General features: G+C 50.4%; 3 protein-coding genes across 5 annotated transcripts; 2 read left to right on the top strand and 1 right to left on the bottom strand.

The window, feature by feature from the left end:
- The first annotated feature begins 13,969 nt into the window (after positions 1–13,969).
- Positions 13,970–83,337, top strand: LTBP2 (latent transforming growth factor beta binding protein 2). 3 transcript variants are annotated; one of them, XM_069017884.1, is made up of 36 exons: positions 13,970–14,730; positions 21,987–22,057; positions 27,733–27,976; positions 43,525–43,706; positions 45,131–45,301; positions 46,879–47,079; positions 47,417–47,685; positions 49,219–49,321; positions 57,851–57,925; positions 61,671–61,793; positions 62,238–62,402; positions 63,198–63,428; positions 63,968–63,990; positions 65,584–65,623; positions 66,021–66,107; positions 67,158–67,283; positions 67,479–67,607; positions 68,043–68,162; positions 69,115–69,234; positions 69,443–69,565; positions 69,768–69,893; positions 72,226–72,348; positions 72,650–72,775; positions 72,873–72,995; positions 73,224–73,355; positions 74,528–74,653; positions 75,327–75,470; positions 75,744–75,935; positions 76,058–76,138; positions 76,746–76,874; positions 77,108–77,248; positions 77,485–77,652; positions 78,130–78,393; positions 78,629–78,778; positions 81,961–82,143; positions 82,279–83,337. In XM_069017884.1, the coding sequence occupies exons 1-35, from the start codon at positions 14,276–14,278 to the stop codon at positions 82,125–82,127; spliced, it is 5,250 nt and encodes a 1,749-aa protein (XP_068873985.1). In that variant the 5' UTR covers positions 13,970–14,275; the 3' UTR covers positions 82,128–82,143; positions 82,279–83,337. The 3 variants fall into 3 exon arrangements, with proteins under 3 accessions (XP_068873985.1, XP_068873984.1, XP_068873986.1); XM_069017883.1 differs by having other exon boundaries at positions 81,961–83,337; XM_069017885.1 differs by lacking the exon at positions 69,443–69,565 and having other exon boundaries at positions 81,961–83,337.
- A 97-nt stretch (positions 83,338–83,434) lies between these two features.
- On the bottom strand, positions 83,435–85,549 carry NPC2 (NPC intracellular cholesterol transporter 2). Its single transcript, XM_069017887.1, has 4 exons — positions 85,416–85,549; positions 85,219–85,326; positions 84,853–85,025; positions 83,435–84,241 (listed from the first exon to the last, which is right to left on the bottom strand). The coding sequence occupies exons 1-4, from the start codon at positions 85,498–85,500 to the stop codon at positions 84,155–84,157; spliced, it is 453 nt and encodes a 150-aa protein (XP_068873988.1). The 5' UTR covers positions 85,501–85,549; the 3' UTR covers positions 83,435–84,154.
- Positions 85,550–89,711: 4,162 nt separating this feature from the next.
- On the top strand, positions 89,712–91,163 carry ISCA2 (iron-sulfur cluster assembly 2). Its single transcript, XM_069017886.1, has 4 exons — positions 89,712–89,820; positions 89,987–90,155; positions 90,296–90,411; positions 90,603–91,163. The coding sequence occupies exons 1-4, from the start codon at positions 89,735–89,737 to the stop codon at positions 90,775–90,777; spliced, it is 546 nt and encodes a 181-aa protein (XP_068873987.1). The 5' UTR covers positions 89,712–89,734; the 3' UTR covers positions 90,778–91,163.
- The last annotated feature ends 33,629 nt before the right edge of the window (positions 91,164–124,792 follow it).

Below are 124,792 nucleotides of genomic sequence, written 5' to 3'. Positions count from 1 at the left end.
GAAGGACTTAAACAGCTTGTTAATTCACTGCTTCGTACAGCTGCAGACCCTTCGTCATTGCAAGCAAGCCTCCGCGGCAGCGTGTGCAGTTGTGAGCCAGCTCCTTCACCGTGGTACTCTATGCAGTGGATGATCCAGTGAGCTGTCAGCAGGGCTGAGGGGCATACTGCAGCTGTCTGGCCCGTGTCTAGCAAAATGCTTGCAGCAGGTCCTTTCCATCTGCTTTGGCCCAAGAGTAACCCTTGCAAACCTCCTCTCCCTTGCAGTCGCCTCAGCAGATGGTGGGAAGGCAGATGGAAAGAGAGAAATCTCTGAAGCAATAGAGTCTGACCCCATGATACCTCTCACCCCACCACCCACAGGTACTGGGTTCTTGCAATGCCACCTTAACCCCCTGAGCCATGGTCTCTGTGTCCCTTCTCCCACCCCCTTGGAGCACCTCCTGGTCCCTTCTCTGGACCTCAGTGGAGGCTCTGGATGGCATCCAGTTGGAAGAAAGCCTGCCCCAGCTCTGTAAGCAGAGTGGAAAGGGGCAGCCATGTTACGAGGGGAGTTCACAGCATTACAAGAGCTGAGGAATGCTAGTGCTCTAGATGATGTGTTGTTGGTGTCTCGGGGTTTATGATTTGGGGCTGGAGGTGTTCAGCTGTGGTGAATCACTGCAAACCACTTTGGGCAGCTGCTCTTGTCTACCCCCTCTTGTATTCTGGATGTATAAAGTCTGATTTGGGAGGGGGGCAGAGGGCTTTCCCTATCTACAGTTGTAGCAGACTGAAGGAGTTAAAGGAGGTGAAACGTCACACTTGGCCCATGGGAACACTGGAGGAAGTTCCAGCCCAGCAAGGGTGTTGGGGACAGCTGAGTTGTGTATTGCCTGCCAGGCTGCACCAGCTGCTCTGGAGTCAGGACTCAAACCCAAACTTGGTCACCGTTCCAGACTTTTCCTTCACCTCATTTGTTAGTGGCTTCAGATGCAAATTCAGTGGCTGGTATGTGGAGGCCTGGTCGGTTTTTCAGGGCTCCTGTCCAGCTGCCCTCATTCAATCTGCCTCCCTGTGAGCCTGGCTGGATGTGAGCACTGCAAAGGTCTTGGAGGGAATGTGTGGGGCATCCAGGTTATAGTGCTGTCACCTTCCTCTCTGTGTGATAGCAGTGGTTGGCTTGGACAGAGGACAGGCCCTTCCCATAACACAAGCAATGTCGATGTGTCCAAGTACAACACAGAAGTGGAAGGTTTGCTCTTCAGAGGCTGTTCACCCCACTTCGCATTAGTATGACACAGACAGCTTGTAAGAGATGACCCTTCCTCCTGCGAAATAGATTGTGCAGGCAGTATGGGCAAGAAGCAAGAAACAGCCTGAAAAGAAATAGCAGGATAGTGGAGAAAAGCTTGGAAAGGTCGCCAGGCCTGCAAATGCAGAGATGTCCAGGGGCCGTGTAGAGGGGCTCCACTGTAGTGTTTGGTACCATGCCCAGCCGGAAGCTCTAGCACCATTTAGTAGGCTGGACCAGCCTTGGCCTCAGTCGTGTTTGGCTGGATGAAGCAGTTGTCATCGTGTCCCAAGTACAGTATCATTGTCACTTTTTAATTCCTCCAATGAGGTGTTGCAAACAGATATACATGTGTTGTGGCTGTACTTTGGAATTAGACTTGTCTCTGGGAGCAGGCAGTGATAAGCGTTAAGAGCTGTTTAGTTCCCAAACTCTTGTGTTCCTGAACTGGTTTCTAGCAAGAGCAGAAGTCACAAAGCTGGGGAAGAGGCTGTGTTCCCCACCAGAAACATCCTGATGGTCTGGGAAGGCATCCTAAGCTGGTGATGCCCTCCCAGCAGTTGGGGTTAATAACCAGGCTAAGGTCATTGATAGTATTACCTGAAAACTGCTATTTGGGTTTGCCCTTGTTCAGTGCTGGCCCCTGGGATTTCCTTGGCAGCTGCAGGGGCAGATCTGGGTCTGTGGACACAGGTCCCCTACGGGAAGAGGCTGCTGTGATAAATGACCATCCATGACTAAGAGGAGAAAGGGTAGCAGGAGAAAGCTGTCAAGGCTTTAACTCCAGTGAGTGCAGAGGTTCAGCCTGGCTCAGATCTGCTGGCAGGCAGGGAAGGGTCAGCCAGGGTGTTAACAAGCCAGAGGTGAGCTTGGGTGATCAGGACATCAGGACATGTTGCATAAGTCAGACTTAAAGTGCCAGAGAAAGCCTCCAGGGAGATTAAATGTCTTAAGTGTCATCAGCTCTGCAGAGATAATGAGAACCAGAAAACACCAGGAGGTAAAATGGCACACATCTGTGAAAACAGGCTTGTGGGCCTGGGATCTGTGCTGACTGCAAGGGCTGGTGGGGAGGGTGGCCATGGGATAGTCTGGTGTTTATGGAGAGGCTGAAGAGTTAATCCTCCTAAATCTCAGAGGCAATCAACTCTGAAAGAAGAACGTCTTCCTCCCAAGTGATGTCTCCTGCTGCCCACCCCTGCTTCTTCAGTTGTCTTGAACAGAAAGCAAGAAACTGGGGAAATGGCACTGTGTTTGCATGGTCAGGGAGAATGAGTGGGACACTCCTGTTTTGCTCCACACTTAGTCTCTTGACCAAGGCCCTGTAACTTGGGGGTTGAGGGACCCCCTTGGGACTGGAGCCAGGAGGTGCAGCTAAAAGCATTGTGTGGCCCATAGGTGTCACATCCTCAAGAGGGGCACCTCCACCTCCTCTGATGGTGACCAAACCCATTACAGCAAAGTTGGTGGATGGCCACCTGTGTTAGAGGTCAGAAAAGAGTTAATGACGCTGGAGCAAGTTGGCCAGGGAGGCTGTGGAGCCTCCATCCTTAGAGGGGTTCAAAATCCCAATCCAATGTGACTCCAGGATCCTGGCCTGAGTGGGGGGGCTGGGCCCTTCTCCAGAGGTCACATCCCACCTCAACCAGTCTGTGAGTGTGTGGGAGAGCCGCAGGGGATGCTCTCCACTGCCAGGACAAACTGCTTGCTTGGCCCTGGCTGGAAGGTTCATAGCTCATTGCTGAGGCAAGGACAGTAGGAGCTGTTATCTCCTCACCTCCACTGTGAAACCAGAGTGATGGGGTCCTTCACCACTCCCTTGCCAGAGTGATGGGGTCCTTCACCACTTGCCTATGCCAGTCCTTGCAGGGCTGTGGATGAGACCTGCAGGGCAGGAACACTCCAGAGCACAGCAGAATGCTTTTGGAAGCCGTCTGAGCTGGGCCCCTCAGTGGTAAAACTGACTTGGTTCCACTCCTCCCAGTGGGAGGCAGGGCTGTAAATCAGCTGTGGAAGTTAGGCACCACCAACCACCTGGCTGTCTTTGGCACTAGGCCTGAACTGGTGAGGGTGAGGGCAGGGTTATTTCACAAAATAGCGATGAAGGAAAGTATCTGGTGGGGTTTTGTTTTCCTAGCTGCCTCCTTGCTTGTGCCCTGAAGGCTTGTGGTAAAGGGCAGATGTTTGCACTTATACCTGTGCCTCAGGTGTGCGCCTTCCTCTGCCCACAAGGGCTGTGTTCCCAGCCTTGAGAGCTCTGTGTTGGCTGTGAAATCTCAGGCTGGATTATGTGGCAAAGGCAAACCCTCAGCTTTGAGAAGAACACACTTGACCTTTGCCTCTACAGAGTTATGCTCTCCCTTGGGAGGAAGTGTTGGCTCAGCTGCTAAACAAAGCGCTGGCTCTCATGAGCAGGACCTGCCTGCCTCAGGGAGGGGGGGCCTGGGCTGGGGGTCAGATTTATAGTCCAGGGGGGAGGAAGAGACAGCAGACCCACTGACCTGTAAGTTTAGAGGTGACCAGCTCAATTTAATGAGAAATGTGAAGCTATGCTGCCTCCACTCTTAGTAAAAATACACCATCTGGAATGGTCTGGGCAGATGGGCCCACTGGCACATCCAGAAGCAAAAGGGGAATTTGCTTGGCAAATTCAAATGATATTTTGAATCCCCTTCCCTTATTTTCCAACCTGTTCTTCTCTGTTATGTCTTGCAGTGCTTCTTACCCTGAATTCCTTCTAGCAAGTTTGTAGGTTCTCAAGTCCCATGGAAGAAGTATCCAGTAGTGAACTGAGTCCTAGCATGGACTTCAGACAATGTTATATGTGCTCACAGGTAGGAGCAGCTAAACATGGTTGTTCTCCCTAAGCAGTGACCTGTGTACAGCTCTCACATTAATTCAGGTGTTTTCTCCTGCAGCATACCCTTTTTTCTATGAAATGTGGCTCACTCTAGCACCAGGGGGCCTAGCAAGGTATATGGGCGAACACAGAGTGGGTGTGTGGGGTGGTTTCTTTTCCACTTTTTACCCAGGTTTTTAAAACAGATACATAAAGACAAAGAAATTGGCTGAGTGCAAAGCATTATAGAAATGTATTTGTATCTTCATCACTACAGGTTTTGAAGGTTTTGGGGTTACCCCTGACCTTAACACATTTATCTCACCTCACGCTTCTCCACTAAATCCTCTTGAACTTGGAACCATTTTGAATTAGTGACTCTAAAGTGGTAGTTCAATATTACTGAGAGCATGTGGGTTTTAGAGGGAAGAGATTCACTGGGGTGGAGCTGACGAAAGAATCCATGTTTGCCCAGGTCTCCAAATGGTTGTAAAATAGGTATAAATACATTTACAGTCTATTGCATTACAGAAAAGTGAGGAGACTGATCCAGCTTGAAAGAAATTTCTCCTTTTGTGCCACTTTTGCTGATCCCTGTAGATATTTGTGCAGTGCTCAGCCACTATGTTAGCAGAGTGGTTTCTGTTTCAGGGGTGATGAGAGCATAGTATGGCAGTCAGTACTGCAGGACAGGAATATTGCCTTCACCTGCAGGTGGACTGGCAAAAGAGGAGATGAGAGGATTGTTAATGAGCTGCTGATTAACTTAGGCCCAGACCATCTGAAGATTTTGTGGGAAACAACCACCACGTTACCAAAGCTCTCCTTCATCCTGGCTGTAGAGCTACCTCCTGCCCTGCCAGCTTTACAGGTTGTCTGTGTCTCTTGCCTCTGTCACTCACACCCAAAGGTATTGGCTGTGTTGCTGGTGGTGTGGGATGACTGGGAAGAGACCAAAATCTGTAGAGTATATTTTTGAACACTGATGTGGGAGGTCTGTTGTTAGCAGCGGTGAGTGCTGCACATCTGAGAAACAAATATGATGAGAGGGGCTGTGCATGTGAAACAACTCAGGGCCGTGGGCCACATGTCTCCTTTAGATCTCCTTGGTGCTGACAAACCCATTAGTGGCAGCTTGGTGTTGCTGCTGATCAGGACTTTGCTGAGAGCAAAAGCTCGGAGTCTGTTGGCAGCTGAGCTTTGCACAGGACCAAGCTGATGGAGTCAGTTACCCTCTCCCAACCCATATGATGCAGATTCATGATCAATTTTCTGAGCACGTGGAGTTTCTGGGAGATGTTTGGCTGAAGTCTAGGCTTTGTGTAGCTGTGTCAGCGGGTTCTGAGGTGGGAAAGGCACTGGATTTCACTTCCCTGTTTCCTTCCTACAGCCTTGCTGACGCAGCTTCCTGGACCACTGGTGTCAGGAAGAGGCAGGTCACTTTCTAGGGGAAGCTGGGGGGAGGAGAGGCTCAGCCCAACCTGCATGGGGTGTGAGAAGGGCACCAAACCATCCTTGTAGCCCAGCTGCTTCCTCCACTAACGCAACGAGACAGAGTTTCTGCCATACCCAGACTGTTCGGAAACATGTTGATAAACTTCCAAATGTCTATTTTACAATCCAGATGTGCTAGCCTTGGCTGTAAACCCTCATCTGAAGAACAGGTGTGCTATAATGTTTCTAGCAGTGTCTCTAAAGCCAGCTGGAGGCTTGAACTGAGCAGGGGCCAAGGGGCTGCTGCCATATAGGATATGGATACTAGGGCAGGGACAGGTGAGGCGGAGAGCTGTAGGTCAGCTGTAGTTCACATCAACTCAGAGTCAGACTGTGAGGGAAGAAAGGGGCAAGCTGGAATATCCCTCAGCCCTCAAGCTCTGCTTAGCAGCACTGGAGCTGTCACAGAAGAGGCTGTCCTGCTTTTATGGGTAACACAGATGTATCCCTGGGGTGCACTGGCCTTGGCTGGATCTGTCCTGGTGAGGAGGCACAGGGCTAGAGCTGGCCCCCAGCTGCTGTGGTATTTTCTGTGGTTTCTCTTGATGTCCCCATGAGCTCTGTGGTCTGGGAGGCACTGCAAGTGAGAGCATCTCCCTGCTGGCATTGCCATGGGAACTGAAATAAGTGGGGCAGTTGCTTCCTGGGGCCAAACTTCACTTTTGGCCTGAAAAGCAGGTGTCCCCTCTGGGCTGGGAAAGGTGTCTTGCTGGGCCTGGTTTCTGAAACCTGTGCTGGGGAGAAGCACAGTCCCAGTCAAAGGACTGGTGACAGCAGTTGGCTACCAAAGAGGAGCAGCAGCTCTCTGGTGTGGGAAGGACAGCCAGCCCTAGGTGCAGGCTGACAGGAAGCCTGTGGATGGTGGGGACGAGGCAGGGCACCAGGTGCTGATACCACACCACCTTAGCTACAGGTGGTGCCTGCAAACTCAGAGATGAGGTCCATGCTGATAGCCTATTGCTCTACTCCCCAGACCCCCAAACTTGCTCTAACATAGGATTTTAGCTCCACTGTTACCTCTCGGTGATTTGTGTAGTCTAAAGCTTTTGTTAGTGATGTTCATACCCTCCATAGCTCCCACAAATCCAGCAAGGTTGGGGTGACTCAGGCCAGGGGCCATATTGGTCGCATTGAGGAACAAGAAACCAAAGTGGCATTGAGAGGGGCCCCCAGAGACAGCACTTTTCCCTCCACCTGGGGTGGCCCTGGCCATGCTCTGTGCCCAACCAGGAGCCTTCAGCATCCCCATGTCCCTCACAGAGGGCATAAGGCTAGCAAGTGCTGCTGCTTCATTTTTATCTGCTCCCAGATTGCACCTCTGGCTGGGGAAGAACTTTCCTGCTCTGTACCCATCTGCCTTCCTCCTGCTCCTCTGCAGCAGGAGCTGCCTGTAGACCAGCTTGCACAGCCTCAGAACAGGCAGTTCTAACCTGATGCTGCTGATGCAGGGATGCTCCCTAGAAATATCAGGAGCTCCCCATCTCCTTCAGCCCTGCTACCCTCCAGGAGCTTCCCTTGGCTCAGGGTTGCAGAGGGCCTGTGAGGGAGGAAAGAGAGGGTCTCTCCCACCTTGATGGTGCCAGCTGCCTTCCTCAGCTGCCACCTCTGCTGTCAGGGCATGCCAGCTTTGAGAGAAGGCAGGTGGCCACCTGTGCTGTTGGCGCTGCTTTGTGCTTGAGCTGTGCAAGTCTTCCTTGCCTGCTCAGATGGGCTGAAATGGGGAAGGGGGAGAGGGTGGGAAGGCAGAGGCATAGCCTGAAAATATATGCCAGAGCTGAGCACAGAGGTAATCATCATCATCAGAAAACATTGTCTCTGCTTTTGTCTTTAGCTCCAAACTCCTCTGGGAGAAGTAGGAGAATAAAAAATGCCATCTCTTTAATCATGTTATGGGCTTCTGTTCCTGGCATGGCCCCTGTTTGGGTGGGAATTGGAGGCTTCCCCATCTCAAGCTTCTTGCGTTTCTCAGAAGATTATGACCTGATGTGGTGTGAGAAGAAAGGGGGCTTTGCTCATCTTCTCTGCAGCTGACCTGTGTTTATTTCCTTGTTAGACTCTCATTCATCATTATTCTTATTTCCTGTAAGAGTGTGGGTCCTTTCTTAAGGCTGTATGCCACACCTATGTGTAGAGTGGGTGGCAGTAATCAGCATGGCAACTAGTGAGGGAGACTTTCGGAGCTGTGATGTCACCAGAGAGCTGGATTCCCAGCCTATGAAGTCATAGCTGGGAAACTGGGTACTCAGCCTAATCCCAATAATTACCCAATGGGACTGTAAAGTGTCAATGCACTACTCTGTAGCATGATGATTAACTATTTAAGCTCTAACACATGCCACCTAATAATTGCCACTTTTCTCAGTTCCCTAAGATTCACTTATTAATAAGTTATTAAACATCCCCTTGAAATCATTGCATTGTAATGAGCTGAGATCACTGCTCACACAACGATTGCAGTGCCCAGACTGGTAGGAAAGCACCTAAAATCCTCTGATGGGAGTGAGCCCTCAGTTTCAGGATGGCAGAGCACTCAAACTAATGTGCAGCTATAACATCAGCCCCACCAATCATTCTTATTTCAGGATCTACCATCATCAGTTTTACTCTGTTATGCAAAGCAGATGGGCTGAAGAACTTAAAGTCCAAGTTCCTCATGCTCTGATGAGGGTCTTAAGGAAGGAACAGCAACCTGAAGGAAATGAATCATTGCTTTTTAGGAAGATTGCTTTGGAATCAGAAGTAGGAATGAAACTACTTTAACTGTGAACACTCTGTAGAGTTCAAAGTTTGATTCAGGTTTGTTTTTTTCTGATCTCTTTGTTGTTAAGAAGTTCAGCATGGGAGGAATTTCTCAGGAAGAGCTTCTTCAGCATAGTCTGGGCATTGCCTGGTTTCTTCTGTCCCCACTGTTGGATCAACTGGTTTGCATCTCTTACATTTTCTACAGGTTGTGGTTTCCTGGTTTGCATCTCTTATATTTTCTACAGGTTGTGGTTTCCTTCAGCAGTGCTGCCTGTGAAGTTGTACCAGACACCAGGAAGGGAGACTTTTCACTTAAGAGAGCACCTCAGGCTCCCTGCATACCCTCAAGCTGCTGTTCGTGTTTCCCCGTTCCCTTCTAGTCTGTGCATGCTGATGTTCAGTAGCTGCCACTGGAATAGCCTCCTGGCATGGAGACCCCAGTGAAAAGGGGAAGAGAAGGTTATGGAAATTCACACTATCAGGGCCCTTTCCACACTGTTTTCAGCAGTGCCCTGATCTCGCTCTTCTTGGGTCACAACCCATAAAAATGGCAAGATGTTCTGCTTCCTTTTTCTCTTTCCCTTTCCTTCCTTAGTTAGGACAGCTGACAAATGAGCGGAGCAGCTGAAGTCCCCCATCCGGCTGATGTCCTGAGCAGACTTTCTCTGCAGGGAACATGTGATGGAATGGCATTTCTGGTCAGGGCACCCTCGGTGCTCCTTGGGCATGATCAGGCTTTCCTGATTTTCAGGCCCTGTTTGCTGCCATGTGCAGTTCCAGCCACAGGTATTGAAGAAGCAGAGAGGCCAGACCAGCCTCTAGGGAAGAGGGAAGATTGCAGTCGGATCATTTCAAACAGGACTTCATTAGTTATAAATGGACAGACTCCCTTGAGCTGCTGTAGCTCTGCATGAGTCACATTCTAACTGAGCATTCTTTTTTTTCTCCTGAGGAGTTGCCAAACAGGCTCTAAATAGTGTGATGGATAAATAAGGAACCAGCTGTGCTCTGCAGCCAGTCCAACCAGGGCCTTTCTACAGCAGTAGCCCACAGCAATCTCCTCTCTGCCTCACTCTGCACTCCCCTCCCTTGGGTTCTGCCATCTGGTCCTGCTCTCCAGGTTTCTTTTTCCTAGCGGCATGTCTTTGTCTTCTCTTGTAACCTCTTTCTCAGCATGTGGTCTCAGCCCTTGGTAATGCACGGACAGATGCTTAGACAACAGCATGACTAAGAAGTCCAGTTGTAGGACACCCTGTTGCCTAGTGTGTGCCTCCATCTCAGAAATTGTCCTGGTTAAATGAAAGCAGAAGGAACAATAAAACCAGCAAACCTTGGCTTTAGACTAGGAACTGCTGGACAATTTCTCTTCTATTTTCTGACAACAAACCACTGCTTACACAGCTCTTAGCTGCCTGCTGGCGGCCTTCTCACAGGGAGAAGCCAAGACGTACCCCAAGGCCCTGAGGGATGCACCAAGAGTGTGTGGAGGTGGCTGAAGGGCCAAGCTGTGTGTCTGGCTGTAGTGGCTCATCAGTTGGGTGGGAATGTCTACTTACCTGGGTGCCATAAGTATGAATGTGCTGAGCTGTGTGTATTTCGTGGCACAGGCAATGGGTGGGAATGCTGTCCATGGAGGATTTGCTGGCTCTGTTTGCAAATTCAGAAGCTGCTTTTCCTTTCTCTCTGATGCCCATGGTTACAGACATCCTCTCCAGAGATCTCTCTGTACTGTGCCTTGAAATTGTTTCTCTATCCAGCTCTCCACAGCTGCCATGTTCTCTCTCCTGGTGTGAGATGTCTCTTTTCAGAGAAGCTGTGAGTTGTACCTCTACAAGGCTGGCTCTAAACCCTGATTTTTAAGCCAGTGAGGCTGGCCAACCTTCCCCTGCCCTTGAGCCCTGAGAAAGGGGAGCACTCCTTCCTCTGCAGGAGCTGCAGGCAGCTTCTGAATCCATGGAATGTGTCCCATCTGCAGTGCGTTATGGGTACGCTCACAGCAGAGGAAGAAGCACATGTGGGTTGTGAACCCTTCTGAAGAGGAAGAAAAGGGGTAATTAATCGAAGGGATACAGTGCCAGGAGCCACATCTGGGGGCCAACTGGCCCTGGAAGCATGGCTTCCAGGTGTTACTGCCCCAAGGGAATTGTGCAGAGCTGGTGTGGACCCAATGGGTGGGGTAATGCAGGTGTGAGGGGGCCTAGCACAGAGGGGCCCCCATCAGCACAGTCTTGAAGAGTGCCTTCTCCCTATCCTTTGAGAGGGCTCAAGATGATGTGACTTATGCTCGTCTCTCCAGGTCACAGCCCACTTTGACCCCTCTACCTCTGCCCTCATGGCTTTGATCCTCAGCTGCCCAAGCACCCCAACCTCTCTGCCATAGACAGGGCAGGTGAGAAGTGTCATCAATGCAGGCCACACTTGCACCTCTTCTCTGCAGGGTCTGATGAGCCCCTTCCTTTCTGAACTGGCTGCCAGGTCTGCCTCATTCAGCTCAGTGCCCTGGCCATGGAAAGCATGGACTTGTAGAGGTGCTGCAACTATGTCTGCCCTCAGACTCTCCTCTGGTGCCATTTCTGCAGCCCAGAAGGTCACATGGTGAATTAAGGGAAGTGAAGGCAGCAAAAAGCACTTTGAGCTGCCTGCCTGAAGGTTGCATCCCCAGAGGAGCCCTTTGCTCCCTGCTGCTGGGGGCTGGGCTGTCAAACTCTACTTGATGCCTTATTGCCCCATCCTCACTCTACTGCTGCTGCTCTCTCTTCCCAAGTGCGGGCTTGACCTCAGAAGCAAGCAGCCCAACCATCCACACTCTGCCTGTGTGAGTTCCTGAGCAATGAGGTATTTCATGTTCGCCTGCTGAGCTGCATGCTGAAGCCCAACCCGCACTAGGACTCCCCACACACCCTGCCCTTCCTCTTTTCCAATGGGTTTGTTTTTGGGAATGGCCAAATATGAAATGAGCCATGGAGCACCTGCACATAACCCCTGTGCCCACAGCTCCTTGTGCCAGACAGCCCTCAGGTGGGGGACTTGGGGGCCACTGCCCTCAGCTGGCCCCTGCTCTACTGCAGCACTTCTGTGGGATCAAATGGCATCAGCACATCCCTGAAAAAGCTAAGGAGTGTTTGCATGTGTGAGGCTGCAAGGAGCTCAGTGTCCAGCTCCAGGGGGTTACTGTAAACACAGAGCTAAGCTGATTTGAGAAGGGATGCCAGCTCCCTGGGCCAGGCTTCACCACAGCCAGGGGCAGCTGCAAGAGGTGCCAGGGGGCCGTTGATGGCTCTGTTGGGTTTGCACATCTCATTGCTCAGCCCCATTAGGGAGGCACAAGCTCCTGGAGCCCCACTACCACTGGGGCCTCGAGGGCAGGCTCCTGTGCACGTGTGGTCCACCGGGGATGCTGCAAGCCGTCTTCTTCTCTGGGGTGATCCAGCACCTCCAGGAAGGAGGAATCCACTTGTGCCCCCTGTTCTGGGATCTCCTGCTCTGGCTTTGAGCACTACCATGGGTTTTGGCTGCTTTGTTTATGGCTTTGTTTATGGCATTGATAATTTTCTCATGTCAGGTTTAGGCACAAGCATTCTTTCCACTGCTGCATAAGAAAGTAATTAGGTGAGGATGGAAAGGACATTCTTCTTCCTCAGAAGAAACAAGCCATGGCTGTTACTGGGCATTTTTTATGACATCTCCAGCCATGCAAACTCCTGCCCAAGTGACTGTCTCTGCCCTGACAGGACAGAGAGGCAAGCTGATTGCATCCCAGGAGGTGCCAAAGCACCCTCTGGTATTTCTGCTGCCCTGTAAGCCAGCTGCCAGTGCCAAGGTAAAGCCTGAACTCACTCAGCCCATTATTCTGGTCACACTTGCTCACCTGTGGAGTCACCTCCCATCTCCCGCACCTGCCATCCCCAGCCAGAAGGGATGTGTTGAGGTCCTGCTCCACGCCAGAAGAAGCATGCTTTCAGGGGGATTCATTCCCTGTGCTTTTGCTCCTTTCCCAGCTCCTCTGCACACTGGAGGGTAGGCAGCAGCACTCCCATCCCAAGAAGTGGGTGGCTGTGGTCTGAGAAAGCCTAAAAGTCGAGGAGCAATGAGAAGAAGGGAGATGGATCCACTGGTTTCAAATAGGAGAGTCTTTAGGAGCACAACTGCTGGAGATAGATCTGGGGGAGCTAGACAGACCCCTCTGCCACGAAGCTGTTGGAAAGCAGACAACTTGCTGAGGACCAGGGAAGGCAGCACCTTGTAGTAGGAGAGGCTGAAGGGAAAGGAGCATCAGTGGGATGAGGCTGTAATGGGCTGGGGGAGCAGTGGGCACAGAAGGGGAGCCAGTAATCTATATTGCAGTCACCCCACACATCGAAAGAGACAAAAGAAATTAGATAAAATCATGGACTGATAGGACAATTTGCCTTTTAAACCCAGCAGCTGAGCTGCAGCATCTGGCTGAAGGAGCCCCTACCCTGTGGGCTGCTGGAAGGCATAAAGGTGCACCCAAAGGATCACTCTGTGCACACGCAGAGTTCCTTGTGTTCTCCTGCAGACATCCAGCTGCTGCACTCAGGGTCACCACAGGACCCACTGCAGGGACAGAATCCAGTGAGTATCTCCTTCCGGTGCGTATTTGTGGTGCCCTCCTCTGCCTCTTTGCATGTAGAGATGCAGCAAGAGGCCTTTAGCCACCCACCAAGGTCACCAATGCTTCTGTGAGTTGGAATGAGCTCATCCCAAATAAAGGACAGTGTCTGCACTCCAGTGGGAGAATTTGCTCCTTGCCCAAGACAGCCAAGAGCAGTCGAGAGCTGTAGAGATGTGGCAGAGCACAAGGTCAGGCTGATGTGTGTGGCTGAAAGGGGTTTTGTGCTCCTGTTCTCCCTCCTCCTACTCTTCTCTGTCTTTCTCAGCGCATATAAAGCAAAGCAGTCATTTCAAGTCCTCCCTCGACCTCTTGATACTCAGGCAGAGACAGATGGGGGGAAGAAAGGACGGACATCTATTGTAAGCTCCTGGAATATGTCTCCTGAAAGATCTCTCAGGCTGAAGGACCTGGAGCTTATAGGGTCCTTTTCTAGCCTGGACCTATACAAGGAAGATTATAAAGCCTGAATGGGGTTGAGAGGATCTAACAGCTCTGGAGCCAGCGTGGGATAGCCAACAAGGCTCTTCCCATTGCCGTGCCTTTCTCCTGACAGATGCGATCCAGATCAGCTCCAGAAGTCCCCAGACGCTGAGGGGCAGCGGTGTATTCCTCTGGCATCCGTGTCTTCTGCTCCGTGCACCCAACAGCCGGGGCCGCTCCACCTTCCCAGAGTGTTCCCAGCTGCGGCGGGGCCCGGCGGGTCGCTGCGGGCCGGGCGTCGGGGCGGGCTGCGGGGACTGCAGGCCGGCTGCCGGGCCGGCAGCGGCCGGGTCTCCCTGGCCAGGCAGGGGTTAAGGCTTCTCTGTTGTAGTTTGTTTCCCTTTGCCAAAGTGGGTGTTGCTGGAATGTCTCCTCTCCTAAGAAGGGGGGCCGAGCCGTGTCCTCTGGAGAGGGGGGATGTCAGCATCAAAAAGACACAAAGGGGGAGGTTTCCAAAAATAAAACCCTCCATCCCCTCCAGGCGCTGCCAGTGCCAGAGGCAGGCGCGAAGGTGCTTGGAGCTGCCTGCGGAGCGCGGGATCTCGCTGGCAGCCCGGCGAGCGGGGCCGGCCGCCCTTCTCCTCTTCCTCCTCCTGCGGGGGCCGCCCGGCAGCCCTCGCCCCTGCCTCAGCACTGCTCTCTGCCTCCCCGGCCCCGGTGGGCGGCAGGTCCCGTCGGAGTCCCGGAACGGGATGGGGCGGTGAGCGGGGGGCGGAGAGCCGGCGGTCCCCGCTGCCCCGCGCCCGCCGGGGGATGCCAGCCGGGCGCTGAGCGCTCCGCACCGCCCGTCTGCCCCGCCACCGGCTGACACCATGCGGGGCGCTGCCGCCAGCCTCCTCCCGCTCACCTTCGCCGTCCTCCTGGGCTTCGCTCGCTGTCGGCCGGACTCGGCGGCTAGGCTGGAGCCGGGGACCGGGGGGGCGGCGCGGCTGCGGAGCCGGGGGGCTGCCCTGGGGGCGGTGGGCACGGCGCACAGCCTGTCCCCAGCGTCCCGGTCCCCTCCACCGTCACGGCCCCTCCCCGCCGCCCTCCACGTGGACCGCGGCTCGGCGACCGCCGCGGGGAGCCCGAGCGATGCCGACGGCCGGAGGCAGCGTCCCGACCGCAGGCTGCCCACGCCCCGGGGCCAAGCGGGCGATGCCGGGCTCGGTCCCGGCGCGGGACAGAGGAACAGGCAGGACTCCTCCCGCCAGCGCCAGGGCAGCGGGCTGAAAGCGCGAGTCGTGCCCCGGGCGAAGGAGCCAAGCGGCAGAGGGAGGATGGCGGGGTAAGTGCTGCGGCCGGGGGGCATCCTGCCGGGGGTGCGTAACGTGAGCCCCGGTGGTCCCGGCGCTGGGGAGCCCCGGACGGAGGGGCCGGGTCCCATCCCGAGCCTCGTGCTGCATCCCCTTTTCCATCCCACGGGCGCTCCCGGCGCTGCCACGTCCCCCGAGGGATGCCGGGGCAGTGCTCCCCCGCGACCGGGTCCGGAGCGGCGTGGGAACCCACTCGATGCTCGCTGTCGTGCGGCGCGTCTGTCCCGCGCTTGCGGCCGCGCCGCTCCCAGCCACTCGCGGGTGCGCGGTGTGTGTCGGTGTGCGCGCAGGCGTGGCGTGGAACCCGAGTGTGCGTGGGCCGCCGGGCCGCCGTCTGCCAGTCGTGGGGGTGTGTGGTTCGGGAGTGTTCGGATGTAATACCCTTCTGGCAGATCAGGGCCTCGGCTGGCAGACAGCTGCGCGGCAGCGGGCAGAGTGTCCCAGCTGCCCTCTGGAGCTGCCCACGGCCGTCCTGGGAGGCGTGCAGGGTGGGGGACTCCCGACGGGGATGTAGTATGATTTAGGTGGTGCAGAGGCTGAAGGGGCTTGCTTGGCTCTCAGGGACGGAGTGTGTCGGCTGCCGCTCTTGCTGCGGGTACCTGCCCTCTTGGCTCCTTCCTCCCATAATGGGCCCCTTGTAAGCACTCCACGCCGCAGCTTCCCATGGCTTCAGTTGGCTCAGCCGAAGGAGGCTTCCTATGACTTGCCTGGCAGGTCTGCTTCCAGCTCCAGTCTCTGGCTGCAGCCCTGTGGAGGTGGAGGGGATATCATATGGCGAGGCCAGCTGCTGTTGTGAGGGGAGCCTGCGAGCGGGACGTCTGGCGCAGAGCTGATGTACTCTGCAGCCCAGGGCCCCTTCCTCTGCAGTTCCCCCGCTGCTCCCCCGTGGCTGATGCCCTTCGAGATTAGCTCCTCTGCCACCTGGGCAGGGCTACCAAAACCATCGAGCAGGAGTTCGGCCAACCCATGTGGCATTGTGTGTGTCCTCTCTCATATAAGCCTTGCTAGGGGGATTATGGGGGCAGGCTCTGGGCTCACAGCCCTCTGACATAGGCAGAAATGTCTTCTGCTAACATCTGGTGGGAAGCTTCACTAGAACACAAAAGGTCTGTCTCTGACTTTTCTCTCTCCCCTACTCATCTCCTTGCAAAGTTTTGAGACAGAAATATTTTATGTGCCACTCTGTGCTCTTTCCTTCAACAGATCCGCAGAAGCACCAGGTTTGCTCTACTCCCATTATGTTTGATACATAAAGTATCACTAAGAGCAAGGCATATAGGTTCTAAGCTTACCCCGTTCATTATCTTGGCTTGTCAGCCACCCAGAGAAGGAGTCTTGGGAAGATCCAGTCCTGCTCAGTCAGATTTCAACTTTTTTGGGCTCAGAAAGATTTTACCCTTTCTGCAGTTGGAATGCTGTCAGTGTTGCTTTGGGGTCATGTAGCAGTTTGGTTGAATTTGAGTCATCTGATACGTAGCATGTTTGTTTTCAGACTGCAGCTGCTTCTGGTGACAACAGCTGGCCTGTGCTGCTCTCAGGAGCATGCGGGCAGCCCCAAGGTTCACATTGTGTTCAGAAGAGCACTGAAAGAGCTACTTTTTGCAAGTAGCTTTCATCCCTTAATCCACGGTGTAAACAGGGATGACTGGTCCAGCAGTTACACACAGTTTACCTGTTATCATCCATATCTGAGAGTGCCATTGCCTCCAAGCTTAAAGGAAGGAAGACCTGTGTTCTAGTGCTGTGTTTCTCATGCAGGCTCTGCTGCACTTTCTGCCTCTGCTCTGCACTGGAAGATCAAGGTTGGGGATACAGAGCTTTCTCCAATCCCCGAGATCTTCAGTTCTGGAAAGGGCCTGTAATGGCTTTCTGTCTGTTCTGGAGTCCAAAGCGGCACTTTTGAAACTTCTCTATAGCCTACTGTCTTTGGAGCTTAAGAGAAAGCCTAGCTGAAATAATTGTCCATGTGGAACAACATGGTGTTGCTCCTCCTCATGGAAAGCTAGCTTCTGCTGCCTCCAGCTGTTCTGTGAGACTGTGTCCTTCCACCTCATACATCTTCTTATGCCCCTTGCTGCACCAGACACATTTTCATCCAGGAAACTCAGGGCCCCTAAAAACTTCAGTTTGTGATGTTCCATTTTTTTGCTAGGTGGGATATTTTCTGTTCTGCTATTTACACTGAACTCCTGCTAGTCTCAAGTATGACTACCTTCATTTTCCCTTACGCAGGTAACTTTGCAGGCACACTAAACCCTGGTGCTATTTATTTATACAATTATTTTGGTCTAAAATCTCAGCTCTTGCATGTGTTGCCTTTCCAGATTCCCAGGTACCAGGCAGAGAGTCCCATACTCATTCTTTCTCCCTCCCATTTTCTTTCTGGGCATTCTGCACCCCAGTTCACATTTAATTGCTGTTGTAGACACCATCTGTGGCTGTATAATCCTGCTTTACCCAGGCTTTGTGGCATATAGGTTCTTGCTGCAATGTGTCTATAGGATTGCTCAGGAGCAGAGGCAGTTAATGCTGATGTGGACTTGGCAGAGGGCTTTCAGTGACTCATCGATGCCAACAGCCTTTTCCTAGTGTTCTTCACTGGGTCTGACTGCAAATATTTCATACGCATTTGGATGAAGTTCACTTTCCTGCAGTAGAAAGGCAGACCTGATGATCTAACGGTCCCTCTGGCCTTCTGTGAGGATGCTGTAAATGGCCTGAATGGAGTCAGCATATCTGGCAGCATAGAGTTCTGTGTGAAGCTGAAAGATGATGCATAGATTGCTATTAAAATAAGTGGTGAAAAAAAGGGTTCTACTGAATGCTTCAGAAACAGTATGTGATCATCGCTGTAAAAGCCATGATCTTACTACTGTTTTATTGTTTTCCCTCCCCTGGTGCCCTGTTATGGTTGCTTGGTTCTTGTCTAAGATAACAACTGATCAGCCCAAGTGTGATCCTGATGGTGGCCTCTGGCTGCAGCAGCAAAGGAGGGGATGACGGAGTGGCTTGCAGCAGCTCCTTTGCTCAAGTCAAAGGTTGTGCCAGTGCATCCAATCAGGGCTATGAATGGTACTTCTGGAGGCTTCATGGCACTGGCTGCAGTTCTGTAGGGAGTGTCAAGGAGATACCTATCCCATAAAAGGAGCAGGCCAGTGAATAGTGTCTGGGAGCTCCTGGGCACCAAGCTCAACATGCCAGGGACTATACCCGGGCACGGATGGTGCATGCTAGCCACAGAATGAAGAGCAAGCTTGGTTTGCAGTTGCTTACTGCTGCCTGTGCTCTTTGGAGACCTCAGGGTGCAGCTGGCACTTGAAGCAGAGGCTGAGATGTGGGTCCAGTGCCTCACTCTGCATTTTCCCAGAAATGCACTGAGCTATGCCTTAGGGTTTTCTCTGGCACTGTGGCTATTTAGCTGTCTGAGTTATTCGATGCCCTTTCTCTCCGAAAAGGGGGAGCTGGCTACTGGAAATGATCTCTGTCTGCTTTGGTCTGAGCCGGGCTAGGGACTGTTTTGGAAGGTGTTAAGTGGCCCATGAGCCCTGTAGCAGTACAGTGTTAAAGGCAATCAAGTCTCAGTGCCTTTGAATGTTCTCAGCAATGTTTCATTTCCCAGGATATGTGCTAGGTGACCTGACCCTTAGGAAGACAAATACATTAATTAACCTATTCCACTGGTAAGGAGACAGAGATAGGAAAGACCAATTGTTTGCTGAAGGCTTGTTTTGGCATCAGTGTTGGGGCTGGGATTAGGGCATCCCATGGAGCATGACCTAGTATGAGGTTCAGTGGAACTTCAGCTTGCAAGACCCATGTGAGAACATGTCTTCCCTTCTGCTCTGATCTGGGACTGTGTTGAGTTTCCTTCCACCTGGGAGACCTGCTGACCCCTCCACATGGCCACCCATTCTCTGGTTCCTCTGCAGCCCAAGCTGCTCTGGATGAGGGTGAGAGTCGTGCTCCCATTTCCTTGCTGCTGTGCTTCCTGTTCCAAGGGGTGGGTAAGCAGGAGAACAGCTGGATGTTAAGCTCGGGCAGCTGCTGAATGCTTCAAAGTTATGAACATGGTTCTGGCTTAGGCCATTGTTAGGTCTGCCAGGGGCTTGGTGTGTCCTCTTGCCTGGCAGGTCCTCTTGCAGGTCCTCTTGCCTGGCAGCTCTGCCTGCTGCCTTGGAAGCCCTTGTTCCCTGTGTGATGAGGGGTGATCAGAGGCTGCTAAGTGTCCGCAGGTAGCTCCTCAGATGTGTCACCTGTTGTGGTGATACAAGACCTGGAGGGACCCTGCCACTTGTTTGTTCTCCAGACGCAGCGCTGGATGGAGAGGCCCAGGGCTGGACATGCCCCACAAGGGGCTCATGTTTGACACACATCTTTGCCTAAAGTGTTGGTGGTGTCATGTGCAGCAGGACAAATGGATGTGGAGGCCACCACTCTCTCTCAAGCACCATCCCGCAATGTTGTAACCATGCCATGCTCCTTAAACTTCATGGGATTCATTCTGAATTATTTGTAAGTCAGTACAAACTGCATGGTGTTCAAACCGGCAAATGACAACAAAATGCTTTAAGTAGAACCAGACGTGCTCAGGAATGGGTCCCAGGCAGCAAAGCTCCCACAGCTATTTTCCTGCAGCTGATGCTCTTGCTTACCTGTGCCTCATGCTCTGTGAGGTCTTGCTCACTGGGCTTTCATCAGGAAATTGTCGTGGTTCTTCTCTACCCTCCAGTACTACGTACATGTCATTCCTTCCAACTGCTCACTTCCAGTATTGGAGGTCCTCCTTGCCTCCATCTCTTCCCATTCCCTCCTGCAGGACGTTATGGTAGGAAGGAACATTCCCATCCAGGTACTCCTTCAACCCCTGCCAGGTTGCTCCCCTCTGCGTGTGCTGGGCTGTCCTCCCTCCAGGAGCATTGCCCTGGTTGGTGCTGGCATATCCCTTCAGCCGGGGCTGGCAACTCATGTCTGGGGTTGGCAGTGACACAGAGTGGCTCTATTAATGAGAGGTTTTGTGCTGAACCCAACAGGGGCTTCATGACTTCAGGAATGATTTTGTCTGCTCAGGCTTGGGCCCCTGTCTGTTGTAATCTCGTGTCTTTCTTCCTGTGACCTCTGGCTTGATGTTGGCATTGACAGCAGCTACCAACATGGTCCCTCCAGCATGCCTGTGAGAGATGTAGATAAAAGTTAAACTTTAATCCCATGAAGAACTAATAGTATGATTCAAGGCCAAAACAGCTAAAAAAGTAGCTATTTTGCCTACAAGAAACATGATTATCTGGATAAATTGAGGTGGGAAAGGGCAAGGGGTTTGCTCATTGAACAGACTGAATATGATTTATGAGGTGTGTTTCACCTGTGCCAAAGGAAGAATGAGAGCTGTGACAGTCTAAGCAAAGATGCTTATGCTGCTGCTTGGAATAGAGTCCCTCACTGAACCTTAATTACCCAAAGACCTGCTCCAGCTCAATGGTTTTCTCTTTTTACTGATCAGGACACCTTAAAAATGTTAAAGGCCTTGTGGGCTCTTATGCAGTAAGTAAATAAAGGATTTTTTTTTTTTTGCTGGATGCTTTCTGGGAATGTCTTAAAGAACAGACTCATACATCTCTTCGGGTTGACAGACAAAATGCTGGAAATTGGCACTGTTGCCCTGCCAGAGCAGATATGAGTGGGTGCTAGAATTACTTCAGCTTGTTCTGCTTGCAGGAAGCCACACCAAGGGAATTTAAGTGCTTTCTCCCTATAAAAATCTGCCCAGATTAATAAAACACTGATCCTGAAGGACTATATAACACTTTAAAAATGATGTGGCTTCTCAGACCACTTCTCTTTCCCACGAGGAGTAATTGTACCTCTACAGGCAGCTTCATTTGTGAACGCCACTGTCCTTGGCTCTCCTAAAATGTGAGCCCCACAGCTTGAGCCCTGGCAGTTCTGGAGTTTCATCTCATGCCATATGGATGCAGGAGTCAGGAGGATGCCATTTCAGAGCAGGATCTTCCTCTGACCCTACTGTGTTCATGTTAAAGTCAACCCAGAAGACAAATGTGCATGTTACTGTGGTTCGTGTAGATTAAGTCAGCAGCTCCCACTGCCTTGTCCAGCATTAGAAATAAACCATACTCCCCACTTCATTTCCAGAAGATTTCCAGAGCTTTCAGGCTGTTTCTACCTTTCTATCTTGTCACAACTGCTCTTTCTCGTCTACCTAGACATGCAAAAGTTACCTGTTCCTAAAATCTTCCTTCCGTGATGAGTAATACTCTTGGAGAGCACCCTAGAACTTGTTATTCCTTCTCATTATAGGCACTTAAATATGACATGTGACCAGAGGAAGCAGCATTAGCTGCCTGCTTGGGCATTGCAGAGCACCTCTTAGAGGCCCAGCACCATCTATGATAGCTGTATGTTGTCAGTCATCCCTACCTGAAAACACATAAGAAAGGAGAGGTGGGGAGGATGTCATTTATATAACGGCACTCAAAAAGTTGCTGCAACAAAATCCTGGATTCAACACTCATGGAAATTATTTGAGCATCTTGGAATTAGTGTAGCTCTGTGCACATCAGGTAGACACAAATTTCATAGCACCAGAGAGTCCTCAGCCCCCTGGGTCACTGCGCTAGAGACAGATAACAAATGCAGGACCAGGGTGCTTGCAAAGGGAGAGCAAGCTGGGGAGTGTCCCACCGTGAGGCTTCTGGCGTGCCATCCCTCCCAGGGCAGGGCTGAGCAATGAACAGCAACAGGCAGCAGCAGTTAGGTGGAGAATGAAGTGTTGTCTTCGGCTGAAGCAGCTCGGGACATTTGCGGAGGCGAGATACTATGACCAAAGTTGAAATTGGGCCCAATTTACACCCCAATACCACGAAGGATGATGAGATCTTTAATGATCTTTGGCTGCTGGCCTCCAGTTGCTCTCAAGAGGAAAATGGTTCCTCTGAGCACTGTGCCAGGAATCCAGCATAATGCCAGTTCAAAAGGGAGCTACTCTCTCAGGGATCGCTCACACTGCAGCATTCACAATCCTTGGGGGTTTCTTTTCCAAGCACTTAAACAACTCAGCCCTTGTCCCATTGGTTTTGATCTCAGTTGCTGGTCCATCTGGAAGGAAATATCAGATGCTGCAGGAAATAATTTTATGGGTGACTCAGAGGTGATGGCTGCAGCAAGACCTCAGCTTCCCTCTCTCCTAACCACGCTGCTTTGTCTCTTTGCTTAGGCCAAATGTCTGTGGCAGACAGTGTTGCCCAGGATGGACCACAGCTCCAGGCACAAACCGCTGCATCAAACGTGAGTATGACAGTCTCAGCCAGTGCGAATCTCAGGATGCACCCCTAAAAAGTCCTTGAATACTGCTGTGACCCCACGCATATCCCATGCACTGTGCCAGGGCAGGAGATAAATCATAGGGTCTGTGGAGGCAGTGCCACAATGTTGCTGTGGGACTGCCAGGGTGTAGGTCAGCTCTTCCTGTCTGCTGGCAAAGTCTGAGTATGTGAAGTAATTGTGGTTTTACTTCATTATTGTTATTAGTGTCCATCCATGGCAGGATCTTGTTGGGGCAGGGCACTGCAGTGGCACATTTATGTGTGCGTTTTGAGCCTTGGGCTCTCACTTGTCCTGCTTGGAGCAAAGACAGGTCTGTGAAAGTCACAGCAGCTGGGAACCAGCAGACTGGACCAGTGCTCATGTGGGTGAGCATTGCTGATGCTGAGCAGGGAATCAGGGCTGCACATTATCTGAGTGCTACTAAGGAAAGCAATTAATGGATTTGGCACAAGGGCTGGGATGGGTGGGGATGGAGCGTGGAGCAGCACGTGGATGTAAAATGGCAGTGAGGTGCAGGGTGCTCCTGCAGTGCAAAACTGCCTGGCCAGGACCCTCCTGCCTACCCACAGAGGAAGTATTAAGTGTTCTGCTCATCCAGGCAGCCCTGGTACCACCCTGTGGGCTGCGGTTGTTGTGGGCTCCCTGACTCAGCACTGGAAGAGAAGTTGTTTGAGTAGGCACCAGTAGGCACCTGACAAGCGAACTGTCATCTTCATCCTCAATAGCTCCGCAGCCACAGACTAGCCCCTGCTGTGACCCCTGTCCCTCAATAACAGGGTTGCACCCCGCAGCTCATCCGTGGGCCTTCCCAAGGGACTGCTGGCCCCGTGCACCTGCCTGATCCCAGGGAGGTGCGGGGCTGCCTGCGGTGCTTGGTCAGCTGGGAAGACAGGGAGCACAGGCAGCAGGCTGGGTGGGAACACCCAACCCAGAATAGCCGAGAGGATCTGCCTTTACTTGAGTGGCAGCAGCTGCCCAGATGTTAAGCAGGGAAGGAGGTTCAGCTTTGTTTGCCGCGGGATCTCACGGCGCTTTGGCTGTGCTGGGGTAATTGCATTAGCAATCGCTGTTTGGGAGCAGGGGGCCAAGGGCTGACTCACCTCCCTTCTCCCTCTCCCTGCCGACAGAAGCCAAACGGTAGAGAGCGTGCTGTGCTGCCAGACAGTGTCTGTAAACACAGCGCGGGGCCAGCCATGGCAGCATCTTTCTCTCATTAGGGGTTTTGGTAGGAGCAGTAGATCTGGGCTTGCAGCCACGCAGGCTGCCTAGTGATTGCTCAGGTGCTGAGCCCTTGTTCCCAAGGATTCATTAAAAGGACAGTGTCAACATGATCGGGCCTGACAGTGTCCCCCTGACAGTGGATGGTAAAGTTCAGGCAGGACGTAGGTGGAGACTGGTGATGTGTAAACATAATTTCATTCCCAGCTACCTCCCTCTCTGGGCTTTTCTGCTGGAGTTCAAGCTGCTGGAGACATTCAGCTGTTTTTAAAGCTGCCAAGGCAAGCTGGACAGCCCATCCCACTTAAGTTTCTGCACTGTAATGCTGTTTAATGTCTGTTCCCATGGTCTTTGATATGTGGCATATAAAGGAAGTTAGTGGGGTAGAAATGCAGCCAGAGGGAACCTCTTAAGAGTGAAGCATGCTTCCATGCCATGAATTGGCATTCAGGTCCTGGACAGATCCTTGGTTTTCAAGGATTTGAGCCTGGGTACAGGAGAGAGGATAGGTCAAATTGTTGCCATAATCTACTTCCTCTCACCTACCAAGGGTGGTGGTTTCTTCCTTTTACCCGTGCTTTTCTAGGCGCTTTACTCTTTCAACATCCCTGTGTATGACTTAACTCCAGCCTTAGGGAGGTGTCTATCAGCATGTTCCAGATTTGAGGACCAAAGTTGCAGTGAGGACTTGTGGAATTTTCAGTCTGTACCTGGGAAGATGAAAAAGAGAAATATCTTTCCTTGGAGCAACAACATCTCCTGGGAAAGTGGAAATGAGCTAAGGGAGTTTAGGAGCAAGACCTTGCCTATTTGCAGCAGGCTTGATTTCTACCCACATCCTGCCAGGTCATCACAGTGAGCTGCATACAGGGGCTGTATGCTGTGAGGCTCCAGAGGTCTTCTCATAGAAGGGGCCATTAGGGATAGTGAGCTGCATCTGAATGTGGCCCTGAAGGGTTCAACCTCCTGCCTGTTTAACTTTGTTCTGGACTAAGACTCTGGCCATTATGTCCTTAGTTTGGTGGAGAAGAAACCTGAACACACAAGCTGGCCAGAAGCCCTCTTGCCCACATTTTAGGGGCTGCAGTGGCTTCGGTGTACACTGGTCAGTAATTTAGCTGCTGCCTATTAGCTCATCATGCTCAGCCTCCCCACGTCAGTTTATCAGCCTCCACTTTCATCAGCATTATTCAGGAAGGTTCTTTGCTGCTTCCAGAGATAGCACCCTGGGCTGGGCTGGGAATGCAGCCTGAGCTTTTTTCCCGGCGTGAATATTTTAAAGTTTAAAAGAAACGTTTTTAATCAGTATGTCAGGAAGGACTAAATAAACTAATGCACTTTCTAACCTTACACAGATGGTCTTGCGGTTAAGATGGTGCATAAAGGTGCAGGGATTTCAGGCTGACTCTCTGGCTCCGCTGTGGCCTCGAAGTGTGACTTCAGGCAGTCTCATTAGCACCTGGGGCTTTTCCACATCTGCAAAATGACATTCACGTGCCTCTTCTTTTGTCTTTCTTCTGAATGGTGGCTATAGGGTTTTTTGAACCCTGGCTGTTCTTCACTGAAATTCTGTTTCCTCTCTGTTATTCCTGCATTGCTGTTGATCTACCTCCCTGTCACTCTGTACAGCTCTCACTTGTGTTAAATTGTCCATCCCTTCTGGGTGTGCTCACACAGTCAGAGCTATAAGTTAGAACTGAGTTTACATACATAACTTTTCCATGAGAAAGTGGACTAAATCACCCCAGTGGTACAAGTCCTTCAGCACCTTCTCAGTTTTCCTATGGAGGTCCTAGCTGACGGACAGGTTCCCCTGAATTTTAAATGGAACTGCACAGGACCTGCTTACAGTGAAGATCTACATCACTCTCCTAGATGAAGAGTGTGAGCAGAGCTGCAGGGACTCAGTAATTGAATGTCACCTTGCATGTCATTGCTCTACCCTGGGCCAGGTGTGCATGTAAAGCAATGCAAGGCTGAACTTGGTGGCATTCCCCTCTGACAGGCCTAGCTGGGTGGTCAGAGTCATGCCACAGTCATCCCTGCTGTGTGACCTTCCTGGGAGGACTTACCTCATGCACTGAAGACTAGACAGCACCAGACTTGATCTGTGAGGGCACTGCTAGATATTCTTGAACAAACTAGGTTTGCTATTAGTGATACTTCAGCAGTGCTCCAAGTCTTATCCTTTTATTAAGAGTTTTGAGATTACTATTTTTGATTTCCCTAATCCCCAGCTCCTGAAACAGGTGATTACATGAGACTTCAGTGAGAAGAAATGAGTGCTTGTCAGCTTAACAGAAGCTGTTTATAGTACCCTGAGCTGGGGAGCAACATCTCAAAGTGACCCCTGAGGTCAGAAAACAGAAAGCAAAGAGGAAGATTTCAAATATATATATATGTATTTTAACCCTCTTGTTTCTCAGTGTTATGGTTTGGGGGGCCTGAATAGTGATTTCACACACTTGTCACTGGCAGTGCTGCCACTGACCGATTTGCTCTCCTTATATTGCTCATCTCCTATATATAGCTCCTATATACAGCTGAACTGAGTGAAAACCAGCAAATTTTAAAGCTCTTTCAAGTTCTTCCCGAGCCTGTAAAGGCAACTAGGAAGGGGATTAATGCTAGACCTGAAATATTTCAGCCAGGGCAGCTCCCCTTCCATCCTGCTTGAAGAGACCAGAAGATTAATCCCATTCCTTTCTTCCTCTTTTCTATGTAAACTGCCTTAGGGGCTTTTTAGAGTGCCTGGTCACTTATCACCATTCTCCTGCTGAAGGGTACAGTCTAAGGTGACTATGTTGGCGGGAGAGGTTGTGAGAACAGCTGTGGTTCCAGGTCCCAGCATCGTGGCTCTGTAGTATTTCAGCATGTGAAGTGGTTGTTTTCAATGGCAGGCTTCCTGGGCTGGTGGCCTTTGTTAAAACAGGCATTTATTGGGAGATAACAGTAGGGACTGGCAGCCTATTTAAATCACAGCTGAGTTTTGTATTATAAATTACATCAACTTCTGGAGCGCCAGACTTCCCAGAGACGGTTAATTCCTGCCTGACTAGGACCTTGTCCCTGTTCCAGAGACTGCAGTGTTGGCTGATTTATTTTACTGGGGGATTTCATCAAAACCTCTGGCTTTAACCTGTATAGCCCTACGTGACTTGGGGTCTCCTTTTCCTTGAGATCTCCCTCTCTTCCTGAGTGTTAACATGGTAATAAATGTCACATGAAGCATTCCAGTGAGCATATCCCTGATCTAGTTAGGAAAAGCTGATGGCAGGCTAGTTTTGGGATGAGGGAAGGGTTGTGGGGGCTATACTGCTGTGAAAGGAATTCAAGTGTCTGCATAAGGACTTCTCTCACTTGATGACAGCAGGATGATGTATGGATGGCACACAAGCAAGGAGCTGTCTGTGTGTTTGTTGTCCAGAAGCAGTGTTTCTCCCAGGCATGCTTATATCTCACAGGAGTGGAGAGCACAGCCGGAAAGGGAGGGGCATGTTCATGAAAGCCCAGTAGCTGTGTGTGAAGGTGGTGGGATGCCCCTGCAGCCTCCCTGGGACAGTCCTGGGAGAGCAGAAGCAGTGGCTTCATGGATTGAAACCCATTCACAGGGTTTCCATGTGGCTGGAAATCCACCTTGTGTTGTCCAACAAGGTTTCATTACCCTTTGACCAGCTGGCACCTTCTTTCTTTGAAGGACAACACTGTTTTCCAGTGCCTTTTCAATTACCCTTGCTCAGTACAACGAGCCTGGTCCTACTGGAGCAATCTGTGGGTTCCTGGCTGCTGCTGCCTGGGTTATAAACCCAATTTGGCATCTGTTGACTTGGGAAGTGTTAGGGTCCTGTGTATAATTAATAGCACTTTTCTCCCAGGGCGCAAACTGAAGCTGATGTGCTGTAATTAGGAACACACACAGGCTCAGAGGGTGATTGAGGCATAAGGTTAATGAACTGGAAGTCCCCATAGCAGAGGAGGAATTTGAGCACAGTGACTCCAAAATCAGCTGCGGAAGGAAAGCTGAAAAGCACTGGAGGGGACAGACCAGGGGCACTGTGCAAATCAGACCCCAAAATGGACTAAAGGTAACATGCAATACCTTGCTTTGGGAATTAGGACCTATTCCTGTCCAGAGCACTCTGGGTAATGCTGGAGGCCATGTGCTTTCTGCAGGCCATGCTGCTCATTTCTGAACTTTCTGAAATGAGTATGGTTGGAGAAGAGCTCTGCAGACACCCGTGTGGAGAATGGAGGTGACCTCGTGTTAGGGGCCCACAGCAGTTGTAACACCAAGACTGTGAAGGTCACCTGCCTGCAGAGATGAGATGGGACTGTCACAGTTGTGCTGCCCCAGCTGGATGTCACCACCATGGGGCTAAAGTCTCATGTCCACTAACTGCCTTTCTGTGTCTCCTCAGCTGTCTGCGACCCGCCATGCCAGAACAAGGGCTCCTGCAGCCGCCCCCAGGTCTGTACCTGTCGCTCAGGCTTCCAGGGCTTCCGGTGTGAAGAAGTTGTTCCTGAGCAGGAGTACCACCCGCCTGGTGCCGTTGCTGCCTTCCAGCCCCCCACAAGCTCCCTCCGGAGGAGGACCAGCACAATAGGGCGGGATGCCTCCCCGCAAGGGGCTCAGGCGCCCATCCCACGGCACGTCCCAGCTGTGTAAGTCAAACCTCGTTCCTGGCAGGATGCTCTGCCAATCTCTCAGGCAACTAACACCTTGATCAGTTGGGCCACAGTCTCTGCTTCATGAGACCAGGCAACTTGGCTCTTGATGAAAACTCCTGTGGGAGCTGACATAAGGGGGTCAGGTCCTGCTGTCCCTCCAAGGGACTCAGTTTGTATTCAGCTCTTTGTCACAGTTCCCTGGCACACACAGGAATGGGACCGGCTAATTATGATCCCATGAGGAAGTAGAGCTGTGAAGGTCATCAGTTTGCCCTTGTTCTGTTGGGGAATAGCCTTCATGGTAGCAGCAGGGTGGACAGAGGACTGGTGGGTAGATCTCTTTCCCAAGAGGATATGTTTAGAGCAGTATATCCAGGTAGTACCCACAGAAGAGTACATAAATCTGAGCTGTGCTTGTCAGTGCTAGTATTAGCAAAGCAATGACACTCAGAGATATCTCCTGGCAGACTCTAGCAATTATTGAGCCATTTGTTCTGTATTTCTGAGTCATTGTGGTGTGGTTTTGGTCATTTTGGTACCCACGTGGATGCCAGCATACTGGGTACAGAAGCAAAGGTGGAGCTGTTGGAGCTCAGAGGTCCATGCAGGAGGGACTCTGAGGAGTGTGTTAAGGTCAGGATGACAACTGTGGCATCATCTGGTCTTTTGGGTAAGAAAGAACTTAGTGCTTCAGCACACCTGCCTCAGATCAATGCTGAGATGCTCCTGTACCTGAGCTACAACTCCTTCACAAAACATTGTGTTTTGTGATGTCCTGCTGGAGCTGGAGCTGTTTTTGCTGAATGAGGCAGTAAAGATGGGAGAGATGTCTTTCCCTGATAAGCACGATACTGTGCCAGCAGCTTGCTGGGGATGAAGAGTTGAGAGTAGTGCCTGCTGCTGTACAACAACCCACGCATATTGTTTGGTTGGTTTTTTTTAGACCACCTCCACTTTTCTGTAAGAATCTGTGAACATGGGAGCAAAGTGTTAGGCTGCATCACTCCTAAAAGCCCTTGTCTTTCTTGGAGCTGTTCACTCAGTTGCTGGGCCAGAAAGACTGGTTTTGTTGGTAGCCACCAAAGCAGAAAATTTTCTCATGTCTTCCAGCAGGAGCCCCTCAGTCACAGTCAGGAAGACATTACAGCAAATTACAGGTGCTTAACCAGGAGGTAACTTCAGTTTCTCCTTCTCTGAACTTTTGGCTTTCTCTGTCAACATCACTTGGAGCTGCCTGAGGAGAGGGCAAATTGGCCTTCGTTTTTCTGTTTTCCTGCAGGTTGTTTTCAATGTGCCCGTTGCTTCTACAGTAGCAATTGCCTCTCTGTCTCTTTTGAAGCAGAGGTAATGCATGGGCTGGAAACATTTCTAGACCCTTGGTTGTCAACAATTTTGGAGAGGCTCAAATGACTGTCAGAGATTTTACTAGTACCAAGTAGTTCACTGAAGCTGATGTATCTCAGTGCCCAAATGGAAGACTATCTGATAGAAATCAAATTCAGGAAAGGCAGAGGTGATGAAGATCTAAAGGGAGAGGTGGCCAAGCCCCTGTGATTGCTGCTCTAAGAGGGGTTTGCTGCCCAAGTGAGCATGCAGCCCTCTCACGTGCCTGCAATCCTGGGCATTGCTGACAAGTTTCCCTGCAGTGATGACCTCCTCCTACCCCTCTGTGCTGCCACCCTGTGTGGAGGGACTGGAGGGGAGGGAGAGCAGTGTCCTTGGAGATACGGCACCTGTTGAAGGCTTTCCCAGTAAGGAAGATGACCTCAGGCTCCTCACAGAGGACGGAGGGTTGTGCAGGCACTGGCAGAGCATTCTTGTCCAGTCAGTCAGACATAGCGTCTAGTGATGGCTGAACTGGGACTGCTGAATGCCCAGCTGCCCAACGTACCTTAAATCCTCTGGCACTGTCCCAAGGAAATAGGACTCCATTAAGGACCATGCTGTGCTGTTCCTCCTTCCCTCCCTATGGAGGCCATAGGACATCACTTTATCCCATGCCTCAGCAAGAGAATTTGACTATCGTCCTTTGCAATGGCCACAGATAGGACACCGGGACAAGCCCCTTCAGCAGTCTGTCACTCAGTGGAGATTTGGAGGCAGGTGTCTGAGGGAGCCTGTGGGGACTTGTTAGCTGCTGCAGAAGCTGAGAGACCCCCATTTTGTGCTGGTTGGAACAGTGAGTGCTCTGGAGAGCAAAATCCTGGGGGTGTTAGAGGCCCTCCCGGCATGGACTGGCTGCAAATCCTCCCTCTTCTTGATCTCAGCCTGAATCTCTGCCTGGAGAAGTAAAGCCCTGATGGATGATTGTGCGGGTGGAGTTGCACCTCAGCCCAGGAGCTGAGCTAAATGGAAACAGCTTTGTTTTCCTAAGGCTGGAGTATCAGCAGAATTCATATTTATTTAGCAGGGAGTGTTCCCTTGCCCTTTACCCTCAGGATGGATGACCAGATGCCTTTGACTCTGGGCAGTGTGTGTGCAGGGTCCTGTTGCTGCCACCTGAGAAGGTCCCTTCTTCAGGAGTGTTGTGCATAGATCTGTGGCAGCATCTGTGCAAGGGAGCTGTGCTGCCCGGATGGGATGTATGTGCAGGATGATGGCTGCCTGCAAAGCAAGGCATCCTCCCTCTTCACAGACAAGATGTCTGGGACCTGCAAAGCATTTTCCCAGTAATGCAGGCAAGGGAAAAGGACATAGCTGTGGTGTAAGGTGCTGAGACAGTTTAATGCAGCTGGGCTCTTGAGGGCAGGGAACATCCTCTGAGAGGGTTCTGTTTAGGCAAGGCAGTTGCTGGGAGTTGCCTGGTGTTTTCAGGATGGAAAAGGAAGAAGGCTGAGTTGCAACATGCCTGGCCCGCTGATTTCTGATCTCAGACTCTCCTCTGCAGCACCCTGGAGGAGACATCTCCTCCCTTCCTGATGAGAAGAAGGGCTATATGCAGCCATTGAGGATCTGTGGCAAGCGCTCCTGGCTTGGGAACACTGGAAACCTCATGCCAGCAGGAAGGTTCTGCCAAAATCTCTGTTCTCTCTCCTGGAAGTGAAGGATTAGAACAGCAGGGAGCAAGCAAATAGGAGGATCTTGGGTGTGTGGCAGAGGTTGCTGGATGAGAAAGTGTATTTCCCCCCATTTGAAAATTGTTCTTTCATTTGAAAATCCTGTTCTGGTTGTAGTCAAATATCAAGCATGGTCCTTTGCAAAGGGAAGTGGAGCCCATGGGTGGATGCAAAGCTGTCTGCCCTGGGGTGGCCACTTAAAACACGACATTGAGAACTGTGGCTTGGCAAAATCAGCTTGATGAGCTTGTTGTCATTGAGGACTAGCAGATAGAACAAAAAGTTCACTGCAAGGTCACTTGCTTTTTAAAGATGCTGCTCCAAACAGAGGCAGATTTGTCTTAATTGTTAAAGCAGGATCTGGAGCCTCCTCTCTTGCCAGCTTTGAACTTTCCACATTTATGAGAAAATGAGGAGCTTGCTTACTGCCTTACTTGGGTTGCTGACGAGTGTTTCAGACTGTTTGTTCACCATATGTGTAGCACGAGGAGAAGGTCTATATTAGCTACATACCTATTGAATGCATCTTCTGCTCACTTGTGACTGTCACTCAGTTCACATTTAGGAGTGTTACAATTTATTAATATCCAAATATCAGAGAAAATAAAAGCCAGCCCTGGATGAGAAGCATCTCCCTCTTTAAGTGCATTCCTGTGGCATGGGCTGTGGCAGCTTTCCCACTTCATTTGGTATGGGACCAGCCCAGGAGATCCATAGTGCATGATGTTGAATTCCCAGGGTAAAACACAATTTGCCGGCCTTGTGCCACTACTGTGTCTTTATACTTGTTATTTGAATGGCATATTTTGTCAGTGCAGATAAGCCCTAATTGCAGCTTTCTAAGGTGCTTCCCTTTGGCAATGTGGTTTTCACAAGGTGGCCAAACATTTACGTTCCTTGATCCAAAGCCAACTTTGAGCAGATATCTGAGACATTGTTAAAAAATTGAAACTAAAAAGCCAGTGCCAGTCCGGGTGAGAACATGTGAAAAGAAAAATATGTCACTCAGAACAATGAGATCTCCATAAGCTCCAGATCTCGGCCCCTTTCCTGATTTGACATAGTCAAAAGTCCTTGGCAAGCTGGATGAGAAGCCTAAAGGAAAAACTCAAGCTACTCAAGAAGAGTGTAAGTGCCATTTTTCTTATATAAAAATACTCCTATTTTTAAATTACATGATATACCTTCTGTAGTCTGGCACCAGATACAGTTGCTTTACTTTCTAGTGTTTTAAAGCTGTCAGCACCATTCTGGTTTATATGTTTTATGTATTTACTTTCTAGGGGGTTGCATACCCTTCAGAGCAGCAGGAGAATAGCTGGCTTTCAGAGCCCTTTTTTAAACTCCAAATATGGTCTTTACATTAGACCTGGTTCTTCTGCACCTCCTTGGGAGCCATTCCTGTAGCTTAATGCAGCCTTTAGGCAGTTTAAATGCACTTTTCCTTCTAACTGAAAGAAATGTGCTGCTACTGTCAGCTTAATCTGACACTCCATTCAAGAGAGCAGGGTGCAGGGCAAATACATTGTACATGTGGTAGGTAAGGTAGTACAGAAAATCCAGTTTATAGCCTATTTTATATACTATACATATATCATTTGGGACATTTATGACAATACAATTTATATAGCAGTTCTATAAAAAAGAAAGTTGTTAGAAGAGCACTAAGGCCACATGATCAAATGCTGGGGAGGGTTTTCCTAATGCCTGAATTAGGATTGTCATCTATCTTGCTTTCAGCCCCCTTGTGCATGTGGATTACTGCAGTTTCTCATACCTGACTGTGTGTTGCCTTTTTTGGTTTAAACTGGTACTTCAGTAAAATCAAAGCTGTTCTTTTTACTTATGAGTGTTCCCCATAAATCACCAGTGGTAGCAGGAAACAAGGGATTAATTGAAGCTGATTTGATACAAGAAGTGGTTGAAATGAAGATCTAAAAGTCTCTCTATAAAATCTACTTGTTCTCTTTTCCGTTCGTCAGAAGCATCCTGAGAAATGCTGCCCTGAGTGCTTGGTGCTTGGTGGGATTGGTACCCTGCTCTCCACACCACCTCATTTTTTCTCACTTGCGTGAAGGCTCTCATTTAGGCAGAAACTAAACATCTAGGCAGGAATTAAGAAGACATTTGGGCTGGAAAAATAGTATCTGTTACAGCTGAAGGAAAAATATCCTCCATGGGAGGAAGAAATCTGGAGGGAGAGGCTGAGATTTTTCAGCATAGAAGTGAACAGCAAATTAGGCAGTGGGGGGTTATGTGTGTGGTTGCATATGGGGGACTGAGAGTGCTTAGGACTTTGGAGGCAAAAGACCCAAGTCAGATGAATTTTTTCCTGTGCACCCTGGGATCTTGCTCTTAGTCAAGGTATTCTTTATTGCCAGAAAAGATCTTGACAAATTGGAAAGAATTCTGAGGGAGGGAGGGAGGGAGGGAGGGAGGGAGCTGAGGGGAATGGTTAACAGACCCACATCTGCAAAACTGAGCCAAATGTTGGCCTTGGAGGATAAGTAACATACTTGGAGGCTGAGGCTATCAGGACGGGGCACAGTGTAATAGGTTGCCTGTAGCCTTGGCAGGGTGGCCATGGTAATTTTTCAATGGTATGGCTTTCTAAAAAGCAATGTGCCAAACTATTCCAGGGATATAATGGCAGGTTGATAATGACACTGGAGCTTTGCCTTCTCCATGACTTTGGAGCTGTGCTGTTTCAGAGCTGGAGTTCAGGTGCTGCCAAAGCAGGCCCAGCACTCCACATCCCTTCTCAATGAGCATTCTGTGAAACCTGTTCCTCCCTGGTGTGGGTAGTGAAAGCCACATGAGAGAGGTGTAGAGCAGATTTGTGGTCATGGTACTCCTGAAGGCACTGGCTTTGCCATCAGGCATCGTGCTTACATGGCCAAGAGTGCTCCTGGTTCCCAGACTGCCACTAGTCTTCTGGCTAGTGAGCAAGTGGAGGGATGGAGCCAGTGCAGAACAGTACAGACTAAAAATCACCGGGATGCTTATTCTCTGGTCCTTGGCAGGGATGAGACTTCAAGAGTGGATAGCAAAGGTTACATCCCAACTCAGCTCTCATGGACTGAGTGCTGCAGGTGCAGGAATCCTGTGTGTGGCTGGGGATGGAGCAATGTGAGAAGACCTAACCACAGTGAGGTAATAGATCCAAAGGCCAGGGCATCCTGTTGGGTGTTTAACCACTATTTTAGCTTAAAATATGTCTTAGATCTCCAGTGTTCCCAGGATGAGTGGGAGACCACCTGCTGTAGATGAAAAGCCTTCAGTTCTTCAGATGAGAGCCCTACACACATCTCTTCACCCTGTTCCTCTCATGCTGTGTGTGTGTGTTCAGCCACAAACTCTTCACCCCACTCACATGCCTGGGATGAGAGAGGCTTTGCCAGCCCTCTCCATGTCCTGTGTAGAGCAGTGGGCAGGCAGCTGGCTCCCCCCACTCCCAGGCGTGCATGTGGGTGTGAGGATGAATAGGCTAAAGTGTCTTTTCAGGGCTTTGAAGCTGGAAGTCTGGTGAAGGGGGTGGGTGTTGCTAGTCAACAAAATGGAAATGAAACATCAAATATGCTTGTTTTCTCACTGTGTTATGGGGGAGATGAGTGACCTCCCTGCGGCCAGTGTTGAGGTTTCCTCTGCTTAATGCCTCTGCATCAGGTTTCATTAGATGGCAGCCAGCCCCTCACCTCGCAGCTGTTGTGTCTTGGGAAACAGAGGGCCCTTTGAGATGGAGATGTTAGTGTGCTTGTGTGTACAAACACAGGTTGATATGTTGTCCTCTCCTCTTGCATGCCACTGCCCTAAACACAGATCCTTCCCTGACAGGTAGGACCCTGTACTGGGGGGCATGGGGAGTAGGAGGGGGGCAGAGGAGGCATTGCTGTGGTTGGTGGGGGTTTGAAACCTCAGTGGGATGGTCACATTGCATGACTGACAACCCAGCTCTCAAAATATGCCAGCAGCTTATGCCTGGGTTTGTGATGTTGCAAAGGCTGCAGCCATGAGGTGGTCTGCAGTGAGATGGTGGCATTGATGGAGACCTGCATGTGATGGCAGCTGTTAGGATACTTCTGGATGTGTCTCTATTCACTAAGGTGTGAGACTGCCTGTGTGACTGCATTTGGCAGCAGTGCTGTGTGCCCGTTGGTTGTGCTGCTCAACACCAGCCCCTCCATGCAGCAGGGGAGCCAACTGAGGCAGCTTTCTCATTGTTTCAGCTCAGAGGAGTGTGCAGCTGAGCACCACAGGCCAGCTTGGGCAGTTCTGCCAGAGAGGTGGTAGCTTGCCTGGTCTCCCTCACCATCTAAATTCCTGTTTTAGTCTATGGAGTGTTCAAGGTATGGCCCAAATGTGGCATTTGTAATCAGGTAGCCTGGCATGTTCCCTCTGCTGGCTTCACTTGAAGCTCAGAGCAGTTGCAGGCTGCATTTTTATTTTTCTGAAAGACATTGGCCTGCACTTCAGCTCTGGAGACAAGCCGATTACAGACAGCTCTTTATCACATTTGGCATTTGGAAATCATGATTCTGGCCATTTTATGGGTCAGCACTAAGGTCTGATGGATCCAACCATGAGCACAGTCTGCAGCTCCTGTTGACCACTTGATGCCATGCCTTTGTGCAGGGCATGTTTCTGCAGCCTTGCTGGGCCAGGCAGGTGCTGTTCCCATGCTTGGAGAGCTGGACTGCTTCCAGGGAGTCAGTTGCTCACTGCCTAATACATGAGAGCAAAGAAGAGCACTCAACAGAGTGGCAGGTGGCATGTGTGGCACATGTGGCAAGGGAAGGGCATTTAATGTCAGTAGAGAGCTGTGTGGAGGCATTTGAGCAGCCACTTTGGCTAAGGAGCAAATTGGATACCAAGAGACTGGTTAAAAAGAACCTGTTAGTTGTCTGTGAGCTTAGAGGGGTTCAGTTACATATGTGGTGTCTGGCAACTCCTGAACAGATAAAATTAGAGTTCACAGCCTCTCCCTCTTTGTTCTCACACAGTACGTGGCAGGCTGGGAGCCAGCTAGGACAGTCCTGCAGCACTGGCACTGCTTTGGGGGCCAGAAGAAGGAAGATGCCAGGGTGGTGGTGGTAGAAGAGTCTGAGCTTGGTGGCATGGGGCAAAGCTGGTGACTTTGCTGTCCCAAGGACTTGCACATCTGTTGCTACAGTTTGTAGTGAGAGATTCAGAGAAATCTTGGCCAGCCGCCGGCTCGTATGTCAAGTGGAGCAGGCAGCTGGAGTTACCAATGAAACATGGCACAGGTGAGAGCCCAAAATAAGAGCCATGTGGGCTCCATGACAGTTTCTTAGTAGCTGTGGTAAGGGATAGGGTGGCACCTGGGTGCTGGACTGATATGGCTCTTGGCATGTGAAGTGGCACTGAGTATGATGTGGGGCAGGGAGCCTGACACATGTTCCTGGCCCTGCAGCACCACTTTGTGAGTGCTGTTTGTGCCCTCCCACACAAAGGCAAAGGATGTCATCAGTGACACTCTGCCAACAGCAGCTCTAGAGGTCTTGAAGGGGAATAAAGATTTGGATGACTTGCACCTTGATGTCCCTGTGATGGTCCAGGTGCCTGTGTCTTGTGTCCCATCTCACATGACATCTGGCTGTAGGTGTCTGTGAATTTGGCACAAAGGCACCGAGTGGTCATTCCTGTGGCCTTCATGGTACATAGATTCTGCTTCGCTCTCCCAAGAAGGTCTTATGCCTGTGGGATGCTGGTAGCTACTTCTCCTATGCAGGAGAACTTCCCTTGCCTTCCACCAAACGCTGGGGAGTACAGGCTGCAGACTTCAGGGTCTCTCTCATTTGAATGGGAGGTACTAGGGCTGAAGACAGCAGCAGGAGGGATAGCAGGCAGGTTTCAGTGGTATTTCTGCTGCTCCTGGAGATAATAAACTGAGCCAGGATTTATGGACATAATGTGGGTGGGCTTGAAGTCAGGTGCCTTGTATGGTGTGGTTTTCCCTCTCCTCCCAGAGTCTTAACAGAGCTGTCTTCCTTGTCAGCATGTTTGTGAGCTAATTGATAATAAACTTGAGTGCTCTCTCAGCAATGCCTCTCCTGTGCTCCAGGGCCTGCGGACTGAGCCATGAATTCTGTCTGCCTGCTGAGGAACCTGTTTGGAGTCCAAGAAAGGGGAAGTTTCTGGTTTGTGGTCAATTTACTGCTTTCCAAGGCTGGCTGCTTCTTTCTCCCCCTGTAGACACACATGGTGTTAAGGCTGCCCATTCTTCTGCGATGCTTTAGTGGAAAATCAGCAACTGCTGAGCATTACAAAGGGGGAAGTGAATCACTGATTTTGGTCCCTGTGGCCCCAAGCAGGGAGAGCATCTTGCCAGGGACAGGCAGATGGACAAGACAGACACCAAATATATTGTTCAGCATTTAAAATCCAGGGGAGAACCTGCCTGTTGTCCTGGCAGGTTATCAGGGGCTGAGCATGACTCAGTCCCTGCCCTGGCTGAGCCCTCTCATCTTGGAGATGCACATGTAAGCTGCGGTCTGGAGGAGCTGGGATGGACTTACCAGTGCTGCAGTGGCTCCCCTGCATGGGACTCTGCTCCCAGCCCCGTGGGCAGCACATGTCCTTTCTGGGTACCTGGAGGCAGGAGCTGCATCCCAAGCAGCAGGCTCATTATATTTGGAGAGATGGAGCTTGTTGGCCCCTGGGATGGGAGTTTCTGGACCCTGGGAAGATGGTTTCTTCTCTGAGAGCTGCTTATCTTCAGATTTGTTTTGGCCAGTGTTATTGTTGGCCTTCTGAGAATTGCTCCTTAGGTCTCAATAGTCCCTGTCATCTCTTCCTGATGTTCAGCATGGCAAAGATTTGTTTCCAGCTGGAAGAGTGAATTTCAATCCTCATCTGTCCAGCCCTTGCCTTGTCTGGGGTTAGTGCCCCTCCCTGCTGACTGCACTGCCCAGGACTCACTCTCTCCACAGTGCCTCAAGCCATCCACCCTGCTGTGGTCTGTCAGGCTTTGGCTGGGGAGAGGGCGAGGCAGGCTGGATGAAAAACCAGTAATACTCTTGTGGTACTTGGCTCTGCATTTCCTTTACACAAATAGAAAAAAACCACCATTTCCCAGCTCACTAGCAATCTGGCCAAAGTCAACAGTTGGATGAAGAGCGGCCGATAGAAGCTAAATCCAGGAAAGACTGAGGTGTTGCTGCTGGGGAGAGGGAAGTGCTTTGAAGAGTTTGCCACCTTTGCCTCCAGCTCCAAGGAGGCTGCCTGGTGTTAAGTCACTAAGAGAACAGTTTGCCCACCTGTATTCCCTCTGGCTTTTGCTTACCCAGAGAACTATGATCATCAGAAGTGATCAGAGATTTGAAAAGGCTTTCTATATACAGTGGGTTAGGAAAACAGTATAGTTTTCTGGATGCCTTGGTCTCAGTGATTTAGACTTGGTTGTTGTGATTCTGCATATCTAATCTTGGAATTGCAGGCTTTAAAAAAAACCCCTGCAGTTGATTCAGAAAACAGAGATCCTCCTATCCATCTGTGCAGTTGCTGGGAGTCTGCCAGCTCAGTCCTCAGTGGAGTGACAGGAAATCACTCACCTGTTCTGTTCAGAGAACAGGCACCTTGTAGGTTCATCTGGGACTTGCAGGAGAGCCATGATATACAGGGCATACAATATTTTTGTACCTTCTCTACCCTGCTATGACTAAAGTAAATATAGAGCAGAGTTCAGGCGGTACCAAAATTCATTGAAAATGAAACGTTTACACACAAAAGTGCTATGGTGATGTGTGGATCCCTTGCTGAATAAAATACAGGTGTTATTTGGGTCCTGCAGGGATATGTAGCACTAGAACATAGGGGACCCGACCTCCCTTAGTTCTCTTGACTTCTAGCATATGTCCTCAGGCTTATAGGGAGTACAGGTCCTTGACCTGCACCTCAGAATATGGCAGCTAAAAGTGCTTGTTGGATAGTTTTGAACTGTTGCAGATGTGGGTCAGTCTGTCTGCACAGCTCCCTCCCATCCCAAATCTCTTAATTTTGATAAGCACCTAATACCTATAGGTATTTCCATGTGAGGGTGACTGAGGCCTCTCAGCCAGTGACCTTTCAGCTGGCTGGTAGAAATCAGCAGGAGCACACACATCCATGCTTCTGGAAGGAGAATGCTGCTCCTTCTGCCTTCCCTCCATGCCCCATGTTTTCTCCTGGACCACTGCTGCTGTGAACAGGTGGGTACTACAGGACAGCCCAGAAGGAGAAGTGTCCTAGGAGTCTGCATGCTGGTTTTGCCCCACGGGCTGTGCCTGACACAGAGGAAGTTGGCAGGAGCTCTGATGGATGAAGAGCAGAGAAACCAGCTGCTTGGCAGGCAGTTGTCTGTATAGGAAGAGACCTCTGCCTCTTTGCAGAGATCTGTGCTGGCCATGTGCCTGGCTGAAGGAGTGGAAGTGAGTAATACCATGTTTAGGGAGGCTGTAAGACTGAATGAATATGAGGCCCTGGGGTTTTAAGTGCCTGGAACATAGTGTTTGAAGAGTCAACCTCCTCTGCCTCTTCAGGGCCTCTTCTCAAGCAGGTAGAGGCATGGAGAGTGATAACACAAGCTCCACACTCTGCTGATTTGGAGCCACCCCATCTGTTTCCCATCCTCACTTTTACCCCTAGGACAGCCACACCAATGAGACAACCTGTGGCAATGCAGATCCCTGGGAACTGGCCAAGCCCTATGTTTATTAAGATCCATCAAACGGATAGGGATTGCTAATGGCTTCTGACTGGATCTGTACTGCTGTGGTGAGCTCAGGTTTATTTCCCGAGACACTTCAAGCAAGCCAGTCCCTGTCTGCCCAGCATGGACTGACTCTGAAGGTTTGGAGGGAAAAACCTCTGTTTTGTATTCCCTGACCATGAGCCAGCTGCTTGGCATGACAAATAGAGACGGAAAGATGCCTTTTGCCATTGATTTCTGTAGCCCAGGCTCGAATGGTATTACCTAACTCAGTCCACAAATCCCAGTGCTCATCTGCCTAGAATAGAACCAAATAAACAAACTAATTCAAAGCAAATCTGACCCCCCTCCCCGCCCCCCCCCCCCCCCCCCCCCCGCTTCAACTCACACTGGAATGCTTTGCCAGTGGGACCTCAGTAGGATGACTTTTCCTCAAGTATTTCAAACCATGGAGTAATGTTCCTACTCTGTTCTTCCTTTGTGAAGTTGGGGGTGCCCCTTGTAGTAAGGTCATGTAATCCCTTTTTCTTTGGAACTGAAATGCTAATGATTATTTTATTTAAAGCCCTTCACATGTTGTTGTTTTGGGGTTTTGTGGGTTTTGTTACAAAATTTGGTAATCCTGGGAATGACAAGAGATGTTCCTAAAGCCAAAGGGTGAAATTCCTTCAGGCAGGCAATGGGTAGAGCCCAGCCAAGCTCTGCTACTTGCACATAGCATGCTCCCTTTCTCCAGGGTAGACATGATGTGAGGATTTGCAAGCAGAAGAGCTTATATTTCCCTGTGTTATGCTAGCAGTCACCTTCACCCAGTGACTCTTCAGAACTCGGGGCCAGCACTAAGACAGTCACTGTTGTCTGGGGGAATGCACTTCTTTTCCTCGGCGTGCTTCCATCTCTGCAGTAAAAGACCTTGGACACCCAGCCATGTTCACCCATAGGACTATGCTTGGGACCTCTTACTGAGATCAGAGAACAAATGTGCCTGAGCTTCCAAGGCTTGGTAGCTCTCCCCTAGCCTCCCTAGAGTTTCATATGGCTTTTCCTTCCTCACTAACAAAACTAACAGTAGCACACCAGGTGACAAAGCAGTACATAACAGGCAACCAGAAGTTCCTTTTCTGGCTGCAGGGCTAAATTAGTAGCTCAGAAATGTGTGGGCAGGTCATGCCTGGCCGCCCTGGCCTTCTGGGGTAGGTGGTACTCTGCAGAATCTCAGGGGAGCTTCTGAAAGGGACTGAGGTAGAACTGAAATAAGGTTCACTTCTCTTCAGTTATTCTGGCTAGCCTTGCTGATGATTGAAAAACAAGCATTATTTGCTGTCCTCATTAGATCTTGATTTTAACAAGACAACAAATATTTTTGTCACCACACTCTCCTCTCCTGAAGAGATGGTATCAGGAGTTTGGGAATGCACCACTGAGGTTTTTTCAGAAGGAAGACAGCTATACCGCTGCATGTAGGCGTGCTTTATAGCAAGGAATCATTTGACTTCAGTTTGCTGATGTTGTTGGCTCTTTACACCTGGCGTTTTGTTCCTGTGGAGAAACCTGTGCCCTGTAATCAGAGCACCTCTTCATCTTCTTTATCCTAAATTGAAGAGATGGAATACTTCAGGTCTCTTACAGAAAGGCATTTTCACCAGCCCTCCAATTATTTTTGTCATGTCTTTTCCTGTATTCTCTCCTTTTTTTTGACATCCCTTAGAAGATGTGACCTCAGAGCTAGGATCATATTATAGCATGTATACATCCTACTGTGATGAGAACGTGTAGGGAGGCAAAAATACCTCCCTGTTCCTGCAGTGTTTCAGTGTCCTAATGTCAGGACATTGAACTGACAGTTCATATTTAATTGCTTGTCATTAGCCCCAAAATCTTTTCAGAATTGCTGTTTTCCAGGATTGTCTCCGATTATCTGCAGCTGCTGCCTGCATTCCTTCTTCCTAGAAGTGTAATCCTGCATTTGGCTCTATTAAAATCCCATGTTGCTTGGATGCATTTACCCTCCGCAGAGCTCCAAACTGCTCTGTGTGATTGCTCTGTTCTCATCACGATACACCACATTGCAAATTTTTGTGTCAGCAGCACACATTATCAATGTCGATTATATGTTTATTTCGAAATAAAAATATTTATTTCCAGATGAAATTCTTGACTCATGCCAGGCCTCATACTGATCACCCTGGAACCCATCTAATACCCTCCCCAGGGACAACTACTTCTTGTGTTCTGTTACACAGCCAGTTTGTTATTAATTTTGCATGTGCCTGATTGACATCGTACTGCCCTGTTTATTTTTTTATTGAAATAGCATAGGCTCTCAGCTTGTCAGTGTGCATGTGTCTAATTGTCTCAAATTACGAAAATGGACTCCTTTGACAAGAGTGGTTCTTCACAGACCTCCTTGACTTGACCTCACTTTGTATTCCTTTTGTTTGGTTCCCAATTAATTGACCTGTGCGTCATCTTTTCCATTGTTCAAGGCTGATTTCGGGCTCGCTGGCTGACAGTTACCTTGTATGTTGTTCTTGACCTGCTTGAATACCAGCACAGCATGAGCTCCCTTTCCGTCTCCCCAGATCTTATTGTTATTCCAAGCTATCCAAGGAATGTCTGCAAGGCAGAGCTGCTGTCAGCCAACTCTCATTGAATCATCCAGTCCTGTTTGGTTTAGAAATTTGTGTTCCCTGTAGACAGTGTAACACGTCTCCTGTGCTGACTGTGACAGGGAAGATGGTAAAAACCACAGAATGGGATAGGCCTCTCTGGGCACTTCAGTGGGAAGTGCCACTCTTTGCCTCAGCCATGTAGTCAGAGATGGAGGTGTTGGACAGGGTATGCAGAAGAGTTGTCGGAAGTTCAGTTACAGAGTCATCCAAGGCTGGCACTTTCAAAGAAACCCAAGGAGCATGTGGGCAGCCAACCTGTTGTGGCCCTTGGCTGTACTAAGCCTTTTCCCTTGCAGCTGGTGCAGGTGAGAGTGAGATACATTTGTTGGAAAGCAGAGTGCCCTCTTGGAGGCTTAGTGCTGCAATCAGTAAAAGGAAATGGGAGCAAGTGCAGTAGATCAAGATCTTTAACACAAAGAGCTCTGTCTTGTGGTTTACATGGCTTTATAAAGGAGAGTGTATGAAGTGTGACCTTGAGAGCTGGATGCCTTCTCCATGCTTAGTCCTCAGCGAGCACCAAAAGTCATAAATGCAGTTAGTGCAGAAAGTCGTAACTGCACCTACAGACTTGAGTTCTTGGTCATTCTCTCTTGTTTGTGACTCTCATGGGCGGAGTCTTGTGTATTTGCTTGGTCTGGCCTCTTCTCTGACTGTCTTACTGTGCTTTTAGTGCTCATTTGGGGCTGGGAAGGCAGGTCCTGAGAAAACTTCCACCATAAGAACAAGTGTATTGGGAGCTGCTTATGTTTGCTATGGTCAAGGAACAGACCTTGAGTGTGATGGGCAGGCAGAGGTTCTTCAAGGCAGCTGAAACAGCCCTATGGAAGGACATCTTGATGTGATGGTACAGAGAGGGTGTCTTGGTGAATAGTGTGTCCTGCCAGGCTCAGGACATGGGGCATGGTTCCTAGAGGGAAACAAGTGCCATGGGAATGACTGAAAGCAGGGGAGGAGTGGGATCCTGCTCAGGTAGACAAAGCTCTGTGTCCAGGTGGCATCTTGGGCAGCACAGCAGTGAAGGTTGCTGCAAGATACTTTGGTGGACAGGCACTGTAGGTCAGTGCAGGCACTCGTGAAGAATATTGGTTCACTTTTTCTCTTCCACAGGATTCAGAGCAGAATTGGCTCTCCTGTCTCCCCTCAGCACACAGGGTCATCAAGGACTGTCCGGCGCTACCCAGCCAGCAATGGCCAGCTCACCTCTAATGCACTCCCCAATGGGAATGGATATGAGCAGAGCAGCTCTGGCCCACATGCTGTTTCCCAGGAGCACACCTTGTCTGCAAAGGGTAAGGCCTCCAGGGCTGCCACTTTTTTGGAGCTTCTTGTTGGGGTGTCATGGGAAAGGGCAACACTTTCACTGGGGATCCCCAAGAAACCATGGACTCCCAGGACCATGCTGCTCAGTGGGATGAAAAGGAAAGGTCAGCATGGGCATTGCTGGGCTTGGCAAAGAGAAGAGCCCTACTGAAGGAGGACACATCAGGGGAGCAAAATGTGGATGGCTTGAGACAGGAGCCAGAGGATATGACAATTGCATCTCAGAGATGTTGAACATCACTCTGGCACAATGCCCTGAAGGGGAATTGCTTCACTCTGTAGGAATGGTGTCTCCCAGCTTACTTCTCAGTCTGAGCAGCCCTTGATTGTGCAACCAGTATCTATTTCGTCCCTTTGGCTGCTGCCTTGATGTCTTCTGACATGAGCAGGGATTAGGCCAGGCTGCTGGGACGTGCAGATGCAGAGCCTCAATGCTTTCCCAACTAGGACAGGTGCAAGTTGTCTTCTGCAGCTTGGCTTCCTCCTGAAGCCGTGATTCCCCAAAGAGGCACCATGTGGCATCTCAGCCCCTATGAGTAGGACATGAACCTACATCGTGGTTGAAGCTGTAATCTGAAATTGGTGATTGAAACAGGGAGCGGGGTGAGCACAGCAAGGGCAGCACATGACTGTCTCATTGGGGTGGGATGGAAGGCCCTGGTGTCAGGCCAGCTGGTTACACAATAGTTCTGTCTGTTGACCATTTTCCACAAGACCACAAGAGCTCTGAGTGTGATTTCCCATCGTATCTAGTGTGAGGATGGTGAAGGACCAGAAGAGGACCACAAATAACTCAGGAGGTCAGGGGACACTTGTAGGGAGGCAATGGTTTCCTTAAGACCTGATGCTCTCTTTTATGGATGCCAATGCATTCATGTGGGAAGACTTCCAGAGGTTTAAGAGCAGCCAGTCTTCCAACTACTGATGTGGCTGGAGAGGGAATATTGCTTAAAGCAAAAAACTCCCTTTATGATGAAGTTAGTACATGTGTGTCCCTGCACACTGTTATGCCACTCCAACTGGGCAGGCAGAGCATGCTGCTTGCTACTGTTCATGTGTTGACAAACTCTTACAGATGCTAGAGCAGAAAACATGTAGAGTGAGCAAGGGGCGAGGAGAGACAGGATCACAGAATCACAGAATCAGCTAGGTTGGAAAAGACCTTTAAAATCGAGTACAGCCTATGACCTAACACCACCTTCTCAATTAGGCCATGGCACTAAGTGCCACATGCAGTCTTTCCTTAAACACCTCCAGGGATGGTGACTCCACCACCCTGGGGAGGGACATAGACCCCTCTTTGCTCTGGGGATGCTTTGGAGCTTGAGCTGAGAATTACAGCTCCCTTGGCCTGGAGATGCTGTTTCCACTTAGCACTCTTTTTCTTTTGTAGGGGCCAACCTGACAGAGAAGATTAGGAAGATAAAAATTGTCTTCACACCCACCATCTGCAAACAGACGTGCCAGAGTGGGCGCTGCTACAACAGCTGCGAGAAAGGAGACACCACCACTCTCTATAGCCAAGGGGGACATGACCACGATCCCAAATCTGGCTTCCGCATCTGTGAGCACCCCTATGCCCTCCACCTACTTTCTTGCCTGCTTCCTCTCTCTACTCTTCCTGCTTTTCCTGACTCTACAGACTAAGGGCTTCGGCTGCTATAGGGAGGGAAGCAATGGCTTCTCTCAGTGTCTTCTGGAAGATGTCTTCTGGGGTCTTTGGGGCTTACTCCCTCTCTGGGGGAGGAAGACAGACTTCGCCTCATTGCTCTTTCCTGGGCAAGCAACTCCTGTTTCCATCTCACCCCGGGTAGAGGGGATGTGTGTTTTTGAGTCAGGCCTGCAGCCAAGCCTCACCACCCCCTTCTTCTCAGAGCCAGCTCGCTGCTTTAGTTGGCATCCAGTCTTGGGGCTGACTTTCATCACCTAATTTCCTCCTGTTCTCTCCTTTCACTCACATGGCAGCCAGGAGAGCTGGCTGCAGGTTGCAAACTGTTCTTATAAACAGGGCCTGCTGAAACCACTGCTCACCTTTCAGAGCCACTGGGATTGCTCATCAAGTCACTGGGATATCCAGCTGTGATATGGGTTGGTCACATTGTCTTGGAGCCAGCTGGTGGGAGCAACATGCTGGACTTGTTGGGACTTGTCCTCTGAGTGCCTCTGTATCACTCAAATTTTCCTAACACTGAGAGAATGAAAAGCCTTGCTCTTGTGGACACTGATGGAAGATGGTGTTCACAGCAATTTCTGCCTAGGTCCCAGTCCAAAAATGTGTCTCCTCCCCCAAAACTGGGTGCTGGGCTTGAGCAGATGAACTTGAAACAGGATGGGTGTTCATCCCCTGGAATGAACCTGACAAGCCATCCAGGAATGTGGAGCAGCAGTGTCTCCTCCCACAATGAAATGAGTCAGATAATCTGTCAAGAAATCCCATGCATTGCTTGAGTGTAGTTCACACTGAGATGGTATGGTTGCTCCAAGCATCTGGTGAGGTCAGGAAGGACATGACTTTGGTTTCATCTGTGTATGCTTTTTCTGAGCCTGTGCAGATGAATTGCTCCTGATTCTTTTGTCCCACTCCACACTTTTCCCACTTGAACTGCTGGCAGGGCCAGGGCTGGATGTGAGACAGGCTCTGAGGATGTGGCTCTCTGCCTGCTCTCTCCATCTGCCTCTCTCATCCTGCTGAGTTCCCTTCTGGGCTAGGAGTAAAAACCCTGCCAAGTGGGGAGGGGGCGATGCAGAAGTGAAGAAATTGGGCAGACTTGGCTACACATGGCTGCCATAGCTCCTGACCCACTCCAAGAGATCCTGCTGTGTCAGTAACACCACTTTGGCAGCCCCCCAGGACATGGGTGCCCCAGCCTGGCTGTGGCCCCAGAGCCCAAGGGAGAGTTCATCTTCTTCAACCCATGACTCCAGGTGTGAGCAGAGCTTGGAGAAGATGGTGTTGCCCAGCAGGGAGCCGAGCCTGCCTCCAGGCTGCAAGTGCTGACCCCAGCCCAGTGCTGGGCCTGGTCCTTGGGACATCATGGGGTTATTGCTGTCCAGGTCCAGCTGCCTGGCGTCCCTCAGCTGCCCTTGGCTAGAGCCAGTGTCTCAGTTCCTCCTCTAAGCAGACCTCTCTTTGCCTTGCAGACTTCTGTCAGATTCCCTGCCTGAATGGAGGGCGCTGCGTGGGCCGGGATGAATGCTGGTGCCCCTCCAACTCCACAGGGAAGTTTTGCCACCTGCCAGCTCCCTCTCTGGAAAAGAAGCAAGGAGGGAGAGGCCCAAAGACCCCAGCTGGCAGCTCCATGAAGCACTCCACATACACTCTACCCTTGTCCAACCAGCTGGGTGAGCATGGCCAGTGGCTCCAGACCCCATATTTTACTCCTACTTGTGTGCTCCTCAGATCTTTTTTAACAGGCCTGAGGAGGCCACTACCTCCTTGTGCTTGCTGTTTCAGGCCAGGTTGTTAGAAAGGAAGTTTCCCTAGTTTCTTGTGGAGGTTTTGGTAGGTTTGTCCTGTTTTTGGGACAGACAAATACTTTCTCTTAGATGCAGTCTTCCTCTAGATTTCCTGGTGGGTTCAGTCTACCTCTCCTCCCTTGTGACTTTGTTCATGATGATACTCTTTGGGTGCCAAATTGTTGCCAGATTGTCATAAATGTGGTGTAAACTCATCTTCCAGCTTCCCTAAACCCTTCTCTGGTGAATGTCCACATCAACCACCCTCCAGAAGCCACCGTGCAGATTCACCAGGTGGCCAGGGTGCGGGGTGATGCTGAGGTGTCGGAGGAAAACAGTGTGGAGGCAGTCCTGGTGCCTCAGCTGGCTGCTGTGCCCTGGTACACCTATGCCCATGGGAATGGCAACAGCATTGCCACTGAGAGCAGACAGCAACAGCAGAGAGCCCTGGGGCTGCTGGGGAGGTGCTTTCGGGAGGCTCTCCATGGGCAGGTAAGAGGTCATCTATCAAGCGCTGGAGTATTTCTTGTTTTGGGGTAGGGGAGCATTGGCTTTCAGGGTGTGGGGGGTGGCTTTTTTCTGTGAAGCTGTTCAGCGTCAGCATGGGCATCATGCAGATGCCATGGGCAGCAATGTGTTACTACTTGGGAAGAAAAAAAATTCCTTGCTTTGATCAAACAGACACCTCACTGCCTTGCCCTGACCAGGCTGTGCCCTGGGGCAGCACAGCCCAGACTTGATGGCTTTCACACACAGTCTGGTTTTAAAAGGGTGCCCTATTTATAGCAACATTTACAGCCATGCTCCACAATTATTGTAGGAAACGTATAAAACATAGGAAAATTCCTTTCCCTCTCAGACGATAAATGGAAGTCTGATTTCCATGGAACGATGCCTTCCTGGAGAGCTCGACTGGGGCTTGGGAAGCAAATGCACGTGAGGGACTTTCTCACCCCTGTCCCACAGTCATCGTAATTTCTTATTTTGTCTTTCCCCACGTTTCTCTTGCATCACTGGAAAAGCATTGGAGGTTTTTGGCACCCACAGGAACACCTGTGAGCTCCCCCAGAGCAGTTCGTGCTCAGAGAGACCCCCAACCTGGCAGTCTGGGACTCAGCCCTGTTACCACTGCTCCCCAGCCTTTTCGGGGGAGGGCTACTCCCAGTTCCCATCCCATCCTTCAGTCACTCCCATCCAAGTCGTTTCTAGCAGGAAATATTCTTAGCCATTCTCTAGTGCAAAAATAAATGAAATCAGAACCTGGGGCTGGAAAAGTCCTGCTTCTCTGTGGGGAGATGGCAGTGCTGTGACCATAGGAGCAGAAGATGATGATGTATGGAGATGCTCATGGATGCCTGGAGAGGCTGTAAGAGATGCTCTAGGTGCAGCAGGGGGTACCCTTGCTATGCTCACACCTCACCCAGCTGGGGTGATGCCGTGCCTGGGAGAGGGTGAGGAGTTCGGCGGGGAGCGCCTGCCTCTCCCCGTGCAGCCACAGCCGAGCCGATCGGTATGCGAGTGCTGGGCAGGCGGCCACGCGTGCCTGGCCGGGGGCCAGCTCCAGCCTGTGGGCCCAGCAGCTCCGCTCTAATGGGGAAGCCTGTAATCCAGAGTGCCTTGCCGAGAGTGGGGGGAAAGAGAGACTCATTCAGCAGAGGAAAGTGCCTGACAACAAGCTCCCCGCCAGGCTGGAGTGGTGCACCCATATCACAGGCTAATCAGCCAGGCAAGGGGCTGATTCTGGGGCTTTGCCAGGTGATATCATCTCTGGTTCATCTGTGCTCTGTTTGATGGCCCCTTCCCCTCTGAAGGGTGCAGTCAAGGGAGGTTCTCTCTGCAGAACTTTTTACTATCTTAATCCACATCCCCAGTTCCACTGTGTCCCAGTGGGGAACTGTGCCAAGAGGGCTGTGCCAGCCTCTGCCCCCAGACAGTTGTTCCCTGCGCTGGCTCTGCTGCTACTGTACCAGCTGGGCACGTTTCCTCTGCATCCCACAGCAGCCTGATCTGCTCCTCTCTCCACAGTGCACCAACCCCCTGCCAGGGCTAACCAAGCTGGAGGACTGCTGCGGCAGTGTGGGGCTCTTTTGGGGCGTGGACCAGTGCCTGGCCTGTCCCCCCCGGCCAGGTGAGTACTGCTGCTGGCCAGGAGCCAGAACAATGTGAGGGACAGCCTGCACCCTCGACGAGCAAAAATGATTTGGCTGCCTCGTGTAGATGAGGCAGGGAGCAGAGCTGTGGGTCGTGACACATGGCTCTCCTTGGCCCAAGGTCCTTGGGGATGGGCAGCATGTCCCAGGTGAGTGCAGGGTCATGCCAGCTGCTGCCCCAACCCACCAGGGAACAGTGCTCTGGGTTGGCTGCTGGGCCCAGGCTCATGTGGCCAACGGTTCCCACCATGCTAGCCCCATTCAGAGGGAGAAACAGGAAAAAAGCAGCCGTGGTTTTAGGAGGTGCAGTTCTAGGTTGGAGGAGGAGGCTGCAGACTTAGCCCTATAGAGTTACGGGCTTGCTCTGGGCCCAACACGGGTTTGGCAGGGGCTCTGGAAATAACACTACATCAAACAATTGGCAGGAGCCCACCCGGGGTCCGTTCCAGGGGCATGGGCGTCCAGCTCTGTTTCTGCTGCACTTGGGAGCTGGACAGACTGATCCAGCAGGAGATGGGGATTCCTCATCTGCTCTGCTCAAGGTGCTTCATGATGAGCATGGGCCTTTGCACCATGGCCCCATCCTGTGTTGCAGTGGAGAGGCCATGCAGGACTCCTGGCTGGAGGGGAGGCAGGCTCCAGCATCCAGTGCTGACTGGGTGTGGTGCAGGGCAAGGTGCACTCATCTAGTGGAATGTGGGCAGGGAGCTGCTCACCTCTTCCCTGCCTGCCTGCCTGCCTGCCTGCTCCCATTCATTGCTGCCTGGCTGCTCAATCACATCCCTTCACTGGATCAAAGAACTAAAGAAAACAGACCTCATGGTTCAGGAGACCTGACTCCTCAATAGAATGTAGGTATCCAAGGTGGCAGGTTTTGCAAGCAAGTGTGGTGTTGGTGACTTCTAGCTCTGCCCAGAGGTTTTCCTGCTCGCTTACACGCACATTCCCAAGAGCTGAATTTGTGTCTCATTATCCTCCCTCCATTCGATTCCTCCTCAGCCAGGGGCAGGGCTGACTGGAGCCAAATTCCTTGCAATCACAGACGAGGTTGTCAGCATCCTGGAACCCAGTCCAGATCTTTGGAGCTCTGATTGCTGTCATCTTCCCAAGCTGCATGGCTGTGCTATGGCCTCAGCCATGCTACTGCTTGCCTGCCCTCATCCATGTGCTAGCCCCAAAGAAGTCTTGGGCATATATGTTGTGGGGGGATGACCCTGGGGTCTGCAGGTTCAGTACCGACAAGGAAATGCCCCACACAGGCCTCAGCCCCTCTTCTTTGTCCCTGACCTTCACAACCCCAGTCACGGCTTTCTCTTCCCCATCCCAGAGCAGTCTCCCTGTTTCTTACCCGTCTTTCTGTGATCCCTCCATTAGAAAACAGAGGGGCTGCTTAATACTTCAGTTAGGCTGCAGATTGCTGCAAAAACTCTGCACCTCCCTTCTCATTCTCCGTGCCAGGATGCAAGGTGATTGTAGAGAATGCAGCCAGAGCTGCAGCAGTGATTTGCTCTGTTGGACTTAGAGCTTCAAAATGTGTCTAATCACAGGCTTCTAAGATGTGAAAACAGACACAAAACATCCCCATGTGCTCCTTGCAGTCAGCCAGCCAGTAGAGCAAATGCAGTTAGGAAATGACTCCTAGCTGCCAGCAGGTTCCACAGCTCACAGCTCAACACATGCCCTGTGTCCTGGCAGCAGTTGCAACTCAAGGCAAGTTGTCACTGCTGGTCTTCACTGAGTGGACAGATGCTTGTCTGGCTTTGTTTTCAGATTAATTCCAGGGATATATGAAAAATGTATCCCTGTGGGTCTTTTGTATTCCTGTGCCACAAGAAATTCCCTCTGGCTCTGGGTGATGAAGTTCCTCCTTGGAGACTTAATGGCTCTTGTGATTTTGGCCCTAATTCAGGCTAGTTGAAGGAGCCATTTTCATCCTGTTCAATGGTATACACGTATCTTCCTGCTTTGGCTACCTCTGGTGCAAGGAGCTGTAAGGCAGACACATGATGGAGGCAGCCTAAGAGAGCCCAGTTGTTGTGGAGTGAGAAGCTCAGGTGCCTTTCTCTGGGATGTTGTCTTCACATGCAAGGTATCTGACCCCAGAGGGGAGTCAGGGAAACAGTCCCTTCTCAGTGACCTTACTTCTTTAACAGAGCCTCCAAGCACTGTGACCACTCACTGCCTTGTGCCTTGTCTGCCAGGGTTTCCAGTTCCATGCTAGTGTGAAGGCATTGTTCCACGTACTTCCTGCCTGTAGACCACATCCCACACTCACATTCCTTCTGCCTTCTGGTCTTGCTGGCCTGTGTTGTGCTCACTCAAAGTCACTGGGCTGTAGTTCAGTGATCTGGTGTCTCGTGCACAGAGATAACATGTTCAGTGTATGTTTCCAGCTTTCTTCTTAGCACTGTGATCTTCAGAGAGAACTCCTTGCTCTCATGTCTCCTGGGGAAGCATGCACCAGAGCAGACTTGACAGCATTGGGAATTTAATTCCAGCAACTAGAGACAGAAATGGCAGAAGCTAGTTCAGTGTAAACACTTACAAACGTACAGAAGTGCAGCCAGGCAAGAGCTAGACAAATGGGGAACTTGTTTGGATTGACTGTCTGCCCGAGACACTGATTGTTAGTAGAGTCTGGATACGTCCGGATGTCTCCATCGTCTGCAGCTTTCATGTTTGGTACGTGTTTGTGTGCGGAAAGACATCAGAGAAGAAGAATAGGAGGCAGGCATCTGTCTGAGCAAACTTACCATGACCAATCCTCGCTATTTTTTATGTTTTGCTCAGCATCAGAAAAGCCAAGGCACTCAAATGCTTTGTCTGCATCCTAATGAGACCATGTTAAAAGCTGAGTTCAAAATTAAGGGCTGACCTGGCCAAGAGTCTCTGTGAGTGTTACTTTAGTCTTAGAGATTTCCTTAAGCTGTGCTTGGACTGTATGGTTTGCTGCTGGGGGGCTGTACATTGTTAAGCCTCTTCAGAGAAGTGGGCACAGAGATGGGTGTTCAAGCAGCCTACAGTAGAAGTTCCTGGGAGCTGCCGTTGCTCATGCAAGTGAGAACTAAAGATAAGACCCCCATGATGCATCAGAGGCAGCCCTGGGAGAAAGGGGAGAGCTGGGAGCTTGCTCCATGAGCTGTTGGAGCAAAGGCTCTTTGTTGCCTGACTCAGGAAAGAAAGAGATGAGCCAGAGGCAGGGCCCTGGAGGGTAGCAGGACACCTGCATGCTGTCATGCAGCTGCAGTCCTTCAGCTCTGGCCAGAATTTGGTGGATGAAATGTGTTGTATTGCAAGATAGGATAAATCAGATGGAGACATTCAGTGACTCTCCTGGGTCTTTAGTACTTGGAGGAAGCAATGAAGCACACACTGAAAGGCTAGAACAGAAGGGTAGGGGCAAACAGGAGCTGGAAAGTAAAACCTGGAGAAGAATGAGAGTAGGAAAAGGGAATTGGAGGCTGATGAAGCAGCTGAAGTAGAGACACTAGGATGTGGCTGAAAGGGAGCTCAGGGACCAGCATGGTAGTTGAGCATTGCTGGTGAGGAACCTGCACTGAAGCAATGTCCCGTCCCGTGGCAAGCTCAGGATGTGGGGCTAGTAGCAGGTACACTGCTGGGCAGAGCTACTCCTGCTTACCTGCCAGACCATGTGTTATTTTGGGGGATGCAGTGGTCTGTGGAAAGAATGTGTTGGAACAATGTTAAGAGATGGTCTGTGGAAATTAAACCCAATGAGACTGGAGCTACAGGTCGACACAGACCCCTTGGCAGGTGTGAATTTGGATACTGTTTTTCCCAAAGCCTTGGCCCTTCTCAGGCGCATGGTGATAAAGGAAACTGGTAGCTGAGAGTTCTGTCCAGAGGGGATCACAGCCCTGCTCTTCTACCTCCTCCCTGTCTGTGAGACCACACACCTCTGGAACAAGCAGCATTCCAGGAGAACACCTGTATCAGTGGACACCATCTCCAGTACTGCCAGAAGCTACAAGTCTCACCTTCCTGTGAAATTTGGTGGACTTTCTGGGGGTAGGAGTAAACCTGCATTTTCCAGGTCTGGAGTTTTCAGTGCCCCCTGCCCCTTATCTCCAGCTACAGTCAGCCTGAGCATGGGCTGGGCTGTGCACCCACTCGTTGTGCTCACTGCAGATCTTCCTGGGCTGCTTTCTCTCCTCGTATGGGTTTTAACTGCATTAAGAAACAAGTCTTTGAAGGCTATTGTTTTGTTTTTATTCCCACTCCACGTGTTTTTTCAAGTTTTTTGTCCTAGAGAAAAGTCTGAATTTCACTGGAAAGTTGGATCTTGTAATGTCTGGCTTGGCATCCGCAGCACTCTCTAACAGACCTCCCACTGTGAGAGGGGTGGCAGCTCACCCATGCAGCCGTCATCGTCAGAAATGCTGAGTGGCTCTGCAAGCCTCACACCCCCCTGCGCTGTGCCTGCAGGCATTGAAACAGCCATGGCAAGCCCCTTGAAAATCAACCCCCTGGTCTGCTCCTGTGAACAGATGGGGTAGGACAGAGGAAAAAAAACCTTGGATATATGGGAAGGAGGGTACGGAGGCCACTTGTTACCATGTGCCACAGGGAGTCTGTGCAGAACGGTACGGAAAGGCTGGAGGTGGGGAAAGAAGCAGAAACCTGGCAAGGTTGTGCCAGTACCACAGAAAGCAATGCTTGACCTGGGAACGCACAGCATTTGCTCATCATACACGTACAGCATTGTCGTATCAGCACACTGCAGCACAGTGTTACAAAACTGGGGGTTTTTAGGTACAAGGTATCTTGTTGCAGTTGGAAGCCACCTTGAGAGCAGAATGAGGATCTCTCTGTTGAAATACCCAATGTCAAAAAGGAATTATCAGAGTTTTTTTTCCTTTAAGCATCTTTTGCACCTTGAAGATCTTTACTGGTCATGAGTAGAGCCAGAGGACGTAGTTTTATATCACACATGTGGCACTGCATGCCCTCCCCACTGCTATTACCATAACCCTTGCTGGGGCATTGGAGGAAGTCTTGCTGGAGCCTGCTTACAACAGACCATCCAGAGGAGAGCAGTCATGACAGACCTGAACAGAAGGATTTGTGTCTTTGCCTCTTGTCCATTCTGCCTCAGAACTCAGCTTATCCCCATAGCCACAGCCTACTTCTGGGTGTGGCACCTCTAATACATCTCTGGAGGCTGCTGTGGGGTCCAAGCTGCTCTGCTCTTCTGCCAGTGAGCTCAGCAGCTCAAGTCCTCTCTGCAGTGGAGGCTGATCTTTTCTACTTCACACTAAACCAGACTGAGGCTTGACTGAGTCCACCATCCCCATTTATCCAGGTGTCACAAGACCATTCACTCTGGCTCCTTTCACCTCCCAGGTGCTGGAAAACCTAGAACTAGCAGAAGCACCACAGCTACCCTCAAGGTTTCTCAGTTTCTTCAGTATGGTAGATGGAAAGAGTCAAAATAAATGGGCTAGCTTTGGGAAACTGGCATTTCCTCACTTCTCATCTGACCACAGGCTTGCTTTTTCCCCTTTTAACAGTGATATTGTATGGACTAATGTAATGTATTATCTCATCCAACAAACACTGCCTCATTCACACCCTTGTGGCTACCATCACTGGGAGAAGTTTTCCACTTCACCACCACCCTGAGCTTCTCCAGATGTGTTTGGGGAGCCAGGGCCCTTGGGTAAAATCTCTTCTCCTGGGAAATGATGAAAAATTAGCCTAATTGCTTAAAGATCATCCTGCCAGGCTCCAAAATCCCTCCACCCGATTTCCTTTCATATTATGCTCTACTTGAGTATTTTTCTAGCTGGGGACAAAGGTTCTGGGGGGAGTCCTGGGCTGTGGCTGCTTCGCACTCACCTCCTTTCTGAGCCTGTGAGCTTATTGCACTCTTGCTCCTTTGTATGAGCCCAGCCCTGACAGGGATGCCCGGTGCCTGCAGAGCTTGCAGAGAGCTAGAGGAAGCAGTGAGGAGAGCCAAGAGGGACTCCTAATGTGCAGCTACCTGGTGACCACATTGGCTTGGCACAGCATCCGCAGGGCTGAAGTGCCCAGGAGGCAAGGCTCTGAAATCACCCTCTTGAATCAGGAACCAGGGCTCCCTGCCCTCAGCAAGCCTGAAATCTGTCTGCCTGACAGATGCAACTCAGCTGCTCCATCCCTAGCCTTAGGCTCTGGGAGAACCCTTCCTGGAGAGAGTGTAGACAGACACAGGAGACTGGGGCCTCTTCAGCTCTGAATGCTGACAGATTTCTGCCCTCTCTGATCACTAGATCAGCTTTTTCCCTTTGGTGGGTTCCAGAGGAATAGCCTCCTACTAGCTGCATAAGAGAAGGCTGGATGCTGATCCTCTTTGCAGTCTAGGTGTCCTAGACTGTTTTTTTCAGGGGGTTTTGGCCATCTCTGTTGTAGTTCAGCAACATTTGAGCTTGTGGAAGGAAATAGTCCTCTACTCAAGAAACCAAGCACAAAGCTGAGAGTTAATAGCTTACATCCTCCTGCAGCCACACACTGTCTTCCCTCGTGGACAGGTCCTGGCAGAAAGAGAGCAGCCTCCATCCAATACTTCAAAAATGTCTTGGTTCTCCTTGGTACAGAGAGATCTGCTCACATTACATTACAGTTATTCTTGCCAGGGAACAAGGGTTTCTTTGCAGAGTTAAGACATTTGTCTGTAGCTTCACAAGTGATTTGCTAAAGTAGTGAGCTGGTTTCTGCAAACCGGAGTTTTATAAGTGCTAAGGTGGCACAGACCTGCAATTCATCTGCCCATCACTGGCATTTTCTGCCTTGCTGTCTCCCCAGCAGCATCTGGTGGAGGGATGCTGCAGAATCTGTTTCTCCACAAAGGCTCTTCAGAGGAGGTGCATGGCTCTGACACGTCATCACTGTTTGATCTCCAGCACGCTTGGCTTCCGCTCAGAGGGCTTGCACATAACAATGGTGCTTCATTTGAGTGTCTGTTATCACATTGTGCTGAGGCTGACAGATGCTTCCAAGCACAGTTAATGCCTGTCGGCAGCCCCGACCCCACAAACTATCGTGTAGGAGGACCTGAAATCCCACTGGGGTACTGAGCCTGGGGCCCATAAACCAGAGGTTTTTTTACCTTCCCAGAAGGTTGGAAAAGTACCCAGTGATTCCCAGCATCACTAGTAGCTCCCTTGTCCCTAACATCCAGATATTTGTTAGCACCTCCTGCCTACAATTCATGACTAAACTGTTGAAGGGGGTAAAAAGATTTTTTTGTCTTTGTCATTCATTCAGCTACTGAGGATCAGTGTTTACATGGAAAACCTTGTAGCTTCATTTAATATACCTGAGAAAGCCAGGTTTTCTATTCTCCTTCCTGGTACAGGCTGGTAATGACATGTTCTCCTGTCTGTTATTTCCTAAGTGCCTTTATCCTAGGAGGCTGGTCTCTAACTTCTGCCTTTCAAGAACTGTCCTAGAATGGCTTTAAATTGCATTATAGAGTTCAAGTGTTTGGGACAAAGAGTTATGGACATGCCTGCTCTCTGCCCCCAGAATGTGTTCTTAAACTTCGCAGGCTTTCTTTGTGCTCTTAAACTTTGCAGGCTCTTGCCAAGCATCTCCTGCTGTAAGGATGGTCTCAATTTGTCCCTGGTTCTTGAAAGCTGCAATGTGTTAGGAATCTGCTGGAGCCTCAATATGACTATTGCCATGGAGGGCTTTCCACGTACGACACCAGGGAGTGAGCTACTGATGCCAGGCAGGAGGATTTAAGTGTGGTTGGAATATGGCTGGGCAGTCACTTAGCTCTTTCATGCACTCCTTATTCCCAAGCAAAAGATCCAGAAAATTAAGAAGCCCGACCCTGGGAAAATCCTTTGCCCTAGGCAAAGTACCCTTCTTCCTACTCCACCCCATGCTTACTCACTTTCCAACCCATCCACTCTTAGATTCCCTGTCCCTTGCTCCAAAATACAGTGCCTAAATTTGACTTCCTAGGAATTTATGGGCCACATTTTACTTGCCTTTAAAAAATTTGGAGAGGTTTAATTGTGCGTGTTATAGAACATTTTGAAACCCACAAAACTATTTTAAGCAGAAATCTGAATTTTTCTTTGATGAGAAGGATTGGGGCAGGAAATCACACGCAGTATAAAAAGAAATGTAATAAACAGGGCCTGAGCTGTTATTTCAGCAGTTTGTCAAGGACCTCAGCCATTCCTTTCACTCTGATCCCCCTTGTCATGTGCCACCTGGCTATCCAAACTGACCTAGAAGGAGACAGTGACACAGTGCTAGGTATGAGGCACAGGCAGCACCTGTGGGTCACCAGGCTGGCGCTTGCCAAGAAGGAGAAGACACTCCACAGATAATGTAGCTGCTCCTACCTTTCCCTCTGCCCTAGAAGTCATTAGAAGCCCATCCAAGGCAGGCCTAAGGACCCTTTCCCCTCTGGAAGAAGGGCAGGGAACAGGGAGGACGCTGGTGGCTGGCTCTCCTGCCACTGTCCCACACTGTTTGCTTTTTTTCCCCAGCACACCCTGTGATTGAGAACGGACAGGTGGAGTGTCCCCAGGGATACAAAAGGCTGAACCGGAGCCACTGCCAAGGTAAGGATGCTGCTTTCATCTCTGTCTCTCCTTCTCACATCCACTGTCAGAGTTGCAATTATCTACACAAAATACATTTATCTAACTCCCTGGTACAGATCTGCAAAGAACACGGCTTATAAAAGTTTTCATGCTTTCATCAAAAATGGAAGGAAACCAGGTAACACAGGACTACATGACTCAGCTGACAAGCACAGTGAGCACAAAGTTGGGCCAGTACAAGAAAATTCCCCTGTTAGGTCCTACTGACCCAGTAAGGGCCTGTGTTTATGCTCTGCTAAGTGTGAGTGTAAAAACACTTCTCCCATGGTCTGAAGCAACAGAAATTCTGTTGCCTAAAAATATTTGTGAAGGTTATCAGCTTGTTCATTTACAAGTGGGAGAGTGCCATAAAAGTGATGCCTTCTGTTCTGACTGTATCACTTGTTCATGCTGCAAGGCTCCCCTGCCTGCCCCATGCTGCCGGGATTGATCCATTGCTCACTTCTGTGGTCCCTCAGTTCCATATGAGGAAGGCACCATCTCTCCCCTTTTCTCTCTGGTTCATGTTTATTTGGCATTTCTTGGACCTACACTGCTTGTGTTTTTCCGTGCTCTGACTAAAGAGGAATTTTATTGTTCCCTTCTTGTGATTCATGATAAGCTGAGAGGTGTCACCTCGCAGATGCAGCAAGGAGCAAATCCAGGGCTGGCAATCCAATGACTCATCTCTTTTAGCTGGGACTTTCCACCACACTTAATTAATGATTCAACCTCCCCACATTGTCCTGAGGGAGAACTTTCAACAACACAACAACTATTCTGCTTGGTGCTCAGATCTCATCCCTTATGTGGCCACAAACAGTGCTATGATTATGAGGAGCTACCCAAAGACATCAGATAGGAGTTGGAGGAACAGAGCAGCAGGAGGGACTCATGTCAGAAAGAAGAGACCTGCAGTGCCTGCTCTGGATTTGTGTCCCCTGTGGATCAGGGAGGAGCAGAGGTAGATGACAGTGTAGATTTGGCTAGGAAGATTTTTTGCACAGGAAAAACCATGAACCAGAGATCTCTGCCTCTGGATGCTCCTTTGTAAGCTAGACTGGAGAAGTTCTGTTCTTCAGACACTACTGCTTTAAGGTGCTATTCCCATCTCTACTGTTGCAGTGGAGTGTGTGTGAGGAAGCCTAGCACCTCACTTTAGGGCCCAGAGTGAGGGTTCAATTTGGTGGACAGATGTAGGGGCCTTCTTTTGCCACGCAGGTAGGAGGGGAAACTACCTGGCTTTGCAGGCTATTGTTAAAGCACTGTGATTGGAGGAGGACCCTGGCAGAAGCCCACTTTCCTCTGTTCAGTGTGGACAGAAAGGGTTGTCTCTGGTGCCTTCCAGCAGATGAACAAATGGTTCACCTTTGCAGGATCTCCTTTCCTTTCCTTGCTGCATCCTATTGAGCAGAACAAGGCTGCAAGGAGCCCAAGTTGAGAGTACTTGTCAGACCCAGCCAGGGATCCTCCCAGTGCTGCTCGGACTAGCAGGAAGGATGGCACTGGAAGAGATAATATGGTTGCTAAACATGAGGAAAAGAGGTCTTGGAGGCTCAGGGATAGGGAGGTGTGCATGCAGTGTAGTCACTGCACAGGACACACACTGAAAGTCCTAGGAGACCATATATATATTTGGTGTCTGATGCTGACCTGAGTCCTTTCTGCTGACCAAGCACTGGGGTAAGCCAGCCTGCACCTTTCCACCATAGGCTGCCTTACTCAGTGTGGCTGTTTCTGAGGAGCACTGGCAGACTTGTGTGGGGTGGGATAAAGCAGCTGAGGCAACATATGGATCTCAGTTTGTGATCCCTGAGGCCTCTTCTTGTGGGCTAGCCCTAGCCCTGGCATGGTGCAGGGGTAGGAGTGCATAGCTCTGAACATACCTGTCTGCTTCTATTCCCAGTGGGGACTTCCACTGTGGCTGACAGCAGAATAGAGGGGGTTGGGATGAGGCCGGGATGTAGCCCTGTTTTAAATTAGGCATATAAAGCCTAGCCCTTGGTGCTTGTTTGTTTTGTGCTCTCATTACTCTAATCCCTTCAATCCCTTTGTTCATATGGAGACAAACACTTTGTCCAGTTGGTCTGTCAGAATGACATAACACTCTGACCATGCTGTGGAGTGACAGGGATGAGCCATGAGGCTCCTCCAGAGAGGCCTAATGTCTTTTCTGAGGGGGGTTCCCAGCATATTTGGGGTTGGTCACTGGTTGTTCTCATGAACTCTGTCCTGTGCTTGGTACAGAGCAGGAAACACTACATGGTGCAGCCAAATCCTACTCTTCCCTGGCCTGCTGCAGATCCCTGTAGCGTTGGTACCTCTAATTGACTTAACTTCTAGCCTGGTCTTCATGGCCCTTGTATGTACCAACTGTGTATGGAGCAGCTGGTGGGATGAATTGGGGAGTTTAGGAGCACAGGACTGGGAAGAGCCTCTAGGTCATTAAGTCTGAACTTCAGCTGTCATTGCTGTCTGTGTGTCTCACAAGACAGCCCCCTCCACCAAGCAGTAATGCTTTGGCTCTGAGGAATAAGGTAGTGCTGGGAAAGCTGTTCCTGAGTCTTCGACCCTGTCCATCTTGAAACAGTCCCTAGAGCAACACTGGGTGCTCTGAGGGCACCTGAGGTCTCACCAGGATCATGCACACTGGCATTAGGACTGCCCTTTGTCTTTGGCCAAGCATCATGTTGGCATTTCTTGGTCTTGGCAGCTCAGAGCTGTCCTGTGAGCAGTGAGTGGGCCCAGGTCCCTCTCACTGACAGCTTCCACCTCTTAGCTTGCAGTATGTGTTCCTGTGGTTTGTCTCAGGGTGGTGCTGAAGTTGCTGCCAGTCCTGCTGCCCTGTGTCTCATCCAGCTCTTCCTGTACTGCTTGTGCCTCCTGACACAGCATTCTGACATTTAATCAGCATTCTGACTTTTCTGGGCCAAACTCTTTAGTGAAGGTAGAAAGGACAGCTTCTCCTCACTCTCCATCTGAAAACTGCTCTTAGCTCCCCTTAATGCACTTTTTGCCAATCCCTATCTTCTCTGGCTTAGCTCATATAGCCTTACATGGTGCTGTAGGAAAGCCTTTACTGCAGGCCAAATGGATGAGTCCAATGGTGCTTCCCTAGGATAAACCCAGCTTCCCTCCCAAAGACTGTGTCTGATGAGTGCTGAGCCAGAGGCAGAGGCAGAACTTGAGGCAGGGCTTGAACATGGTGACTTCTCACTTGCTCACCCTGTCCTTAGAAGAAGGCACAGTGAGCCACAGCCTGGCCCACCACCCCTCTGCATCTGGATGGGATCTGTCAATGCTCTCCCTGCATGCTGGCACTGAGTTTCTCAATAAGGTCCCTCCATGGATGATAGCTTTATGCAAGAAATACCAAGAATCAGGAGAAAGGACAGGACTCACCATTCCTGGCTTGCAAACAACCATGACAGTAGTGACCCTGACAGAGTGGCTCACCATAGGGGCCACATCTGTTTTCCACAAGGACCACGAAGCAGAGGAGTCATCCACAAGCCATCCTGCAGCTGCAGCAAGCAAGCTCTGCAGATGTGGGGCTACTGTCACCACAGAGGTCCCCACTGTGCTGCTTGGTGTAGAGGCTGCCTCAGACACCAGCCCAGCTGAGACCCCTTTGGTTTGCAGCACCTGAATGGGAGGCACTGGGTAGGGAGTTTAGTTCACCCTCAGCTTCCTCACATCTCACAAGGTTCTCTTCTCTCCACAGATATCAACGAGTGCTTGATGCAGGGCCTCTGCAAAGATGCCGAGTGTGTGAACACCCGTGGCAGCTTCCGTTGTACCTGCAAGCCTGGAACCATGCTAGACCCATCCCGTAGCCATTGCATCTGTAAGTGCTCCAGGGAACCCCCCAGTCTGGGGAGGGACCTGAGCAGGATCCCATGGCTGAGTGGAGGCTGCAGTGTGCTTCACATCTCCTTCGAGTGTACCTGAGTTGGGCTGTTCTGCACTTGTGTGCAGAATGGGTCCCAATCATGCATTATTCTCCGTGGACATCGCATGGTCCCTACAGAGGTTGAAGGGAATGTGCACGTGGTGTGGCAGCAGAGGACACAGCCCCCTGGGATGAGAGAACTCCCATATGAACTGGATTTTCTTGGGGATGACACTGTTGGGGGAAAGGCCCAGTGTTCTAGAGAGAAGACAGGGCAGCCCTTGGGCAGGCTGGGAGGTACAGCCAGAGAAAGAGCCAAGGGGGAGTGCTGAGTGTCCCCCGTTCTCTCTTTGGAGAGCTCAGGGCACGTCCGGCGCTGACACGGCTGTTGTGTTTCAGCGGACAAAGCGGTGTCGATGGAACAGGGGCTGTGTTACCGCTCGGCAGCCGGAGGCGTGTGCACCTTCCCCCTCTCGCACCGCATCACCCAGCAGATCTGCTGCTGCAGCCGCGTTGGCAAGGGATGGGGGGACAACTGTGAGGAGTGCCCCATGCCTGGCTCAGGTGAGATGTGCCCACTTCAGCTTTGTTCTGGTTAGACTGGGGTTTGGGTTTGCCTGAACACAGACAGCTGCAGGACCCAGAGCTGAGCAGTGCAAATGCTGTCCTGTGAGATGGGTACAGAACCCAGGAAGCAGACCTGGATAATACTGGGAAGATGGAGAAGTTCCTGAGGGGGAACCACTCTGTACCAGAGGGAGAATACAGCCATGTCTGTGCCTGGCTTTATTCAACAGCCCTTTCATATATCTTTTGTTGGGAAGAAAGCTAGGTGAAGACGAGTTTGAGTATCTCAGCATGGGGTTGAGTGGAAGGGAAAGTACAAAAATCCTCAGGGACCGGAAAAATGTTCAGGTGGTTTGTGCAGAGTATCTTTAGTGATGTGCAGAATATTCAGTGCTGAGGTGCTCCAGGTTCGCTTTTATCTGCTCCCTTGCTCAGCTTGGTCCTTCCTGTGGCATGATCTCTTTCTAGCAGTACTGACCATGGGAAGGAATTTCATTCTGAGGGTCTGGGGATGCCTGTGAGAAACCCACCCTGCTCTGTGAGCACATTCCTTCTGCTTGAAGTAGCCACCCACTGCAGCCCAGATGTGTTTCTGTAAGAATTTAACCCATAAAAATTACAGAAAATTATAGGATTGGGAAAACTGGCACCTGCATTCACATGCATGCCTGTCCATCTTCACTCCTTTATTCCACTGTCCCACTATCATGTCTGGGTGTGGTAAGCGAGGTGATCCCTCCACCAGCCTCCAACCTCTGCTTTCTAATGTTTTGATTTGATTTTCCTTCACAGAGGCCTTCAGGGAAATTTGCCCAGCAGGACATGGTTACACCTACTCCAGCTCTGATATCCGACTGTCAATGAGGAAGGCAGAGACAGAAGAGCTGCCCCTCAGCTTAGAAGAGCAAGGGGAGAACAGCAACTGGACTTTGGACTGGACAGTGAGGAGACAGCAACTGCAGGACAGCCTGCGTGGCAGCATCCTAGAGGCGTTCCCCTACCCTGGCACCTCAGGAAGACAGGGTAGTGTGGGATCTTCTGCTTAAAGCTGCTCCATCTGGGCCCCTAGCAAGGGTGGGAAACTTCTCAGGTCCTGCCATATACCATGGATGGAGCTCTGGCTGAAAAGGGCTCCCTATATCTGTATGACTATAGTGTTCCTGAGGCATGAGGCACTAGGTCTTCAAGTCTTTGGAGAGAAGGTTGAGTGTTTCAGGCTCCTGCAACTGCATCTTTGCAGTTGGTGCTGACTGGCCAGGCGGCCTCCACCAGGACCTCAGGCCTGCATGGCAAGTCTAGCACTCCAGTCCTTAGGCTTTTGTCCAGCCCAGCTGGAGGGCAGTGTGACCAACTGCTTGTGCCAGCACTTGCTGGAGCAGAAGTTCCTGGGGTCTGCACAGTGCCTGGAGTCCAAGTGTGTTTACTTTGGGAATAAGCTCTTGCAGAGAAGTGTGAGGGACTGGATGGCAGTGTCTTAGACATGGGGTGTTAGGGCAGTCAGGGTTTGAGGAGGATGCCTATCTGTCTTCTCTCTACTCACCATGCACTGTTTCCCTTTCCAGGTGAAATTTCTCCTGCTGTGCAGGTGAGTAAGGTCTGTCTTGCTACAGCTTGGTGCATCCATGGTAGCCTGATGGGCTGGAAGGGGAATGTCATACAAATTTACTAAAAGAGGGGAGATTTAGATTAGATATTAGGAAGAAAGTCTTTACTGTGAGGGTGGTGAGACACTGGAACAGATTGCCCAGAGAAGTTGTGGATGCCCCAGCCCTGGAAGTTTTCAAGACCAAATTGCATGGGGCTTTGAGCAACCTGGTCTAGTAGAAGGTGTCCCTGCCCATGGCAGGGGGATGGAACTAGATGATCTTTAAAGTCCCTTCCAACCCAAAACTTTCTATGATTCTATTCCTGCTTACACTCTTTTACTGTTCAGCCAGGCAGGTATGTGAATTATGGATCCAGCCGTGTCTACACTGCATCTCACAGGGATTGAAGCTCTAGACAGGAGGGATTATCCACGATGAACTCAGTCCTAAAGAGCAAAAGGGTGAATTACAGCAAGGATCTATCCCACTATAAAAGGACACCAAGGAGAATTTTGCTTTGAAATTCTGGTCTATACTGCATATTCAAGTTTGCTGTGCTTTCACTAACTTTGGTGAATATCAGCTGTACTTACACAGCTGAGGTGTGGGCGCTCACTGTCAGCCTGGCCTGGCTGTAGGGCTGGTGGGCAGCAGGCTAAGAGGAACTGCTGTAGTCAGCTTTGGGCATGCTTCTCTCCTGGAGTCCAGGGTCCTGCTCAAGCCCAGGTCACAGCCAGCTCTCCCTGTGTTGAGGTGGGTGCAGCAGAAACACCACTGGAGCAGTCAGGGCAGGGGTCTCCAACACTGGCTGTGTGAATTCATCCTGTCTGATGGAAGCAGCCTGATTTTCTGCTAGGCTCTTCTAGGGCTGTGTTTCTTTATTGTGAGTCTCACTTGAAAAGTGTGTGCCTCTTGATCCCTGCTGTCACTAGAGGTTTGGCCATATCTCTCCTGAGCATCTCTGTGCCCTCTTGCTATATCAGCTCATTCCTCAGACATACTTGCAACACCTCTGAGGGAAGGGACAGCACTTCCATTGTCACTGCTTCATAAACATGAAGTGACTTGGCTCAAGTACATGGAAGAAATCTCAAGACGGCAGAAATTTGAACCAAAGCTTCCAAATGTGAAGTCTGGAACTTACATTGTTCAGCTGCCTGTTTTCTTCACCAATTGTGGAAAGCTCCATGGAGCAGAGACTCAGCACTCAGGTTGTGCTCCAGCATTTCCTTTGGCAGCCGTAAGTTTGCCAGGAGGGGATGCTGAGAAAGAGCTTCTAGCACAAGGCACCCCTCTGGTAGGTAGCACTCTTGAGGCAGGTCAAAGGAGCAGCTGTCCTCAGCCCTCCAGAGCCGCAGGGTGACAGTGGTCCCTCTGTGGGCAGTCCCCGGGGCATGGCCTGAAGCTGTGTTTTGCCCAGGATGATGTGCTCAGGACCAAGTGGCCCTGCCAAATGCGCCCAGCTGGGGCAGCTTCTCCTCCTAGGATGGTGGTCTTGGGGAGAAAGAGGAGCCAGGAGGTGGGTGGAAAAACGTCTCAGGGGTGCTGCATCCCAGTTCTATGCACAAGAATCCTATGTTTCTGTCCCTCAGGGCACTGCTGATGCCACTGCAGAGCCTGCCATGCGCAGAGGTGAGTGCCAGGCTGGTGGGAAGGCAGGGTGTTTGTGGGGAAGAGAACGGGGCAGTGAGGAAAGTGGGGAGACTGGGAGCTGCCTTCTCTGCATGGCAGCCCCCAGTGCTGGGCAGAACAGGCTCCTGGCTGGGCTGGCTGGGGGCAGCACAGAGGACCCTTATCACACTGGGTGGCTGACGTGGGGCTCTAGGAATGTGGGGAGGTGATGAATACCCAGCAGGGTGAAGGAGGCTGTGTTAAATAAGATTATAGGGTTGCTGCAACCACCCTGCAGCCCCTTCCCATGTTCTCTTTTCGTGCTGTGGTTGCCAGGACAGCCAGCACAGGTAAACCTTGGGCAGGCACCTCTACCTGGGATCAGGTAGCTTAACTTATCTCTCTTCTCCTTCCACAGCAGAGGAAGAGGAGTTCTGGCATGATGCTCGTCAGCCTGGCCCCACTACCACCTGGGATGCTGCTGCTCCAACACAGGTGCCAGCAGGTGTGTGTGTGTGTGTCCACCGCTCTTGGGGATTTCTTGCCTCTCTTTGCCTAGTACTACAGCGAAATGATGTCCTAAGCTCTGCCCAGGGGCTCTCTCCCTTAACCGGTCTGTTTGTTTGCCGACATGCCTCCCTTGACTTCCAAAGGAAGAGTCCCTGCCCTGCCACTCTTGTCCCAGCCTGGGCCCAGCTGCTGCCAGCCAGGGAAACCTGGCCAGCCGTGGGGAGTCACAAGAGCCAACCTGTGGGGAACAAAGTGCTCGAATCTCTGAGTCCTTCCCCGCCTGCAGCTCCCTTGCCCGGCGCAGCGGTGGCTGCCGAGGAGGGGAATCACGCACCCGCTCCGGTGGCTTTGGCGCCGTGCCCCTCCCGTGGCGTGAGCTGACTCATCGGGAAGGGGGAGCGCAGGGGGAGGCATGTGGCTCCCGGGGCGGCTTGTTTACTGCGCCGGAAACAAGGGTACTGTTGTTCCAGGGTTGCTTAAGTGTCTGGGAGTGTGGCCCCTGCCCTGCGCCGGGGGCTGGAGCACCTTGGGGAGCAGGCCTGGCGGAGGCACCTTGCTGAGGAATGCGTCTTCCTCAATAGCCTGTTGTTTGGGGTTGGGCTGCCCCCCCACTCCCCCCGGCTGGCTCGATGCCGAGGGGTGTGTGGTGCCTCGCTGCCCCTTCACTGCTGCCTGTGCTCGGCTTAGCCGGGTGGTGTGGGGTGGGGGGGCCCTGCTGTCACCCCAAAAGGAACCCCATCACAGGTGTCAGGCCTTGCTGCCAGTTCTATTTCAAGGCATGGGGCTGCAGTGCAGGTGAGCAGTATAGGGCACTGGGGCATCCCAGCTCAGGCCAGAGGAGCCCGAGGAGGTGGCAGGGTCTGCTGTGTCCTCCCTGCTGCCCCGTGGGTGCAGGCAGCCTGAAGAAGGAGAGGAGCAGGCTCAGCATCACTCTCCAAGAAGGAAAAAAGCAGCCTCCTGGTATGGTGCTTGGGACACAAAGCAGACACTAAGATTTCATGTACCGTTTTGGTGCTGCTCCCAACACTGTGCTGTCTCCTCGCAGGGGTCAGTGGCTGTGCCTCCTCACCCTTATCCTGTGGAGCTGGTGCTTGTGTTCTCACCCCAGAGGGATACAGCTGCTTGTGCCACCCTGGTTACACCTTGGACCCCAGCCGCCTCCACTGCATTGGTAGGTTGGCAATTGATGGTTAGACTGCTCAGCCTTCTGGGCCTCAAGAGCCCATTCAGTCCTTCAGGCCATTGGGGGAAGGTCTTCTGGCAGCTCTGCTGAGGCCCTGCCCACCTGCTGCACGGCAGGGCTGGCAGGGGGCTGCAGGCAGCTGCAGGTGGTGACTGCTGGTCTTCCTTCCCTGCCTGGCTGTAGATGAAGATGAGTGTCTGAAAGACCCTTGTGCTGGGAAAGGTCGCTGCATCAATAGTGTGGGCTCCTATTTCTGCCTTTGCTACTCTGGGTACACCCTGGCTGTCTCAGCGGGCAAGCAGAGCTGTGAGGGTAAGTAGTGTTTACCCAGCACAAGGCTGCCATCTCTCCAGGGCCTCCTTGTTCTCTTACCCTCACACCCTCTCATGACTGTGCACATACACATGCACTCATGCACACACACATGCACTCATGCACACACGTGCACATGCACACCCTCCCTTCCCGCAGGCCTGCCCGTGGACAGCTTAATCCATGGGGATCGCTCTCTCCTGCTTGCTTAGGGGTAGGACCTTGCCCATGATGATCTGGGCAGGAGTCAGTGATGCCAGCCCTGATCCCTGCTTCATGGCAAGGGGGATGCTAGGGCAGATGGGGGATAGAGGAGAGCCCCAGCACAGGTCCCCGGGGTAGAGCCAGCTGCAGGTGGAGCAGGTCCTCTCCTGCACCCAGCCTTCCTGACACTGGTGGGGGAAGACTCAGAACTGTCTTCTTGTGTGTTGGCAGACCGAGATGAATGTGAGCAGCCTTCTATCTGCCAAGGACAGCGATGCATCAACACACCCGGCTCCTATCACTGCCAGTGCAAGGAAGGCTTTACCATGGGCCCCAGAGGACAGTGTGAAGGTGAAGCTTGCTGCTCCTGGTTTTCCTGCCACTCCAACCCACCCTGTGCATGGCTGAACACCTCCTTTTCTCATCACTCCATGTCTCCTCCTGTAAGGGAGGTAGGACACCCCCACATTTGTCTGCCCTGTGCCCACTCCAAGGACTGCCTGTCCTCTCCTTTGACTGCAGGAGGAACAGGCTTCCCTGGGCAGAGGGAATGGAGTTCTCCCAAGATTCTCTCCCACCTCTCCATGGAGTTCCCCAATGACCAGCCCATTCCAGCTTCCCATTATGGGAGGACATGCCTATATATTTTCATGCCACCTTGGCTCTGTCACAAAATTGTCATGCCGGCAGGTAGACTGAAGGGAGAGCAGGCTGCAGAGGCTCAGGCCACCCATCCCCACTGCATCCCATTCACATGGCAAGACCTGGGCTGCCCTTCAGAGCTTTCACCCTTGTGAACATAGGATGTGCCTGATCAAAGATTCCCCTTTCTCAGTAGCTCATCCCCATCACAGAGTGGGAGGCTATTTTAGGAGGCAGTACAGGAAACAGGGCATGCACAGAATGCTGCTTCCCCCACACGGCCTCCAGAAAGCACTTGCCTTAAGGACAACTGAGCTGGAGGTTGCATCCTAATCGCATTTATGAAACGCCCTGATGAGCCAGCCCTGCACAGATGTTCTCTGATCCCCTTCTCTGCCCATGCACATTCCTGGCTTTGGCAACATCCTGCAGCAGTGAGTTTCGCTGCTGATTATGTCAGCCCTCAGGTGTGGGTGTAGGATCCTGAGGGATAGGTGGGGCCATAAGAAGTTCTGTCTAAGTCCCGGCAAACTCATCTCAACTCCTATTGGGTATCACTGTGCCCTGGAGGGAAATTCTGAGGATCCAGCTGGAGAGGATACATTGGAGTCTGCTGCACTGTTTACCTTTGGGAGCCTGAAAGAACTGTGTTTCTTGGCAGATGTCAACGAGTGCCTGGATCCCAGCTCTTGCCCCAGTGGGAGATGTGTCAATACACTAGGATCCTACAAGTGTGTCAGCTGTGGGGGTGGCTACCGGCCCAGGAACGGGAGATGTATTGGTGAGAAATCTGGGCTGCTTCTAGGCAGCACCCTTATGCCCCATGGCAGTGCTCCCTGTAAGCCTCAAAAGGAGCAGGGGCACAGGCAGCATCCTTCCCCTGCAGGCAGCCAGCCTGTTTGGCCAGGGCATATTGCACCCATAGCATGTCTGGAGGGAGTGCCCTGAGCACCCTCCCATGCCATGTTGCCTTCTGCTGCATCACACAGATGTGGATGAATGTCTTGTGGAGGGGACTTGTGCTCATGGACTGTGTGTCAACTTGGATGGCTCCTTCCGCTGTTCCTGCTACCGAGGCTACGAGGTGGCACCTGATGGGAAGAGCTGCCAAGGTACTAGGGAGTAGTACCACGAGTCCAGACACTCTGAAGTGTCACACACTCAGTCCAGAGGTTTCCCTAGGCTCTCCCTGAGCACTTGGCTCTGCCTGAGTCCTGGCAGCTTGCTGGCTGGTTCCCCAAGCACATGTGCCCTTGGTCATGGTTGCTCTGCATCTTTTCCACTTATGCCATTCTCCCTCATGTGTTTATGCAGACATCGATGAATGCACAGCCCAGGCTGCCTGTCCCTCCGGACTCTGCCTCAATACTGAGGGCTCCTATTCCTGCATGTCTTGTGACACCGGCTATACTGTCTCCAGAGATGGCAGCATGTGTGAAGGTATCCCTTCTCCAGGAACAGAGGCGCGGGTGCCGGAGGAATTGAGGGAAGAGACATTGCCATAGCTGGGTTACTGGTGGGGCAGGAGGACTTCTTTAGCCTCAGGATCCTTTTCCAGCTCTTTAGCTTCCTGTTCAGCAGAGAGCATGGAAGGCTGTGAGCAGATGTCACTTGGAGCAGCACGAAGCTGATTGTGCTCACACAGGAAAGGAATGGGGGGAAGGACTCATGGACTAATGATGATCTATCTAGGAGATGCTGACAAAGGCCAGAGGAGTACAGGAGGCCTGGAAATATTGGCAGAGTTGTGTGCTGTTTAGTTCAGAACTGTGTGCCTGGGAGCATATACTTCAAATGTAGGTCTTCAACAGAAGGAGAAACCTTGGGTCCACAGCCCATGGGAGAGACTGTGGGCACCCAGGTTTCATCATTTTTCCCCAGCCCCTAATGTAGCTTGGACATGTTTAAAGGGAAAGCTTAGATCAAGGGCTCTGCTGTGTGGGGGATGCTGGCAGAGAGTGAACAGCAGTATTGGTTTGTGTTGGTTGCTGAGACATGAGAGTGCTCAGTCCCAGCTTTAGAGCTGAACTGCCCCAGCACAAGCAGGAAGACTCCCTCTCTGATGGCTGACTGTGGGGGATATCCTGGGCTTGAGATGGCTTGATGCAAATTCCGTGTTTGGAGCAAGGGAAGGGAAATGGCAGAGCTGGCAAAGGTATTTGTTTAAAGAATGGCCACGTGCTGAGAATTTATCTCTGGAGCACTGCAGAGCTCTGCAGCCTGCACGTAGCTGGCAAATGGAAGATCTTGCCTTTGATGTGACTCTCAGAAGGATCCCCCTGTATGGGGGCCTCCAGGGTGGGAGGAGAGGGAAGTTTTCCTCCCTTAATTCTTCTCTGTTTCGATGTCTGAGAAAGCCAGCGTGAAATGAACTTATTTTCCATTTGATTTTTGGGTGTGATGGAAGAGCTGTGGTTTGATGCCTTACATCTGCCCTCCCCTTTTCCCAGGACTCCACATGAGCTGCCCCATCTCAGCCACCTTGCCCCAGCCATTTCATGAGGGCATCTTATCAGGGTTTGATACTGTTTGGGTCACACTGACCTAATGGCAGGATGGCATGTTCCTCCCTGCCTTGGCTGGTGGCCTTGTCTGTGGATTGAGGTTTCATATTTGAAAAATGATAAGGGTTTTGTGATAGTTTTTTTGTAAATAAATTAGGTTTTGGTTCCTCTCCAGAAGGATTCAATAATACTGCTACTTGCAACCCTTTGAGACTGAAAAGCTGGGAATCCTGCCTTGAGGCCACAGGAAGTGATGCTCTTTGTGCCTGTGGCATGCTCAGTGCTCTGCAGAGGGGAAAACGTTCCTCCCTACCCTCAGAAGCTGCCAGTCTCAGGACTTTACCTCCTGTCCCTGCAGTGTTCTCCAGTGCTTGCCCTTACCTCAAGGGCTGCAGGCAGTCTGCTGGCATCTCGCAGCCCTCTGTGCAAGGGAAGGTATCCCTCTCTCCTCTGCTGTGAGCAAAATCCTCAGAGTGCCAGCAGATTCTGGCCCGGGCCTGGGAGAGTTGGGTGAGAGAGGGTTTGTGGAGAGCTCTGCAATTGGGTAAGAGTTGTTGTAGGCCCCTGGACAGTGGGAAGGCAGAGCCTTAGAAGGTAGGGCTGGTGCTGCATTGCTTTCCTGGTGTTTGCTCTTGTGCAGTTGGCTGAAGAGAGGATTTGTCAGCAACTCTGACTCTGCACTGGCCTCTTGGTGGTTGTTGTACCCAGAGCAGAGTTCTGCTGGAGATGGTCTCTGGGATTAGCAGTATCCCTGTGCTCACAGAATCACAGAATGTCCAAAGTTGGAGGGAACCTCTGGAGGTCATCTCATCCAACCCACTGCTCAAGCAGAGCCACCAAGATTTGTCTGCCCAGGACTACATCCAGATAGTTTTTCAGTATCTCCAAGACGGGAGACTCCGCAGTGTCTTTGGGCAACCTAGGCCAGTACTCTGCTACTGTCACAGTAAGAGTGTTCAGGCAGGACCTCCTGTGTTTCAGTTTGTGCCCCTTGCCTCTGGTCTTGTCACTGGGCACCACTGACTTGGTGCTGGGATAGTGTTTTGCTGGTCCCTGTGATGGAAGGAAGTGAAGATTCTGGGATGAATCTGCACACCCTGGTAACAGGGAGTCTCTGCCCTCTTCTCACTGTGATGGGATGGTCTGGGAGGGCAGCTCAAACCCATTTTGCAGGCCAACAGCTGGGTGATGCTTCTCTGGATGGGGATCTTCCCCAGTGGTGGCAAGAGCTGGGGCCTCACTCTGTGCTGTGCCCTTTCTCTTGGCAGATGTGGATGAGTGTGAGGACCCTGCTGTTCAGTGCCTGGGGGGAGAGTGCAGAAACACACCAGGCTCCTATGAGTGCCACTGCCAGACTGGCTTTGAGCTCATCAATGGCACCATGTGTCAAGGTATGAACCCCATCCATGCAGCCCTCTGGGTCCAGCACATACTGGATCCTCTTCTTTCTCAGCAGGGAGGATGCCGGTGCCAAGGCAAGTGATGCCACCATGCATGCCACATCCGTAAGGCTGTAGTCACATCCAGGCTCACCATGGACAGGGAAGATCTCTGTTTCCATTATGAAAAAACAGGGGCCAGAAGCCCTTTGAGGGCTGCCTGTAAGAGATTGCGAACAGGGAATCCATGTGGCTTTGGTGAAGGATGTACCTCAGGGCTGGGTGCATGGTCCTGATTCTGCTCCCTCTGCAGATGTGAATGAGTGCCTGAACAGTGAGATCTGTAGTCCCAATGGTGAATGTCTCAACAGTCAGGGATCCTACTTCTGCATTTGTGCTCCTGGCTTCTCAAATGTGGCTGGCGGAGTCAGCTGCCAAGGTGAGTTGGAGGGTGGCAGGGACAGACCTTAGGTCCTGCTCTCTGCTTCCTGCCCTGCTGTGAGATCCAGGTTGATGTTTTTGTCTTGATTTCACAGATGTGGATGAATGTGCAGACAAGTCACTGTGCTCACAAGGCCAGTGTCTGAACACGGAAGGCTCCTACAGGTGTCTGTGTGAAAATGGATTCAAACACTCCCAGGAGACTGATGATTGCGTGGGTGAGAGCTCATTGCTGGAGAGATCAGCCTCCCAGAATTTGAGGGGCGAATAAAGCCAGTGCAGGGGGGAGGGCAGTTCTGCTCCCAGCACTCAAAGTTGCTGGTGACTTGTAAGGAGGACTAGCACTGCTTCAAGGCCTCTGGCCAACTGAAGCAGACCCAGGTGCTGTACTGAACAAGCAGGGTCCCCATCTGACCATTGTCATCCCCTTGCTCTCCTCTCTGCAGACGTGGATGAGTGTAAAGAATACGGGGATGCCATCTGCGGCACATGGCGGTGCCAGAACAGCCTGGGCTCCTACCGTTGTATCATGGGCTGCCAGCCTGGCTTCCACTGGACCCCCCTGGGTGATTGCATTGGTGAGTACAGCCCTGGGTCTCCCTGTCCCTCTCTCTGGCAGGAACAGGATGGTTATGGGACATCTCTGCCAGAGGCACAGGGGAGAAGGAGGTGGAGGAGGAAATGTGTGGCTGGTGGGGAGGCAGATAATGCTGAGTGTTTGTTTTCTTGGCTGCGCTGCTTGCTTGCGTCTAGACTTCTCTCTTCCTGGCATCTGGAACAGACACTGCATTGTGCTGTTTTCCGCTTGGGGAGACTCCTGGGCAGGTTGCAGCCATTCCAGGCTTGGGGCTGGACTGCAGCTCCCTGTAAGCTATGTTTGCTGGGGCCAGTGCCAGTCACCTGCCTGGCAGGCCTGGGTGAGGGGAAAGGCTGCTGGTACCAGCGCCTGCTAGGCTGGAGAGTCTGGGTTTGAAGCCCAGGCTCCAGCAAAGAGGAAAGAGCAAAGGGGTTTCTGCAGTTTTTGAGGCTCCCCCCCAGCTCAGGGAAGGCTGCAGCAGGGAGGAACTGCTGCCAGCCACTGCTCTCTGGGCTGCAGTAAGGCTCAGCCTTAGCATGTGAAGCTGCTCCTGGTCTTGGGAGCCATGGGCTGTGGACACATAGCTGCTATGACTGCTCCAAGAAAACTTCCATGCAGCAGTTGGAGGGTAACAGGATGCAGACAGCAGGGCTGTAAACCTGCCCTCTGTAAGCAGAGAACCCAGCTTTGATTGTCCAACCCCATAGCATATAGCACTTGGAGAAGGACCAGGTCAAGAAGAATGGAGCAGGAGGGTATCATCCTACATGTCTGCACTTGCCTCACACACTTCAGCTGCATGCTTGTATCTCCTGCCAATGCGAGCCTGTAGGCTCTGTGTCCCTTTACACCTCTGCAGGAAACTGCTACCCTCAGTCACCTCCGACTGTCACCTCCGACTGTCACCTCCCATGCTTCCCATCAATTTCCCATTCCTGCCCCTATTGCTCTATTCACATGGCCTCTTTGCAGCTCTCAGTGTTGCAGGAAGCTTCTCTTAACATGCACACTTATAGCAAGGTAAGTGACTGGAGCAGCCAGACCCAGTCGCTCATGTCAAGGAAATGCCCATCCCAGCCCCAGATGTTGGGGTCAGAGCAGAAGGGCCTGAGTCGGGGTGTCCATTGGGAAAAGTGGGGTCTAGGACAGTTCCTGTTCTTGGCTTTGCTGCAGACATTGATGAATGTGCCAACGAGACGCTGTGCGGGAGCCACGGCTTCTGCGAGAACTCAGATGGCACCTTCCGCTGCCTCTGTGACCGTGGCTATGAGAGCTCACCCTCCGGGCACTACTGTATTGGTGAGTCTGCCAGGATCACTCTGCCAGTCAGTAAAGGAGAGCCATTGGCAGATGCCAGGCTGGCGTCCCTGCTATGTGATGGCTCCTAGACCACAGACAGGGACTGCACTCACGCACTGAGAATCACACACATGGACAGGGCAGCTCATGGAGTCAAAACCCCTCCCCTTATCACAGCAGATTTTGGGATTGCAAAGGACCGGGCTCTGAAAAAGTGAGTGTTTCCCAGTGAACATGGAGCCCTTTTCTGTCCGGGTGGAAAGGAGGTCCTTGGGGGATGGAGGCACTGAAGGTGCTAGAGAGGTACTTTAATGGGTGCCTGTAGAGAACAGGCAGGGTGTATTATGAAAAAGCCCTGAGCAGCCTGGTGGGATCCTGTAACTGACCCTGCTTTTATCAGGCGGTTGGACTGGAGACCTCCAAACCTAGATGATTCTGTGATCCAGCAACCCACTGGATTTTAGCAAGCTGGAGTTCAGGCTCTGAATCCACTAAGAGAAGGGCATGAGGCTCCTGCCACACTTGTGTTGAGCTGCAGTGTGAACACAGTTCTCAGCTGTCCCTAGCAGCTGTCATTTCCCTACCGCAGGGTAACCACATGCTGCAGACTGTGCACAGGCTGCCCATGCAGAGGCAGGGCTCCTGCTGCCCACTGCTGCCCCTTGCTTTGCAGATGTGAATGAGTGTGAACTGATGGTCGCCGTGTGCGGAACTGCACTTTGCGAGAATGTGGAGGGATCCTTCCTGTGCCTCTGCCCCAGTGACCATGAGGAGTATGACACAGAGGCAGGGCAGTGCAAGCCCCGAGCTGCCATGGGTGAGTAGGCAACTAGGACAGAGCATGGGTGGCAGCTAGAGCAGGAGCATGGTAGTCCTGGCTGGGGTGAGATAAAGATGAGGGGCTGACAGGGCTGTACAAGCCTGAACAGATATGGGCAAGTCTTTGTCTGGGGAGAGCTCAGAAGCCTGAAAGTGAGGACCTGGGAAGGCTACGCTGCTGGTGATGGGTGTGCTCTGGGACCTCCTAGGTATGGGATGCTGCGTTGGGGTGCCAAGGACCCCATCCTGTCCCTGCTCTGCTGTCTTCTAGAGGGCTCCGACACACACGCAGCCCACCCCTCTGACAGTGCAGAGCGCAAGCAGTGTTACTACCACATCAGTGACGTTCGCCTGTGTGACAGCGTCCTGGCCAAGAACATCACCAAGGAGGAGTGCTGTTGTACTGTGGGGGCAGCCTGGGGTGACAACTGTGAGACTTACCCCTGCCCCATCCCAGGCACAGGTAGGACTGTGGCCCCACCACACCAGGCAGGGCCAGTGCTCTGCCTGCCAGCTCCACCTTGATTGCACTGATGAGCTGCATCTTTTCTTTCCATCTCCTCTTGGCATCTGTATCTTGGTCAGTGGAGTACCAGGAGATCTGCCCTCTTGGGAAGGGCTATATTCCCCAGGAAGATCTGCTCTCAGGAAAAGTCTCTTTCACAGGTACTAGCACCATTTTCTTTTATTTCTTCCCGGGGGAAGAGTGAGAGCACTATGTAAAGCCCTGCATGAAAATGCATTGACAGAACTATCTCCCCAGGCCTGTTGTGAGGGATGCTAACATCCTGCTGCTGTTTTCCTCATTCCAGAGAAATGCCAGATTGCCAGTATCATTGGGCTGGAAGTGCCCCTCCTGCCAGTCCTGCCTCGTTGCTGGCAGTGATTCTTGATGCAAATCTCTCATTATGAACCAGGGAAGGGGACCATTAAGACACAGCTCTTCCAGTTACTGATCAGATCTCCCAATGGCGAGCTCAGTCAGTCTTTGGCACTTTACCTCCATGGGGGTTGTGTTCTTGAGACACACATGAATTTCCTGTTTGTGAAAGTGTCCTATTCCCCACCATCCCTCCTCCTGCTCTGCCTGGGGGTGCTTACCCCTCTGTTCCCAAGCATGGGGCCTGTGAAAGAGGTGGGGGGCTCACTTGGGGACCTGTCAGTGATCCAGGCAAGGTGCTTTGATGGCTTTCTGAAGGTATAGCACCCAGCCCACCTTGCTTCCATGGCTCTGCTTCCTGAGACACTTGCTCTCCCTCCATCCCTCTTTCAGACATGGACGAGTGTGAGATATTTGGCTCTGAGTTCTGCCGCAATGGACAGTGTTTGAACACGGTGCCGGGCTACAAGTGCTTCTGCCGTACAGGATACTTCTATGACTCCAGCAGGCTTGAGTGTGTTGGTAAGATGGCCTCAAAGAGCAGTGGGCACCCCACTGCGCACGGAGGGACAGCTGTGCTGCTGCACCCCGACTTGTCCCTGCTAGGCCAGGTCTAGGTAACAGGCTTCCTGGGCCCTCCTGGGGAACAAGAGAGGGGGGCCTGAGGCCCCTGATGTCCCTCTTTGGGCAGGGAAAGGGTCACATTGCTCATGTCTGCCAGCCTGAAACCTTGCTCTGTCCTTGTGTGTGGGCAGATCAGGATGAGTGTCAGAACGAAGTGTACTGCATCAACGGTGAGTGTCTGAACACAGAAGGCTCCTACCACTGCTTCTGCAGCCTCCCTCTTGTGCTGGATGCCACTGGCAACCGGTGTGTGAATTTCTCCAGCAGGGCAGGTGAGCCTGATCCCCCACTACAGCACACCTTTGCCCCACACATCCTGCCCCATGGCTGGGTCCTCCAAGAGGGAGCAGTGGGTGGGGACATGGTGTCTGACTGAAGTGTGTCAGCACCAGCACAAGATGCAGCTGGGGCAGGGAGGGGGCAGGAGCTGGGGCACACTCTTGGGACAAGATGGACAGGCACTCTTCTGGATGATTTTCATGGCATCCTTTGCTTGTGTCACTCACAGATGCCTTGGAGGAGTATGAAATCCACCTGGACGTCTGCTGGCAGACCGTTGCTGACTACATCTGCCAAGACCTGCTACATGGCCAGCAGACCACATACACCGAGTGCTGCTGCCGGCTTGGCGAAGCCTGGGGCCAGAACTGCGCACTTTGTCCCCACAGGTCCTCCGGTAAGTGGGGCGGCATGGGCAAGCATCTCCCAGCAGAGGTGGGAATGGGCTGGGCTGCTGCTTGTCATGTCATGCAGGCCGCTACATAAGGTCTCTGCGTTGCTGGAACCAGCCCAAGGAGTAGGTAACCCCACACACATTTCTCCAGGGCTGAGCTGCACCAGTGGGTAGAATGTACCTGAAATTGGTTTGAGTCCAAGGTATCTAAGGGGAGAGTTGAACCTGTTGCTTCTGTGCAGGTTAGGAGGTAGTTGCAGCTGGGGATGGGAGCACCCTGGGAAATGGGATTCTTGCTGCTCAAGGACCTGCTGGCCCCAGACAGGAGCTAGTCTTCTTGACAATCAACAAACTACAGAGCTGCAGCTTTGGAGGGCACTGAATGCAGGCCTGGCTCACCGGACCCAGTGTGGATGCACACCCTCTGGCCATATAGGGTGCCAGGCTGCACTGACCCTTCCTTTTCCTCACCACCTGCAGCTGATTTTGCTTTCCTGTGTAATGGGGCCAATGAAGACAGTGAGAGAGGGGCTGAGCTCCGAGAAAGACCTAGGTATGAGTATGGACCGGGCTTGGAAGATCCCCACTATGGCCTTCCCAGCCCCTACTACAACTACCTGGAGTCTGAGTACGGAAACCCCGATGCTGGTTTCCCTCGGAGGGAACCCAGCAATGAGTTTCGTGGCAGCCCTTTCCACCATGGCCCAGCGCGGTCTCCACCCCGCTACCTGCCCAGCCAAGCTGGTGAGTATTGGAGGCACAGGGAAGTGCCTTCCCACCCAGACTGTGTCCATGGGGACTGCCTGGCAATTCCCACCCTGGCCAGGCTGCTCCAGGCTTGGAGTAAGCTCTGTTCCTGGCTGTTCTGAGTCAGTCCTGGCGCCACCAGCTCTGTCCTGCTGCACGCCCGATATCCCCTTTGTGGCTGGGCTGAGGCTCACCCTGCTCTGACCCCCCCCCCCCCCTTGCCGCCCTCCAGATCTCTACGAGGGCTTCGAGGGGCTGCAGGCAGAGGAGTGCGGGATCCTCAACGGCTGCGAGAACGGGCGCTGCGTGCGCGTCCCGGAGGGATACACCTGCGACTGCTTCGACGGCTTCCAGCTGGACATGACCCGCATGGCCTGCGTGGGTGAGTGAGGCCCCGCGTCCCCTGGCCGCGGCTGCTCCCTGCCGGTGCCATCCAGGACGGCAGCAGGAGCAGTCCCGCTCTCCTTCTGATTCCTTCCCATACGGCTGGGAGGGCCCTCGTGGAGGTTCAGCCGGCCAATTTCTGCTGGCAGCTAGGTAAGAGCAGCTCTGGGCATCACCTAGAGCGGCTGATGTCTCCTGTCTTCTCATACCACTCTTGTACATCACAAGCCATAGTTACTGTGATTAATGTCCTCGACATTCACCACTGCCCTGGTGAAATTCCTCACTTTTCACCCTGCCCTATGAAACACAGTTTCTAAATCTTCTCTCTGCATTTCCTCTATATCCCTATGCCATGTCTCCATCCTTTTCACATTATATCTCTCCAAGCCAGCTGAGACCTCAGGCAGTCAGCAGAGCAGATGAAGACCCTCTTTTTCCTTAGGCATGGCACTTACTCCAACTCAGGGCATCCTTATTGTACCATACAATGGTGCAGCTTCTTCATACAGAACACATGGTCTCTACTACCCCAAGTGCAGCTGTGCAAAATGTCTGTCTGTTACGCCCTCTTCTGCATTTGTGCACTGTTTCCCTTTCCTTGGCCATAGTACTTTACATTTGCCTTCAGTGAATTTTGTCTGGTTGAATTTGGACCACTTCTCTCAGAGTAAGTCTGAATCCTGCAAAGTGTTTGCAGTCTGCTGCCACACACATACATTTTATAAGCATGGGGATTCTTCCTTCATCCACCCTAATGACAACATTTGCATGGAGTAGGGGTAAGGACAGACGGCTGCAGCCTGTGCATTAAAGGGCTTTTACTGTAAAGCCAGGTATTGCTAATTGTCTTTGGAGTGCAGCTATGTGGTCCATTGTGCAATTGCCACAGTTTAATCTAGAGGATATTTTCTCAATCTGTTTGAGTGTGTCATGTGAGAGTGTGTTGAAATCCTCACCGTGGCCAAGGCACATCATATCCACCACTTCTCCCTTATCTGACAGGCCAGTTATCAGGTCAGGGAAGAGAACCAGATTGGCTTAATGTAATCAGGCCTTAACTGATCTGCACTAGCTATTTAATGATCCTCTTATCCTTTAGAGGGTTATGACCTAATCACTTACAAACCTGAACTGCTTAGGGGTGAGCAGACTGTAATTCTGGATATTCCCTTCTCTGTTTTTGAAGATGGTTACGAGATTTATCCTTTGTTGCTTCTCTGAGGCCTCCTTTATGCTCCCATCTCAGAGACAACTGTCAACTTTTCAGGAACTGCAGGCAGCATTAAGCATGTGAACTCACGTTGCTGCAAACCTTTATGGATGTAACTGCTTTATATCTGGTTGTTGAACCTCTCCATCACAGTGTGGCCTTTCCCTCCCTGTGCTCCTGCACCTTTGTTTAAACACTTCGAACCTGGTCTGTGCCCTGTCTGATCACCATGAGTGTTTCTATGATGGCTGGAACAAAGCCTGTGTTAGCTGCTCCAGCCAGATTGACTGGCTTTTGTTTCCTCTGTCGATAAGAAGTAGACTTGCATTCCCTATTGTTTCCTGCTAACATATTTATGGAGCCTTTGCTTGTTGCCTTTTCTATCCTGAACTAACTAGCCCTCATTTTACACTGGAGCCTGGTTTTTTTCCTTTCAGTTCTGGTTGGTTCTTAGTCATCCCCATGTTTTTATCTTGCTGACTTCAGGCTTTTAGAGTACTCCTGCAGCTGCTGCAGCACTTTCCCTCTCACTTCCCTATGGGGACAGCTTACTGGTGCCCTGTAAGGTGGGCTGTGTGCCCCCACCCTTGCCCAAGTGGGCAAACTCCAGGATTTGGTGCAGACTGCTAGCACTATTCTGTTGCTTCTGGCTTTTGGGTCTCTCTGGGCTAAACTTTCCTTGTTTTTTTTTCTCCTCTCGATTTGGTGCCCAGATCAGCCTGCCTGCTCTTTCAGCTTTTACTTTCCCTTGCTTCTGAGGCTGCAAAGCACATCTCCTTTGATGTGCCTAAATTTTCCTTGGGCTTCCAAGCAAGCCATCCTGTTCATGGCAATATCTGGTCCTGAGGTTTAGTGCAAGTCCACAGTGTCAGTTTAACAATTGGTTTGGCTGTGTGTGAAGACTACCCTGTTCCTCAAGCTCTCTCTCCTCATGTGTCCTCTCTCCTTCTTCCTCCTGTGACTGCTGTGCTTTCTCTTACCTCCCTGAAAGTTTTGCTTCCAGTATCTCTCCCTAGGGTTACACTTACCTTTCTTTGTCAGATGGCCCCCTCCACCTATGCTAGAGATAACCCGAGGTCCCTGGGGTGACAGAGCACTTTAGTCTTCCTGGGGTCCAGTGGCCACTGCTGGGGCCTTCTCTCTCCCTTGGGTGGGAACCCATCAGCTGCTCCCCACTCCCTGCTGATCAGTGGGGGTTGAGTCTGGAGTTTGTGGTCAGAGAGGTTGGACCTGCCTTGGTAGGTGAGGATTTGGTCTCTGGAGGTCCTGTGGGTGCCAACAACGGTTCTGGGGTTGAACATGGGTGCTCTGTCCAGCTCATGGCCCCACCACAAGTTTGTTTATCTCAGGCAGGGTGTCTAGGTGAGTTCCTTTAGCAGAGCCAACCTGTCACAGTAGGGCAGCTGCTGTAGGGCTCACGTGCACACTCCAGCCTGACAAGCTGGCCAGCTGAGCCCTTTGGCACAGTTTGCAGGTTAATAAAATAAGCTGTTGTTTGTGTAGCACGAAGTCCCTCTGTGTTTTGGTCCTGGAGACTGATAATCGGCCTCTCAGGGCCACCATAATTTGTCTGGTTGACCTTGTTGGATCAGAAAAGGGCATTTTCCAAGGCTAGAGGTGGCCTTTTCCCCAGATCTCAAGCTATTACAACTTGTTAGACAAAAGCTGCTAACCAGGGAGTGTGACCAGCTATGGAGCATGGAGGGGCTATTATCTGGTTTGTGTGGGGTAGGGTTCAGTACTGTGCTGGAGGATACTGGAGATGCCACCCTTGGATACTGCAGATGCTCTGCAGATATGCTGAGGGCATGAGAGGCTGGTGGGGACATCCTAGAGGTACTAGTTGGGGGACAGAGCAGGCAGAACCTGTGTGGGAGGGCCAGGGGGGATGGCAGGGGCACAAGAGATGGCTGTGGGCTGGGACTACTCACTGTGCCATCAGCTCAGGCCAATCCTTCTCCTTGCAGATATCAACGAGTGTGAGGAGGTGGGCAGCCCTGAGCCCCTGTGCCGAGGTGGCACCTGCGAGAACACAGAGGGCTCCTACCGCTGCCAATGTTTGCCGGGCTATGTGGCCCTGGCCCGGTCACACCACTGCGTGCCCCAGACAGCCCAGAACCCAGCAGCTGCGTAGCTCTAGGAGAGCAGGGGTGAGGGTGCTCACCTGTGCATGGCTCTGGGACCTGGGAGCACAGAGAAAGGCCCCCTCGGGGCTGTGGGGGCTTCGAGACTCTTTGTTCCTTCCCCTTCGAAGTGCACAACTTCCCTGCCACCTCTCTCTCCAGGTCAGGGCTGAGCTCCCAGCCTCTGCACCCCTCTTGGCCCTGCCAGCCCCTGCTCTTCCTGCAGCAGAGTCCACTCCAGCCCTCAGTACCTGTCACATTGCCTGTGTCATGGAGGCTCACAGGACACCTTCCCTTGCCACACAGCTCCAGCCTCTCCCCCTCACCCTGCCAAGAAAGGGGGCTCATCTCCCTGCCACTGCTGCACTGACCTAGTGACAAGCCTTACCCACACCGCGGGTGCTGGCCTCGCTCCTTGTGAAGTGTCCAGCCCCCAGGCCCGAGCTTTAAGATGGGGGTTCCACCCCAGCTTTCTAGAGCTGCTGCCTAACCTTGGGGTATGGGAGAGAAGCCTGAGGGGCCCCAGGGCCAGCTCTCCCTGTGGCCTTTAGCCCCACACTTTGTGCCCCATGCTGGCTGGGCAGGGGGAGGGGGAGCAGGTCCAGCTTCCTTTCTGTAAAGTTGTTGGTGATTATTTTTTTTTAACCGAGTCTGCTGGAAACTTCTCTCATGTTGTTAAATAAAACATTTATTTTGGGCCCCTGTGGCTCAAGACACTGGGGTTTGTCAGAACCATGCTTGTCTTGCCTCTGCCAAGGGCAGAGCCATCCCACTTTAATTCTTAGCCCTCTCAGCTGACACATATCCAGAACAGAGAGCTTTGCCAGGCCAAATCCTCAGCCCAACACTGGTGGCAGGAGCCAACTCCAGTCCCTGCAGACAGCACCAGAGTTATAGCTGCTCACATCCTGCCTTGTTCTCACACAAGGGGGCTGCAGTTCCCACATGAAAAAGGGTAGTTACTGCAGTTAGTAAGAGCTCTCTGGCAGGTCTGGGAGTTGTTTTTCCAGCCCCATAGAGCCTTCAGTATAAAGACCTTTACCTACGCTTGCCTTCTACGCCATCACCTCTTCAGGGAGCCTTTGCACAATTTCAAGACTGCATAGGACTAGCAAGGCAGGAGCACAGCCAGACATTGCCAGCTGGATGCCAGCAACAGAGATGTTTGGTTGCTTCCAGGCCATCGACACTTGGGCCAGCATACCACTTCTATTTATGCCTTCAGATAAGAAGTAAGACCAGCCGAACCCCAACTAGAAGATGCCCAGCCACTCTTTGTTTTCTCCTGCTCTTCTTCACTCACAGAATACAACACAAGCAGATTTTGTCTAGCCTTTATTAAAAGGAAAGTTATAAAAAGAGATTCAAGAGCTCGCACCAGCTCCAAGTTAGTAGTAGTGCAAACCATTGGTTAGAGAAAGAATCATCCCTGCAGAGACATTGAACGCCATTTGGCTTTGCATCCACAAAAAGGAAGTTTTCCCAGCTGGAGTCCTACTGGCTTGAGCAGAGGCCCAGGACAGAGCAGGCTGTCAGCTCAGGGAAAGACTCCTTTCCTTCCCTCTGCTTCAGCTGCATGGATAGCAAATGCAGGTCCCAGGGGCATCCTGATCACAACAGAGCAGGAGAAACATGGGAGGGTGGATGCAGCCAGCATTCTAGAAGAGGCACTGAAGGGTTACCAGGTAGCAGCTCAGACAATAGCCAGGTTCATCGCTGAGAAATTCCTTTGTGAGGACAGACAGCTCCACGTCAAACAGATAAAGTGCCTCCACAGAGCAGCTGGAGGATGATGCTCAGTCACTCCTGCAGCAGACACTACTGCCCCTCAAAGCTGCTAGGAGAGCACCCCAGGGGTGTCACCTAAACGCAGTAAGAGCACTCTGCCCGTGGCTGATCTTGCAAGGAACACAGTGCTGGCTGCTCAGAGGCTGCAGAGCTCTGAAGGAAGCAGTAAGAAATGCTTATTATATAAAAGAATTTGGCCTGTGTTGTTTCTGGTTTTCCCCTCCCCAAGCCCTACTCATGGCAGGGCTCCTCAGGTGGTAATCTGCACTGGTATCTTCCAGCAGAACAACATCTGGTCCTGGTCATCTACTAGCTCCCACTTCACAATCAGTTTAATCTGAAAGAGAGAGGAGAAAGGAAGATGAGAATGTTCAGGAAATTTTAAGGCAAGGGCATGGGGAGAAAAGTAATCACTTGTGTGCAACAAGGAGGTCCTGGGAGCTCTTCACAAAGAGGACAGAGCTGGGGCATTGCCCTTGCGTGCAGTTGGTGGGCCATGCTCATGCAGCGATTCCTGGAGTACCATCTAAGAATGGAGGGCTCAGTTGCATGACACACACACTGCACTTGGATTCCCACTCCCTGAGAAAGTAGAGTGGAAACAACCTGCAGCATCCCCAGCTGAACTGCACTTCAGTCGAGCACCCCCAGTCTGTGAGCATTCAGCTGCATGCAGCAGGCTCTGGTGGGAGGCACAGCACAGGAAGATACTGGAGCAGCTGAAGCCACTTCTCAGCAGCTGGAGCTAGCTGCTTCCTTTGCTGGGTCTGCCCCAAAGTGAGAACTTGAAACTAGAGTCATACAGCAGAAAGAACACCAGACTGCCTATGGAGTCTACTCTCTCTCACCAGAACAGAACAAGGTGTCTTCCCTTAAAGGCAGGTGGTGAGACTACCCCAGTATACTCAGGCAGTAGCTGAGCAGCTGACCAGCTGCCTGCATACTTACACTGGGGTACTCGCTCTTCACAGGGAGTTTATTCAGGTAGCTGTAGGAATGGCCCTTCTGAATGGGGCACTGGATCCCGGACTTGCATCCATCAGGCTCAGGAATAGGGAAGGGTATGTCCACATGCAGCATCTCCCCGTACACCCTTGCTTTACTGCCCTGGCTCTCGATCTCTGCAAAACACGGAGAACACACGTATACCTCACACCCTGCCCTTCACATACCCTAGAGGCTGCAAGAACACAACTAAGGGACACTCTTCCTCCCACCCAGATACTTCTCCAGGCGCCCATCTCCCCTCCCAGCAGTGGGACACAGAAGAGATCACCTGCCCCTGCCCACTCCCGCTGGGGATGTGCTCCTTACTGCTGGCGAAGGTGACGTTGATGCTGTAGGATGTTCCCTTGTGGAGCAGGCAGGGCTGAGTGGGGCAGGGGCTCACGTTCACCTCCTGGATGCTGCCGTCTATGGAACCTGCAAGTAAGAGTCGGGATTACCGGGCAGTCTCCGCCTGCTGCCGCACTCCTCCCGCTGCCCCGCAGCCGCGGGCCGGAGCCACTCACCGCAGTCAACGAAGCGGAGGGGCTCGGCCAGGGCGGTGGCGGCGGCACCCAGCGCCAGGAGCAGGGCGAGCGGGGACGGCACCATGGCGGCAGCGGGCACGGCGGCAGCGGCGGCGCCTCCCCGGTGTCACATGAGCGCGGCGGCCCCGCCCGCCGGTCAGCTGGGGCGGGCCCCGCCCGCGGGGCCGGGCCGGATCACTGCGCGCTCCCGGGGGGGTCGGGACCGCCCTCCCCCGCCGCCGTGGCCCAGGGCAAGGCTGCAGCCGGGAGAGAACGGCGGGAGCGCCGCTGTGACAGGACAGCCCGAGAGTGGTGGTGGTGTGCTGGAATACAGCCCTTGGACAGACTAGACAGCCAGCCAGCCAGACACCGTCTCCAAAAGCGCTGGAAGTGGATATCCCCACTCCTGGGCTGTCCTGGGACAGTCAGTGTCAAAGGCAGCAGCCGGAGGACAGGCTCAGATACAGGCAGTACCATGGGCCGGGAAGCTCTTTTGCTGCCCTTACTAAAAGGGGAAAAAACATAAAGCCCATAAAGCTGCTGTAGTAGACTAGTCCGTGGCCTTGTTCATACATATTCCATACCTCGTGTTCTGCATGTTGAAAGCCGTTTGCGTAACGTGAGTGCCAAGAGTTACATCTGCTGAGTACCTGGCGTGGCTGCCACCTTTCAGAGAGCACACACACGTCAGTCCCGTTTCTCAAACTCGTGAATTGTCAGAGACTCCCTGCTTTGTGCTGTGGATGCCAAGACAAACCAGATGACGCTTCAGAAAGCATTTGACCCAAGGTAAAGTTTGCAGCTTTTCACCAATTTCACATGGTAGTAAATTTTAGCCTTTCTGGGATCATGTCAGAACACAGTAGAGAGGCATGTGAGTGCTGATTTGGTAGGAATGCGGCAGAGCTGACACAGCGTCCCTGCTTCAGACCTCTGTCCCAGTGAGGTGTCTGCCTGCTCAGCTGCAGCTGCACAGCCAAGCGACTCAGAGGTGCACCCCACGCTTTGCTCAGGCTCTCTGCAAAGGGTGTCACATCAGAAAGGAGCTTTTTCATTTTTTTTAAAGATTTCGAATAAGCATTCAGTTTCCAAAGGCATGCATACCAGGGTGCTTACAGCAGCCCTATGAAAAAAAAACCACTCTCAAAAAACTCCTGCTGAGGCTAAGCCATGTGTTTAAGCCCACCTAGCACACTTTATAACTGACCCCGATAAAGGCTTTTCCTTGCGCATGCCCTTCAAAAGGCTTCCCTTATCCTCATCCTTCAAGTCTTACAGATGGTAAACAAAGCTGCCTATCTGACTGCTGGTAACAGAACTGCAGTCAAGTCAGAGCAACACCATAAAGTGCCATCAGATATTCACAGGATAAGTAGTGCTTGGAATTTGCTTGGGAACAAATTCCACAGTCCATTAAATCAGGATGCCTTCCTGTAAAACCACTCACCACGTATCTTTGCTTCACAGATGCTTTTACACAGTGGCAGTGACTATATACATACAAGTCAACACATATTTCAAAGTCTGTGAACTAAAAATAGTGAATCTAGGATCAAAATTAACTTGTCTGTTTCCCCTCCCTGCACCCCAAACTGGAGTAATAAAAAGCCTAATAAGTCTGTAAATCCACAGCCAAGGCCTTTACAGAAGAAAGAAGCAGAAACCTTTTGCCCAAGGTTTTTAGCTGATATCATACACTACCATGGTGTCAGTTTTGCAATAACATTACCAAAGCTTAAATTCCTCAGGGCAGCACAAGCATCTTGGGCCAAACAGACCTTGCTTTTAGGCACATGTCCCCTGTGACATCTGATAACAGGCATAAGCCTCCAGGTTCCCTTGGAACCAAACATTGCTTAAGAAAGATTCAAATCAACTTTAGGCTGGTCTCATTATTTTGCAGATGAAGGTCCTTTCAGATTACCAACATCACAGGGAGCTTATCCTGCAGAAACACCAGGGGAAAATGCTAAGAAAGCTGGCAGAGACATTCTTTCCAGCAAGACTGATACTCAAGTGCTTAATTTTTGTAGTTCAACCAACTCTATTACATGAGGAAAAAGCCTGATGTTCCACTTCATCAAATATCTACACCTGATTAATCCAAATCCCTCTAACAGCACTGCACTTGCAGCTCACTAAACAGATGCGCTTGCAGGCACTACAGCATCAGTGAATACAGCAGGCAGGTTCTCAAGAAAATCCACATACAGAGACTAATCAATTTAACTGTTCTTTCAGCCAGAACATGCTCATTTTGCTACAGATTGTCAGAATTCACATTTAAATTCATCACATCCACTCTTGCATTCAACACCACACCAGAGGTTTTATTATCACCAGTTTCTGAAGCACTGAAACAAGTTTAGTTTCCCTTCAAAACAGATACAAGATTATTTTAGCATCATATTGCAGAGGAGAAAAGAGCAAAATATGTAGTGAATTCAGCTCTCAGACAAATCTTTTCAATAGTGTGCTTAAAGAGAGCTAAACAAACTCCCCAAACCAAGACACCACAAACCAGAATAAGAACAGGAAATCAAAACACAAACTTAAACCCAGCTTATGTCCAGCTATCAGGAATGACCAACAAAATCAGAGCCCAGGAAGGAAGAAAAACTAGACTCTAACTCCATGAATAAAAAAGCAACCAACCATCCCTGTACCACACAGCTGACTGAAGGAGAAAATGGCCAGTGATAAGAGATGCAAGGGAGTAGCTGTTCTCCTTAGTTACACCCACCTCCCCTTGTCACACCAAAAACCTGTCCCCAGCACCTGAGTCCTCAGCACAGCAGATTATTAATTATATTAACTGAGTTATGCTAGCTGGCCTTTTTCTCATTCTTTCAGTCTGCAGGAATCATCTCAGCAATGTCCCAAAGATCCCTGAAGCTACTTGCCACACTTCTGACACACCACCAGTAAAAATGAAGGCAACTATAAAGTGTCTGGCTTTTGGGGCTACATCCATTCTCCAAAAGGTGTTCACAGTGAATACAGCCACAACATGGAGAAATGCAGCAAGATCAATCTAACACACCCTACAGGAATAGGAGAGCCAATGCAATATGGAAAGAAATCAGGCATGATCCCTCCTTGCCTTTTCTCCCAGGAGGTTTTCATTCCCTCCTCCAAAGTTGCCAGCTTTTGGGATGCCACACTGATAATAATCAATAAACACTCCAATATGTTTTTATTTGAACATTCAGTGTTCCTATATGCCTGATGAGGATTCATCAACTACTGCAGGTACCTGCATTAGTACCACTCCTGCTGGGACCCTGCCTGTGTTACTCTCCTGGCTTTATCCTAGCATCATTAGAGCTAACCCAGGAGTAAGCAAACTTGAACAGCTCAAACCAGTCTTTATTTACATGCTCAGGATGGAACAAATAAGCAAAAGCACGTGGTTACAGAAGCATCACCATGCTTGGAGCAGGATGGTGAGAAAGCAAATTGTGACAAGGTCCTGAAGTCCCCTGATGGTAAATCACCCCCTCCTGCTGGGATGACAGGTTTTCTTCCACCAGTCTTCCACACAGTCACTGTATGACTCTCCGCAGGCCTGGCTAGGGCTGAGGAACAGGATTCCTCCCACAGAAGCACATGAAGAAGAAAGAGATACAGACTCTTTTAACCACGAGTGCATCCGTGATCGACCGGTCAGACCACTGTCACACGGCAGACGACCAGGAGGAGCTTAAATCACCGTGGGAGGGCAGCGTGCCTCGGGCGGTCGTAGGGGCCCACCTCGAGTCGGGTGAGCCCTGCCGGGCCCGGGGCCTCTTCCCAGCCTTGCTGCGGTGGGAGGAGAGGGACGGTGTGGGTGTGAGGCAGCGCACAATCAGCAGCGCGGGGCCAAGCGCTCGAACGAAGGAAGACTGTCTTCCACCTTCTGAGCTAAGCCCCCACCTGATAAAGGAGAGCAAACCAGAAAGGCCGCGGTCATGGAAAAACCCTAAAACCCCTCAGCTCTGGCCCCATGTTTGCTCTTCTGCCTGCCCCAACTCCCCTGCGGCGGCACCTCGATCCTTCTCTGGGTTCTGCTCAGGACAAACAACCTCACGGCTAATCCCGGGACAAGCATGCCCTGACGGACAGCGCTCGCTGTTCATTATTGTTCAGTGCTTCATGGCTGCGAACACCCCCAGAGCGAACCGCAGCGTCGTGCGAAGTTCCAGCGCCTGTACGGCGTTTACCGAGCCCGAGGCCAGGCACTGCCCGCGAACTGCCACCGCCGCCCCGCTGACGCAGCGCCCGGGGCCCGCCCGGTGTGGGCGCGGCCGCTCCCGCCCGCCGCGGCCGCACTTCCGGCCATGGCGGCGGGGCGGGGCTGGGCCGGCATGGCGGCGCCGGCGGCGCTGCGGCGGTGGTGGACGTTGGCGGTGGGCGGCCGGACGAGGTACCGTTCCCTTGGGCACTCGGCCCCTTGGACCCTCTCTCGGGGACACGGAACGTCGCCGCCGCGCGGCAGGGGTTGGTGGCCGCAGGGGCCGGGCCCGCCGCCCGCTCCGGCGGCGCGGCGCGGATCCCTCTGAGGCGCCCCCTTTCCCCTCTCCCCGAGGCAGCTGGTGCCCCGCTTCGCCGTGCCCAGGCCGAGCGCTGCCCAGGCCCCCGGCCGGCCCTGCCCTCGCAGCTGGCTCCCCGCTGCGCTGGGCGTCGTCCGTCTCCGAGCCGGGCCCGACGGAGAGCGGCCCTAACGAAGGACAGGTCTTCCTCAGCGAGAGCTGCGTGAAGGTGGGGACTCTCAGAGGGGCTCGGGTGTCTCTGGGAGGGTTTCCACACTGCCTGCCCTGCCGTCGCGCAGGGGAGACGTTTGAATGTTCACCAATTCGTTCAGCAGGCATTTTAATCTTCTTCCTTTTATTTATTTGCAGAGGCTGCTGGAAATCGCAGAAGGATCAGAGTTTCTCAGGCTGCAGGTGGAAGGAGGTGGCTGCTCTGGCTTCCAGTACAAGTTTTCCTTGGACACAGTTATCAATCCTGATGACAGGCAAGGACAAAGGAGCATTGTGGTGGTCAGGTGTTACTGTTCTTGGCAAAAACAGCAGAAGGGGGATGTGTGAGATGATGGTACCTTACATTGAAGGGAAGAAGCCTGTGAGATAAGGAGCATGCTGAGGTTGCACTTCTCTGTAAGATCTTTGGCACAGTTGATGGTTAAATATGCTGCTTTTTTTGCAGGGTGTTTGAACAAGGTGGTGCCCGAGTGGTTGTGGATGTGGACAGCCTGGCCTTTGTGAAAGGTTCCATGGTGGACTTCAGCCAAGAGCTGATTCGAAGCTCCTTCCAGGTGGTGAGCAACCCCCAGGCAGAGAAGGGTTGCTCATGTGGGACTTCCTTCTCTGTCAAGTTCTGACTGGACTTGCCATGGATGGACACTGTTTGCAGACCCTTTTGGCAATCTCCAGAGGGTTTATGTTTCTTCTTTTCCCTGCTGCTCCCTCTCATCTCCCTTACTCTGTGACACAGCTGTTACACATTACTGCAGCTGTGTGTGTGTTTGCACTGAGCCTATCTCCAAGACTTGTTGGCCTTCCCTTCAGAAATGATGAAGTAACCATGAGCACACACCCAGGAGCATCTTCAGCGCCTTGTGAACCACTGGCCAGGTGGTGCTGACTTGCCTGGCCTGTCCTGAATGTGGAACTACCTAACTGTCTCTGCAAGAGAAGGCTGTACATATATATATATGTGTGTGTGTGTGTATCAAAAGTTCTTACTTATAAAAGTCTATGAGATTGATTGGTATTGTTTGTGCATTTACATGTGGGTAGAATCTGGGTTCTTTCAGGCTAATGTTGCTTATTCCATGATTCCATGTCTTCCAAGTGAATGGGACTTGGAGTGTTTCTCACATGTACCTCCCAGGGTTGCTGGCCCCCCACTGCCCAGCTTACAGAGGGCTTTTCCAGATACTTTGCTCTTTTCTTGCTGAACAGGATTCTCTTGGTCCCAGGAACCTATGGTGGCTTTGCTGTAAGTTCCTGGGATGATGGTTTTTATTTGTTCAGAGTAAGTGAAACAAAAAAAATTGAGATAGGAAGAACTAGTAGCTTATGTCTTTTATATATAAAAAAGAAAAGCCTTGTGTATATATAAAAAAATAAATTACACAGCTCTCAGTGCTCCAGTGCTATTTTAGGCTCTTCCTAAGCCTGACTTGGAATTTTAGGTCCTACAGACTCTCAGGTTTCGTAGTGTGGTTGCTGCCTGCTCTTGCCAGCAGGAAGGGAAGTTAAGGTGATACAGACAGAGAGCTGGAGTACTGCCTAAGGGTTCACAAGTCCTTTTGACTTAACGTTGTCTGGGAAGCTTTTCCATAGCTTGCTTTACCATTTAGTCTCTGTCTAACGTGCCTGGTTTGATGAAAGGCTGGAATAGGTCAATTCCTTTCTAAGACTCCCATGGAATGGGAAGTCTAGAAGTTTCCAGAATAACATCCTTTCGATTAGTCATTTTCAGTAGTTTTTTATCTGCCACTAGATGTCTTTTAAGTCAGTGATTCACCTGCTTCTGGATGAAAGGAGAGATGGGGAAGCTATTTTTGTTCCCTCTTTTTTCTTTTATCTGATCATAATCAAATTGTTTAAGACTTGAGTCTTTTCACGTGAGTGTGGGAGCACTGCATGACTTCAGTCTCAAGGGAACCGCCTATGGCAAACCGTGAGCTTTTCAAGACTCCATGCCACAGGCATTTTTTGTTAAGCTTCCCAAATGCCTTTTTAAACTATTTAGTAGTCCCTATGTTCAGCACTGTTTTGCCTATTTATTTCTAGTGCTCAGAGTTGATAGCTAGTTTCAGTTCCATCAGCAGATGTTACAGGAGCTCATACGTGATCTGCTCTGACTTTGTCACACAAGGATGCACATGGATAGGATGTGGAGCAGTGTCTCTTTCCGTTTAGCCCTTTCCATTTCCTGCAGTCAACAATGTCTGCCTAGCTATGTTGCTATCAGAGAGCTATCATGTTTTGTAGAAGGGAGTAAAAGGATGTGGTTAAAAGACTTGCCTAAACCCCTGCAGGATGTTTTAACCCTACTCTTATGTTCCCAGATCTTGAAGGTGATGTCAGCCAGAACTGCCTTTGAAAAGTGTAAGACCTTAAATCTTGTGTGGGTAGAATACATTAGATAACTCAATTTCTTTCAGCTGGGATAGCTGTAAGTTGGCCAGAGGAGTTGCTTTCTGTACCAGGAAGGTCCATTCTTGATCCATTTCTCACAGACTGATCTAGGTCAAGTCTCTTTTGGGATCTTTTATGGGAAATAAAAGTGCAGCAGTAGTGCTGGAGAGGTAGCAAACCAGCAGCTACCAAGGCTTTTCTTCCCTGGACTAAAGCCAGCCTTCAGCCCCTGTAAACATGCTGGCTTCATCTTGGATTACTGTTCTTGCTAAGTGTAAACGTGCCGTGTCTGTTCAACATAGCCAGGTTCCACTTGCCTACGCTTGCTCTACGCCCATGCAGTAGCTGGAAGTGCTGTCCACGTGGAGTGCTGCCCCTTTCAGAGGGTCTGCTTCTCACTCGAAGGGACTATGCAGGGGGTAAGGCTTTGGTGCCCACCAGTGTCACTTGCAGCCTTGCTGTGAAGCTCACGTGTGATTCGGTCTGCCCGCGGTCCTGGCAGTACTGCTCTGACTGCACTAGGTGGACCCCTTACTCCTTGGGACTCACTGCACCGGACATACACAGGCATTCTGGGGTGAGGATGGATCTGCTCCGTGCAGGACCTAAGCAAGAGCAGAAGTTTCTTTTCAGCTGTGTGTTTTGGAGGCAGGCTGGTATTTCTGCACTGTGGTCCTTAGAGAAACTGCTAGGAGCTGGAGAGATTCCAGCCCATACACCATGTTGCTCTTGGCTTCCTGGTCCTGCTTCTTGGCAGAAGGTGTAACCTATTGGCCAAAGCTACTGGTTTTCCAGTTCCCATTAGGGAATGGGTGCAAAGGGTTGTCTGTCACCTCCAGAGTTGTCCTGGCTCTTTAGAAGTCTGTCAGTACATCAGAACTTCTGTCAATGTTAGGAAGTCAGCAAAGGGGTTCTTGTTGACAGCGGGGTACTGTAGAACTAAACCACTACAGGTACAAAAGTGATCTCGGTGTATTTTGGCTGTGTAGGCAGAAGAGGCTAGATCTTGGTTCCTGCTGAGAAAACCTAACCTGTCAAGGTTTGTGCACTGAACAGGTGACAAGATGGCACCACAGTGTAGCCTGTGGGGCAAGACCTGTGGTGCCAAGAGAAGGACACAGAAGTTTAGACAGGGGATTTGATTCTGCTTGGACCATGAAGGGCTACCAAGGCATGCCTGCAGAGGAGGTCTTTAGAGTGGGAATAGATGGCAGTCCTTGTACTGAACCACTGAGAAGAAGCTGGAGATGCTGCCTTTTCTTTGTGGAAAATGAGGAACTGCAGTGGAAAATCTTTCTCTGCTCCCACATAAAGAAGGAGGATTCTCTCAGTTCACCCACCTGACAAGGAATGAATGATCAAGAAAGATATTTATGGAAGCCTTAAGATGAAACTTCAAGGGAAAAGGGCACAGTCATCAGTGTCACTGACAAGAAGGTAGAAGAAGATGGAATAGAAATTCTCCCTTTGGTGAGAGCTTCTGGAAGCTCTGTAGAGGCTTGTTGGTAGACGACCAGAACATCCTGAGCCTGTGACTGGCTCTGTTCTTCAGATTCAATATCTACCATGGCCAATTAACTGAGGGTCCCACTTCAAGGCCTCAAGCCAGGCAGTGGTAAAGAAATAGGAGATCTTTGTTATGCCCTTTTTTTCGTGGTTTAGGGATATGCATAAGGGTGCTGTGCTTGTGTTGGTGGGCCCCTCTGTGGTATCATTTACTACAAAGAGCATTTTGAGATGACTGGCTACAATAAGACCAATGGCCAACCTAAGGTGAGTCTTAGGGGAATAACTGTCCCTCTCACCCATACATTTTCATCTGCAAAATTTCACTAATCTCAGACCTTTCTCCTGTGAAATTATACATCTGTACAGAGCTACTGGGTGAGTCAGGAAGACAACTAGGGTTGAGGAACCAGTACCCTCTGGATGACACCCACTGGGGCTTCTGCTTCTCCCACACAGTAATATAATTTCTTACCACCTTAAGGGCTTGTCTGAATCCAGCACCTGGGGGAGGAATCACTGAGCAGTGGAGGAGGCAATAATGGGAAAGCAGAAATGCATGAAAGAAGGCTTCTCTTGTCTGTGTCCCACGCTGTGAAGGCACGTGCTTTGTACCAAGAGTCTTTAGCCTTACAAACATTTTAAACATCTGGTGGCAGCAGCAAGTGAAAACCCATTTTTTTAAATTGAGTTTTCACAGTGTGACCAGTTCCACTGTTCACACTGTAAGCTGGGACTGGTCAGTGGAGTTTATTCCATTATAGAATATTCTGAGTTGGAAGGGACCCACAAGGATCATTGAGTCCAACTCCTGGCCCCACACAGGATAGCCCCAAGAGTCACATGTACCTGAGAGCATTGTCCAAATGCTTCTTGAACTCTGGCAGGCTTGGTGCTGTAATCATTTCCCTGAGGAGCCTAATCCAGTCCTAGTCGCCCTCTGGACAAAGAATCTTTTCCTGGTATCTAACCTAAACCTCCCCTGATACATGCTGTTTCCTTGGGTCCTGTCACTGGTCACTACAGAGAAGAGATCAGTGTCTAACACTCCTCTCCACAAGGAAGTTGTAACTGCAGTGAGATTTCCCCTCAGTATCCTCCAGGCTGAGCAGTGACCAAGTGACCTCAGCCACTCCTCTATATGGCTTCCCTTTAAGGCCCTTCACCATCTTCATTGCCCTTGTTTGGACACTCTCTAATAGCTTTATATCCTTCTTATATTGTGGCACCAAAACTGCACACCTGACTTGAGGTGAGGCTGCCCCAGTGCAGAGCAGAGTGGGACAGTCCCCTCCCTTGCCTGGTGGGTGATGCTGTGCCTGATGCAACCCAGGACATGCTTGGCCTTCCTGGCTGCCAGGGCACTGCTGGCTCTGATTCAACTTGCCATCAACCAGGACCACCTGGTCCCTTTCCATGGGGCTGCTCTTGGGAGTTCAGGGAAAAATTCAGAGCAAGTGTGCTGTATTTCCTGATGAGCTGCTACAACACGTGCTTAAGGACTGAACCAAAGATTGTCTCCACTAGCAAACACCACCATCAGATTCATTAACAGAGAGTGTGACAGCATGTGCAGTGTTTTTCTTGTTTCCTTTTCTTTGCCTGTTTTCATGCACACCAGCCAAAGCTCTCACCATGCTTCTCTGGAACAGGCCATAGCTGCCAGAGAAACTGGCAGTAGAGGAAAGGATAACCTTGTGTAATGGTGTGTTTGATACAGCTGTCAGCCAGCCTCGATAAAGAACCACAGTTCAAGGACATGGAGCATTGGCAAGAATAAACTGCAGCCACCTGTACTGTATCCAACTTCTCTTTGGGAAGCTTTTTATTGGTTTTTTTTTTCTTCTTTTTTTTTCTTTCTTTTTTCTTCTTTTTTTTTCTTTTTTTTTTTAAGAGGATGAATCCCTGAACCAAATGCCATTAGGGGCTAGGTAGAGGAATAATGGTGCAGTTCAGATCCCGCTGGGTTCTAAGGAATATGTTTGCTCTGCATGGTTTCCAGGATCAGGCTGCAACTGGCTTTGATCTGTGCAGATACCTGCCTGGGAAACAGCTCAGTAGATCATGAACCTGGGGTTGGTTTAGTATCCAGCTGTGGACAGAAATATTGTGTGAGTCAGCTGAAGCTGTTCATGACAGTGAGATGGGCCATTACACCAAGGCTGTGATTCTGCAACCCATTGGGAGCCGTTTGTGTACAGCACTTTCTGCCGCTGCCCTTCCCAGAACTTGTATGGCTCTTAATATTTCCTGCTTGAGCAATAAGAGTTTATGGTCCTAGTCTTTGTTGTTGATTAGAACCCAAGTTTGTGCCCCTGTTTTAATCAGTGCTCATTTACCTTTGGCATCCTTCAGAGGAACAGAATGGTATGTCTTTCAGTTGCCATGGAAACAGCGAGACTAAATGCACATTTCCATGGCAACCTGCCATTATCTTCAGCTCTATCTGTGGGTCTCATTTTCTGACCATGGGGGTGGGGTGATGGAACTTCATTGCTTAAAAAAATTTAAAAAAAATTAAAAAAAGAAAGATGCTACCACCATCATCACCACCCCCTTTCCTCCTTTGGCTCAGGCTTGGGGCTGAGAGAGACCCATGACTACTCCAAGGCTCCGAGGTACTCTCTTCAGCTTCTTCTCCCCTTCACCCTCTAAAAATAGATACATTCAGAACAATTTGATGACAATGTTCCAGCACTTCTCTAAATTCTTTGTTTCTTCAACTAATGTTCCTAGCAAAGGCCCTTGAAGTTAATTGAACTTTCCAACGGGTTCCAAAGGTCAAAGTGTCCCAGCTTCTTTTGGTCCAAAGGGCCAAGGGTTAATTACAGGGTCTAAGACTCCAAGGAGAAGAAGCCTTTGTCTGCTGTGGCTGGAGGCACCAGGGCACATCACATTAACCTCAGGAGTGAGGGATGTTCCTTCAACGGGGGCAGCTTGGACTGTTGCAGGAGGCAGCACCCATCAGAGAACTAGGGATCAAAGGCAATGCTTATCTGTTTTGTGTGTGACTCAGGGGATACAGGGCAGAGAGAACAGTTATATGCTTATGATGCGTCTAGCAGTCCACCAGCCAGAAGTGCTTCTGGCCACTGCTAAACTTTCTGCCTCCCCCAGCCACTGAGTCAGGAAAAGGACAAAATCTGCTGTACTTTGAGCAATTGCACACAGCTGTTCCTTAAGCCTGTTTTCATTATTCTTGTTCTAGCTGGCTTGACCTTTAGCTAATTCCTTTTATTCATGGTCTCATCTTGATTACTGAGGGGAAAAGCTTGTGTTTTGCACAGTTCTAGCCTGATGCAATAGTTATTGAGGGAGAGGATGTGGTAGAGCTCTCCTTCTACATCTGCCCCACTAGTCTTTCCCACATGCTGAAGCAGAGGATGATAAAGCTCTGTCCATTCAGAAGTCAGCATGGAGACAGAGGTGGTCTTCACAACAGGTCAGCCAGATAAGGCAGGTGCTGCTCAAGCATGACGGTTTTTCCTTGCTATAGATGATCATACGTGACAAAGAGCTGTCACAGTCAGCCTGGGTTTGTTGTTTCATCAAGGGGAAGAACAAAGACCAGTGAGTCCTCTACATTGCTGAACTTGCAGAATTTCACCCTGGAAAGATTTCTGCCTGGACACACTGCCAAGGTTTGTCTGGGAGCTATTGCTCGAAAGACACTGAGAATGTTCTCTGAAATATGGGGACCTCCCTAGGTGCTGAGCACTGGGACAAACTCTGCGTGGTTTGCACAGACAGAAGTTTGCTGTGGGATGTGCTGCTGGTGCTGGACTAGGCTGGCTTGGCCCCATGGCCTGGCTTGGGCTAGGACCTACAGGAGGTTTTCGTGCTGGCTCAGCTGTAGCCCTGCAGTCATGACTCAGAGCCCCACAGCCAGGGTGGCTTTAGGTGCTTCCCCTCCTCTCAGTAGCAGCTGAGCAGGCACTGACTGAGGGAGTGGCAGGGCCCCCTCTTCAGCTTCTCCTTGGCATCTTCTGCTGTGTCCAGCTGAGGCTATGCTTTGGCTAGCATGTTGGGCAGGCTGTGTGGCAGGCTTCCTTTCATCTCCCTGCCTGTCCATGCATGATTGCCACAAACTTCAGACATGGAAGATTTGTATTAAATATAGAAATTTTACAGGGAAGAGTTAATAGCATTTGGAAAAGAAAATTCAGTATCTGCCTTTGGTGACAAAGGCAGAAGTAATGGGGCAATGCTATTGTTCGCAGAACTTATCTACTAATGTCTGCAAAAGCTTAGTGGGGAGCAGGAAAGCAGTAGGACTGTGTGGCAGATACCTTGGCCGCTTAATAAAATGCTTTCCCCTGCTGCCGCTGTCCTATGTTCCCTGATAACAGGCATAGGCCAGAAATAGGACTTCCATGGTGAAAGAATTTACTTAATCCTCTTCAAGCTAAGCAAAAATGTATCAGTGAAGAGCCAATTCATAGGGCAGAGCTGAATTACATGAAAGAAAATTGTGTCTGCAAATCAAATAGAGCTCAAAGCATTGTGAGAGAGCAAAGGCAAAACAGGACAGTTTGGGAGAAGGGGGAATAGCCCAGAGAGATGCTTAGGGGTGAAAGGCAACAGGAGGTATATGCTAAGCCTCCCCCAGCTCTGCTATGGAAGCACAGTTAGGTGGGTGGATGAAGCTCTCAGAAAGTGGGAGGGCACTTAGAGTTGTCCGGGTATTTTAAGAGGCAGAAGAACCTGGTAAGACCTGGGAGACTCTGAGAAGACAAGAACTGGTGAAGGGTTGGTGTGTAGTTCATGTAGAGAAAAATGAAGGGGATGGAGGAACAAAGAGTAGACAGATAGACCAAGGGAATGAAAGGCCTGAGCGGAGCATGTGCCCGTGCCTGCTGGGCACCTGTCCCCCCAAGATACTATTGTTGGGGGTGCCAGATCTATGAAGTCACTTACCTGCTCTTCTCTGTTTATGAACTTTGAATGGCAACTGTCTGTGCAGAAGGACCATCAGCAAACTGAAACTGCCAAAGTCTCAGGTGAAAACCAGACCTGCCAAAGGACTGGAACATTACTTGCTTTCCAAGAACTGGGCCCCACTGGCCTGGAGAAAAGGCAGCAGATCTGAAAAGCAAGGGTGCACAGAGCCTTGGTCATTGTTTACATGCAGTAAAGGCTCCTGTTGTAAGAATTTGAGAATCAGACTTCTGCTGCTTGAGAATGCCTTCTTCTAAAGTATGCTGGGCTTTGTGGGTTGATGTTCTTTTGATCTGTCTGGATGAAATAATTTTACAGGGCAGATGAGACTACTCAGTTTGGGGGACTTCCGGAAGACTGAGCCTTGGGGATGGGCAGGGAGGTCCTAGCTCCTCTGGAGCTGCAAACACCAAGTAGTTCAGCAGAACAGCTTATTGAGAGAGTTGTTCATCCCAAGACAAAATGAGGGCACACTTTCCACAGCATGTCCTATGCTGGGCACAGAGAAGTCTCACTCACTGCCTGAGCTCCTCACTTAATGATCAGATGTGAAGGGCTTGCTACACACGACCCTGCAAACTACGTCTTGCCCAGAGGGACCTGATTGCATCCTCCCAGGGAAGTTGATTTATGTAACTTCTTTTGGAGTCTGTGCTTCTTTTGCCCCCTCTCCTCTTGTTCATGTTTTTCAGATACATTTGATTTATACATGCTCATTCCCTTCCTCACAGGAATGAGTTTTGGTGCATGTCAGTTGCGTGAGAGAAAAATTTATAGAGCAAGCTGCAGAGGAAAGCAGCTGGGATCTTTCTTAGAAAAGCCGCAGTCGTTAATTATAGGAGTCTAACTAAACCTCAGCTCAGGCAAGAAGCATTTTCTAGATCTCCCTGCTTTCTTTTGTATCTTCCTGCACAAGTTGTCACATCAAAGTCAGGATTCAGGAACGAGTGAAAACAACACCCACCTTTTTACATAAAAAGGGGATGCTGGGTGCCAGGGAGCAGCTCTCTTTCTGGCTCCCTCTTCTCACAAACTGGCGTGAGGGGCACTGCACCACTCCCCAGCAAGGGCTGCAGGCAGCATTCGTCTGTCCCTTGGGCTCGCTCATGCTTCTTCCCTGCAGCATGGTGATTCAGCTGCTACCTTACTAAAGTCTTTCAGGTCTGATCTAAACACCTGCTTTCTCTCCCCAGCTCAATTCTGTGCAGGCAGGCCTGTTCCTTGGGACAGCATGTTTCCCAAGAATACATTTTGTTAGTGGAGTCACTGTAGAGCTGGGTCTCTGGGTCCCAAACGTCTTCCTGTGTGCATCACTGGCAGAGCCAGCAGCACTGGAGAAGATTTTCTCTGTATGAATTTGCCCCAGGGGAAGAGAGGGAGGAGACATAACCTGGACGTCCTTAAAAGCCTAATACTTCCCATGCGTGTGCCTCTCTGATATGTTTTTGGCTGATGATCCCAGTAGAGGCCATGCTATTCAGAGACTGCCTACACAGATAGCTTGTCTTAACTTGGCCAACTTGCTCGTAACCTTTGCTCATGTCACCTCATGTAATGCTGAGATAAGAGTATCAGCAGGAGTCTGTCTGCATTAACAGCTAGGAGATACTAAGAGGAAAGAACTGGGAACATACCTAGGGAAGATAAAGCTGATTTGGTGTCTTTGACAAAGGAAATTGTTATGTGTTTTCCTCAGAGTTTCACAGGGTTGCCAGGACATGTGTGTGCCTAACCAAGGGCACTGTCATCAGAAGCTGATTTGGGTGCCCCAGATGGATGTTCCCAGCCTTTTGCTGGGGCTTGGACAGGGAGAGAAAGGAAGGGAGGCCCTGGTTCACTTATTAAGAGGCATTCTCTCTCTACTGTCTTTCTGCTGCTCAAAGGAGAAGGCAGAATCCCTGCTTGATAAGAGCCTCTTGCCTGCACTGAGACCCCTCTTAAAAGCTGCTAAACATTAAAAAATAAGAAAGAAAAAATTCCGAGAGCACTTTGATAGTCCTCACAAGAAGGTGAAACAGAAGAGCCTTTGAGCTGCACATAAGAAAGGCTGGTGAAGCTGAAATCTGGCAACAGTTCCCAGCTGGTGAGGGAGGTGCTTTTCTGCTGCAAGCTCCTGTCACGACTGATGCAGAGACAGAGAGAGGAAAAGCACAAAATCCTCTGTAGGCAATAACTAGCACCTCAAACCCCCCGGGGTGTCAGTGGGATGGGGAGGCCGAGCCAGTGCTCATCCTCTGCCTTCCCACAGGGGCTTGGCCCTGGGCTCACCCCAGCGGAGGCACCCAGCCTCACCACATCATGCCTCCTCCTGCGGGACCCCTTCCCACTGCGGGAACCTCCCAGCCAGGCAGCTTTCCCCTGCTTTGCATACTCCCAGGTTTCCATAGCAATCGGTGGTGGCAGCTGTGCGGAGAAGTCAATGGAGGGAAATGAGGGTTTCTTCCCATCCTGGGCCAGCTGAAGGCTTGGGAGAACAGGACCATCCTGATGCTTCTGATGAAGGTAGCAAGACCCAGGCTGTGCCAGTTCACCCCCAGCCAGGCCAGGGCACAAGAATGTGATGGGAATGTACAGCTCCTAGGGCTCTGCAGGGCGGGTTTTGGGGGACTGCATGTACCCCAGAGCTATCCCCACACACACCCTGCCTTGCTAGCAAGCTACTGATATTGAACTGATGCCACCCCTGATTTTGTGTCTCCTTCCATAGCCTCTGTGTCTTTCACCCCTCAGCCTGCACTGTTTTTCCCCCCTTGGCACATTGTCAGTCACTGAGGTCAGAAATTAATCTTTAGCTTTAATGGAAAACATTTTAGAGGGAGGCAGGGAGGGTGGAGAGTGGAGTGGCACAGACAGCCTTGAAAGCAGCATTTTTATTTCTAGGATGGGACAACAGGCCACTGGAGTAAAACCTCAGGGAGGGAGAAGAGGGAGGGGAATACAGGTATTCAAGACAGTGCTCCAGCAGAAAGAGAAGGAGCATCCTGGGTAAGCTCCCTGTACTCTTGGCTCCACGGGGAGACTAAATTTCATTATCTGCTAACCCATCCCTACTCCTCCATACACAGATAGGAGGAAGGGGGAGACCTGCCCATGCAAACCAAATGGAAAACTTGGGGGAGTACATGCAAAAAATAAAATGAAAATGTCAATTTGAACCCCAAATGTTTCCTATTATTTAGCTTAAAAAGAAATAAAAGATAGGTTATTTTTGAAATGGAACTGTCATGTTGAAAGAAAGCCAAGCTACTTCATTTGTAAAATGTCCAAACATAATGTTTGTACATCTTCAGGAAAAAAATTGTCCCATACATTTTCAGACAAATATTGCTACAAATGTGTCTGAAAAGTTGGGCATCCTGAAAACTGCATTTTGAGGCAATCTTGGCATGTGCCAAACATGTTTCACATGCTCCTGGGCACAACCCAGGCATCTGAAGCACAGCAGTGCTGGGCAAACCCTGGAGAGCTGCCCAGGGAGCAGAGCTGCTGAAGTATGCTTGACACAATTTGGGCAGGTCCCATTTGTGTCCAGGGCAGCTCCATGTGGCTGGTTTCCCCCTGACCCAACTCCCACCCAACTCCCACTTCTCTGCCTGCAGTAGGAAGCATGGCACAGGTACCCACAGGATGATGTGCCTGTTCCTGCCTTTGGCTCAAGCCACTGCTCTGCTGTAAGGGTGAAAACTGGGGCCCTGATTATATTTAGCATATGATAGGGGGGAAAGGAACTATAAATAAGCTAGAACCATCCTTCAGTTGTTCCTGCAGCATGGGAAAGGAAACACAGAGGTTTCTGGCATAATCATGTTCATAATCAAGGGGATTCTTGGAGAGCTTGAATGCAAGATTTATAGATTGGAGAGGGGAGCAAGCACAGACACCAAATGCTGTGTCCTGCATAGCCTATTGAGAGATTTATGTGCTTTTCAGCAGCAAGATTAGATGTCAAGAGGAGATTACCATTTACAACACGGTGTACCACTGCATGCTGAGACCTCTGGTCTCACACAGCACCTCTGTGCCAGGCACCAGCTGCGGTACAGCTTTGACTGCCTACACACCTCTCACCAATTCCCACCCCAGGCCTCAGCAGCTTAGAGAGTCTAAGGGCACAAATCTGGGAGGGGATTTCACAATTGCCCGTGCCAGACAGGGCTGGGCTGTCCGGGGCTTGTTTTGAGCTCAATAAAACAGACCTTTACAAGATATGTCCTTGAATTGGGAGGGTGACCAAAGCTGGTGCCAGGCAGAACCCTCTGCCTCATTTTATGGCTGACATAGCTTAAATCTTGCCCATTGCAATAACCTGTTCTGGCACACTGTGTGTGAGACCTGAGAGTCTCTGACCTATTTCCATGAATTCAGCATTTTCCTGTCTTCACCACTTCTTCTCCTGCAGCCTGGAGGAGGGAAAGAGAGGCTTGCTGGAGGAAGAGTGAGGAAAATACATCTGCAAAGGTGAGAGAAAAAAAAAGCAAGCAGCAGTTGTGACTTGAGCTGTCTGCAAATCCCTAGAGGGACCAGAGGACTACTGAAAGCATCTCCACTGAAGCAGCTCACTCCTGAGAATGCCTTGTGTCACTGCAACAGGCTTGACACCAGCAGTCCCAGAGCAGTGCCCTGAGGACCTCTCAGCCCTGACAGCTGCCAGAGACATTTTCCTTAAGCCAAAGCAGGTTTCAGGGTTAATATCCTTCCCCTCTGGGGGGCTGAAAACATTCCCCAGAGCCAGATTCCTCCAAATTAAACCCTACATAGCAGCAACAGATAGTCATAAAGTTTTGTCTTGGGGCACAGGTCTTCTCTCTGTATATACTCCTGCTTTGATACAACATAGCTCAAGAAATAAAGCTGTTTCCTGCCTGCAGCCGGGGCCAAGGCTCCTTGCAGCAGCCGAGGACCATGGATAAGTACGAGATGGCCACTGTGGCAGCTGTGTAGTCCAGAGCAGACAGGTGGAGCTACACTCACTGCCCGCCTGGCTCCCAGCACCACTGCCTGCAAGCTTCTCAGAAGAGAATGCTGGTTGTTCTGACATTTAGAATACATTAAAAATCATTACAGGTTCTTCTGGAACATTTTAGAAGGTGAAGCTATTGATTTAAAAACTCAACATCAATTCTGTAAGAGAGTTGAAACCTCCCCGGTTTCCTCCTGTGAACACCAGTGCCTGGCCCTGGCTGACAGCAGGAGTACATTTATCACACTGCTATCTGTCCCTAGTTCATCTCTGCCCTATGCATTGTGCAGGGCCGTGTGATGGAGCACTCAGCTCCCCAAAAGCCTCTCCGTATGTGAAGGATGCTTCGTCTCTTCCGTTTTGTGGATCAGCCAGGGACTGGTGTATTTTCAGGTCTAAAAACAGCACCATGGGAACCTGCTGCTCTTTGCTGCCCGCTGTTGGGAGCATTTCAGATGGTCCTGGATCCCAAGGACATGCCACCTTAGCCAAACCACTCCCATTTCCTTCCCAAGGATTGACCATAATGAGGGATGCAACACTGCCGGTGTCTCCTAGTTGCATAGTCCAGCTTACACTGTGGCAGGCTAGAAATTATTTTTATTTTTAAAATATTAAAAAAAATTAAAATCTATGAAAAATAATTTTATTTGCATCTCATGGAAATATGCCTGTAGACAGTGGCCCCAAAGGAGGGCTGTCAAACTCCATGATCTTAGGAATGATGTCGTGAAGACTGACAGCACTGTCTGCATGACAAGTGTTTGTGCAATCCGGGAACAAGTGGCCCGGTCCTCAGTGCTCCACATGTCTCCTCCTCCTCTGTCCCTTGACTTTTTGGATTCAGAGGACGCTGTGTTCAAGGAGCAACTTCACACCTGCTGTCATTTATATCTCCTCCTGACTTTGCTGCCTCAGCCTCAGATGCCATTTCCCCCAGCACAGTGTAGCATCCTGCTCTGGCTCATCATGCTGATGGCAATTAATAACTTCACTGGTTTCACTCTAAGTACAGGAAAAGGTCCGTCTCTTCATGCCTCCTGTTTATACCTGTACACTACTCCAGCTTTGGTGGCAGAGTTGGAGAGCTGCCCAAATTTTACCCACTTGAGCTTTGCTCTGTTGGATGCCAGGACTACTGAGACCAATTTGTTCCTGGCCAGCCAGCCTCTCTGGGTCATGGAGGACATCCAGCCTACCTTGGGCTTGGACTTGCTGTGTACGTTAGACCACTGCTGAGGACAGATGCTCAAGCACATGTGCCCCTGCCATGACGTGCATTTGTGTTCTGGCCCATCCGCAGAGCTGGCTGTGCTGTGACACCGTCTACTTCCCATGGTCTGTGGCAGCAAGACAGCCAGAAAGCAGGGGGACCAGTGGGGCCTCAGTTCCAAGGGAATTAGGCAATACCTCTAGTAAAGGCATTTTGTCATGCTGAGGTGTGAAAGACATCACAAAAGTGCTACACATCTGACACAGGGTGACACCAAGTTTTTGCCAGCTAAAACAGAGCCATGTGCTATGATGGCTTCAGCCTGACTGATTTTCTTTACCAGTCTAGGTGTTTTGCACTTATGATGAAAGAGCAGAGGCAGTGAGGTGCCAGGTGCCACCAGCACAGGCAGTGAGGGCTTGAGAACCCCCTGCCTTCTGGGGCCTGAGCAGGAGGATGAGCATCTCACACTGCCCCAAGCCCTCATGTTGTGTTCACTGCCAGATGACAGCCAGCTGGCACGACACCTTCCTGGCCAAGCTCCTCAGCATCCCTGAGCTCCTCAGTATCCCCATGCCCACTGGGAGCAGGCAGGTCCCTCCTGTGGTGACAGTAATGCAACAAACTGCAGCAGTGCTCAGCCCCTCAAACTTCTTTCTCTGTCAGCAGAAGTGAAATGAAATTGCCTCCGCTGCTGGCTCTGGAGCGAGCTCGTATCTCCTGGCCCTTAATCAGGGCAGATATGAAATTTCTTATCTGTTAAGTAAAACGGTGCTGCACTTCAATCCATCCAATTATTTTTTCCAATAAGTGTGAGTGAGGGGGCTGGCGGGGCTGGCTGTGGGAACTCATACAGTCAGCAATGTGCTGGCAGTGAAGGGGCCCTGCCCTGAAGGGCACTTCAACCCAGAGCAGCCCACACAGGATCAGCTAAAAACATCCCAAAACACGGGTTCTCCTGGCTCACACAACCCAGGAAGGCACCTGGGGCGGGGTGCTGTTGGGGCAGGCTGGCAGCCAGGTTCTTTGAAGCTTGTTGCCCACCAAGGTGTTTTCCAGGAGTCCCACCCATACTGTGGCCACAGCGTGGTGTCTCTCCCTCTGGCCTGGAGTGTGGGCATTGCAGGCTGTGGGCACTCTGCTTGGCACCTGTAAAGCACAAACAGCAGGTTCTCTGTCAAACAGCAGTCTGTCTTCAAGGCCAGCAGAGCTGTCATTGAAGACCTGCCCAAAGAAGACCAGTCCACCTCCAAGGAGATGCCTGTGCTCCGCCCCAGAGCCTGAGGATCACCTCTAGTGAGCATTCAGCTGAGACCATGGAGGCCAATCCAACAGAGATGGCAAAAGTCAATGTCAATGAAGCAGCTTTCCCGTCCTAGATCAGAACTGAACCCTGTCCAACAGCATCCAATGCCTGAGTCACCCAGCTCAAGCATTTCTCCATTCCCAGGAAGTCAACTATCCACCTTTCCTTTCTTGCCTCTTGGAAGTCAGCAATAGCATGGTTAAGTGTAAGGGAAGGTCAGAAAAGTTGACCTGATCACATATAGCGTTGATGTGTGGGCATCTGGGCATCTCCAGACAGGAATAGGGGCACAAAGAAAAGGGAAGTGTCAAAGAAGCAGGAAAAAAATGGGACCAACCAGAAGGTGGGAGAAGGGACATGGGAGTCCTGCAGTAAGAAGAAAAGGGAGATGAGCCAGAGAAAGAAGCTTGAAGGAGAAGACAGAGTGAGGTAGCAAAAGAGAGATAAAAATGAGACAAATGAAATCATCAAAGAAGAGTCCTCCCTGCATTGTCCTGCTTGCAGTCACGCTGAGGGGCGGGTCTAACATCAATTTACTCGATGCTGCAGTAACTGCAGCCTCCTGCCATTTCCCCTGTAGCTGCCCCTGCATCTCAAGGCACTAGCTGGATGGGAGTAAGGCCCCCTTTCTTTGGCCCTCCTCTGCAGGCTGAGCAAGCTCCACAGGAGGGGTACCCAGAACTTGTGCTCTGCACCATTGAGGCCAAAGACAGGTTCAGGGACAGCACTATCAGCCAATGCCCAGACTTGGGTGCTCCTTGATGCTCCTTAGGTGCTCAGAGCAGCCCCGGTCAGGTTTTGCTTCCCTTCATCCTGCACCTCACTGTTATAATTGCCTGGCACCTCCCTGTTCCCCCAAGTTCTCTGAATTGCTCTGCCCACTTCCCCAGCCACTGTTCCCCCATCCCAGTGGCTGTGCCAAAACCAGTCCTGGGCTGTGGTCCCCAGCTCCTCTAGCCCTTATGGGATCAGGGTGCCAGTCCTCTCTGCAGTCTTATGGATCCCTCCCAGAACCTTGCTGGACCCAAATAATTTGAGCAGTAACCAAAGGCCCTCTTTTGGGGAGGGGGGAGCAGGCACCAGCCTCAGCTTTTGCTGGTGAGCTCTCTTACTTCCTAACAGGTGATGATGGAGGCTTCAGGGGGCTGGAAACCCTGGAAATCCCCTGCGACAGCAGCTCCTATGGCAAGCACCTTTACAGACAGACCTCCACACCAGTGCAGAAACAGGATGTTCAAATGGAATGAGGGCTGTGCTGCCCTTCCCCAGCCATCAGACTCTGTGCTGCCTTCACCAGGTCCATGCAGCTGCCTGAGAAGGTGAGCTGCCAAAACACTGGGAAAGTAGAAGTCAAGCCTCAGCTTCATGAGATGACAGCTAAATTTTACCCCAACCTTTCAATAATGACAATATAAAGTGCACAACAATTTAACGCAGTTCAGCAGTTAACATGCATGCCATCCCCAGTTAATTGGGAAACTGTTTTGCAGGCTTCTACATTAGCAGGAGAAGAAAGAGAAGCTCATTCAAGGCAGAGAAAGTTGATCTCTATCTAATTGATAAAAACAGCAATTGACCATTTTTTTTCTATCATCTTCTGATTTCCTGACTTTGAGTGAAACAAGGGGTCTTTCCAACTGAGATTGTGAGAAAGGTTTTGGGAGAAAACCCCACCATCTTTGCTCTCTAAAATAAGGCAAGAGGGTAGGAACTCTGCCCCCGACCAGTTGCTCCAGTGTGATGCTTGATACTGAGTTTGAGTCAGCCCCACCAGCGAAACCTCTATTTAATATCTGTTGCTCTCAAGGACCATGAGAACAAGCACCAGCAGACCACCCTGGAAAGGCAGCCTTGTTCCTGAGAAAAGCAAAGCTGGGTGATGCAGACTTTCACCCTGGAGATACTGGCTCCCACCATTTTCTAAAATATTTTCTCTATTTACATGTTTGTTGCAAAGTGGATTTCCTCTTGAATCCTCTGACTGAGCAGCAGGGAAATTAATACAACAAAAATGTAGCTATGTAGAGCAGTTCTCCACTGACCTCTCAGCCTTCCTCTGATGGTAGGCTTTGAGTCTGAACAGGATTAATTTGGTTTCCTTTCCCATTAAAGAGGACAGCTCCTGCTCATCCCCTGCCCGCCAACAGCAGAGCTGAGCTTTTACTCTGTGTCCTGCCTGATGCTGCAGACACTGCCTGAATGAAAAAAACAGGCTGCAGAAAATCTAATTTTAGGGAATAGGTGGCTTCTGATTTTCTGTGATGAAACTTCAGCCAAGGGTGCTCATTCAGAGCCAGGGTCATGCATCATCCCCAATCTTTTAATACCTCTGGGCACTTCACTAAAGCACCTCACAGGGATGAAGGATTTTCTGGAAAGAGGATATAAGTACTAAAATCTGTCTTTAGTATCTAGACATGGCTGTTTGAGTCACAAATGGACTTCATCACTTTTTTCCTCTTTTTCTTTTTTTTTTCCCCATTACTTTGTGACACATTTTTAAAGCAAAAACACCCATGTACACAAGGGAGCAATTCAATACCTTGAAACCTTAGGCGAGTTTTCCTTGTGGAAGAACACTTTACATCCTGTGCACTGGCTTTATTTCAGACAGAAACCCCATATTCGTTATGAAAAGTAATCAAAGAGCTATGAACTGCCTTGACCCAGAGAAAACAGACACAAAGTGATGGAAACAGCCTATTCCCCTGAGACACCAACCCCTGAAAATATCTAAAACACTTGCATGCTTCCAAAACATCTCTTTCTCAGCAGTTGCTGGTAAAGGTCCTTCTGACATGACATTTCAAACAATTGCATTTTAGAGCAGCCCAGCTCAAGAGCACTCAAGGGAGGAGTCAGTCTGGGCTTTGCTCTAAATAATGCATGTGCAGGTGACCTCCTGTTTGCCAGCCTGGCAATGCTGTGTGCATGATGGCCCCTTGATGCTGCTGGCAGGGCATCCTTGTCTGAAAAAATTGAGGGCACAGTGTAAGAGCATCCTCATCATCAGGGAAAATGGCATGCTGAGAACTGTGGTCCTAAATTTTGAAAAGGAGGCTTAACAAGAAATAATTTGTTTTAATTTAGAAAAAAAGGGAAAAGGATGTGACTTCTGGCTAGTAGGCATTGCTAAGTAATTCTGAGATTAGAAAGCCCATGGGCCTAATGCTCCATGCTGAGGTCTCTCCTGCTGTGTTTAGAGGCTATTCAAGCCTAAGACACACTCTTCCAAAAAACAGGATGCTGACATGGTGGACAGCCCCAGCACAATGACTATCATTATCTCTCACCGACCAAAAAAGTCTTTGGCAAGGCAGGCAGGGCTTCCTCCTGTCAGCAGCAGGGCACAGCAGCCAGCGCAGAAACAGCTCGTCCTCCAGCAGTGATGCTGCAGAGCTGGGACCTGCATCCCATCCTGGCCAGGGGATGATCCCCCCAGGTCTCCAGGAACCTGTGTTTGTGGGCAGAAGCTGCACTCCTCGTGCTGTTTGCCAACAAATGGGGGGGTTGAGGAAATGCTAACCATTGGCTTGTCACTTTGACAGCAATATTTTCTTGATGGCCTGTCAGCTGCTGATAATAGCAACATCCTCATGCTTAGGAACACAAGTCCCAGCATAATAAATCCCATGCTCTTGTCTAAGGTTAAGTAGTGAGGAGAGATGAAATTGGGTCGTTGCTGCTGCAGATTTGTCAGTGGAGTTGGGGGCGCATTCAGCCGAAAGCTGGTGGCTTGTGAAGGCCCTAATCCCCGGCTTTGAAGGGCCTCACAAAAATACCGTGGCATTGATGAGTTGTTGGGCTGGGGTAGTGAGGTGTGTGATTCTCTGACAGCAGAAAGTAGAGAGGAAACAACAAATATCAGTGTCCTCTGTTGGGAGCACAGAGGAGAGGCTGAGTCTTCAGTTCCCATGATGGATGATCAGGAAGCACTGAGTCTGGTGCAAACTGCTTTGGAAAGCAGATCCGGGTAAGGGTTCTGTACACCCCAAGGAAGTGGTGTCAGGAAAGGATGGGTCCGGCACTGGGGGTAGAGGTAGAAACAGGAAAGCAGGTGAAGAAATCCCTGTTCTGCCACCTGCACCACAGATCCACAGGGAAAACAGTGCCATAAAAAGCAACCTGGTCATATACATTTTCACAGCACTGGGGACTTCCCAAGGATTCAGGGTAATTCTGCTTTGGAGAGGCGATGACTTTGATCAGAAACATCTCTCAGAGTAAAGTTGTGTCCTACCTGATGAACCCCTTTGCCTGTTAAGATTTGCACTAGAGTACAAGGTAAATAAATCAGTGAGTGAGAAGATGCCCATGGACACAGAAAATAATTTTCTGATAGATGAGAGTGCCTTTTCAGGGCAGAGAGAAAATTAGTCCAACCAGCCCTAGAGCTCCAGCAGCAATCCTAATCAAGTCATCTGTTGCTGCTGCAGAATCCAGGTGTAAAAGTATCTGGGCTAATGTGTCCCACCTTAACCTGGCCCCAGCTTCCTACTACACTGATTCACCCCAGGCTGGCAAGGGTTAAATATTTTTTTTTGTACATGACAGACATGTCTTTCTGTACTTGCCATAGCATGCTTCAGAGGAAATCCAGAGACCACACAGTCTCTTAGGGTATATACGGACTTTGAATCTTATGGGCTCTGATCTGTAATGAGGGCTCTGAATTAGAGAGCTGCTCCCACTGTGTGTGGAGGCTATTTCTGCTCCCTATAATTGTTTCCTATGCCCCATGATGTCCATCATTGAGTTCGAATCAGACAACAAGGAATAAATGTAGCATCCCAGAGAGAGAAGTGGGGCTAAAAAACTAGAGCTTTGGGTGTGCAGCCTTGAAGGAAAAGAACGGGTTGGGTTACAGCTTCATACACGCTAGATGCTTGTACCTAATAAAAGAACTACAAAACAAGGTAGCCTCAGAGCTGTAAGAACAATGGAGAGACCCATACATTCAGGAGAATTACCTCTTTTTTTAAAGTATTGGTGCAAGTGGCCAGGATTTCAGCAGAACAAAGCTGTGCTAAGCCTAGAAACAAGGTCCCAGGGAGTGAGCAGCAAGGGTCTGTGCTTGATGTTTAAAGCTTTTAGAGGCTGGACAAGAGTAAATGTGTTAATAAATGGCTAGAGCCTGACAGATATAAAATAAGGGTCCTGAGAGCCTGGGTTCATCCAGACCCCATGTGAAGAGCTGTAGCTTTTGGGTTCACGAGCAGAAGTATCAATTTATAAACTTTTTATAGAGAGTTTGATCTATGTGAATGAAGCCACTGAGCCTCCAAACTCCAGTGTTTTCTCTTATTCCAGAAATGCAAGTTGTTTGGATACACTCTTTTTTTTTTTTATCCCCCACAGAGACTCCTGATATATGAAAGAAAATCTATTTTCCATTTTTTCATTTCTCCCTATCAGTATCAGGTAAAGCTAGCATGGCTTTGTATCACATGGCTGAGCCAGCACTGACCTGCTTTTTTGAGTTGGGCCTCTTGAGAAGACATTTAATTTCTCACTCATTATTGCAAATGGACAGAAATGCTGGGCCTAGGTGTCTGTCCCTGAGTGGGTATCCACACCCTTGGACCACTGCCACGAAGATGACCCACCATGAAGATGACCCTTCATCCTCATGTCCCACTGTGCCCTTGTGGAGAGCTGTGCATGCTTTCCATAGAGGAAAGAAAACAGAGGACTGGTCTATGTGCTCCTCAGAACCACAAGACCCACCACTGGCTTTGTGGATCTCGCAGGTAGTGGCCAGGTGCCATGGGGTGCTGCAAGAGGAGTGGTGGGGAGAACCTGAAACGAGGAGGCCACCACTTTCAATGTGGTGGCCTCCTGGACCAGGTCAGGAAGTTTTCTTTCCATCTAGTGAGGGCACTTGCTGAGAAGTGTGTCTGACTCAGCCAAAAGAGCCCATGGGTGACGGCAGACTTCAGTCTGCAGTGCTCATCTTGGAAACCGTTATGAAGACAAATGGTACACATCACATCAAATCAGCACCTTTGCAGCTAGCAGTGGCTTAGCAGAAAGGATTGTTCAAACAATGAAGTGAGCCCTGTGTTCTTCAGAAGGAAGAGCACCTGTTCATGAATGCTTGACTAATTTCTCATTATCCTAGCGAAACAGCTTATACCACTGGAAAACATCTCCAGCATGGCTAATGTTCAGTCAACAGTTGGTTACCTGCTTGATTTACTGAGATCATCAAGAATGACACAAGCAATGTGAGAACAGGTGCAGCTATTTCAAGAGGAGGGACACGTAAAAAACATTGAAGAGGAGAGGTAACTAAAATCCCCTCCTTTAAAGAAGGAAAACAGGGTGACCAGGAGCAGAGCTGATGGCTGTGTGGGCCTGGCCTGTAGCTATGGCCAAGGTGAGATGATGGGCTGGGTTTGTCCAGGGACTGCTTGGATCAACTGCTAATAAATGTATCTGTTCCCTGGGGTCTGGGTAATGAGAAGGTGGGAGTTTCTGTGAGGCTGTGTGAGTTATGCCTGCCTCTCATGGCATTTGCTATGCCAGGGTCATATCCATTGCTGTGTTCACTAGCTCTATCAGATTCCCTGCTAAAGGGCTGCTCCCCTCAGCTTTCTCCAGCAGGCAGTGTGCTGCGGCCAAGGTCCAGCCTTGGCATGGGCTCCTAGGGAGTCATGCCACATCAGCAGCAAGCTGGAGGCAGAAGAGTGTCAAAGTTAAGGCTGAATTTCACATTGTAGATTCCAGATTTGCGGTGAAAAGTTTATTACTGCTCCCACTGGGAGAGTCAAGCTCAACTGCGGTTGGTCCCTGGGGCCAGGCCCCTTGAGTGATATTTCCCATCACAGCATAAAGGGAAAGCACTCTGCTTGTGTCCCTCACACTCATTACAGAGCCCAATGATTTGTTTCAACTTCTCCCTCTGTGTCACAGAGATAAAGCAATTTGCCTATCACTGCAGAGCACTTGGCGATGGCTGGGTGGAAAGCACTCCAAAGCCAGCCCTCACCTTGCTCCAGCTATAATATCACGGCTTCCCAAAGGAGCTTAGCCAGGGGAGCATGTCCTTTCTGACACCTTTTGTCACTTTTGCATCTGCTGGCACAACGTGGATGCTCCCTGGGCAGGCTGGATCTCTGCTGCTCTGGCTGTAGGAGACCTGGAAAAATGAATTATGCTTGGGGGGTGAGGGGAGGAGGGGAGGGAAAGGTAGGAAACCGATGCCTGCTATTTTCACATTTCGGGTCTTTCATCATCATTGTAGTTGTAAATGATAGTATAGAATTTACCAAGAGATAGAAATAAGGAGAAAGCAGAGGAGAAAGGCTAGAAGAAGAAAGCAAGAAGTAGTAGAGAGTAAGAAATAAGAGAATTATGGAAGCAGTTTAAGGAAAGGAGCACAAGGAGGAACAGTGCCAGACACTGGAAGCAACACAGGGACAAGAGAGTGATAAAAAGAAACAGAATCTGGCAGGGGAAGAGGGGAGACAGGAGAGCAGTTGTCAGGGAATTAGCTGGAAGAAGTGGAAGATGGCTGCTTCCCTGGTGTTCAGGAGTACTGATGGATTATTGACCAAGGGAACCTATTGTATTTCATCCAGCATATTTCATAGCTGGGAAAAGCAGGTGATGTTCAGGAGAAGAGGGAGTGGTGACTGTTGGCAGCCTTCCTTCTGGCTTCAGACAACAGTAGCGCTCCTAGTAGCAAAGTGAAAGAGAGAGAAAACAGGGATTTAGGAGTCATTCAGCCTGATGGGACAGCTTTAGAAATAAAAATAAAGGAGTTAACAGATGCAGAGAAACACAAGAGACAGTGACATTTTTTTGTTTAACAGGTAGAAAACCAGGGCTTCTCACAGAGGTCAAGCCACCACCGACAGCTGCAGCCTGTGAATAATGCACTGATACTTATTTGATTAAGGAATTTTTTTATTTATATGAGCCTCATGAAAATGCATACTAAATTACAGCATCTGCAAACACAAGCAGAGAATCTAGGATACCTACACTGAAATTAGAGTGACCAAAGGACAGACCCAAGGCACTTTGGTTCACATCTGAGGGCCAGAAAATAATATGATATCTGGGATTCAACTCTTGACTGAGGCAACTCATTAGCTTTATGGCCAAAAGTCTCTAATCCTGTGACTTGATCCCAGCCTTTGGCCTGGCAAAACACCCGTCTCTCCTGCTGTGCTGTGGTCCTTGCAGAGTTCACCTGGCCAGCTTCTTCCATTTCATTTCTCCCTCTTCCAGCCTTCAAGATATTTTTTCCTTTCAGTAGGTTTTTTATCCCAGAGCTAACATCAGGGCTTTGTGCACTGGCTCTCCCTGCTGCCTGCTCACTGCCAGAAGGGGCTGCCTCTCCATGCAGGTAAGAACAAATCCTTTGGCAACTTCTTGGGGTGTTCTCTCAGCGGCTTGGTGAGCGTTGGATTTGAAGGCTGTGCAGAACAGGCAGCAGCTGCTCCCCCCTGATGGCTGCACTCTTTCGAGGCTTTTCTGGGAGAGGCTTTAGGGGATGGCAGATGGACACAACACAGGATAGCAAAGGTGAGGCCTGCAGGATCATAGAGACTGGACTGCCCAGTGACCACAGTATGGCTGTGGGCTGAGCTGCGGGGGATGGCAGCCAGGGGAGGCACCCATGAGCAAGATCATGTCTGTGTGGATGGATACCTGAAGGAGGTTGAAGGAAGAAGAGAGGGTGAAGCAAAGGCATTTACTGGGCACTTCATAGCATCTGTAGCTCCATGCTGCCTCCTTCACCTGCCCTCTTCTGCCTCAAAAGGCAAGGAGCTGTGAGAGCAAAACCATGGGGAGCTGGAGGAGTTCCCACCACATGCAGGGAGGCCACTCCATAGCCACTCACACCCAGGGAGGTCATGTTCCAAGTGGGCTCCAGCACCAAGTTGTCCCACTTCTCAGACTTGGCTAATTTAAGGTCAATTTAAGGTGGCATTCCTTAGCCTCTCAAATAAGGCACTTTTCCTGACTGGTCCTCTATGCTTTTTATAAAACTCTTAATGAATTTCAGGGTTTGCCCCTTGTAAAGATAGGATTAGACAGAATTTTAATGAATATTAAGAGTAATACCTTTAATTGAAAGATAGGGTCCATCTGAGGTGAAATCTTGGCCCTGCAAGAGGCAGTGAGAAGCTTGCCAATAATTCATTTGAGCCAGGATTGTACCCATTAGAGTTCAGGGTAATTTCAGGGCTCTGGCTATTTCACAGGTTTAAAGAGAAAATGCCACAATTTGCTGTAATAACCCAGCTCCCTTTAATGACCACATTAAAGGAAGTTGGTGCAACACAGAAGGGAAAAACAGGATGGCAAGGAGAATGCTAAAAAGCTACAGTACCAGCAGGGTGACATTCTCCTGGCGATGCTCCTCACACTGCCACCCAAGCTTGAAGATGGAGTGAACACCTTCATCCAGCCTCCATCCCTCTGCTTGCACACCCAGCTCATGTCCAAGCTGTGCCAATCTGTTGTACCTGGCCTTTCTAGAGTCTGGCTTGCTCCAGTGCATGGACAACTCTAGCTCTAATCAGGTACTGGTCAAAATCATGCTTCGATAGCCTCTGCTTTGCAGCTCCCGGACGTGCTCTTTGATCTCTGCCTTCTTCAGCCCACGCCCAATGGCACCTGCTTTTGTCTCCAGAATGTGACATCAATGCCTTTCTCTCTGTGGGCTTCTTCTTGAATCAGGTTTGAGCTTCTCATCCTCACCTCCCTAACTCTATCCTTCCTCTCTTCTCTGTTTAGCTTCTGATCATTCTTCCTGGTCTCCTGACCACTCTAGCTCCAAGCTCTCCCAAAGGCACTTCTGCTGAGGCTGGCTTTGTGCTGTTATGTGCAGCATCCTAGATATGCCCTCTATATTTCCTTTCTTCATGTCCATGCAATACCTGCTGCCAGCATACTGCCTGTCACTGACATCTCTGGCTGTTAGAAAATGGTAATTACTTCAGTAATTACCATTACAAATTACATTGCAGCTGGGTGAGAAACAAGAATAATACCAACCATGCAGTGTCTTCAGGGCCCTGCCCTTCCTGCTCTATAGCAGCACTGCTGAATGAGCAGAGGGGGCTAAGGTTAGTGCAGAGGTTTGACAAGATTTGGCAGTTCCTTTGTGGATGGAGAATGGGACTTTGAGACATCCACAGTAAACATTGATGAAGGCTTTAGGGACTAGTGAGACCAAGTCAATTAATCCACTGCTTTACAGGTGGCAGAAGTGAAGATGATATGATAATGAAGCTCCAGCTAGTAAGCCAGTGTGCTGCTGCTTCCAGAACAACCTGCAAGGCACAGTGGAGAAGCCCTGTGGAGAGGGAATTACAATAGTTGAGCCAAATGGCCATGTGGGTGTTTACTGCTCTTGTATGGTCATCAGGGGGTGCAGTAAATCTGGGTGCAGCCTATGCAAATTGCACTACTGGCTGAAAACAAAGAATGCACTTTGGTCCCCCACATTCCCTGTTTCCAGGGCCACAGAGATGCTGCAGTACCCTGATGCTTTGAAACACACTGGTATGGGGTGCAGTGCAGGGCAATGATACTCGGTTGTGAAGAGCCAAATCAGAGCAACTTTGCAAAGTCAGCACATCGGTCTGGAGCAGAAGCTTATTTTTGAAAACATGGGACTTTTGGACCACTGAGAGATGCTGCAATAGGGAATGATGTCCAGCCACATGTCCTGGAGGTGCTGCTATGAGATGACCCTGGTTGGGACACCTGAATCCAGAAGCTACATGGTCATTTTGCTGTTCAGGCTGTATCTGCTCTGGCCCAGAGCTGTGGGTCTCACCAGCTGGTGCAGGGAGGTGGAGGAAAAGGACAGGCAGGCCTTTGGGCAGCAATGATGCCATTTGTGCTGATGGGTTTGACATGCTGTATTAGAAATGCATCGATGAGAGACAGGCTTGTAAAACATTTTTATTTTGTATTCTCAGCTTTTAGAAATGTTTTTATGAGATTGTATCTGTAAGTGTCTCACAGATAACAGTATCTTGAGTCAATTGATTATGGCACAGTCCCGCCAAACTATACCCATTTATGTCATAGCCTGGCACATTCAACACTTGAAATACTTTCCTGTTTATAAATGATCTCTAGTCTGAGGCTGAGGCAGTCAAAGATACAGCCAAATCTATAACCCTGACACAGGACCCAAATAAAAAACAAGCAGCTGTATGGACTTTGTGCACAGTTTGCTTTTACAACCAAGCATCCACAAGAGAACAAATGTACTAACCACTTCTCCTTAGATTCAAGCTCCCCACCATGGCCTGCCTGCATGTGAATGTACTTTGGAGCTGGTCTGACTCGGTGTGGCACCAAAATGGCTGCAGATGCTGCAGCCTTGTCACTGGTCCAGCTTGGGGGATGTCCTGGGGTTAGAGAGGCAAAGCTGAATGGGCAATTTATATGACTGCTGTTTCCCTCTGGACCCCACTGCTATTGTATTTTTGTCTCTATCTCCAGGCAATCTTACCTTCTAAGGTTTGTAAGAATCTTCCTCCTGCCAATCTAGCCCCTACAACGTATTTCAGCAGCGGTTGTGAATGATTATTGGCCTGCTATGGATTTCAGATGGCACATCAGTGCCACCCATGATAGTGCTTGCTCTTCAGCAGAGAGAGTACTGTCCTTGTCCTGCCACAGTGATTCAAATGTATGCACTTGTTTTTGTAGTTCATCAATTTTGTATAAATATTTCCCTTTGAGATGAACTTTCTCTTGCTTCCTTCAGCCCATAGGTGGTATATTTTGTAAAGTTTGATAATAAGTTTTTTGGCTGGTCTGTTTCTTCAGATAGCAGGGTAAAGTGTGTTTAGCACTGCAGGTATCTTCCAGATTGTATTTTTTCTCTTCCTGCAGTTCGATACAGTAACTCCAGCATAGCCCTCAGCTACTCTGCTCACACCCAGATTCGAAGTTTTCATTATGCTGGAGGACAATTTGGTTATGAAAAGTGGTTTTAAGCTGACAGCACAAGATTTAGCAGGGCCCAGAGCCTGGAGGAGCCATTGCCCTGAGAACACGAGACTCCACAGACATCCATAGGAAGTCCATCTTGCTGTGGCACATCTGCCGCTGCTCTGCACCAGGGTTTCTCACCCACCTCTTCAAAGCCTTATCTCAGGGCAGGTCTGAGGAGGAAGGGTGCTTCCCAGCTACACAGAGGTTTCTGAACAACCTCTTGCGGTGTCCAGCCAGTGACCTTCTGCAGGCTCCAGCAGTCGCTTTAGGACTGCTCATTGTAATCCCCCACAGAGGACTCCATCCTTGGATGGGTGTCATAGCTCTACCAGCACAAAAACAAGGCAACCGTGGCCAACAAGTGACATCAGTTGTGCTTCAAAGCCCATGGCAGCCCTCTGGGAAGTGGAGTTATGCTACCACCAAAACATAGCTGTGGCGTAGGAGCCTGAAACTGTTCCCCTGGCAGCTCAGTGCATCCTTGGCTCATATCCCAGAGCTACATCTCTCCCAGTTTTCCATGTGACAGGTTGTTCCTGGGGATCTCCTCACCTTTACTTCCCATTTCCTGGCAATTTTCTCCCACCACTCATCAAATTTTGATATAATTTGAGCATTTTGTCATTGGAACAGAAGCAATTGTCCATTAGCATTGCCTTGGGTGTGCTCGCTGTCCTCCAGACCCACCCCAACAGACCGTAAGCAGCCCCCAAAACTGCCTGACTGACCTCATGGGGCAACAGCAAGGCTTAAATGCTGGAGAAGGCTGGCCTGACCAGAGGAGCTGACATCATCCCAGAGCCTTGACACTTCCCCTGGCCAAGTGTAATGGACTGAGACCACAAAAACTGCAGCTTCTGCCCTCAAAGAATTGAGGTTGTCCTCAGTGAGTTGCCACTAGTTCATTCCCTTAATCCCCTGCATTTGTTGCCCCCAATTCATACAACTTTGTATTTCATCTCTTATGCAACATTACCCCTTCACCTCTGACACCCCAAACTCCTCCAGCCTCCAGAACCCTGTTTCACAGGGTGAAGGGTCAGTGCTAGCTCTGGCCCCTGGCAAGTACAGACAAACAGAGGCTTGGTGACACACGGGCTGGTCTAGTTGATGTTGGCTGAGTGGTTTGGACTGCAGGAGCTATGTCCATGCCTGACTAGCACGGATTTGCACATCAAATAATTTGTTGGGAGGGTGCTGAAAGGGTCATAGGGTTATAGAAAAGGAATCCAAAGTCTTTCTGTGGAGAGACAAAAAATGGAAATTTTGACCTTGTCTAAAGATCAGGAATGGGCTGAAGAACATGGTTTGATATTAATGAGCTGAGAGCAGAAGAATGGCCTCTCTGGAGGTGCCTGCCCTCAATTTATCCATTTTCTCCCTATTCAAATCATGGCACTCTTGAGGATGACATCTCCAAAGCCCATCTCATTTGTTCATTTGAATGAAGTGCTTGATCTGAGAATTATTGCTGTTGTTGTTATTATTAATATTATTGTTATTATTATTATTTTAATATTTGAAGGCTGATAATGCCTTTGACACTAAGACAGCACTTATGAGCAAGACAAGTTCCCATCCCAAGGCTTTGGGAGCACAATTCCAGCTTCCAGTTAGTCACAGGACATCAGAATGCTGCTCTTAATGAAAAACGATATGACGCATATGTGGTATGAGTCATTATAATGTTAACTACAGTTACTTCAAGCCCAGACATCGCCAGAATTGCTTTCCTCCCTGAAGATGATTCATGTGCCTCATGTGTGACAGCTCCGTCTTCTTTTTTTGCTTATTCGAGTGAATTTCAATACTTTTTAAGGGTTTGGGGGGCAAAGTTCTTCTGTTCCTGTTTGACAAGTTGAATTTCCTTAATATGTTCACAGTCAGTTTCTCAGAGATTTGATACCAGAAATGAGGAAACAAGGAGGAACCAAGAGATGTGCAGATCTGTGTGCAGGGGGTTACATCAGGAGGCTGCCCTGGTGCAAGGTCCACTCCCCACTACAGCCATGGAGGGTGCCCTCAACTGCTCGGAAGTTGAGTACAAGGCCCAGGGGAGGGCAGAGGGATGCTAAAGGGTCTGCGGGAGACTGCAGGATCCCAAAGACAGGAATGCAGCCCACCGCTGCCCCTCTGAGCCAGCAAGGGACTGAGCACAAATGGGGAAGGTGCCTGTGGTGCTCACACAGCTGCTTGCTTATGTCTTCCTCCTAACCCTGCTGCCTGCCTTTCATCTGGGGCTTCAGCAGCCTGGTAAAGCTTCATTTCCAGAGGCATTGCCTCCTGCTAATAGCTGAATAAGGAGGTCCCCAGGGATCACTCTGCCAGCCTCTAAAGAGGGTTTATTCAGCAATTAGTCAGTGGGAGACCTGCTATCATGCAAGTGATGGTCATCTCAGGTAGCAGCTGTATTTCCTGGGGTTGGACTTAAACCCTCTGCCACCACATCACAGCACGGAGACAGTCCGAGAGCCCCCAGCTGCTGCAACTGTCCATGTTCCCACATGCACAGGCTGGGACACGTCCTCGCCTAACGTGGCTTTTTTTGGGAAGAGCAGGACAACTCTGAAAAATGAGAGGGAACAGAAAAAAGACAGTAAGTAGAAGAATCTTTAATGAAGTGAAACACCACAGTCCAGGCCCTTGTGAGAGAACAGGATTGAACCCTGTTGGCTCAAAGCCAGCTATGGAACATGAGGAGTTTTCTCCTTATCATCTCATCTCAAAACATGGCTCAATCCTGCTATTTGTTCTGTGCCCTCCAAGGCCCTAGGGACTAGTGGCTGCAGTCTGTACCAGCAGCAGAACCAGCCCTGGTAACAGGAAGGCTGGATCACATCTGTCAGCCATTGACCTCACTTCTCTCACAATCAGAGATGGGCAAGGTTTGCCAGGCAACCACATGTCACAGACTTCCATTCTTGGGAAGAACTATGCCAAAGTGAAGTCTTCAGTTTATGACTTAAATTCAAGATAATAGGATGCAGAAGTGCACAGACAGGCCTCAAACAGTCTGCCCTGTCCCAAGCACATCGACATTTCTACAGCTGAAGTTCACTGAGCTTTTTTTGGTACAGGCAACATGGGAGTACAGATTTGGGGCTGTTTGGATTCCCCCCCTTGATTTTCTTCATAACTCGGAGTTTTACCTTCAACAGGTGCAGAATCACAGTGAATCAGGCTGGAAGGACTGTTCTGAGGTCGTCCATGGCAGACAAGTAGTCCCACCAGCTCAGCATTTTTAAGAGACTGTTATCTTTCATGGCCAGATTTACCACAAAGCTCTGGCTGCGGGCGAAAACAGCCAAAGCATATGGAGCAGCTATTCTGGGTTTAGAGCTGCTTTGCTTTTCCAGAGCAATGCAAAGCAGCTAGACAGCACATAGGGTTCCCTTCCATATCCCACTCGTCCTCCAGATGTCTATTTCCCTGAACATATCCCCTACATGACATGACTGCACCCATACACACCCCCTCCTTCTCCCTCCTGCCCCCTTCATATCCTTGAAAATCCCACACTGCTCCCCTGCTCTCCCAGCCTACACCACAGCTGGCTCTGGTCCAGGAGCATCAGCTCTGGACATTTGGAATTCATGGAGGTCTCTTGCCCTCATGAGGGCTTGCCCTTTTCCTTTATGACCTCCATGTCCTGTCCTCCCAAGGCAACTGTCCAGGAGAATGGGAGTTTGTTATGCTGTGAGGAGCTGGAGATTCTGCCACATACTTTAGGCATCCAGCAAGATTTCATAGTTGAAGCAAGGAAAAGGTCACACTGAATGTCTATTCACAGTATGTCAACTGGGAGCTTAATTACTGCCGAATTCAGGTGCTTTCCAAAAGTACCTCGTTCCTCCATCCATTGCGTGCCAAAGAAAAGTGCCTGACACCTGAACACTGCTGCAGTACCACTGGCAAGGGGTAGGAGGCCCCCCTTTGACATGGGTACATGAGACACTCAGGGCCGTGGGTGATGGGGAGCAAGGGAGGGATAGGAAGGGATTCCCTGTGGATTTTACTGCACTGAAGCATTTTAGTCTCCAGCCTCCTCAGAAGACAACGTTTCCTATGAAGGAGGAAAATGACACTAATTCCAGGAGGATGCTATTCAAATATATTGCAGACACAGCCTTCTCAGGGGCTTTATCTACATTTAAAGTTGGAGTTACCCATGTTATCAGGTGCTAATCACATCATATCAGAGTCCTGACAAGATCTGATTCTGGGTGCTATGTTTCGTAAGGGAACTGCATCTCATGCCTTATTTACTGCTGCCTTCTAAATGGCCAGACTTCCTCACAAACACGTAAAAAACTTCATTCTGCCCTCCAGGGCTTAATGCTTCACTTTTACAGAAGACTTGGGGTTTTTTAACTGTATTTTTCACAATAAATGATCTGGATCTGTCTTCTAATTCAAAAACCTCAACTTATCCAGAACAGCTGAGTCATTACCAACACAGTACTGTAATATTTTTATTATTTTCTGTATCCTTCTATGAAAGCAATCTGACAGCATGTTCGTGGTTTTTTTCCTCACCACTGTACATTAACCAGATGGTTTTTGCTCTATTGTCCACAGATACACCTACATAATTTTTTTGCCTTCATGCTTCCAGTTAATTTAGAAAGCACTAGTGATTATGAAGCATTGGAGTTTTTCCTTCCAATATGTTTTACCTTCCCCTTGTCCACGCTTAATTTCTTCTCCCATCACGCTGCCGAATTAATTAGCTTTGGCTCATCCCTCTGAAGCTTCTCTCCCATCTCTAGATTTCACTAATCTGATCATTTTTAATAGCTGCAAATATAACTTTAATCTGCTTGGTGCTCCCCTCAGCCATCATAAATAGGTACTTCAAATCCCCCGCACACCTCACCGGCACAAGGTGCACTGAGTGCCTTCCTGATGTCCTCTGGTCCTGCTGATGCAGTCACCTGAGCAGCAATGACCAGTCATCTCAGGTGTGGTGTGTTTCCCTTTCATTGTGTTTTCACTCTCTGTTTCTTTGAGGATGCTCTGCAGCTGAACCCTCACCTTTGCAGAGGCCTTCCAGCTATTGGGCATTTTAGTAGTGCCTGCCCCTTTCTGGCGCCAAATCTCTCATCTCAGCACTTTGCTTGTGATTGTTTGGCAGGAGTTCAGGCTTTTAGTCTTCAGTGATCTGGGGTTTTTTTGGCCGTCAATAAAGTAGTGTTACCAAATTTGTCATGGCATATTTATCTGTTGCTATGTCTGTAGTTAAATGAAGCATGTGAAGCTCAGAACGTATTGGCAGGCAGATTTTAATGTTTTAGAGAACATAATCAAAACAAAACCCCACCTTCCCATGCCAGGCAGGCCTGAAACACAAGTACAGGCTTTTCCTCTTGTGTTCTATGTCTTCAGCAACATTTTTTCTAATTATTTTTTAAGAGGTGCATCATTTGGATTGTATAACAAGTCCAATGGGATAGTGCATCAGCTAATATTTAATGTAATGAGATCTCATTTCCTTCTGCTGGATGGATTCTCAACAGAGTCCCCCTTGCAGCTGAGAGCAAAGGGCTGTTTTGATATCCATTTTCATTTCATTCATCCCAGTGGATGCATAAATACAACAAGAAGTTTCTGTGGAGTGGGAGGCTCTGTACATTTTGCTACATTCCCTTCAGAGTCTGTCCCTTTTCTTTTTCTGGGCAGGAAAGTTTCCAACTGGCAGCTTATCCTCAGTGCCCCAGAAGTGTTTTATCTCTGGCTGACTCTTCTAGGTCACACAGCCTTTTGCCTCATGTCACCTCCCAGGGACACTGCCCATCTCTAATCTGGACTGAATGGCTGCAGTTATAAAAGCAAAGCCCCAAACCACATCACTTAGGCTGGTTTTCGCTGTACCTCCACAAGCATGTACATATATCTGTGTATCATACATTTCTCTCAGAGCCACTCAAGGTCAAAGAGGCTTTGATTTGGGATGCTAATGTCACCTTCTCATTGTTAAAACAGGAGAAACGGTGCGGCAGCTCTGCTGCTAAGCAGCATATCTGTAAAAGTTGGTGAGGGCTAATCCTCTGCCCCGCCAGGCAATTGCTGCACCTGGACATTAATTGCTGCACCAGGGATATTGCATTAATTGCTGCACCAGGGATATGTGTGGCTCTGGTGAAGGACGGAGCGGCCATCCCCAGCTGATGGAAGGAGCTGGCCGGAGATGTGCAGGGACAGCTGTGGTGGAGGTGACCATGCACACCATGGTGGCAGTGTTGCCTCTGTGAGCTGTGCTCCATGCTCCCAGCCTTCTGCATGTGGCAAAGCCAAGGAAGCTTTCTGGGCCTCAGCAGGCCACGGATGAAGATGCTTCATCCAGCAACT

Source organism: Aphelocoma coerulescens, chromosome 5, assembly GCF_041296385.1.
Source record: "Aphelocoma coerulescens isolate FSJ_1873_10779 chromosome 5, UR_Acoe_1.0, whole genome shotgun sequence".
Lineage (NCBI taxonomy): Eukaryota > Metazoa > Chordata > Aves > Passeriformes > Corvidae > Aphelocoma > Aphelocoma coerulescens.
The sequence above is the reverse complement of the archived record's forward strand: the minus strand, read 5'-3'. Positions and strand labels throughout refer to the sequence as shown.

Bases quoted from the DNA above. Each gene is read 5' to 3' on its own strand.
- LTBP2 (XM_069017884.1), top strand. From the start codon at position 14,276: ATGCGGGGCGCTGCCGCCAGCCTCCTCCCGCTCACCTTCGCCGTCCTC. The intron at 65,624-66,020 runs GTGAGTGCCAGG...CTCCTTCCACAG, and splicing joins AGAGCCTGCCATGCGCAGAG to CAGAGGAAGAGGAGTTCTGG. The intron at 66,108-67,157 runs GTGTGTGTGTGT...GTCTCCTCGCAG, and splicing joins TCCAACACAGGTGCCAGCAG to GGGTCAGTGGCTGTGCCTCC.
- NPC2 (XM_069017887.1), bottom strand. From the start codon at position 85,500: ATGGTGCCGTCCCCGCTCGCCCTGCTCCTGGCGCTGGGTGCCGCCGCC. The intron at 85,026-85,218 runs GTAAGGAGCACA...CGTGTTTTGCAG, and splicing joins CAACGTCACCTTCGCCAGCA to AGATCGAGAGCCAGGGCAGT. The intron at 84,242-84,852 runs GTAAGTATGCAG...TCTCTCTTTCAG, and splicing joins TGAAGAGCGAGTACCCCAGT to ATTAAACTGATTGTGAAGTG.
- ISCA2 (XM_069017886.1), top strand. From the start codon at position 89,735: ATGGCGGCGGGGCGGGGCTGGGCCGGCATGGCGGCGCCGGCGGCGCTG. The intron at 90,156-90,295 runs GTGGGGACTCTC...ATTTATTTGCAG, and splicing joins TCAGCGAGAGCTGCGTGAAG to AGGCTGCTGGAAATCGCAGA. The intron at 90,412-90,602 runs GCAAGGACAAAG...CTTTTTTTGCAG, and splicing joins GTTATCAATCCTGATGACAG to GGTGTTTGAACAAGGTGGTG.